This window comes from Aulonocara sp. 'chitande type north' Nkhata Bay, linkage group LG9 (genome assembly GCF_057382095.1).
Source record: "Aulonocara sp. 'chitande type north' Nkhata Bay isolate Kocher_YH1m ecotype deep benthic linkage group LG9, A_spYH_male_GT1.1, whole genome shotgun sequence".
NCBI classification, from domain to species: Eukaryota; Metazoa; Chordata; class Actinopteri; order Cichliformes; family Cichlidae; genus Aulonocara; species Aulonocara sp. 'chitande type north' Nkhata Bay.
In genome coordinates, this window is record NC_141352.1 from 28,218,668 (window position 1) to 28,362,846 (window position 144,179).

Consider the following 144,179-nt stretch of genomic DNA (forward strand, 5'->3'; position numbering starts at 1 on the left):
TCTTTCTGGGACAGTGGCGCGGCTGCCCCTCTGTTGGTCTTCCTTGGTCTCTTGTGTTCTGGGGGCCTCTGGATGTCTGGAGTTTTGATCTCCTCCATACCTGCTTCATACCCTGGAGGACGGGGCTGTGGCCCCCCCACACCCTCTAGCAGATCATTACATGAAGGAACCTTATAAAAAAAAAAAAAAAAAACAAGCGCGTCCATGCTCACAGGTGTACACACGGGTGATCACACCCACAAACTACACCCTTTTTGGCTCCTACCTCAAAGCACACTGTGTTCTGTTGATCTTATGTGCTGCACAATAATGTTTAATATTTAGTATTTACTGTCATATTCCCATATATCATTGTGATGTTGTTTATTCTATTACTCTTGTTCTCTTCTGCTTGTTTTCTTTTTTCTTTCTCAGCAGGTGACCCAGGTGATTGATATATGCATTTTTTTTTCTTCTTTTTTTTTTCTGCTCATTCTGTTGGTTTTTGTCTTTTGCCCTTCTCCCCCGTCCCTCTTCTCAGCTGTTTCTCTTTCCTTCTTTCTTTCTCCCCTTCTTTCCCCCAGTCAAGTCTGTCCCGTATTCAATAAGTGAAAATAAAATGAACAATAAAAGGTGAATCAAATGGACCATTACGGCAAGGCTGGGATGGTCAATTTGGTAAAGTAAATCCGTTGGGCATCTTTCTTTGCCTTTAGACAAAAATTCTGATGGCAAAAGAGCCAAACGGGACAGGCAAAAAAATAAAAAAATAAAAAAAATAAAATAAAATAAACTGTGAAAACACTGGATGTTTTTCTGTTTTCATTAATATGTACCTTGAAACTTTTTGTTGTGTATTTTTCAAAGCTTCAACACTCAGTGAACAAGAGCTTGATTTGACAGGTTCTGCACAGAGGCTTCTAACAGTAACAAGGAGCTGAATCAAGAATCAGACAGCCAGGACCGGCAGCCACTGCACATGTCCATCACAGAGAAAATGGCAGCTGGCCCAAAAAGCCGCCGTCAAAACGCCAGCCAGTCCCCAAACATGCAACTGTCACGAGGAAAGAACTACAGCTGACAATTAGGAAGCTATCGTCATTCCCAAATCATTCTTATATGAGATTAGCCAGTGGTCCAGAAACAGAGGATGGATTTTAACCAATCATGTTCAATCATTATCGCTCACTGATGCTTCACAGAAACTTTAACCACCTGTCAATCCCGGAGATTTGGTCATCAACCACGACACCCTAGGGGCATCTGGCACATCCTCAGTGCTTCCTCCATGTGACTTTCAGGGAAACTGCAATGTCCCTGCACAGCGGGCAAACCAGCAGGGAGATGTATGATGTCATTTAATACCAGCCTGATCTCTGCACATCTGCATTAACTCACAGAAGATGTGAGAATTTGAACGAACAGCTTTATGTTGCTCAGCATGTTTTCTGTCTGGATTGATGATGCCCGATGCAGTGTTGTGTCAAAATACTGGATTTTATGGCGACAGTCAACATAAATCTCTACAGTGGAGTGCATCTGCAGCTACTGGTGACGGGTGCCACAGCACACAAGTTGTGGTAGGAGCAGCAAACTTCACAATATTCAAGCCAATCAAAGAAATGTTGATTTAGAGTTTTTAGTTTTCAGTTGTTGCTCATCTGCAAGCTGCTTTGGAATATACCTCCACCCCAGATCCTTCTGCTCACACTGTGCCAGACTTAATTAGTATCATATCTGTTGACAGCAATACCTTCCCTTTTCAGTATGTGAGTTTTGCCTATGCTCTCTGAGCCATAATATAAAATGCAATAAATCAAAATAGCTTTATGTATACAGAACTTCAACAGTAGCTCTGACGACAAAAGCCAGATCACTTTTGTTTGCGAGCTGAGACCTTGGAATAATCAGCAGAGCCCCCTTCACCAATCTAATTAAACACCCAGGCACAAAGGATTTATAAGTTATTTATTTATGGGATAAGCTCATTGAAAGCTTTAAAATTAATTTGTGACAGTTTAAAATCTTAGTGTACGTTTGTCACGGCAGGAGTTATGTGGTGATGTTTCTTGGTGCCAGTTGAAATTAGCTGATGTCAGGCAAGTGAGCTTTGACTGATGATGTGGTGAAAATCATTCCAGGTTGAATGAAGACTGATTGGATGACATTTAAAAATTTTTTATAAACATACAATTTTAAATTACTGGAGAGGAAAACAACAATTTTCTTTTGACTGTAGTAGTCCGGCATGAATACAAGACACACACTACAGTGAATCTTCAGATTCTAATTGATACTCTTTGACCACTACAAAATCTCTGCTCTAATAAAGGCTTTCGGTTGCTTCTGACCTTGTTGCATTGTAAGATCTTAAAATAAATAGAGCATGCAATGTTATGAAAATGTATGAGCTGAGCTGAGAACTTCTTGCATTGTTTTATTCAGAGAAAGTTTGTGAAGCCTGAAGAGGGAACCCTCTCACACAGGACACGAAAGAAAACGAACCTTCAAAGTAAAACTGCAAACAATCAAAAAGACACATACTAAGAATGGAGACAAGGAAACACTCAAGGAACAAGGCACAAATCCTATGGAAGATACATTTAGGGAAACACTAAGGGCATTAAATCCACAGGAAATAACAATCTCAAACTGTGGTTTCATGCACAAGCTGAAGGGAAATAACTCTAGAAAACGTAAGATAAACGGTAAAAATTCTAATTCAGTGAGTAGCTTCTGTACAACTGTAACAACCAAATAAATAACCTTGGGCTCTGTGAATAAGACACTTGAGAGTTTTTTTTTTTCAAATACATCTTTTTAAATTAGTGAGTAAAAATGAACCTTTTAACAAAGAATCAGTGCCATCGATATTGAACTCGTCCCCTGCAGCTCTACTAAAGTGAAGAACAATTTATAGTAGTTAGTAATAGAAAGCCTCACCAGTGAGTTCACCATGATCGGCAACTTTTTCCAAATAGTTTAATATTGAGTTTCAAACAGTGATACAACCTTTTGCAAGGTTAGAGGGTTAAATGAGGTTATATGAGAAAAATAGTGAGGACAGGCACAGGGCCTTTTACTGTAGAACGCCAAAACAAAAGCTTGCAAGCAGGAAAAATGAAATGATAAAGTAAAACTGAAACTGCTGGAACAAACAATGCAAAGGCAAAAACCAGGCTGGTGAGAACTGTTTGCTGTATAAGGCAGCAGGTGAAGTGGGTGTGGCAGATGACTACAATGAACGTGCACACACGTGGTGGAGTGCTGCATGAGCTGAAAGTCAAGCTTACAGAGAAACTGTAGCACATGGTTGGTGTTATCTTACATATTTTTCTTATTGTCAGTAACTGTCATTATATAACAAGAGTGTCATGTAGATTTGGGACTTTCCAAGTCACAAATACAATGTCCTGAAAAGTTTCCATAATATTCAGAACACTGCTGGGAGCAATTCCAAGAGGAGAAGATGATGCATTTGATATTTGGCAGCTCAATGAGGTGGTTTTTATTTCTTTTTGGACACTACAGCTCTATTACATACACATTGGACTAACATAAAGTGGCAGGAGGTTTGTTACCAGGTATTGGTGTGTGATACAGAAGCTTTGTGAATGTGACATGTAAAGCGACATGAGTGCCTGTGTTACACCACTGAAATGATGGGCCAACTCATCTCCCGTGCAACATATTTATTTTTACAGAAAACTGTAAAGACAGAAAAATGTCTGATTAATCAGTTCTTTCGGCGCGCGGGCCGTACGCTGCCTCTTCACCACTGACACTACTTCTAGTGTAGCTGACATTACTTTATACAAGTAACTTATACAGTTTCATATTCATATGTACCACTTCTGTAAACTGCTTAAATCACAAAAATACATTTTACTATACACATGAATAACATAGTGAACTCTCATTAGTTTTATCTTGTTTTTACTACTGTTTTAATCTATTTATGAACCTGTCTTATTAACTGTATTTATCCAACTCTATCCCTTTCAAATAAACATTTTTCTTAACATATTTTTACAGCATTCACTTTTCATGAACTAAACATAAAGCAATTCACATTTTCTCTTATTGTGCAAAATATATATCTTGTGGCTTTAACCCAAAAATACACCTGCAATGGACTCACAAGCTTTAGGTACAGTCTAACACTTGGATCGGCACAGGCTAACAACTGGACCAACTTGGAAATTAGCTCTTTAGCTTAACATTCACCACAAACAAGACATTTATCATTAATCACCACTGCTGTCTGTCACGTTTAGAACCTCTGTTTTACATTATCAATCACCCAGCTTACCTGTAAAGACAGAAAAATGTCTGATTAATCAGTTCAGCTACCGATGCGTACAGGACTGAGCGCCCTCTGCTGGTGAAACTTAAACCACAGTAAAACTGACATTACAGTGGCCTTACTAAAAGAAAATGTCTCTGAGCATCAAATAAAATGGGGGGCTACTATTTTCATGTCTCTGTCTTTAACATAGTGCCACACCTGATTATCACTAAGAGTAAAAGAAGCACTGGATAAATGCAGTCCATTTATTTGCTAGAAGAATACATGAGTTATTGATTTGTGTCTTTTCATAGGATTTTGTTGACAGCCATATGCTTCAGCTGAGAGGGCCTTTGACGTCAGAAAACCAGAGGCTATTAGGCATCTTCAGATCTTATTTACTAAGGTACTGAAATGATAAAACTAAAAAAATAACATTTTGTTACAAGAAACATTCAACACTCGTGTGAAAAATAAAGTATGCTCTGTTTCAAGTCTCAGGTTTTATGTGTCAGGACATAATAAAAACTGTCATCTGGTCCTTCAGGTTCTAAAATTACTTAAATGCAACCTCAGATGAACAACAACACATGACATATTACACCATGCCATTATTTCTTAAGAAAAATGCAGTAGCTAAAATGCAGAAGTGTGAAAAACTAGCTTGTAGAAACACCTTTAGCAGCAATAAATTACAGTGATCACTTTCTGTATGACTTTTTCAGTCTCTCACATTATGGAGGGATTCTAGTCGACTACTTGTCACAATGTTTCTTCAGTTAAGTGAGGTTTGTTTATTGAGTTCATTAAGGCGCTTGTTTATGCACAGCTCTCCTAAGGTTCTTTCAGTCAGGTTGATGTTTGAACTTTGATGGGGCCACTGCAGCACCTTGAGTCTTTTTTTTTCAGCTCCAAAACAAGCCCAAATCATCACCCGTTGACCACTGTGCTTGACAGCTGGTATTAGGTGTTTGTGCTTATATGTTGATACGAACTGTGGCCAGAACCTCCAACTTGGTCTCATCGTTACAAAGATCATCATTGAAGTCATGTGGTTTATTCAAGTACAGCTTTGCAAACCTAAGTTGTGTTGCTATGTTCTTTTCAAGAGAAGAGCATTTCTCCTAGGAAGCCTTCCAACCAAGCCATCTTTATTTTTTCGTATTATTGTACTGTCATGGACTTTAAGAAGCCAAGTGAGGTTTGTAGAGTTGTGGGGTTTTTGCAGGTTCCCTGAGTATTGCAGAGTCTGACCTTGGGATAAATTTGCCAAGAAGGTTGCCGACTGTCTTGATTATTTTTCACTTAAGAATAATCTTGATGAGCAGCAACAATCATTGTTGTCTGTCCTGTTTTGTTGTTTTGCATTTTGTTGACACATACCTGAATACTCCAGACCTACAAACTGCAAAAACGTCTGATTTTAAAGAGGTGCGCACTCTCGCTGATGATCAGGTGCATTTGATTAGCAGCACCTGGCTGCTACTTTTCAGTCCTATGGAAGCTGTAGGGGTGTATTAAGTTTTACACCCTTTGCTTCCACTTTTGGATTATTTTGCATGAAACAACACTGTTAAATGTCACGTGTTACTATTCATCTGAGATTAAATTATTATAAATCCTATTTAATTATATGCACACAAAAGGTGTACTGTCTTTTTACATCACTCTATATAAATATCAAGTAAAACACACACTTATGTATGTATGTATGTATATATATATACATATATATATATATATATATATGTATGTATATATAAAATATGCTTATTTCACACTTTCTTATTTTGCAGAAAGTCTCTGCCTACCATTTCATATCTAGACTACAGTATTTTGAGACAAGTTAGACAGACTCCACAGGTCAGGGTTAGGAAAAAATGTCAGCAACAGTGTGAGAAAGATATAGAAAATAACCCGCTCTGCCCTATATTTAATGGCTCCTCTCTTTGACACGTTCTGTTTCTGAAACTCTTGACAGCTTGCACCAGCATCATCTTCATTTTGCCTTTTTTCTATTGCCTTTATTCTTTATCCATCTATATATCTATTATCTATCTATCTAGGTCTTATTTCTGTTCCATCGCTGTCTTTGTGTCTTCCACGCTGCTCTAATTGTTTTCCCACCTCACTCTCCGGGGATGTGTAGGCATGGCCTTGTCATCCCGGCTGATCGATGTGATTTATAGGTTTAGGGAGCGAGACATGCAAACTTTCTCATCTCCCGGGGATAAACCGGGGAAATCAATCACATGCTTTCACTTTGTGTGGGCCAATTCAGACCCGAAAACTACTTTCTCCAAAGACTATCAGGGAAGCTTTTCAAATCAAGCTCTTTTCTTATCCCAAATACTCAATTTAATAATCGTACTCTGAGCTGTTTTTTTTTTTTCCTTTTTTATCCACATCTGCTAAAAATATACCTTTATTCGCTTATGACTGAAGCACATTTCTTTCCAAACGTACCATTTTGTGATTGTCTCTACAGTTCCGCTGATTAATATCCTCATGCAACTGTACTTTGTGCTAATTTGCTATGATGCAGTTGGCCTTCCTAACATTATCGCTTTGGCCCTCATGAGGACAGCAGAATGTAAAATACTGTAGCTGTGGAGAAATAAATCCACCAAGGTTGGATGATAACTGCTGTCATTTTTTAACAAACATTTTTTTTTCTTTAAGGAGCTCGGCTTCATTAGAGAAAAAAAAAGGAGCATCGCAACTGAGTCAGGCACACATCGACTGTAGATTTGCAGCTTGTTTTTTTTATCGATCTTACACATGACTCAGGCTGATAAAGGCTTCAGGATACAACAGCACTATCACATACTGTATTGGATTAAAGATGGTGGGATTTTTTTTCTTAAGTCTCTCTTGTCCTCGATAATGCATCACACTGAGTACCTGTCAGAAAGGTATGTCAGATAAGCCACTGGATCAATACCAAACAGTTAAGCATTCAGAATCAGCCTTTAGGCTCAGCAGAAGAGTTGTAATGTTTGATGCACGTACTAAAAAAAAGAAAACATCCCCATCAAACTCAGCAAACACTTTAAAGAATATTAGAAAATAGGAGGCAGAAGGATGAATATATGTCAGTCTGATTTCAATCTGCCGTATATTTTATTTTTGTCAATGCTTCTGCAGTAAAACACAGTAAATGTCTCAGTATGGCTTTGCTGAGAAGGAGGAGAGGTGCAGACACCAGCACATAACAGAGCGGGCATCAGAGACCAACAGCCATGATTAAGTCGGGCATAGCATAAAATTTGCCTCCAAATTTGCTTGCAGGCTGTGTGTGCTTAAATACTTGACATTTGCCAATTGGAAGTGTAGAATAACTTTGGCTTTGTGGCCTGCTTAAATTTTTTATCCAGGCTGATTATGCCTCAAATGAGGAGAAAATCTATAATATTCTTTTCACATTTTACTTTTGTGACCATTTGTAAATTTGAAAAATACCAAATATTGACATTCAAGCTTGTCAGAATATAGCCTATGGCTCATGTGTCTATATATAAGCCAGGTTTTAATAATAATAATAATAATGATAATAATTTTGGGAACTAAGCAGAGCCGAGACTTTAGTCCTTCCATAAGCAACAAGTACTTGTTTCAGTAATGCTGCTTTATTTGAGCTTTTCCAGGTTTAAAAGAGTGAAATCTAACAACCACACAGCATGAAACAGGAGACACAGTTAAGTGGAATTTATGGTCCAGTGAAGCCAGTGGGCTCGCCGTCCACTCCACTCCAGGGCCTGTCCACCTGCCTGGAGTGAGGTCTGTAGTCAGATGGAGCCAGTGTAGAAGTACGACCGGTCTTTGGGTCACTTTGCTCGAGGTGTAGTTGGTCGCGGAGAATATCGAAATTATAACACACAAAGAGAGCGAAACCGAGAGATAAAAACAATGAAAAGTGTCACTGCAGCTGCTTTCTGTACTCGTCGTGCTTTGCTTTGCTTTATGATCTTTTAAGATATTCAAAGGTGGTGGAGACCAAAATAGAGCAAAACCTAAAGTTTCTATGGGTTTCTGTGTGAACAGAAAATTAGATATTATAAGTTTATAAGATTCTGCTGCCCTGAAGTGAACAAAAATAAATTCTTCTTCAATAAATCAAACACTTTTTGTCATGGGGTATATCTGCTTTTTCAAAATGCTTTCACAATTAACTTTGGTTTTCAAGCCGTCTCCAGCTTGTCGTTTCTCTCTTTTGAGGCATCATTGATTCTCCAACATGCACTTTCACTTTGTTTGTTACATCTGCACGTTGGTGGTAATGGCTTGTTATAATAGCTTTTGATGCCATGCAATTGATCAGTCGAACTAGGATTTATGTCCTATTCAGATCAAGTGGGATGGATGGTAGAGACGGAAAGGATTTCCATGTTGTTTGTCTAAACATTATATACTATGTGTTGTGCACAGACAATACATCAGTTTGGATATACCAACAACAACAAATCTGATGTGAGGCACTCGCAGTGTTTGGTTTCAGGTATTTGCATTGCATTACATGCCACATTGGACACTTTGAAGGAAAAATTTGCTTTTTAACCTAAGGAAACAACATTTACAAGTCAAAACCTGCTGAAACTACCATGACTTCAATGTGCGGTATAATCTTCAGATAATGGTTCCAGGAAGTTATCCATAAAACATGTGGAAAGCAATGCATATAACACGTGAGCTGCAGCAGAACCCTGCAGTGTGTATGTAATTCATCTGCTCCTGCTAGAATTATGTGTCAGAACACCAGTAAGCTTAAATATTGTGAAAATTCCCAGACAATGTGAATAATGTTGATTATCTCTAGAGAATACCAAAGTCAACTTCCTTGTATTAATCTTGTTGTGGGAGAAAAAGTCAGGTTTAAAGGCCTGAAAGTGAAATTTTGATGACCAGACTACTGAGGGAAGCATCTGTGAAACAGGCGAGACTCATGGTGACAGTAGCCCAATGAGAGAAAAACTGATGACAGGGTGTTACAGGACCTAGAGGATTTTCTGCTACCATCTGGTTGACCAACATGACATGGAACACTGCAAATGTTTTGTCAGATGGTGCTGACATCTCATAGATACAACTCATAAGGTGTTCTCTGGCATCTGTCCCTCGACACAACAACCAAAGAAATGTCAAGAAACTGGTCCATTTAAAGGCTGGAGGGGTGGCATTGAAGTAATTTGCATGTTTTGGGTTTTACACTTTTCTTGCTGTTTTCACTTCCCTTTTACTGTCACAGTAAGGGTTAGGCATTAGGCACCAAAAAATTGCTGTAAGTTTTGAAAAGCATTTTGTTTTGTTTTGTTTTGTTTTTTTGTTCTCAAACATCCACCCATAGTGATTAAATGTGATGCTAAGAGCTCATTTTTTGTAAACATTGATTTGTGATGAGTTGGGCGTGAGAAATTTATCCCGGTATTACCAAAAACAACATTTAACACTTTAGGGAGGAGGGTGGGCTGGACTGCCAGTTACCACAGGCAATCAATAGGTATTGTTCATTGTCATGTTGGATACTCGTACTACAAGTTTCAAAGAATAAGGTCTCAGATGTATTTTGCCAATACATCTGCAGGAATATATAGTAGATTTGGCAGTGTGGTTCTATTCTGTGGTCTAGCATGGAGCACATGATGCAGGGAGTATGTTGACACCAATAATCCAATTAAACAATGTTAATTCTGTTAATCTGGATGCAATGGTTTCAGTAGGAGAAACATTTTATCACTTGTCCAAGTGACCTCTTCAGTCATCTAGCTTATGGTTACAATCAAAACCAGCACCATTGCATCACCCGTGCTTCTTAAATTGAAACCCATTGCAATACAACCAGCATAACATTGCATGAGGCAGGAAGAGTATCAAAGACCAGATGATGTATCAGAAACCAACAACACTGATGCTGATTAAGTCAGGTGGAGTATGAAAAGAAGAAGGTGAAGGTCAGGTGGGTTGCAAAGTGGCTTGAAGGCAAAGGAAGCTTAACTTGGCCAACCTTCTACATATACGAGCTGAATAAATTTCTGAGACTAGTTTTAGAGTTTGTTTTTTTACACTTGTGTCTATATAATCTCAAAGAGAAAATCCTTAATATGGTCATTCCCAAGCTCCCAAGGAGAAGTGGAGAGGAAGGTCAGCTTAAATAGAAAGGAGCTAAAAGGTCTGGCTTCAGGCAGTTAATCAGCCGATGAACTTCACCAAGGCTTAGTAGACAATAAATACGATAATAAATTATTGTTTTAAGCTGGGACTCGTGCAAAGCCACCCTAGTAGAGACAAAAATATAGACCTAAAAATAAGCAGGTCTCCTTTTTTGTTATACGTAGCTAGTATGGTAATACTGTTTTTGCTGTTGCAGAGAGAAAGAATAATCAAACAGCAAAAATCTAAAGTATAGGATCACGTGTACACATGATGCTTTAAGAACACCTTTAACAATACCTTCGTTTGTTAGTGGGAATGAAAGCTAGGAAGTGTATTTGCTGGAAAGCTAAGTGCAACACAAAGATTTAAAAAGTCCCTATAGATGACAAAAAGGGCAACAATTGCTGCAGCTGCTGCTGTTATTGCTGTGGCATTGGTATCTGAATCTAAAAGGAGGTGTGTTTTCAAGCGATGTATAATATGATGCAGAACGGGCCAATGCCATTCAAAGTACAGCAGCAGAATTGTCAGTGGGGTTAAGGAATTGAAGCTGCACTTATCTCCGGTGACTTGACATAAATTGATGTAAGACTTTAAATCCGGGACTTCTTCAGACTTTGATTCGGAGGCATATGACGAGCTCGGCTTTCATTTGACTCATCGGAAACGCTTCTGAGCCCGCGGGGACATGAGCGGTTTGATTTTTATCTGTTTTCCAATGACTCAATACCTTCAATTAAGCCCAATTAGACTTGTTTAAGGACAGTTAATTATTAATCAGCCAAGGGAGAAGCAAATATTTACTTATTCATCATACATATTTCTTGTTTTGTTCATGATTATTTTATGAACCAATTTTCTTATAATGTGGAGTCATGTGTGCTGCATTCTAATGTAACAGGCTGAAGTCTGCTGGGGATGTTCGAGTCGCAATCCTTTAACCAAGCTTCAGACGGTCTGTTGATAAAACCCAGTAAAGAGAAAAGACCACAAAGTTAATAGACTATCACTCCCCCTAAAAAGAACTGATTGTGCTGCTCAGGGGGGTCACATACACAGTGAGAGGGGTTGCAGCCAATGCGAGAACAAAAGAATAAAGTGGGGAAAAGTGAGTGGAGCGAAAGAGTGTATTTTGAGTCCTGCGGGTTAATTTAGTGCCTTTCAGCTACAATTGCCGTGTCTAAACATTCATGAGCCGTACAGGGATGGATGAAGGGAGAGAGGGAGGGAGAAATGAGGGGAATAGATGGAGCAACAGCACAGCGCTCAGACACAAGAGGGAGAGCTGTGTGTGAGCTCATCCACAGCGCTCTGAGCAGGTAGAGCGAGCACAGGACACAGAGAGAGAGCGTGCAGGAGGAGGAAAGTGAAAGAAGGAGAGAGAAAGGGAGTCTGTCTCCTCACCTGAAGATATCTTTGTCTCACACTTCATTCACCCCGAGTGCTGGAAGGAGCAGCGAGGTAGAAGCTGAGTTCATCAGGAGTTGCCAGCGCTTGCTCTCTGGTCTTTTTCTTTTCTTTTTTTTAAATCCCCTCTTGCCTGGTTTTCCCTGCGCAGGGGGTCAGCTGGACTTTTCTCTGCAAGAAAAAACCCACAGTGGAAAGACTGAGATAGAGAAACCAACACGTCGGGAGGGAAAGTGAGAAAATTGCAGTAAATCCCAGTGTCTGCGAAGGAAAAGAAGTTCAGAGAAGCTCCAAAAGGTAAGGATTTTAATTTATTCCTCTCTTTTCCAAATCGTCTAATAAAAACATAATTATCAGAACAACCTGTAACAAGGTAAGTCAAATCCTTGCATTTTAAGAGCTTGTGCAGAGTGTGTCTTTGTGCAGTGGGTGTGTATTACAGCCATCATTTACGGACTTCGAGGAGAAGCAGCAATGTGCACTTGCGGCGGCAGGAAGTTGACTCAGGAGGATGGGTTAATAATACAAGAAAAAGCAGAGGGACAGCTCGAAGTACAGTGACAGAAACAGGGGAAAAATACATGAGTGTGAAGGAGAGTTGAACTGAACGACTGAGAAAGAGAGAGGGGAATAGGAGGAGGAGGGATAGAGTGGAGTGGCGGGGGCTCGCTGGCAGCCAATTCAGTAACCAAGGCAGCTGACATGAGGGAGAGCCAACAGGGGGACAGTGGGATTTCTATTTTTCACCCTTGCTGAGATACGCCGGGGCTCTGCCAAGTCCCCTGCCTCATCCCCCATGGATAAAGATTCCATTGTGTGCTGCTGTGACTGAATTCATTAAGCATCTACATGTACTCTCCTCTGGCCGCACTACTCTCGTACGCTCCTTCCTCTCTCCAGCTTATACTCACTCTACACGACCGCTCCTCCTCTCTCGCTTTCATTGTAGTCTCAATTGGCCCAGCTCAACTTGTGTTGCATCAACAGTTGTATTTTTTCCCCCAATGCTCTGCAGTGGATGATACTGTGAACACAATTTTGCCAAGAATGACCCCAAAGTTTATTTAAGCCTGGCTTCAGGATGCCACATGGGGTCGCTCAATGTAGGTGGGGGGGTGTGGAGTGGGGGGCATGGGAGATTTATTAGATGGCAGCTTGGGAACTTTGCTGGCATTAATAACAAGAGGGGCTGTGAAATCCTGCTAAAACATGAAAGAATGCAACATTGCAGTGGCTACCAATTATATCAGTAACACCTTTATACTACAGTGGATCACATAAGTGTGTTTTTGTGTTCCTTGGTCTTATTTAGCTCATGTCCACAAAACTGCTTTTGTTTGCTGTCATCAGTTTTTAGCTTATGTCTCAGGGCAAAAGCACCAAAACGCCACGTGATGAAAATAGCAGATTTACAAGAGCTTATAAATAGATGTAAATGAAAGCTAATGCTGTTCTGTTTTTTTTCTGGGTGTTTGCATTTGCTAACAAACAAATCAGTGTGTTGCTTGCAGCTCGTTTGTGCTGCCCCCAAGTGGACAAAAAGCTTGTTGCTGTAGGTTTCGGTTGGTGTTTTACGTTTTTTGTTTCGTTTTGCTCATTTGTGTGGTCAACTCACACACACACAGAAAAAAACAAAACATTATTTGATAACTGACCTAAAGATTGCTATTGGTTGTCAAGTAATTGGTCCGAAAGAAAAAGATGAGTTTGCCTGCCAGCAAGCTCACGCTAAGGCTAACAAGAAGAAATTCATTAAATTTAGAGAAAAGGCAAAACAATGCACTGAATTAAAATTTATCTAATAAAAAATAGTCAATAACTGAGCTCAGAGCTGTTTTATCATCCCAGAATTGTTTATGGCAGCACATACATTGTGGGCTCTTTTTCTGCCAAGCATGCCATTTATTTTCTTCTACGCACTTAGGCTAGTCCCCCGGAGTTTATGTTAATTTCTCAAACTTTTATTCGACCCCATCTCTGACTTTAGGGAATCTTTAATTAGTTTCTAGAAGCAGTGACACTAGTGATTCTTGACAACATTAATTAAAAATTGTTTTTCTTAAAAAAAAGTCACAATTTATTCAAAAGGTCACGCTGAAAATGAAGGTACTGCTTCATTAAAAAGGAGAACGATTGAAGTAAGAGAAAACACAATTCAGATGTTGTTCACTTTTTGTGCATTAGCCTTTCCCTACCTTTCTCTCCACACTGAAGACCATGTCATCACCCTTTAGGTAAAAGGCTAGTATAGCCTTTATGGGCTCCTTATTGTTTCCAAGATGTGAGGCGCTTCGCTTGTGGTGAAATCAATAGCCCAGTAAATTCTTAATTGAATGACTGCAGGGCTTGGAGCCTGATGGTGCTTTATGGGCTACCAGAAGGCGCCTTTGAGAACAGACAAAATAACAAGGACCCTGCTGGCATTGTTGTGGTCTGGGAAGCAATGTCATGTCAATCAGCCAGGCCTGGCAGGCAACAGCGGCTGTGGGACGGCGTTAGTGCTTGTACACCTGCCATGTTATGCTTGAGTTGAAGCGGGTGTCACTTTACCTCTAATTAGCTTTTCTTCCTTTGAAATACTTTTTATGGCTCATTTGATCATCACGCAGTACATTTCAGTGCTATTTGACACCGGGGAGCCGTGTCACAGGTACCGCTGCTGTGATCGAAGACAGAAAACCGCCTTTGGGTTTAAAATTTGGAACACGACCAGATATGTTTCGTGCACAGGAAACACCCGTGTGGTATTGTGTGGTGGTGCAGATCCTTTTGTCATCTGTCTGAGCTACGGATGGATTGTCTTGACCTCGGGGCGCTCGCTGCCACTTCAGCAGAAACAAAAGACTACGATGCACACTTTTGGCCAATTTGTTAAATGTCACACTCTTTTAACACTGCAGTTTTTCACCCATCAGTTTGTTAACTAGTTGGGATGAGACAGTTATATGCAATTTTTAATCAAGTCCAAATCTTCAAATATTTTCTTTATTCGGAATAAAAAAGCTGTTTGCTAATTGTTTTTTTATTATCCTCAACAACATCATCATCATCATCATATTGTAACAAAATAATTCCTCAAATTTGGGATAAATATAGTATTGTATAGTTGATGCATTAAGTAATAGCATGAAAACTGGTATTCTCTGAGCCATTCTTGCTCAATGGCGAAGAGCTCTTTTGGCAGAAGAGCTGCTCTGGTAGTCATAGAGTGCTGAAAAGCTTATTTCATGCGGGTCCTGCGTGAGCCAGTTTCTGCAGCTAGTATCCAGCATTAGTTCTCAGCTCTCTCACTCTCAGCTGCAATCGGCCAGCTAGAACAGGTATGAAAACGGGCAGAGCTCCATTTGCTTCTGGTGTTTATTGCTCATTGCTAGTCGTGCTGAATATCAGGTCATGAACAAAGGCTGCAAACTTCAGAGAAACTCTAGGCAGCAGAGTCTGTCACGACACCTCTCCTTCACATATTTAACACACTCCAGCGATGTGCACTAAGTTGCTGGGTGTTATCTTTGAAAGTGAATATTGCCCGTTTTTGTGGGCTGTTTACTGATCTGAACCCAAAAAAGGGAAAATACTAAAAGTATTCATTTAAATGTGTTTTATGTTTTGAACCAAATATCCAGAAACCATAAAATGATGAAAACCGATTTGGTAAATGGTGTTAAAACAAGGCTCTTTACTTCATTCTTTAACGGCAGAAACAATAGAGCTCACACTGGTACATTCAGATTTGATGCTTTAGGATATATTTGCTAACTTTGTGTTCATTGCACTTACCAGTACATAGCCTTATCCATACCAGCCAAGTGCAATAATATGCAAAAACTGGAAATATCCATAGAAAACAGGCTGATGAAAACCAGTTTCATTCAACAACCTCACACCGGCTGCGATTAAAAGAGAACATTTTATAACAAACTGTAGCAAAGAGCAGGACTACTTATGCTTTGGAATTTGCATTTTCTTTACAAAAACAGTCACAATTTACAGTTTAGACCCTGAACTCTTAAGTAGGCAAAGTTTCTCGATATTTTGTGTCCTCATTAGCTCGATTGGCACCATGTAAGCAAAGAAATTATGTATTTCTTAAGCCACACTGGTGTGCCTTGACGCACCATTGGGAAGCCACTGCATGAGGGGGCACAGCTCAATTGGAGGTCAATCCATAGCAGGTGTAGCATCTTTTATGTAAGGGATATCATGACAGGAATGCAATAGGAGCTTGGTAGCACCCGCAGCATCCATACGACAAACAGCTACATGAATATATGTGTAAAATGTTAATGCTGTATATATAAAGTATACACATATAGCGTGACTACTCAATGGCACACAGGAAAGCCTGACTTATGTGGCAAACATTTATAATAAAACAACCACGATCAATACTGTAATTTACACCACACACACTTTTTTTAAAGCATACCACTCAACAGCACCGTTATCTGGAAAATCAACAATGATCCAATAACAAGCATACCGCAAAGTAAACAAACACGAGACAACAGCAGCTATGCACTGGCTGTTATGAAAGCCCGATTTAATAAATAGCCATCCATGAAATAGTCTCGAGCTCTACTGATTTGTCTCCCGAATATGATTTCTCATTTGTCCGGTCTCATATGTGCTCATTATCCTTTTCCCTTTATTTATAGGGTGAAAATGGCCACCTTCAAAGGTTGAGGCCTTGGTGGTGGATCTATTTACACCAGAGACTCAAGTTTAAGTCTTCAGATTTCACAGATGTTCACACTCCATTTGCATTGGGTTTTTTTTGTTTGTTTGTTTTTCAAAATATATTACAAAATAAAAATATGTCACTTGGTTAACTTTAGGCATTAAAAACTACAGGGTTAGGTTTAATATAGAAAAACTACCGTATTTTCCGCACTATAAGGAGCACTTAAAAGCCTTTAGTTTTCACAAAAATCGACAGTGCACCTTATGAATGAATTCTGGTTGTGCTTATTGACCTCGAACCAATTTCAGGTGGTACACGGCACTCAAAAATCTGTCAAAAACATTTCAGTACGACTTTGGTAAGCTATGAAGCCGCACTGCTTGATGGATTGTCAGAACATTACGGCTACCGTAGTCAGGAGCCTCGCGGAGTAATCTGGGTCCAAAACTCCGTCTGCTTCAGGTCCCAAAGTCAAACAAACACTGCGGCATCACTGAGAGGTAAAAACTGCCTAAATTCTTTCATCTTTAACAAAATGATCAGTGTTGCTGCTTTACCAGGTGTAACAATTAAGTTTAACATTCAGGCATCCGTGAAAACAGGATTTATTAAATTTGACGGAGTTAGAAGTTAGCAGGAAGTTAGCTCGCTAGTTTCCACCTAAACATGATATAGCATGTTCTGACTGAGAGATTTCTGAAATAATTAAAACGTACAGCTTTGCTATCACTTCCAACATAAATGAAGACAGAAAACTAAACAGCAGTGACGTTTGTAGGGTTACTGAAGTTGGACTAGCTGGTATATAATGATGTGCTACCTGATCGCTAGCTAACACAGCTTTGTTAGCATAATATAACCAGTGAAGCTGGAGGATGAATGCTAATGCTTGTTTCGCTTAATGCGCCTTATAGTCAAGTGCGCCTTATTGTCTGAACAATACAGTAGTTGGTTGAAAGTCACTAGGGTTGGTTTTGGCACAAAAAATTAGTCGGTTTGGCAATAAAAATGACATGGTTATGTTTAGGCACTGAAACTACCTGGTCAGATTTTGCAATGAAAACTACTTTTGTACAAGAAATTCCTCTGTTTATGCATTACAAGGACGTAGTAGATTTTGCAATTGGAAAAACTTTGCTATTTCTTTACGAAGGTCTTCTTTAAAACCTAACAAAGGTACTTTGGCTGTAATAATGTGGACTAAAAATGGCCCTTTTTTCGCTTCATTGAAAAATCCCAAATCGGCGTTCGGATAGATATTTACAGTTGCACCTAACTAAACCAAAATACAATTTGCACTGTTAAACATCCATCCATCCATTCTTTTCCACTTATCTTTATCAGGGTTGAACCCAGGCTGGAGCCTATCCCAGCGATCACAGGGTGAGAGGCGGGGTACACCTGGTCTGTCGCAAGGCTAACACAGAGAGAGAAACAACTATTTACACTCACATTCACACCATTGGCAATCTAGAATTACCAATATCACTTGACAAACTACATGAAAGTGGTTTTATTCATTGGCTTCTCTGAAATAAGATGTGGATATGTGGTTCTCTTTGATCACTCCACACTCTATGATCACTTCACATCCCCAGAGACTTTGGACAAGTTAAACTTGGTGCTCTTATTCAAGTTAACATTTCCAAGTTCAGTAACTGTCAGCTGACAGGTTGACAGTTGACAAGGTTGTGCTGACGTTGGAAATGTAACTTTGTTGTTGGCTACATGTACTGCTACAGTTTCACAAAGACGTTTTTGTTAGAGTTTCTGCTACAACCAGTTCTGCCCGGGGAGATGCTGTTACTGTTTTAGCCATGATTGCTGGAAGCAGTTGTGCATCTACACCTGCTTATGATTTCAAACAAATAAGCAAAAAAACTTTAGGACCTCTGTTCCTGCACCACATTAGCAGTCAGAACCTGCACATTGCCAGAAGCATCTGTTTAGCGGTTAAAGAAGAGGCACATAGTGAACAAATGGACTCAGGCAGCTAGAAAGTACAACTACAATTTAAACTGTCAGTGCCAACACAGCTAATATAGCTCTGCATCCTTAAAGAACACCTACAGCAAGTAATAAGTCCATTCCCATGGTATTCAGAGTTTTTAAATACAGAAAATATTCTCACTTTCCACCTCAGTGTATATACACTGCTATATTATCCATCGCTTTGTGCCACATGTGTGCACACAGCTGATAGTTTGGTTGTTCATTGGAACAAATTCTTCAATACCTGATCATGCACCAAAAGATGCAGGTTTTCATTTCACTGAGCTGGTCCTGCAGCTCCCTCCAAACTCAGATGGTGAATTATTCCATGCCCTCCTGAGTTAAAGAAAGCAATCATGTTTTTTTTTTCTTTCTTTTTTTTCTGGGACTGACTCTCAGGCAGTGGATCTATTTAAAATGAGAGTTGCTTACAGTAATAGACAGAAACACCTCATCTTGAAAAATTAATTTGAATTGATTCCCCGTGGTCTTTCCCCCCACTGGTCTGACAGGGTTTTGAGAAGGAAATTTTCAATATTCAAGGCCACATGTAAAAATCAATGTCTAAATGAAGCTGATCGGAGATATGAGCTTTCTCTCTCAGTGGTCCTCACTGGAGCCAGGAGGGAAAACTGAGCACATAAACTTTCCTTAACTGTTACATTGTAGAGCCCGTAGAGCTGTTTTCACAGAGTGCTTGATAGATATTAATCAAACATTTGAGCATTTGTGAACCATATCCAAAGCCCACATATTTAATTCAATTCAGTTCAGTTTTAATTATATAGCACCAAATCATAACAGCAGTGCCTCAAGGTGCTTTATATTAAGTTAGAGACCCTACAGTAATATGTGATGTTCAGTATGTGTGTTTCTGGCTTTAGCTAATATTAGTTGATATTAGTTAACAGTGTTGGTCAAGTTACTTGAAAAAGGTAATCAGTAAATAATTACTGATTACTTGCCCCAAAAAGTAATCCCTTTACTTTACTGGTTACTTATTTTCAAAAGTAATTAATTACTTAGTTACTTAGTTTTTTTTAAACGTGATTTACAACCTGAATAGGTAATAAAGCGATAGATCTTTCAGCCCAGTTCTACTTTTTCTGCCTAATCCATCATATAAAATGGAATCAAATGGAAAAGTATCATTTTAAAACTTGTTTTATTAGTTTTAATCTTTTAACTTTATGCATCAAGCAAAAATTAAATTGGATTACTGCCCATCTCTGTTAATATTAAATATGCATGTTTCTAACATTAGCTAAGTTTTGCTAATGATAGTCAAAATGTTTCTGGCAAAATGAACATAACGAAGAAGGGCAATCACTCAAAGTACACCTGACAGAATTGTAATTTAAATGGTGATTTTTGAAATAAAACAAAATGTGAGTAAAAAGAATCTCAACTTCTCAGCTTCTATGTCTATATTTTTATCAGTTCATTCTAATGATGTCTTCTGGAAAACAACATTTTGAGTGGTATTCAGGGTACTACAAATCCCTATGAAAATCCCTATGCAGCTTCCTTTTACCTTTAATTTCAAGGTGAGTGGCAGAATTGGGAAGATAATCATAATATTTCTAAGTCTAGTTAGAAAAACACTGGTGGGGGTTTCAGGCTTAGATCATGGAGTTTACAACACAGGCTGGTTTATGAAGAGCTCTCACAAGGGATAAGAGTCAACAGGATGATGTCAGACTGGCTTACTAATGCCAATAGAGGATTTGAGGAGACCATCACCACAATGAAATTTCACAAGTGTAATTCATGCAACAGGAAATGTGTTCACTGTAAACCTGTTCAAACATCCTATCTGCTCAGTTATCACACTCTGGATTAGATCATCAGGAAACAAATAAAACACCTAAACTATAATCTACAATTTCATCAAAAGCAAACATCCCCTATTTAATTTTTTAACAATCCATCTTACAGGCATAGGGAAAAAATAAACAGCCAGTCGACCTTCAGAGAGGGCCAGAATGATCATCGCATTGCTTTAGGAACATAGTTCGACCTTGGTCCTGGCAGACAGTGATTACATTTTATTGGCCCCGAAAAAAGGAGCCCAATACTCACCAATGTACTCTGGCTGAATAAAATGGAGTGAGATGGCAAATGAATTATAGTCTCTGGAGTTGGTGTGCTCCAGTCAAATTTTTCTCATAGCAGTGGAGGGGATGAGCTACCATAAATCTGACCCAGACATCCATTAGGTTTCTGTACTCTGCAGTTCTCAGCATGGTGCTACTCTCTGTGAATTTCTGGTGCATTTTTCCCATACATGCAGTACGTAGTGTGCTCATATGGCTGTGCTCATTTTGCTAATGAATTACTTGAATTGTTCGTTGACCACTTTTTGGATTCAATCCATAGACTCATTTTTACAGAGAGAGAGACTAAAGTAAAAGGAATCCAAGGACACTTGGATAATTTTCAAACACAGACCCGTAGAAGACTAAATGCTAACCAGAGTTAGAGCGAGATCTCTAACACTACAAACAGCATGATGCACCACCAATTAGCCAGCATTTGAAAATAGTAACTATTTACTGTGATTTGACACACAGCATGATCAAAACTGATCTAGTCTATTAAAAAAAAAAAAAAAAAAAAAAAGCAGGGGCATGTTTCACCAAAAAGCAGCAAGAGCAAATTCCTGCTCCTATCATAATGCTTCATTTCTCCAAAATGATTTAAAATGTACTAAAATGTACTGCAATACATGCAATACATTCGAACTTTCAAACATTCACTCAATATGATTTGGATTTTATCAAAAATACATTTAGATGCTGTGTGTATAATTTCCAATGGACTTTTAAAAGCAGGAGCTAAAAATTTCTAGATGACTTGGAGTAATAACCATAAAATAATGGCTTGGGTTTATACCAACTACTGAATGCCTGGCAACCTTGGGGTTAAACTGATCACCCACAAGATATGTTATTTATTTAAGAGTTATTTTTCTATATAGAGAACAAAACACAATAAAGATGTCAACCACAAACATAAAAAATTATGTAGCTTCCAGAGTGAATTCCTTAACCTAAAGGGTTAGAGAGCTGTGATTCTACAGAAACGTGATACTAAATCACATATCTAATTTAGTGAATACATAAATGTTTGTTGTATAACTGGAGATACCAAATTGCATTCACATTGTATTTTTAGCAAAAATTCTGTAAAAGTTCACAAGTTATTAGTGTGCTTTGAGTTGATATAGACGCCCAAAACTACTGAAGTCTTTCTTGGCTCATGGGTGAACTTTTCATTAAACACGAGAGGCAATAAAAAGAAGATTTATTTTCTGAGATACATTGTGCTGCAACTGAAGCTGTTTTCACCTTCTTTTCATGTCCAAGCTTGATGTGAAACTTGTTACTACAGTCCTAAGCATGAGAACATTTCTTTTTGCCCGTCATCTGTTCTCAACTTCACACGTGTGTGTGTGTGTGTGTGTGTGTGTGTATTTGAATCAGCGCCGATTGCTCATGAAATACGACCTCTGGAAAAGTTTCCTGTCCGCATTCTCCTCTTTGAACTCCAATCCATTATCTCCAGGTATCAAATCCATCCCAACAGGTGTAGTGTGGTAAATGATACGGGCTTGTGGCAGCTTGCCACAGATGCAAGGATGAAAGAGAGGATCGGGTGTCCGGTGTTGGATGCTCACAAGCACACATATACACAAGCATACCGTACACATTTCACAGGGCCCCTATATTGCATTTATCACCCGCATCATCTGTAGTTGTGAGACAAGCGTGTTTTCTTTTTTCTGCAGAATATGTACTCAAGGCTTAAAGATATATATTGTGTTGTATGATAGTTTGCTCTCTGATTGGCTAGAAAGCTTTTATCTGAACTTTCCTCAAACATTGTTTTTCCTTCATATCCCGAAGCTTCCGATCGATACAGCAAGGACCATGCAGACAAAGTCAGAAAACTAGACGCTCACATGTGTTTCTTTCCTGCTGTTTGCAAAGACGAGCTACTTGTTTGAGGTAGAACAATAAATCACTGGAAGTGAAATAGTTGTAGTTCATGCACTCTTCCCAAACTCTGCTATAGCAAATAATATCTGATCACAGTGTTAATCTGTAAGCAGCCCTCAGATATGTAGTCTGAAATTCTCCTGGCTGTGTCTCGTTAAAGCAATAGCTTTTGGGCTTTTAAGCTTTAATACATTTTTTAAAACACGGTGTATTAAATGCAGGCATCTAGCTGGTGAATGTAGTCAAGCATTTAGCAGACAAAGAGACAGATTATTTTTTTTATTTTAAGCCTCTAAATGCACAGCAGAAGACTTCTTTACATCCAGGTCCAGCTAAAATGGTAAGAAAAGATTTACAGAACAGTCCGTAAGAGGTCTGGGAGTCACTGTTAGGCATCATTTGAAGGTGAGACCTCCAACCTTCAATGTTTGTTGGAGGTCTTATTTTAAAAAGCCATGAATCTGAGGAAAAAGTTCCAACTAGAAGTAATAAAATAGTATTTTAACCCTTTCCTTGTAATTTAAGAGAAACAATTTCTCTTGTCTTCTAATCTCTGCCTTACTAGAGCTGCCTTTAAAAAACCTGGAACCTGTTCTTATGGTTGTCAGACAATTATTGATCATCATTAAGGGTATAGGGGAGGTTGTCTAGTCTTTTTGAAAGAAAGAGTCAAATATTGCTGAACTCATTTGCACACGGCTAAATAAATGTTGATTCATTTTATGTAACAGGTGTTCTGACTGTACAACCAAGGGTCATTCTAATAATGATTTATAGCGTAGACAAAACAGGGGTCAGTTACATCTTCATGTGTTTTTGCTGGCATTGAAAAATTACATTAGATTTTATTTTACAGAGTGTATAGGTTGCAGTCTCTTTCATCTATAAAAGGTTGCTTCAGCTCATCGAGGTTTTTCGGTATTAATTTATGCACAGCTCCTTTAGGTCCCACCACAGTATTTCAGTTAAGTTTTCAGTTTATTAAGAACCTTGACTGAACCACTGCGCCACCCTTATTCTTTACTATTTCTGCCATTATGTTGAAGCTTGCCAATGGGCTTGGGATCACTGTCTGGTTGCATGGCAAAGTTTAAGCTGTTAGCCAGATGTCCTTACATTTGATCCTGTATGACTTCATGGTCAACTTAGTGAGTGCAATGTCCTATGGCTGCAAAACAAGCCCAAGAAATCACCCATCCACCAATTTACCCAACAGTTCGTATGTGGTGTTTGTGCTGATTTACTCTGTTTGGTTTTCTCCAACCATGTTGCTGTGCACTATAGCCAAACATCTCCACTCTGGTCTTGTCTGTCCAAAGTGCATTGCTAGAGAAGTCTTGTGGTTTGTTCAGAATCAACTTTGCAAACCTAAGATGTGCTGCCATGTCCGTTCTCCCAGAAAGAATATGGCAGAGAGGACGTGTTCTCCTGGCAACCCAAACAACTTCTAATTGTGCTGTCATGAACTTTAGCTTTTCACAAGCTAACTGAGGCCTGTAAAATCTGAGATGTTGCTTTTGGTTTTTTACAGTTTCTCAGTGCATTGCAACCTCTGACATTGGGTTGAATTTGCTGGAACATCCACTGCTAGTAACCCTGTGGTGTTAGCACACACCTGAATGCTTCAGACCTGTAAACTGTGAAAGCTTCTGATCTCACATAGGCCTTCACGTTTGTTGATGATCAGTTAATCAGGTATATTTGATTAGCAGCACCTGGCTGCTACTTACCCTCTTAAATCCTGTGGAAGCATTAAGTGTGTACTTTACAGGTTTTTCACACTGCATCCACATTTTGCCTTAGTTTATGTTAAACAAACAGTGACATGGTGTAATATGTCAAGTTGTTGCTCATCTCATTTTAAGATCTGCTGTGGAGATTATTTTTTTTATTATATTCTGATACGTAAAACCTTAGAACCAAAAGAGAGTGTACTTTCTTTTTCAAATGTACTTTATAAGCTGGTGCAATGTAAATGTTATGTTTGAGGCTGGCTGCCGAGCTTCAAATGAATTAGTTATAGCTCATTTATGCACCTCAGTTCGGCAGCTACATGGAGATTTTTTGGCATCAATAGGTCCCACCAGGTTCAAGAGGTGATTGTCATTCTGCCTCTGTCCTGTCCTCCATATCCCATCTTCCATTTAATTTAGCTCCTCATCTTTTTAATGCAGCCTGGGGAACATGCCAGAATGATCTATGGGATAATCTGCCATTGCATTTAGCTGTCGAGTTTCCAGAAACTGTGCTTCACATATGTAAACAAACCAGGGTGATTAGGTCCGCTGGCAAGTTGTCCCTTATGGACATCCCTAATTCAGCCAGCAAAATGGCTGTTCCAGGCTGTTAATTTCTTTATTTACTTTCAGTCTCACTCTACGCACCAACACGGATGAGCCGTTTGATCTCACTCCACTCAAGTTAAAAAAAAAAATCCCTACCCCTGAACCGCAGGCACACCGCTCCCCTGAAATCACTTCAACACCCATCCCCTCCCTCTCCCTCCTTCCCTCCTCCTGGTATCATTATTCTTCCCTTTGAAATCACATTACCTGTGTTCTCTTTGTGAGCTGAGGAGTGTATGCTAGTAGATGAGACAGAATGGAAAATGTAGAGGAGGAGTGAAGTGAGGAAATAACCACAGCTTGAGTTTTATATCACCCGTCTACAGGAATTCCCAGTCAAGTGGGTGGATCAGTTTCTCGTCTTCTTTTATTCAGGGTCTCATATGTCTCCTGAGGAGACTTATGTCTCGTGTGGTTGCCATGAAATCAAAAGTAAAGGAGAACTCTTTAACATTTCCCAGGAAGCATGGTTTTGATGTCTCACGGGTCAAAAATGTCTAGACATCTAGATTACATCTGGCCCGAATTCAGTTCAAAAGTGGATGTTTGGGGGTTGTTTTTAATACAGTATATATTGAATATATCAATATTTAACGGAAACATCACTTTGTTTTCATTACATGAAATCACCTTATGTAGTCGACATTGCTATCATGGCAGTGAACAGCTGCCTATTCAATCAGACACAACATTAGCAACATTATCATTAAGCTCACTGATTTTCTGCCATTTTAGTGGTAATTTTGGACATTTACTGGTTTAATTTTTAGTCAGTGAAAAAGCTGGTATACACAACACTGTACACCTGACATAGAAGATTAAGAAACTTTTATGCCAGATACAAACCTTACAACATACCCGGGCTTTGTTACATACACCTATCTAATCAGCCAACCACATGGCAGGAATTTAGTACATGAAGGCATGTACACGTGGTCGAGATCACCTCCTGAATTCCCATCTGAACACTGAAATGGAGATGAATGGCGATTTAGGTGAGTTTAATGTGGCATGGTCGTTGGTGCCATGGCTGGTCTTTTTCATAAACTGCTGATCTACTGGGTTTTACCCAAAGAACCATCTCCAGGGTTTATGAGAAAACGTGCACTGAGCTACAGTTCTGCAGGTGAAAATGCCTTGTTGATGCAAGCAGTCGTGACAGAGCACCCAGATTGCATTAAGCTGATAGGAAGCAAACTCAAATAACGCTCGTTACAACCAACGTATGCAGAAGAGCATATCTGAATGCAAAATACGAACTTTGAAGCAGATGGACCAAAGCTACAGAAGACGACAATAAGTGCGACTGCTGTCAGCTAAGAACAGGACACAGAGGCTACAATTCACACGAAAATTAGACAACAGAAGATTGTAAAACTGTTGCCTAGTCGGATGAGTCTTGATTTCTGCTGCAACGTTTACATGGAAGGGTCAGAATTTGGTATAAACAACATAAAAAGCATGGATCCCTCCTGCCTGATATCAGTCAGTGTTTCAAACTAGTGGTGGTGGTGATGTGCTGATGCAGTCGTGTGGGAGATATTTTTTTGGCATCACTTTGGGCCCCTTAGTACCAACTGAGCCAATGCTGATTTTTATAATAATATTAATAAAAAATAATAATAATATTGGATGTAATTACTTTGTACACTTTCAAGGACAGAAGCACAGTGGTTTGGCATCCATTGTTCAGTGAAAAACTCTCATGGCCGTATGTTTGAGTAAGCGTCTGTCTTGTACAACAACCTACAACCACTTCATCAAGTGGAACCAGGATCCATGTTTGCAGTCTCTTCAGTTCTTAAGTCCTACCTTTAAATATTTGAAGAGCCAGACGCAAATTAAGAACAAGGAGATGAGAGGCTTTGCGGTGCACATGCAAGAATAGGACAGCATTCATAATGAATGTGCTTCGGCTCCCGCTCTTGATTTATTTCAAGGCGAACGAGCACGGCAAGTGAATAAACTTGTTTCACACGTTTAACATGCAATGTGAATAGCAATTATTTTTCCTGATCTGGAAATGCAAGGAGTGATGGTTATTTAAAAAAGAAGAATTAAACATTTCATTTGTCAGTGAAGAGTTCAGTAGATTCCAGGTGTGCAGTCTACTATAGTATTTTTGAACTCTTAGCCACTTTCCCCCTCTTCCTGCAGAGTATGTCAACTTGAGTTTGTCATTTCTGACATTTCCCAGAATATGTTTTTGAAAAGTGCCAGACAGCATGCTGCATGCAGTCGGGGGTTACAGTCAGGAAAAAAATGGGAGTCGTGTAGCTGTATGGCACCATGGTCTGCTGAACCCACTGTTGTTTGAGAAATTGGTCTGTGTCTTACAATAGATTTTTCTCTGTATGATGCTTCAAATGGCTGTCAATAACTCTGAGGGTTGGGGTATTTTACAGATCACAACCCATTTATTTGGAGAATATATGTTAAAAAAAAAAAAGAATACAGCATCACAGATTTTAGGATGGACTTTTCCTGTGGATAACAACATGTCTTTTCAGAGATTAGACATGGAATTATCTGCCTGGCATGCTGGTTACATTTTTCAATCTCCGGTGGTCAAACCAACCAAAAACTAAAACAATAATAATAATAATTTCCCCCTTTTTGTGTTTGTTTTGTGATGGGAATTGAACGTGTCTATAATCATGAGAGAGCTGCTATTTTGAAAAGCAGCTCGCAGCCTTCAGAGACGTGTTTTATTGGCTCGGTGGATGCCCTAATCTGTCATTTCACCGACGACAGCTTTACACATTTGGCGTCGCTGGATGGATTTAATGTTTATTTGAGCCCCTGAAGTAAATTACTTCTCAAGGTTTATTTCCTTCTCCAACAATTACCCAGCTTCGTATGCAACACTTTCTTTGGTTGCACTGCAGCTCTGAAACTATAATCTGCAACTGTACATGATGATCTGTATTCAAAAACACAAGGAATAGAGTGTGTGTGAAAGAGAGAGACTGCAAAATGTGCCAAGAAAAAGTGAGGAACGTTAAGATGGTGTGAGTCAGGAAGAGACAGCAAGACAGAGACAGACATATGTAAACAAAGCAAGCAGAGAAAAAGCGAGGTGGACGCCTGCTGAGTGTTGGACTGTGGAATTGTCTCCTCAGCTGCTGGCTAAGTCTGTCATCTGTTCAATAGTTGACTCAACATCTGGTGAATCCTGCATAAATACAGCTCTCTGAGCCACCGACAGAGAGGCAGCGAAGGATATTTAAAAGCTTATACACTCGACTGGGTGTTGTAAAGCACCTACACAGAACAGCAGAAGCCAATGATGGAGTATTTTCAGTGCATCATAGTCAATTCTGGTGGAAGTAATGCATTATAAAGCTGTAATCTCATTACTCCTTTCTGTAACACAGTAATGCAGGATATTAAAGCTCTAATTTTAGTTATCACATTACATTTACTGATCCTATCGACAGGTCGTGACTCAAATTACACCCACAGCATTGTAAATAATTGTGAAATATCATACCTGTTTAAGTCTTATTCGTTTATGGGAGTCTTTGTTCTCACCCCTGCATTACAACAAGGAGCACAGAAGTAGAGGATACATGCAGGAAAAATGAGAGGCTAATAGCCAGAGAAACAGATTTAACTTTGTTTTATTGGCTCAATGTGCATTTTGCAGGACTTAAGGACGCTAAATGAGTGAGTGGAGCTTAATGACTTTTTCCGGCTCCTGGTTCATCTGAGATCCAAGTCTGTTTTAGTCCTGGGTTTATTTGTTGAGTTTAAACCATGGATGCTTAGAAACGATGGACAAAGATATCGTAGCATGATCTGGCATAGCAGTTTCACCAGTGAAGGCAGTTCTGACTGAACGTCTTCTTGTTTGTCATCTTTTTTGACACTAATGGGGACAAAATTTTGAAGCAAAGAAAATCATGTTATATCCAATTAGATGTGAGACTAGCAAGTATTACTGTAAACTGTTTTCCAAGGTCACATATCAACAGAATATGAATGGAAATTGAAACAGGACAGTTTTCCCACAGACTTCCACAGCACTGTGCAGAAGTCTTGAGTCACACCTCATTTCTTTAAATTTTGTTTCGTGGTCTTAAGCTACAGTTTTTGAGGTTTTCTGAAGGTCTTTCAAAGTTTTTCTTGGGACATTAAAGGACCCGTCCCGTCTCAGCAACAAACTGTCCCAACTTCTGCAACAGCCAGAAGGTTCCGCACCATCCAGGCTAAAACAAAGAGGCTCAAGAGGAGCTTCTACCCTCAGGCCATCCGAGCCCTAAACTAAAACATGTTTTAGGGCTCAAAACATTTGTACATAATTCACTTACTGTATATAATGTTCTCTTTTTTGCAGAGTCGAGGAGCATTTCAGGACAGATTTCACTGCGTGTTGTACTCGTATAACTATGCATGTGACAAATAAAGAATCTTGAATCTTTTAACCCAGAACAGACAAGCAAGGAAACCAATTCCAAATTCTCTAGTGAGCTTGACAAAGAAGGCAGCTGGACTTTTTTAGGTTTGTGAAGTTCTTTCACAAAATATAAGAAATCAAATTCACTTAACCTGCATTCTCTTTAATTAATGCATTCAGGTTTAAGGCCCAACCCATCATCCTATATGGGATATAGCCACCCATTGGCTTGTCCCTACAAAGCAGAACACCAAACAAATGTTTTATGCCATCTTGGCATTGTGAAATCCAATGCAATAAGCAAGGAGTGAATCAGATTGAGAAACACTGCAGGGGAACACTGCAGACCCTTTGGCTAACAACCTAACAGTCAAGAGTCATAAGCCTTTTAGCAATTACAATCCACACCACAGTTATTTTGACCTGAAAGTAGTGTTCACAGAGATCACAGAAGAAGAGATGGCAGGGCCATTTCCTTACAGACGTCTGTATAACTGTAAGTTTTTGGCAACCAAGCCCTTTCAGCTTGCAAGCAGGAAGCTTCAGCAGGCTTTAACAGCTTTCAACCATCACAGCACTCTTCAGTTAATAATTACTTTTTTGTTTGATAAAAGGGTGGCCAATAAATCTGGAGCCAAAGTGAAATCAAAACAATCCACAAATTCGCACTTTAAGTGAGCGAGCAGGCTGTGTTTCATTCAGCCATCAGGGCCATCCTCAATGCATTAGGCTGTCATTCTATTTCTGGGCAGTGGGTAGAGAGAGATGTCCTATATCAGCGCCTGTTCAGGCTGGCTTTATGGGAGACCTCCTCCTCTTGCAGTTCAAGTCAATTGTCAACATGATTTATGGAGATGTGAGCTATCTCTAGACTGGCTCCTCAATCTTCCCCCTGACGAATTGGTACCATTGGCCCATGCAACTGCCGTTTGTTTTCCTCACTGGCCAATTTTCATCCAAGCTGACAAATTAAATCTGCCATGTTTTTGAGGAAGCTATTTTCCCCTCCCTCCTCCCGTTTTCCATATATGACCTGCTCCACAATTACCAGAGATATGAGATTGACACCAGCGTATAAACTTTCCAGAGCAGTTTAGGAGTCTAACATGAGTAATATCCGCACTTTTAATGGAGGTATAGTGTCATAACGTTTAATGGGAAGGAACGTGGCTAGGATGACATGCATCTCTCAAAGACACGCACCACTTATTGTCCCAATCATCTCATATGGCTCACCAACACCAGTACTGCCTGATTAATGCGACTGGCTTTTATGAGCAGGATAAAAGGCTCTGCATATTACCCAGGCAATTATAATACCTGGGAAAGTCTACTAAAAACAATGGAAAGCTCATGCAATCAACTAAGTGACAGTAACTTTTTAAAAAGTTTGGCTATTTAAGTTTATAATTGACTCCTCTCCACGACCACTAAAAAGGAAATGAGAGTCCAGTGAGCAATCAGCCGTATCTTTATCCTGAACCTTTGTTGCCCTGCTCTGCTCTGACCTGCCTGCAGATTAAGGGAAATTAACAGCCAGTGGCAAGGTGGCTGAAAGGTTGGAGAGAGCTGAAAAGCCAGCAGGTTTGACCCCTGCATCTACAGCCAATGAGAGTCCCCAAAAGTAAATGTCAATATTGCTAAGAGGTTTTAATCCAGACCCAAGTAAACAACATGCTACTCAGTAGTTTAGTAGTGTAAGGGTATGTTCTCAATAGTGTAGCTACATAACCATGTGGCATTTGTGTGGCTTAAGGGGATCATAACGGTATTCATCCAACATTTTTCTCTAAGTTTGTAGTTTCATGGTGGCACTGTACTGTATGTAAATATTCATGTGATCACGGTGACATCACCTGTTAGTAAAGCCCCTTTGGTTACCTTTGAGGTATCTTGAAACAGATGAATACCGCTCTAAGCCTAGGCCGACCCTAAAACACATCTTGTTTATTGTCCTTTTTGAATCTAAATTTGACCATAGCTTATAAAATAGACATCTTGTTATGTTTAACAAGTAGCTAAAGTTTCCATAGACTTCCATTTTACCAGTTGTGAAACTAGAGCAGTCGACGTATTCTTCTATATCGTTTTCAATGGTGAATCCACAGATTATCCACTGGTTTGTGAAGTCTTTGCTGTTTTGAAACCAGATATGATGATCTGTCACTTCTGACTGGCTAAAGCCTTGTCAGTCACGAATCTTGAGCCAATGAGGATACCAGGAATAGTCCTATTTTCTGAAACTTGAAATTACCAAAATTAGTAAATTGCACTTATTTCTTCCAAAATGAGACACTGGGGCAATAAACTCAACAGGAAATGTTTACAGAGGTCAAGTCTGAAGACATGCTTAAGTATTTTTGCAATCACAATTTAAAAGAATGCAGGGTTCAGGCTATTCTGCATTGGCTTCACTTTTCAAAAAGTTTACACATGAGGTGTTTGGAAAAGTAACCAACTGATCCAATCAAAATCAGGCAGTATGGATCTATGACTCGTATATAACATTTAACAAATATTAGGAAATTGTTTTGTGTGTCTGAAAGAAAAATATATCAGCCAGTATATCAGTTTTTTTTTAAAATAACCGTATATATGTTTCAAAAGTACTATATCAGTCGGGGTCTAAAATAAGTACACAAGCAAAAAGACAACATTCACGAGACATTCTTGAGAAATGTGTTAAAAAGACCCCCATGCTTACTTTTATACTACAGCTGATTAAAAAGCTATTTTGTGTTTTGTTTTGGGGTTTTTTTTTCTGAACACCCGTTATTCAGGAGAAGAATGGAGTGCCCCCACCAATGGATCTTGGTGGGTGTAACAACCAATGTAGTGACTGACTCTTTTTAGGGATTTTATTAATGTCAGCACAGGAACTTAAAAACAAAGAAACTCCACAATAATAACTTTTGATTTTTTCAATGAAAATGTGTTTAAAGTGTGCAATATATAGAAACTGTTACCTATTCCATGCATAAATGAAATAATATAATTTATTATCATAGCAAAAAACTAATGCAAATATTAAGAACATTTAAATGATACTGCAAGCTCTATGTTTATGTTTTGCTGTTGAAGACATTTACTCAGGGGAAAAGCTGTTTTTCATTCTTCAGTGTGAAAAGCATCTCTTATGAAAACAATGTATGATTCCTGCACAGGCAGAATTATTAAAAATGACTGTTCACTTTGCTCAAAGCCTGCAGATCCACCAGCAAATACTGTCAGACTTAACCAAACAAGATGCTAACTGTCAAAATTTAGGATATTTTGTATGTTACTGCTCACTCCTTCCACTTCTGCATGAGGCACAAACAACACGCACGCATTACGCACAATCCCACTCAGGAGCACCACCATCCACAGCGCCAACTGAGAGGGAAAGGTGGGGCGGCAGTGCTTTCTGATTTAGTCCGCACAATGTGGAGGAGTGATTTTCTCTGAGGCACATTTGTTGCTTCTTTTAACCCTGCGAGGGGGATACACACCCTCCCAAATAAACCCAAGCCCTCCTCCTTCCTTGCTCCAACCTCCTTGCTGCTAAGAAGATTGCCTGAGTTTTTCCCGGTGTGATTGGGGCGATAACCACTAATGGATTTGGAGCCCCGGGCACATTAAAGAGGAGAAGTGTTGGTGAATCTTGTTTTAACTTCAATAAGAAGGAAGCACTGGTAAAAATGTTAATTCAGTGCTGTAAGGTCAATATGATCAAAGCAAGATTTTAAAAAGGTCTTATGGTTTTGCATCTGAGGATCTCTTTTATTTGTGATTTATATCTTCTGTACAAATCCCTTGAATCTTCAGGATAAACAATAGTTAAGCGAGGGAAAACATGAAGATATACAGCCATAAATCTGCATATGCACACGCCGAAGACAACAAATGTGTACAAACACTGGCATGCTTGCACAGTACTATCTGTGTGCAGGCGTATTTCAGCTTGCCCTGGGGTTGGGGAACCCTCATTGTCATGTTTAACAAATGTGCCGTCAAAGATGCACTTTAAAGATGGGACATGTCACAAGGGGCATGAGAGAAGCCCGCTCGCCTGGAGGTAACAGAGACGAGCGGTCTGGAACAGAAGGAAAGGGAGGAGGAAGTAAACACAACAGGCGGCAGCAACAATCCTTGACATTTCGCTATGAGCACATGTCTTAGTTTCTGCAGAATAAATCATCTAAACAGCTGAGGAACGATAAAGATCCTGCAAGGTGGCGAGGGAGAACTTTGGGTTTGGGGTCATGGAGGAAGTAGGTCATTTTACATAGGTCTAAACAGGACAAAACCAGCAAATGCCATGTTAAGGTGATTAATTGGTATTAAACTTGTAATATCTTTGGTTTATGTAAGGCAAAAAAACATAAATTAATTAAGAAATATCTGAAAATTAAAGAAAACTATTCAGAACAAAATGTAAAACTCCTCAAAACTAGAGAAAGCAGCTTGACTCCAAATTCTAGTTATTTTAAACTACAGTAAATAAACCAAAAATAAAGCAGATTTTTGTCTGTGCCTTCTATAATTGTTTGGAAAAGATTGAAGTTTATGGTTGGGATTATACAGCAATCTGAGACTGTGGAAAAGCAGGAAATATATTATCATGTTATTAGTGTTATTTGCATGAGTCTGTGCTGTCATTGTTTCTTTGAATTCAGTGGTAATTTTTCCCTCCCTATCTATTTGTGACCACATCTATCAATCTATCAAGTCAATTTTACTGACAACCACTGTCATCTCAAGTACTTCATACTGTAAGGTCAAGGCCCACAAGACTAGAAAGAAAACCCCAACAATCAGACAATCCCCTATGAGCAATTGGTTGGTGAAAGTGGGAGGGAAGAACTCCCTTTCTATAGGAAAAGACCTGCAACCGAACAAGGCTCAGGTTCCAATATCTCATTGTTGTGATGGGTTGTGAATGAGGGGAAAAACGAGAGAAAAAAGGAGGGCAGTGAGACAAGGACAAAAGACAAACAACATGAGAGAGAAGGCAGAAATTAATGACACACAGTAGTGGCAAATAAGTCCTCAGTGCATGACGGGAAGTCCTCCAGCAGCCAGATGCTATAGCAGTATAACTGAGGGATGGGTCAGGGTCACCTGATCCAGCCCAATCCAATATTGAAAAACTGCTTTACACTGCCGTTCTCTCAGATAACGCTGGCATCACTGACATAAGGAGCTGTTAGGTGTTGTTGCCTTGAAATTCACCGCAATCCTGGATGCTGAATCCTGATAATCCTTTTCCATTACATGAGAAAATTTGGAGGTGGGCATTACCTTTTGTCTGTTACAATATGTCATCATACTTCATTACCTGAACCGCGCTAGTATTGGGTTACACCCCTTTTGCTTTCAGAACTGCCTCACTTCTTTGTGACATAAATTCAACAAGGTGCTGGAAACATTCCTCAGAGATTTGGTCCATATTGACATGATAGCATCACACAGTTGCTGCAGATTTGTTGGCTGCACATCTGTGATGCAAATCTCCCAGGGGCCTAAAGTGTGCCAAGAAAATATCCTTCACACAATTACACCACCGCCGTCAGCCTAAACTGTTGGTACAAGGCAGGATGGATTCATGTTTTCATGTTGTTCTGACCCCATAATCCAAATGATAGATAGATAGATAGATAGATAGATAGATAGATAGATAGATAGTAGTTGATGGAAGTAGGCGTGGTCTTCTTTTGTTGTTGCCCATTTGCTTCAAGGTACAGTGTGTTCTGCATTCTGATATGCTCTTCTTCATACTTGTTGCTACAAGTGGTTATTTGGATGTTCTTCTCTGACCTCTGGCATCAACAAGGCACTTTTACTAGGAGAACTGATGCTCATGGGATATTTTCTCTGTAAACCAATGATATGGTTCTGTGGGAAAATCCCAGTAGATCAGCTGTTTCTGAAATACTCAGACCAACCCACATTCAAAGTCACTTAAATGACCTTTCTTTCTCATTCTGATGCTCAGTTTGAACTTCAGCAGGTCGTCTTGACCATGTCTACATGCTTCAATGCACCGAGTTTCTGTAATGCTATTGGCTCAAACCTATATAAAGCTGGCATAGAAACACACTTAAAAATAGTAATTCAGATTAAAAAAAATTCAATCGATGACAAATACACAATAAAAACACTGGATTTTATTCATTCCATTGTCTTTAATCTGAATCCACAATTCCCTCAAATATCTCCTCATATTGCCTCAAGACAAGTTTCTGAGTAAATATTTTCCTCCTCGGTCCATCCCTCACACAGTGAGATCTCCAAACTTTCCAGCCTCGACTCCTCTGCTGATGTGAGGCTCAGGCTTTGAGTAAAATTAGCATAATTTAGAGCGATTGTGCCTTCCCCACAAACTTCTTCCCAACGTGCTCCAGCGAGCCCCCTCTCGCCCTGGCTTGCTCTGATCCGACGTGTATACAAAGCACAATGTTTCGGAGGCTTGTTTTTCTTGTTCTTGAGCTCCACAGAGGAAAAAAAGATGAAGAGGAGGCAGGGCAGATGTCAGAAACTTATCCAAACATCATTGATTTCCATGGGTTCTTGCTGGAGCTGGACAGAACAACCAGGAAACCTGTCAGGATGATTAAAAATGATATGAAGGCGCAAAAAGCTGTCCGCCCACACCTTTCCAGCTTGCTAACACATATTTCCGTTCAGTCCAAAAGCCTTTAACAAGAGAGAGGTACTTTGATGCAGGACTCTCTGGAGTGTTTGTACACGTGAAGAAGAAGAAAAGGAAAGAAGCAGGCATAGGCCAGAGGAAAGAAATAATTGGCCACACTGGTCGTGTGTCCAGCTCTAGACCCTGTGTTGACTACACTCCTGCTTCTGTAAGTGTTTGACCTATCTGCCCGTTTGAAAAGCTCTATCTAGGTATATGTGCACCTACTGAAGCATGAAAGCCCTCAGAGGCAGCGTGTTAGACAGCCTGAATGGAGAGAGGTGCAAAGGGGGCATACGAATAGGATAACAGGAGGAGACCTGTCGAAGAAAATACCCATCTGGACAAACAGTTCAATCTAGCAGCAAACTTTTCCAAAAACAAGTGAAATAATCAGACGCTCGAATGAGATAATATCACTGCTTCATGGTTCGAGGAGAATCAAATGATGCAATCTTGACGCCACAGTGATATTGTCATGGTCCTGGGTCGTTGACCCAGCGTTTTGTGTTTTGTGATTATTTTCCTCTGTTCTAGTTATTCTGTGTCCTCCCCCCTTGTGTCCGGTTCGGGTTCTAGATTTCCTGTTTTGTTCTGAAAGTCTGTGTCTGTTGTCATTGTGTTCAGCTTGTCCTCTGCTCCTCATGTGTATTAGGTTCAGCTGTTCTTCCCTCCTGTGTGTGATTACCTGATTACCTTGCGTGTGTATATTTAGTGGGTGTCGGTCTATGTTCATTGTCGGCTCGTCTGCGTTCATCCATGTATCACTGCATTCATCCGTCTACCTCTGCGTTCTATGGTGTTCCTGTCTCTGCGTCTCTCTGCCCCGCACCCCTTTTGTATGGTCTCAGGTTTGTCACTTAGTTTCTCCCAGTTTAGGTTTCCGTTTGTAAAGTACTCATACCTCGTTGCCTGTTTTTGTCACCACCACCTTTGTAAATAAAACATCACTCGTATCATCAGTTTGCTGCATCTTGGGTCCTCCTTTTCCTCCACACCACACGGCTCCCTCCGCCAGCCGTGACAGATATAATGTCACTTGTTTCCAGAAAACAACTGGTGCTGCATTTAAAAGCAGTCTCAACCCCCTGACTGATTGTTTTACTCCTTTTTTAAAAAAGGATGCAGGCTCTGCTGTCTGATTTCACTAAATGACCCTAAATGAACCAACAAGTGCTTTGCCAGGTGTTGAGATCAGCGACTCCCCACCAGCCTCCTTGTATTTTGAAGTGTTCAACAAAAGAGGCAGGTGCTTTTGTGCTGCAACAGATGTCAACGACATTTTATTTGCAAGCCAAAAAAACAAATGAGACAAATGCTGTTTTACAGCTGCCTCCATGATCACAGATTTTTGCTGTAATTCTGCTGCATCTCTGCTTTAATTATAGACTATATTAATCTGTCAAGGAGTCGACATGCATTTGGTCACTGGAAGATGGAAATTGAAGTTAAAAGCATGTTTTTAAAGGAATTTAAATGTTAAAAAAGGGGGGTCTGTTATGCTTTATTTTCTCTCATAGATACCCCGTTAAGATGGTGGACATTCGTATTAAACACAAAGTAAATTTCCAACAATGAGCTCGCTGAATGTGTGAGAGATCCCTGACTTCAGACTGCTCCAAACAGCTTTTTTTAAACTCATGAATCCGTATGATCAAAGAGAAAGGACTTCCTTATTTGATCTGAAGCACATTCTATCCTCCCACCTACTAGAGCCAATGATACCATATTACACAGATTCTTAACTCAGAGAAGACACTTAACCTGTGGAAGATATATTGTGAAATATTGCGAAAAATTGAGAATTCTGCAAATCATGTTCCGAAAGGTAAACGCTGTCAATATTTGTAATGTTAATTAGACAAAGTGTGTTCGTCTCACCTCTGCCATTTTTATTGCTCCAAAATAGGATCATAAAGCACACAGGCTGGCCAATAATGTCAGTAAAACCTGTCATAAATGTTGCATGCACCTGGCAAACTGAACTGTTTGTATTGCAGTCTAGCCCAAGTTAACTGAATGCGAGCATGTGGGAATATTGGACTGTAACAGGCATTCTGAACGTGAGAAAGCAAGTCACCAGTGCTCTGAGATAATGAGCTGTTGCACATGAACCCCGCAGCCCGTGACGTCGTCCAGGTGTTGCAAGTTAATGCAACCCTTTCTTCTGTTCGCAAACATTCCTCGACTTTAAGCTTCACTTCTCTGTGAGCCTCGGTACTGTGAAAAAACACTGTAACTGTCTGACATACCTGGGCTTCTGTGTTTTTTTTAAAAAACAAGAAAACCCACCATGTCTTTGCACACGAAGGACGTGAGGTGTACGTGATATTGTGCTATCTTCTTTGCTGGTACTGAATTAGGAGATGTGTCCAGTGTTAGTTAGATTTTTGGTTGAGCTGATTTAACATTAGCTTAGCTGAGCCTTATCTCAGGGCAGTGGTGTTCATAGTATTCACAGAGTAGTCTACTTTCAGATGGCACTCCTTCGTCCCATCCCATCCGCTGTTGACTTCACTAGGAAAAGAAGAAAAAAACCTCACAGTGCCAAAGTGAGATGGGTCTCACTTCTTACTTATCTTCACGCCCTCATCCAGGAACACTGACTTCATTTTATATTGCTGAGCATATTTCAGTTTTTAAATTAAATACTTTATTTTTCTGTAATTTTTGCTCATTTGAATACAGCATAGCTGCACTGATTTATTTCTATTGCTATTTCCATGTGTTCCTGTTACTATTATTTAGTAGCAGCGCATTAAGAATCAATCATGTTCACCTTACATCCCAGACAAGTCACGTCTGCTGCTTTTAGAAGTCATTGCCGACAAGGATCAGAGAACATATTGCAGCATTTAAGCACAGAGCGTTCTTTTATTCATCGGCTATCCCTTCAGCCTTGCTTCATTTCGGATGTGCTGAGAAGGGGATTGAGACCCAATATTGGCTCACCCCACCCTCCCTCTACAGTACTTACAGAAGGACAAGAGACATGGCAAGAGGTTGAGGATTGGAAGATTCAGCTGCTGTGTAGCATTTAGAGATGGCACGATACCACTTTTTTATGTCCGATACCGATACCGATATCATAAATTTGGATATCTGCCGATACCGATATGAATCCGATATAGTGTTTTTTAATCAACAAAACTGTTTTTTAAATATCTTGCTGCATTTTGTATAAGTTCATACTCAAGTTTAAAACAACAACTACACTAAAGCTATTCTGTTATACCTGTATGCAAAAAAAAAAATATTTCATAGTTCAGCAATACTGATCAATCTAATAAACTTAAACCTACACCATCCTCCCTATTCTGGTATTTTAAAGAGTACTTAGCATAAATATTAAGCAACCTAACTAATAGGGTTCCAACTCCCAGCAACAACAAAAATAAATAAATAAAAAATAGGGAACCACCCCTCACGCTCCACCTCATGATGCTTAATCGACGTAATCAACCTTAATTTGATGCAGTGTGAAAAAAAATGCACAGAAATCAATTATTTTTCAAGAAATATTAAATAGATTCAACATCTTTCTTCAACAAAATTGCAGACTGCACAGATGGTACCTTCCCAAAGGAAAAAGTACTATAGCTTACTAGGGTATATATATATTAGACTTAATAGTTACTATATACAGTAATTGACTTCTATTCATTTTACATCAAATTAAAACTTTGGGTGTCAGATAATTATTTATTAAAAGCTAGACATTTTAAATGAGAATAAGAAAGAAAAGTATGTCTTTGTGCCCCCTTTTCCCTGTTATTGCCCTATCGGCCCCCCTGGCTAAACTTTGCTAGATCCGCCCCTGCACAGTTACCAGCGTCAGCTACGTAGAAAAAGATCCTGGTGTAGAAAGTAATATTAAATACATTCTAACAACAGCTGATCAAGCTTAAACGTGCTGCTGTTGTTCAGCCGCTGGTTTCCTCTTTCTGGTGCAAAGTGGACCAAAAACAAAGAAGAGACACGGACTCGCGACAGAAAAGCTGATCAGCTGATCGTTAAGCAGTTTCATGATTGACGTAGCAGCAGGAGAGGCAGTCGCTTGTTAAGCTTAATGCAGGAATGCTTTACAAACATTCAGAGATGGACTTACACACTTGCTTTACTTCTCTTGGGATAACTTTGTCAGAGATGAAATGCCAGGTTGCTAGCGAAGCTCCACATGCTATCCAGACCACCGCATGCCACAGCCGCTCTATCACGTGATGCATACTGCTCCGACGTGCTAACGTTCTGAGGTGAGTTATGGCGTGTTGCAAGTTTTGTGAGGTGCTTTCGTGATATTTAATGGATCGGATTACATTTTTTATTTTTCTCCGATATCCGATCCAGTAATTTAGGTCAGTATCGGACCGATACCGATACGTAATATCGGATCGGTCCATCTCTAGTAGCATTAGGACTCACATTCCCAAATAGATTAGAAACAGCATCTGAGGTACACAACAGGCCTCTCAGGGATCGGAAATGCCTGGCGTGAAGAGCTGCACCTCAACATTCGAGTGTGTCCGAGAGCTACAACTGCATATGAGCCTCGTGACCTGTGGCAGATGTGGAATTGGACGTAATGAGGGATGAGAACAACTCAGTGCAGACTGGCTGATGGGCTGGGGGGGGGGTCAGAGTGAAGGATAGCAACCAGAGAAGCAAACGCGTCTCTCAGAGCTCATCAAAACACCAAGTTTCGGATGAGAGATGGAGTATCCTGCTGTTTTTTAACATGGTGACTGTAGTCGTTATACGGATGAGTGGAGCGGGAGGTGGACAGAGGACTAAATGAGGAGTTCAGATGTAATCATGGTTGGACAGCTGTGGAGGATCTGAAGAGGCAGATGACTCTACAGCTGTGCTGTTACAGTACTTCAGCTTCATTTTTTTGAGGTGTGTAGCCAGAGACTGTCAACAACCTTCTCTCAGAGGCAGAGAAAAGTGGTTCTTTGCAAAGTTTAGTTAAAACCACAAAGACAAGATGGGAGCTCCTGTATGACTGGATGAAAGGTGCATGCTGTCTCAAATTTTATGAACATGTTTTGATTTTTCCTGATCCTAATGGCTTCACTGATCACTCAATTTTACACTATATACCAATTTATCAAGTTCGCACCAAGATAGCAGTGTTATTCATGAGTAGAGATGTTCAAATTGCAGTATTGTCTTTCAGTCTTCCATGTTGTCTTCCCTGCCAGCTGCCTGCACCAGTACCAGTGAGCTCTAATTACATTACTGATAAAAACTTAATGTGATGTAGAGATGTTTGAAAAGTGCTCCAACTCATTCCTGAATGTAAACACAGACAAACTAGTCAGAGTATCTCATGACAGAGACGCATGAGCAGGATTATCTGAGAATGATGCAGCAAAATGTTGTTGAGTGAGTGGTTTCTTCACTTATTGTGGATAAGTGCAGGAAACATTTTAACTTGTAATCTGTTTAACTATTTTTTTCCCCAAATGCTCCAAAAGGTTTCTTTTGTTTTTTGTTTTTGGTGTAAATGTAAAGTTTGCAACTATAGAAAGAAATAATAGCCATGTACTCACATTCCTTATGTTAGTAAGCTCTGTGATGATTAATATAACCAGTAGTATGAATATAACCAGAATCTACTGGTGCTAGCATGCCTACAGGCTGGACGTTTAAGCTTTAATCTGTTTGAACTTTTAGACACAGTCGTAAAGTTTGCATAAGCTTACTCAGGCAGATCGGCAAATACAAATAATGAAAATGAGGCAGACAGTAAAGTTGTAGATTTTCACAGCTGTGCTTTGACCCCACCCTATGGGGAAAAAACACCATTAAGGTGGGGTTTTGCTAGTAATACCTCATTTCATTTGATTTAAAAAAAATATTATTTTTATTCATCATATAGTGAACGACAATATTAACGTTCAGGTATTTGTGTTATATTTGTTTTATTTTAGGAGTATAACATCCGGTCCACTCCTAAACATGTGCTGTGGTAAACCTAAATGTAATTTGCCCTTCCGGTCACATGGAAGTGGTGTTTTACGTCACCAAAAACTGAGCTTTTAAAAATGTCTTCCAAGGTGAAGAAACTCAGTCTCAGCCAACTCAGTTTCTGCTTTTAGATATGTACGAGGAAAAACAACATTTTATCTTAGAAAGTCAGATGTGCGAGTCTCTATCTACATTTGAGACAAACTGTGCCCTTGTATTGTTTGATGGCTTCTGATTGGCCAACAGCTATATGGTTGGAGTTACATAGCAAAAAGCACCTCCCATGGTGTGCTAAACAGGTACAGGCTATATGGCTGGGATTTAATGTAGACAGAGATATTTTTGAAAAGGAAAAGTGGTCAATTTTAAAACATATCCATGCACTTGTAGATTTATCTTTAGGTGCATGTAAATGAGTAAATTCCTCCATTATCACTTCACGGGTCTTTTTAGAAAACATTTGCTTTTACTGTCATCGTCTTAGCCATTAATTCTAATGTTTATGGCATTTTGCCCAGTGTGTTCCCTGTGTTGATTTTGCTCTCAAGGACTTTATTTTTCTGTCATTTTGACCCCCATAAAAATCAATGTAAAATGAAGAACTCAGCAGTCGACGCTGTTATATCATCAGTCAGAGCTAGTGAGATTTGATTGATAGACAAATACACAGGGAATGAATAATAACAGCAGGGCTGGATGGGCTGGTGATTGGATACTGAGTATAAGGCAGAGTAGACTTGATACATAGAGAACTGGGAAGGTTGCTGCTTGTGCAGATCAGCCAGGTAACCTCAGATGAACTGAACATAAAGTTCAGAGGGTGGACAACTCAACCAAACAGGCGAAAAGAGAAATATGCAGTGGATTTCAGGCCTGAAGAGCACAGCTGAGGAGGTGAAGGGCTCCACACTGGGGTAGAGCCCAGTGGAAAGTCAAAAAAGAGAGACTGGCTGCAGGTAGACAGCGTGAAATGTTTAGAATAATTAATTTATTAAAATGAGTTCCTTAATTTGTTGGAGCCAACTGTGTGGTGAATTTTAAAGGAAGACTCTTCAATTTGTTCAAGTGAGCACTTTGATTTTTATGCCTTGTTTATTTTTGTTTCACTGAACTTAACTTTTCCATATTTTTGCTGTGTTGCTTGTTGAAACCTTTGATATGCTTTGCTTTTACACCTCTGAAACGAATCTAAAATTTGATGAAAATTAGCAACTTTAAATGGTAAATGGCCTGGTAGGTATTTAGTGCTTTTCTACTCTGATTGAGCACTAAAAGCCCTTTGTGTAAGAGCTTTAAAGCACACAATCACACTCTGATGGATGCATTTGGGCAACTTGGGGTTCAGCATCTCAGCTGAGGACACTTTGACAGGGAGACTAGAGGAGCTGGGGATCAAATAATTGACTTTCTGATTAGCAGATAACCCACGTCCTCATGAGTCACAGCAGAGATTTCCTTTCTTGAAACCTCTTTCTGCTATTGGTGCAGAAGGGAGTCAAAATGATAAGGGGGTAGTAAAACACGCTGTTGGGCTTAGGGGACATGCACAGTTTCATATCTGAAGGGTGGGACATCATAATAAAGTTTAAAAGTAAGAATTAAGATTTGAAGGGAAGCAGAAACAGGAAGTCTTTGGCACCCTATGAGCCTGCTCTGTGCCAGCTCTCACTCGCTTCAGGCTCTATTACAGCCTTGACCAACTCCTTCTGTCAGGCCAGATCCAACCATAATCCCTCTGTGGCACACTGAAGCCAGGAGCTTGGGGCTGGGAGCATGTTTAACATCTCGAGTTCTCTTATTCCACTATGGGGAAAGCCGTCTTGGCATGACTGCGCTCCAAGATCAACACAAGGTTGACGGCCATCTGGTCTACAGCGCTGCAAATCCTCAAATGGCAAATACCACCCACAGCTTGGGCTCTGTCTCCCCAACAAACACAGCAGCAGCAGTAGCAGCTCCAACAATCAGTCAGTCAGGCCAGCGGCCTCAGACCAAACGAGGGAGATTAGATCAAACAAACGCTCCCGTGTGTGGGAAGGTGGCACGTCTCTTTAAACAGAGAGGTGATTGGCTTTGTGTTCTTTTATTTATAGCAGCGTTTATCTGAGGGAGGAATAGACTCAGTGAAGGCCGCGAGGCTCAGTCATCCAAGGGGACAGGGTTTGTGAGGCAGTCAAGGCTCTCCACACCACATGGAAAGGGGCTGTGGGCACAAGGGTACTATTATCCTCCTTCGTCGACATGCCCTCTCTGGATAATCATTTCTACGAGCGCCACTATAAATCACTTTTAGTGCAATGGAAACATCTATTGTGATTGCCTGCCCTTCTATTGGCAAATGTCATCATCATAATAATACCTGGGAGGGTTGGCTTTACTGTGATTATGAGCACCATGCTGATGCGGGTAGGTGCGACACCAAATAAGTGAAGAACATCCTCAGGGGGCGGATGACTTTTATACAGCAGTGACACGCTCATGTGTTCAGTATGAAAAGTTCTGTCGAGTACAAACAGAAGGTAATCCTCAATCATCTGCTTTTACTCAGTCACTGGGATTAAGTTTTGTCACGTTGAGAACATCATTTTACTTTTATGGCTCTGTCACAGTAAATCAGCCACTTAGTGATAAGAAAAGCTTTGGGTCTTTTTAGAGGTTATGAAATAAAACACATTAAATTTTATATAAATTGTATTCAGATAAAATTTTATTATGGCTGTGGTAAGGTGTGAGTAGGGACTGATTGAACCCAAAATTTAACCTTTAACCTCCTAAGACCCGAACTCTTCCACAGCATGCATTTTTAATTTCTCTTTGATATTTGGGCTGATTGGGACCCGATAAATGTAAAAACAAAGAATTACCAGATTTTTTTTTTTGCCTGATTTTTGTTCTAAGAAAAGTTAGAGGCACATATGAGGATATTCGTTTAAAATTTCGATAGAACAGTAGCAGTATAATGTCCTCATAAGTGGATATCAGGCCCCTGTAGAGCAAAATTGAGTATTTTGGTCTAAATAACCCAAAATGTGATGTTCACATATGTGGACGCCAGGTCCTAGGAGGTTAAGCGTGTAAAATGAAGCCACAGGAGATGAAAAAGAAAAGCTGCAGTTCCATTAATGTCCACATGAGGCTGTCTCTAAATTTGAGTCGATCTCCATAGACGCCAGAGTTAAACTGCCAAACTTTACAGGTAAAAAAAAATCATATTTACAGCCTGCAACAAAAAGCAAATGTGCCTATTGTGACCACTTTTATCTTTCTTAAAACGCAACAAATTATATTTTCTTGTATTTATTAATTTTTGGTGCCATTTTTGTCCGATGTCTCGACATACAGAGCTGTAGCTATCCCCCCAGGTCCTGACAGCATTTTTAATCAACAAAAAGCAGACTGCTGGATGGTTGAACTGTCAAAGCACTTTTTTAGGTTTAATTAGCAGGCATCTGTTAGTGTGCATTGCATTTGCACAGTTTATGAATAATAATAACAATAATAATTCTGGCTCCAAATAACAAACAATGGCCAAACATAACCCTAACACAATAATGTGTTCACACCAAACATGAAACAAAGGAATTCAATCCCATTAAAAATCGCATGGCACCACCACCTGAAACTGTCAAGCAGATTATATGGATTGTTCAGTCTTTTAAGTTTTCAGTGGCGAGAACAAGCTTACATAATACACATAATTGAAATACCGCAAGACACTGACATAATTAACGAGCTAACCATGCTAACGCGTTGACGCTGTGCAGCCCTCGCACGGGGCGATCCGCGTTAACTCGCTGACGGAGATTTTCCGCATTAATGCGGTTATGGCGTTAACGTCATTTTGACGAGATTAACGCTGACAGCACTAATCCCAACACTAACCGAAAGCCAAGAATTTAAGAAGAACAAAGAACCCCAACCAAAATCGGCCAGTTACCGTGGCACGGATTGCCGGTGGGATGAGGATTTCAGTCAAAAGCTGAAATCAACTACAGAAACATATTTTCAGAAGCAGTCATACAACTTTACTGGCTTTTAGTCAAGCCCTCCTCTGTTTCCCTGATCTGTCAAAGTGCAAACCTGAAAAAGACAGCAATAGCAAAGCTTGTCCTCTATTTTCAACTGTTGGTCTGACCAGGCGAAGGCTGACAAGTTTTTTCAACACAACAGGAAATGTTTAACTTGCATGAACAGTTTGCTTTACCTCACTGGAAAGACTGTAAATAATCACACCTTCATGTTTAGTGTGAACTCACCGTAGGGCTTCAAAACTAATCCAAAGCCATCTTTTGTATACATTCTTTGATTGCACCTACTCACCAGAGTCCCTTCTGCTAATGTACAGCAGCATAACTCGGACAAACCACACACAGAACATAGTGAACCAATACTTTTAATTGCAAGTATTTTTCAAGTATGATTATAATTAACACATGTTGTGTTGATTCTTATAAAATAGCATAGGAAAAAAATATTTATACTTTTATGTAAGTAGAGGATAGAATGTGAAGACTGCAATTACAGATTTGAATGTTTTAAATAAACATAGCATCTGTTTCCCAGTATGGAAGTATTGGATAGTTATGTTGCATTTTTTACATTTTGGCAATTAGTTTACCAGAAATCTAAGAGAAGATCAGTTAAACTGCATGGCAAAGAAAAATTGTCCTTAAGGCCTTGTTGCTGCTTTTTCTAGTGCTTTAACTGCATTGAATGACCTTCTGCAGGAGATAGTGTGCTCCTTTCATGGAGATAACCAGCTGTCATTAATGCCTGGATGGGAGACTCAACCCGTGCATTGGTTCATATGTGATTTATTTATTTTTGTTTCCTCTCTGGTCAGTGCCTCTGACCTGCACTTGCCTGTTAAATTGCTTAGAATTAGCATGTACGACAGAACTGGGACACATAAAAGCTGCTATTTGCTTAAGTCCAATGTGCCGCGTCAAACAGGCAAATCTTATGAGCTGCATGCAAAGAAAAAGAGAGAGAAATATCTAAGTTTGAAACCAGCTCCCAACAGTCTTTTGTAAACAGTATCTTCCAGGACCCTGATGTCAAACATTACCAAGCACAGAACTAACAAAAGGAGTTCTGTTGTTTGGGATCTGGGATGCATCAACTGCGTTATGTGTCAGCTACCAGTGTAGTTTCCTGCTCCCCTATCATCCTCCCCCCCAAACCCATTACACCTATCTTATCGCATTTTCCACTCCCAAAGCTTTGCAGTCACATTTTCTTTACTTGCCTTCCTAAAATTAAGGATCTTGCCTGCCTGCCAGGTTAGCTGCTCGTAGATCAATCCCCTGCCTGTTTAGTTAATTGTCGGCAATTGTGAACTGTGTGTAATTCATCCCTCGACGTAATCCATCAGCTGATCGATCGTATTGACGCACAGGAGTCTTCCTGTTTCGACGTGTGTTTATCACAGCGGTGTGGAGAACACGTGTGGAGAGAGGCTGATGGATGTTTGTCATGTTGATGAATATGAAACAAAGCACTGAAGCAAGGCATACGTTAACATGACTGTGACTTATGCTCACTGTAATATTATCAATTAAGTTTAGTTTAATTGTTTTTTCTAGGACACTTAATCACACTGAGGCTTATATAAAATATAGATTTTTTTTTTTATCTGCTGACTCAAAATCTTCAATCAAAATCTATGTTAGAAAAGCAATGGACAAACAAATAATTGAAAACGTATATGCTTTCATTATTTCATATATGAAAAATATTCATATTCACTCATTCTGAATGCCTGATTGTGATTCTTTGCTGTTTTCCTTTTTTTTAGACACCCTGAAGTCACCTGAAGTCGGTTAAGGTTCACATTTCGGACGGCGCCATCTTGAGCTTGACATCTTGAAACCAGGGACACGGCAGACTCATAAGGTAAGGTCGCCACTCCTTAAAACAGCCTTCTTTATTGTCTGTGTTACTCTAAATTGAAAAATAATTTCCAAAATGCACACCGTGATGTGTTAAATAAGGACTGGAATTCATGATTGAGACCATAAATATATTTGTTTAAGTGTGAACGAATGAACATGATAACTGCCATGGTACAGTAATAAAACAGAATACTTTTAATGACGAGTATTTCCAATGCCAGCTACTAAGAGCAGCAATGTTTAAACATATAGTCAAATATTTGCGCACATCCTTAGTTAAAATTGCTAAAACTGATGAAAAAGAGTGGTTCGTGTGCAATAGTAACCAGACCAGCATTATTTGTTGACCTAAGCTAAGAACTTGGGAAGGGATACTTTTATTTTGTGGAACAAGGAATATTATTTATCTGAAAAAAGTCACCATAACAACTGATCACTAAATGAAAATCTGTAGATACCAATTAAGGGGCTTTTTAAATAAAAATATTGTTTGTAATCAGTGATGGGAATAACAGCGTTACAAGTAACGGCGTTACTTTTTTCAGTAACGAGTAATCTAACTAATTACTATTCCTATCGTTACAACGCCGTTACAGTTACTAACAAGAAAATCCGTTACTATTTTACAACAAACAGACGGTTGAAGCTGTGTTCAGTTTACCGCATCTTATCTCAGTTGCAAGGAAGTAGCTGTAAGTAATCTGGACGCTACAGCTTTAAGCAGCTGTGCACTCCCGTGGACGGTAATCACGATCACTGTCTAGCACAACACCTGGAGCTAAGGAGGCAAAACAATGGCATGAGTGCTGCTGTTTGACTGAGGAAGAGTAAAGTAGTTGTGGTAAGCCAATCACACGACCACTTAAAGACAAAGCAACAAGGTGATATATACCAGTTTTTAAATTGTGTTGATAAGCCACGTAAAACCAGAGTCATGATAAACAATATATATGCGGCGTTTTTTCCTGAATAGTTTTGTCACGTTTACTGTCTAAGGACAGCGCAGCGAGACCTCTCTGCTTATGAGCTAAAAGACAAAAAAAAACAGGGGAAGTTTTAGGAGTGACGGCAAGAGAGAGAGAAAGACATTAGAAAAAGAGAGAGAGCAAGTTTTGAGATGTGTGATTTAGCATGTTTGGAGTGTGTAGTTAATGTGTTGTCTTGTGTAGTGTTGTGGATAGTTTTGTGTTGTGTGTCAGAACAATGAGGCGACTGCTGTCTCCAGGTAGAAACAGGAGTGGTACACCTGCTGCTGTCAGACCTGCAGGTATCAGGCTGTGATGTTCTCCTTTATAGTGGACAGAAATTATTTTTTTGGAGTGGCACAAATAATTTGTGTGACATCTTATTGAATGCAGAACAGCTGATTGTTCTGTAAATAGTTTGAAATGGTTATTTAAAAAATCAACGTAAACATGTTTGTGGTTCTTACAGTAAAAAATATAACTTTTCTACTCTGATTTTATGTTTTTTGTCTGATTTTAGATCAACTGTGTTAGTACAGTATGTCAAAATGAAAACATGACTGTAAATTCAGACACGTTAGATTGTGCTGAAAAGAATGATACTAAACAAGGCAAAGGAAATAGTTTTTAAAGGTAAAATGTTGAGGTAAAATCAAAAGTAGTTAAAAATGGCCAATTATACCCTGGACCCCAGAGGGTTAAACGTTTTTTTAAAGTAACGCAATAGTTACTTATCAAGTAATTACTTTTAGAATCTTGTAACTCAGTTACTAACTCAGTTACTAGTTAGTTCTTCAAAAAAGTAACTATAATTAATTACTTTTTCAAAGTAACTTGCCCAATACTGTTTGTAATAACGTTGAACAAGAAATTTGAATACATCACTTTAGGTTTTGGGAAAGTGAGGACAAGCTATACAAGTTTACAACTGATACTTTAGCAGCAAGTTGATTTTAAAATTCACAACTGTAACAGCACCTGGTTTTCTTTCATGCGGAACGGGTATCGAGACAAATTTGAATTGGATGATCAAGGACAACCAAAGGCCAGTTTTTACAAGTGGTGTCACAAAGCATTTATAATGAATTCTAAGCACCTCAAATGCAGGGTCTGTTCAGTGAATGGGTTTCACAATTCTTAAGTTTAAAATGCTCACACTCTCACATGTGACAGCATCTGTTGTGCCAGTGATACACACAAGCCCACAGCAACAGCTCACGGTGTGAGCAAGGTGATGCCATGCATGCATAAAAACGGAATTGAATAGATTTCCCTGCATTTGCAGCACTGTAATAAAGTATTTATTTAGTATTTTTCTTGATTTCTTTTATTTCTTTTTTTACCTTTTTTGTCACACTTGTCGCACGTTACAGCGAATAAAACAAGCTTTATATCAGACAAATAAATAAATATATATTTATAGTTTTTTTGTTCATTTCTCAATGATGATTTCATTTATTATTGAGAAAGGGGTTATCCAAACCTGGTTATAAAATGGCCAGCTTCCCCCTCCGGTTAAATCATGAATTCTTTCTAATAACCACATGTTTTTAAAAAAAAAGCTATCATATCAAAGTTTCACCCTCGAAATTCTTCCAGTTGTGACAACCCAATTATTTTCTGACATCTCATAGAAAGAGCACAAAACAGCAATTAACAGAACTAATAAATTTTGATTACTCGATAAGAAAGATGAATATTAGTTGCAAAACTAATCCAGCAGTCCTATTGTATCTTGCTAATGAAAGAAACCTGAGCTCACCTCTCTTGACAGACACACTGTGCTACAGAAAACCTGAAACTGTTCCAAAAATCATTGTGTGAGTAATGAACAGGATAAGGCCTGAGACTCGTTTTTTGATGGAGATGAATTACCGAGAATGAAAGAAAGAAGACAACGAAGGGGAAAAAACCACTACAAAAGCAGCAGAAACACCGACTGACAACCCAGACTCGGCGCTCAGATCTCAGAGTCCAAGTCTCTGACAACACTGATGGCAGTGTCTGCACTGGGTGACAGGCCCGATCCATTTGGCGCAGCGCGTGAAGACACAAACACAAGCTGTCTAAAGAGAGTAAGGTAGACTTCAATCAGCTAAAAGGTGATAAAACATAATTAATTCAATCACCCACTCAGAGGACAGGGAGGGTAGAGGAGAGAGAGAGGCTGAGAGGAAAGCAAAAACCTGGAGGGATGCATTCGCACGGGCACGTTAATGGGAAACTGCACTTACTTTCTTTCAAAGCCCTTTCTACCTATTTATCCACTACTCAATAAGGAGCTTGCATCTGATTCTGTGTGGTTTCACAATACAGCCATTAAACACACAGTCGTTCAGCAGCGCTTGTGCATGCAGATAAAAAAGAGAAGGGATCCATGTTAATATAACTCATACTTAGACACCTTTATTCATTAACAGTAACCCGGATCATGATAAATGACTAACAGAGGGGACGAGTGCATATGTATGCCTGCCTGCGTCGTCCTAAAGCTGCCCGAGAGACCATTAACACCTCGACCAGTCCAGCTTTCTGTATCAGGGTCAAGTAGGCTGCGATTAGTCCACCACAACATGCACCGCACCTCCTCGAAAAGAGCCTGAAAAACAGGTTTCAATAAAAGCAAGAGCATCAGATTCCTTCTTGTCAGCCTGGTGTGAAATATACACCAGGAAAATTAGTAGTTTGTGTGTGAAGGTAGATGACAGTGAGAGACGGAGATCAGAGAAGTGAGAGTGAATCCGTGAGGGGAAGTAGATGTTCATTTCATGAAGTATATTCCTGAGAAATGGCGTACTGGTGAAAGTCGACTCCACTTCCCCAAGGCACACCGGTCTCCCACAAGAGGAAGGTGTGAGGAAGGAGAACAATAGCTCCTCAAAGGCAGAGTCAGGTTTCAGCACAATTGCTGCCCGCAGTTATACAAGGCCGTTACATCCTGTCTCCCATGACAACCAAGCCCCAAGCTCCGGGGATTGGCCTCGCCGGTCTTACCTGACCACAGCAGGTAGTCGCTACTAGAGATGAGCTGATGACACAAACAAGCTCCTATTAACAAAACATTTAGCTTTCATTAGTTTGACATTTAAAGTCCTCATACTTCCATAATTTAGCTGCCAGTGGCAGCAGTTTCTTATCAGCATGTTTTGATCCTTTGTAGGTCTCCACAAATCAATATTAATTAAATAAATATTTCATACTCACAGTGAATCAAATAACAAATGTTAAGAAAGGGCTAGTGTGCAGTTGATGAACCCAGAGAAAATTAGGCTATCAGACAGTCTCTGAATTTAACATTGAGAACAAAGTAATTTGATTCCTAAATAAAAACATTAAAGATGCAAAGGAAAACTGCTGTTACCCGTTAGCCCAGTCTAACAGCAAATCATGAAACAATCTGTTCTCGTTCAGTAAGTAATATAATATCATGTACTTTATTGTGTCCTAAGATGAATTTGTTGTGCTATTACAGAAGTTGCTTTAACACAGAGTCAGTAAACATGGAAAGAAAAGAGAAATTTCAAAGTGCTTTAATTTTGCAAGTTCACCTGCAACAATCGAAACATGAACTGTTTGGAAAAGCGGATTTCAAAATCAGAGAACATCAGGGATAATTATCAAGGAGCACAGAGAAGGAAGACACAGCTTACCAAGGTGACCTGACAATGACTGAGACAGTGTTTAAAAAAGGTATACAAAGCACAGCTGAAGACAACGTAATGAGACGGGTGGAAGGTAAACTTAACACAAGACACAGAGAACAATAGCTACCAAAATAAAACAGAAAGTAAGACACAACTGAAACAAGATTAACTTGAGACAGGAGACACCAAAAGACAAAAATCACAGAGACTGGAACAGAATGGAACAAAAAAGGGAGCAAACTAAGTACTACCTGAAAGTCACAGTAACAGAAGTCTTAACAAGACTAGAAAATAAACCATAAAGAACCCATGAAATACAGAAGATATACAACCACGAGTGAGTAAAAACAACTCTGTTAATAGAAAACTAAATACTGACTAATTAGGACACTCATGTAGTTCTTTATGTTTGAAAAACCCACAAAAAAAGAAAACCTTAATACAAGGCCCAGGGACTAACAAAAAAGCCTCTGTAAGAGCACAAAACGAATTCAAGGAGGCAAAATACCGCACATGTATTGTCACATGGACACAAAAAGCATGCGCTACAATACAATACAAAGTTTTATATGGGTAATGTTTTGTCTAGAAAACTAGTATTATGTGTTACATCCTACAGAGAAACAAGATCTACAAGAAGATTGGGAAAAATACAAGCCGCATAATCCAGACACAAAAATACTTGATTTTCAGAAACGGTGTATTTTTTATAATCTGCTGCTCTTTAGAGCTGATGACTCAGTCTGTTGGCTCAGTTCTAAGGACTTTGAAAATATTTGTCTCTGTCCAATGCCCCTAACTGTCTGCTGCAGCTTTATAAAAGCATAATTAACCTTGTTAGCCATGTCCAAAACCTACAAGCTTACACGAAATCTGCTATTCTGTCTTGTTAAAGTACTAGCAAATGGCACAGATAACCACCTGAATCCACCTTGCCACCTTCAATTTGCAGATGTGGGACTAAAAAGAACATAGAAGTGCTCACGTTGGCATTGTAAATCGTAACAGCTGTGAACTTACTAAATCAATAGTTCATTTGTATTCGCGCACACGTGTTAGCATAAGAGAACTGAGTTCACTTGTTACAGTGTGGTTATCTGTATTTTGGGTTTTTTTTTGTGAAAGCAAATTTTCCTCTGGGATTGTAGATGTTGTCTTTGATATGAGAGCAATTAGATGAAAAAGAAAAATTGAATAAAAATTGAATTGGGTCTTGTGTGGATTGATTTTATGTCACTAATGATTAAATCTTAATATCTAGCGGACTCGTAGATCATTTTAAACTCACTTGACGCAGATTAATGGTGAGGCTTGTTTGATTTTTCTTTTTTTTTGGTGCGACTGAAATAACATTTAACTGACATCCACTAGATTTACTTTCGACCTGATGGCAGATTACAGCATCGCAGTCCAATGTAACGTAGCTGGCATACAGGACGGCACGCTATAATCCCGTTACAAGCTGGTTTGTTGTTGTTTGTATAAACCCCTTATAATCTTAATATCTGCCGGTCCTGCCATCATAATAAATAGCTCCTATCAAACTGTATCACTTTCTAAAGCTGCTTTGTCTGTTATGAGAATTTTGAAGCCGTAATAAATGGAGATAAGGCGGGCCACATGACAAAAATCCCCATAAATTTGTTTTAGGGACAATTTATATAATGATATGGATGGTTTCCAAAGACGACACACAGCTTTTGTTTCCTTTTGTGCGCCAGTGGATAATGACGCTCATCAAGAAAAAGACCTGTAAGAAAAGCGAGGAAGCATTATAGTTAAAAAGAGACACAAACAATGAGGGAAACACAGAGCAGCTTCTGTCTCAATGTGGATAATTACATTTCTACCTTTCTCTGGCAGTTGCATAGCCTTAATGCTCGTAATTAATTTCATTATTTTTGGCCCTGGCTGTTGAGTGCAGATTAGTTCTCTCTGAGTTGTGGGGATAAACACACAGTAATTGCTTATTACTCTCAGAGCCCACATTAGATTATACTAAAGCCAATGAATTAGAAAATATCCAATCACCTTTAGCTAAAATTCAAAACCCGCTTCTGTTATTGCCGGCGCTTGTTTTCATTTGTCCAATACATCCTTCACTGTGTGTGGATCAACCTGTAACGATGCTCCAGGCCCAGATACTCTGAATTACTTCTGTATTTGTTCTTTTAATGTCATCTTTTCCTGGCTTTCCCAAATTTACTGCAAGATTACTCACTTAGAGACTTTCTGCATAGGTCTATATGAGCAAGAATATAGTAGAAATACAGGTTTTGATGGTTTTTTGAAACACTGTTCTCTCGTATAGAGCAGCAGTGTTGGCAAAGATGAAAAGCCTTACTCAAAGTGGACCTCCGTGGTTGTTGCTTATCAGCAGCTCCCAACTGAGATTTTACCAGCTGGACTCGAATTGAGTGCCTACTGCTTTTAATAGTGGCTCCCTGGCATTTGTTTAATATTCACCGGGCTTGTAAAATAAGTTACTCTGTGTTTGTCACTAATTCTTCAGAGAAAACTTTAGGAGGTATTAATAGTGTGAGAGCCAGAGAAGCTTTTTTTTTAATCATCCGACTAATTAATTCTCACCAAAGTTCTCGTTAAGTTAAAAATGAATTTATGATTAACCACTTTACACCCACACATCTGTTTTCACTTATGTTGTTTTCCCTTATGTTGCTCTTCCCTGATTAGATCTCACAACTTCAGCATTCCTGTGAGTTTTCTTACACTTCAGAGCAAAACTGGTGGGACTGACAGGGCCATCGGAGCTGTTATTTGTTAATGAAAAGCAAGAGGTGATGGAGATCCTCCAGATCCTCCACTGGTATCCACCGGAGCCAGGTTGAAACCCATGTTGGTGCCATTCCTTTGGACATTCAGAGCCTGGACATGCCACCTGAAAATCCCACCTGGGCTAGCACGTGCAACTTTACACAATGCTATAACAATATGTATTAACAATTAAAAACATGTGGCCCAGCAAGCCATATATTATTATCATTACCTCCTTTATTTAAACAAGTACTCTCATTGTGATCGAGAACTTAAAAGACACCTATACAAATACACATATACAAAAATTGAGACAAACAGCTACATAACAAAAGGACACATATACACAAATGTTTGAATAGCTGCAGATGAACTAATGCAACCTTTAAAATGTTCCAGTGAAGTCAAAGAATACAGCATCACAGCTGTTTCATTTATAGGCAGCACGTTATTTAAATCCAGTTTTTCCCATTTCAGTATGAACAAGAGGTACAGCTAATGTTAAAATGTCCTACAAACTGACATAGTAAGTACTGTATTTAAATTCAAGCAAGGAGTGGAGGTAAGGCTTGAAAATAAGCATCATACAATGCTGCTCTTTTCAAGTTACCAGGCGGAACCATCTTTCTTATTCATATAAGATGCAAAGGTGACTAAGAAAAGAATCGCCAGTGATGAATCGTAACGCACTGTGATGCACAGAATCAAACGGCTTCAAGGTGGATATAGAAGCACGAATATAAACAATATCACCATAATCAAGTGCAGACTAAATCGTGGCTTGTACAATGATCTTACGACTAGTGAATGACAAACAGGATTGGGTTCTACATAAAAATCCAGTCTTCATCTTTAGTTTTCTTGAGATTACGCCCACACATGAACAAAGATCAGGCAGTTACGTCATTAACATTATGACACTTTTATTCTAAACTACTGCGTAATCCAAAAGCACATAGTTCTTCTTATAAAAAACAAAAAGACTTAGTTTCGAACATTTTTACCGTCACTACTGCTCACTCTCCTTTTCACTCTCCTAAGAGCCCTAGCTGATATTCCTGGCACTTCCCTCCCTCTTGGTGCGTAGTGGGGAATATTTCATAATTTTATTTTTGTTTTTCTATTTATACACAACTTTTGAAGAAAGTACTTTTTGCATAATTGTTTAAATTAGGTTTTAGACACTCTAAAGCTTTAAGTACTATATATTTTTTTAAGTATATTTTTGGGGGCTTTTTGCCTTTTTTTTGATAGCGCAGCAGTGACTAGATCAGAAAGCGGGGAGAAAGAGGGAAGACAGCACAGGGCCTTGGGTTTGAGATTAACCCAGGCTGGTGGATATTTTCCAGGGAAGGTTTGCTGTGGTTCAACCTCAGCCAATGACAAGCTGTTGGTAGTTTCGAAAGAATCAGATCACAATAGAAGCAACTGGAGGGTGCCTGAGCTCCCCCTTAGAGACAAGGTGACGAGTTTGGTTGTTCAGTAAGATAAAGTCACAACTTTTAAACATTAAAAACACCAAGTTGACGTAACTTACTTATTGCCTCCTAAGTGAGGTGTTTTGAGGAGGTCTCAAAGAGACCTCAAGATTATGCCTCTACAGCTGGAACACCTAAGTGTCCTCCCACAAGAGCTGCTGGAGCTGGCTAGGGAGAAGGAAGTCTGGGTATCTTTGCTTGAATTGCCGGCCTCATGACATGACAAAAATGGAGGGATGTTGCCAGTCAATAACAAACTTTGCTTAAAGCTACGTGTTCTGCAGAAAGCTTTATAGCTCTATAGTGCAAAAAGTGGACGTGGAATAAAATACACAAATGAAGCATGAGTAATTATATCGGTGATGCAAACACGGTTAAACACAGAAATGGAAGGATAAAAGTGATGTGAAGCAACTAAAACCACTGGAGTTAAATACAGGTGTAGGGATCCAAAGTTAAAATTTATCCATAGGAACAAAAGCTAGTAGCAATCCAAAGCAACTCTTTTCTAAATTTCAAAAAGTATCCTAAAATATAACTTTGCAGTCACTAGTGTGGCAACACTTGGACATATCTCTGACTCAGAGCTCAATATGTGGTTACAGAAATGTGCTTATCTGTCACGAACAGGAGAAAATCTACCTGAGAAGCACATCAGAGCACAGGCTGTTATGAATGGGTCATAACTCCTGTAACAAGATCTCTGCAGAGAAACCTTGTGTTCCATCAGGCAGGGTGAGAGTTTGATGGGGACTGAGGACAGGACTTCTGACAGTGCTTCTTTTGATGAAGCCAGTTTTCAGTGTGACTCAGTGAAAAGCCAACATAACGAGATCTAGTAGTTAGGAGGGTAGGTGAGACAGACACCCAATGGAAAAGAGAGGAAAGATGAATCACTGTGGCAACAGAAAAAAATGGTGCTTCAAAGAATATTCACGCGCCTGCTCTCGAGGTCCTCATTTCTGCATCGTCGTGCTTTGTTTGTTCACTTAGGAGCTACTCGCCAGAGATTTTTTTTCCCTGCTCAAGGGTTCTTCAGGGGACTAGAGCAAGATTTTAATGATAGAGGGTGTCCTGTGGTGTGTGCTTGTTAATCTGATGTTGTCTTATGATGATGTGCTGATGACCACAGTTCTAGTCACAACCCTAAAAGGATATTCTGATAGCATAGGTCTAGGTTTAGGATAATCATAGATGGTGACTTAGGTTAAAGTCCAGTTTACTTCACCCTGTTTATTTCCCATTATTGAGTTGACTGTGAACACCTGCAGACATATAAGACCAATTCAAGATGGTTTACCAGCAGCTTATAAACTTTCATGAACAGCCTTTTCTTTCTTAATTCTCTTTTTATAGAGACATTTTCTCCCACGTTCTGTCTTTTAGAGAAAAAGGATTTATAATAACTGGGAATTGCAGTGAGACCAGGTGTACCCTGTCTATCATCTATAAGTTTATAGTGGCATAAAATACAGATGCTATTTATTATTTAAATACTCAAAATCAAGGAGTGGACAGCTGAGGACAAACACGGCGGTTCTGTGAGTTGTCTGTCTACCCAACACCTGACAAGGAGCCACAGTTAGCTTTTATCAGTAAGCAGCTGGACTGTCCTTGAGGTCTTTTGTGGAGACAAAACAGAAGGCACCAAAACAGTCAGGTCATCATGCTTCACGCAGGTTCCACAAGGACTGAGATGTCAACTCCACCTCCCGAAAAATCTAATCTAACTTTGTACTCTCCATCACCTTTGTGAAAAAAGTAAGTCGTAAGTTAGTAACTAGAAGGCAAACTGTTTATGGTCGATCCATATGCATACAATTACACAGTGACCAAAAAAATCAATAAGCACAAGCAGTAATATATGGAAACATAGAAGGCAAACAGATTATCTGACAACTGATGAGGGAAGACGTAAGACTATTTAGAGACAGAGCTGATGAGACATAGGGCAAACCACAGAGTACTTCAGTTGAAGACAACTGGACTTGGAAGTCTTTCTTTCTTCTCCAGAACTGAAGGAACCTTTTATGGGATTGCTCCCATGGAAACAAACCAGCTACTTTAGTATTGGAACTGCCAACATGATTCAGAGACTACTCTCCAACTGGTCAAGGAATATACATTTCTCTGAAGAAATGTGTGTGACGGGTTTCTATAATTTACTACAAAAAACATGACTGAAATTGCACTTGAAAAAAGGGGATTAAATATGTAGCTAAAGTTCTTGGTTTCCTCTAGATTATTAGGGAGAAGTCTAATCTCAGTTCATTTTGAGTTGTATGGAGTTTTAAAGGTTTAAAGTTTGCAAGGTTTTGCATCAGCCACAATACAAAGCAGATAAATGTATTTTTAAAAGGTGCTCATTAGTTAGTTATAGCATCTAGCATGGCTGCATTAATCTGCTACAAGGCCCCAGGGGCAAAGACGAGGTGCTGGTTCTCTCATTAACTGCCCATTACTCCCACTCCGTGCGCAATGTTTTTCAGTAATGGAATACCCCCTGACCCAAGGTTGATGGTCTCTAAACTTGATTTTTGACACGGAGATCTGCTTAAATATGTCAGCTGATACTGCACTTTAAACCTGAAAGTTGATCTTACAGCACAGGTGAACACGTCGGCTAATAGTGGGTTGATTACATATCAAGCGCAGAATGGGCCCCATTATCGTTCATTTGTAAGGAGTCGTGTTTGAGTCCAACATTCACTCTTCTTTTATCACTATCAGATTATAGAACTCCTAAGGGGGATATCTCTCTCTTTAGCTGATAAATGCTCAAATATCTTCAATCTGTTTGGATGCAAGTTTGCTAGCAGTCACTTTAGCAATAGGCATAGTTGTTGAATCTCACTGATGTGACCTTATTAGTAGTTTTTCATTTACAAAAATGAACTGGGAAAGTCTCATGCTCCTGGTTTCTTCTTTAATGTTTGTGTTATTCCATATCTTTGTTACTTTCTTCTTCTTCTTTCTTTGCACTTCTGGGTTTTTTTTGTTTTGTTTTGTTTTTTTACTTTTTCAACTTTTTGTCCATCTCCTGTGACTTGACTTGTTTTCTTTGGGTGCAGTTGAATGCTCGGTTTTGCTTAGGAAGAGTTAGTGAAGTTATCATGGATTTTTGAGTTTCAGTATCCAGCCATAATCACAACTGTATGATATCTAAGAGAAGACTTATTTGGCTTTTGGAATATGTTCTGCAAAGTCTTGGCACACAGGATACCAATGATTGACATATGACCTGGTAGTAATTATATTAGAGGGTTACCAACCCAAGTTAGTCTGGAATGAACGATCAGCTTCAAAGCTCTGAGTGTAGATGCAGAGCGAGACCACATTTTCTTATGTATGTAACCCAAACAAATTAAACAAAAGAGATTTTTTGGAGCAAGTAGAAGTTAAAGTTGAGAGAGAATTGGGTACTTACAAATGGAGGGAGTTTTTTCTTCTTTCCCCATTGTTGCCTTTCCCACTGTTTGTACCCCCGTGCTCATAGGGGCTCATATGATTGTTGAGGTTTCCTCTGTATTTTGTCGGGTCTTTACCTGACAATATAAAGTCCCTTAAGGCACATGTTGTTGTGATTTGGTGCTATATAAATAAAATTTAATTGAAAATTGAATTACAAATAAGCAAGATAATTTCCACTGTTAGCTCCAGCCGATTTTCTTTGTTGGCAGGCTGACCTGTGCTGTTTCTGCTGCTGCTGCTCTGGGGTTTACTAATCCTTGTGGATTCTACAATATATATACTGCATGATGTATGCAGGTGTTACATGAGCAATCACATCTAGTTTCCAGCCCCTGCAGTTCCCAGTAAAAACTAGTATAAAGGTGGACCTTGGCAAGCGAACATTGCCAACTTAAATTCAAATTAATGTCCCCTAACAGAGCCCTTCCAGAAGCTACTCTTGTTACTCAGCACCCATACTAAAATGCATTTAAAGCACTAAATTAACTTGCTTTCAGCGGGACATAAAATCTGCATGTGCAGGCCTATCTAGTCAAATCTGATATAAAACGCTTAAAAGTTTGCTGCGAATTAAAGTAACCCCGACCCCTATTAACCTTTAGTTCTCCTTGGAAAATACAGCAACTGTGTCTTTGTTGTGTGCTGAGCTAGCTAGATTCTGAGGTTCTGTGACCACAACTTTCGTTATATTTGCGTCTGCTGACACATGACAGGGATGAGAAGTTAAAAAATGATGTGCAGAGTGTGCAGGTAGGGCCTGGGGTGACATTATTGTCCATGGCTCGCTTGACAATGTTTTGTATTAAGATAAGATAAGATAAGATAAGATAAGATAACCTTTATTAGTCCCACACGTGGGAAATTTGTTTTGTCACAGCAGGAAGTGGACAGTGCAAAAGTTATGACGCAAAAATTAGAATACAATAAGAATAAATACAGTACACAGCTGTACAGAATAGAATAAAATAATATACTATATACAGTAGAATAAAATAGAATAAAAATATACAATAAGATAAAAATAGAATACGAATGCTATATACAACTGAGTAAAAATACAACGATGCCAGAAAAGATTATTGCACTTAGTATTATTGCATATGTATGGATGTGTGTGTTTGTTCAGTTAAAGTCTTTGTTGTGGAGTCTGACAGCAGTGGGGAGGAAAGACCTGCGAAATCTCTCCGTCCCACACCGTGGGTGCCGCAGTCTCCCACTGAAGGAGCTGCTCAGTGCTGTCACAGTCTGCTGCATGGGGTGGGAGACGTTGTCCAACAGGGATGACAGCTTAGCCGCCATTCTCCTGTCACTCACCACCTCCACTGGGTCCAGAGGGCATCCTAGAACAGAGCTGGCCCTTCGGATCACCCTGTTCAGTCTCTTCCTGTCCCCAGCAGAGATGCTGCCGCCCCAGCAGACCACACCATAAAAGATAGCAGAAGCCACCACAGAGTCATAGAAGGTCTTCAGGAGTGGGCCCTCCACTCCAAACGACCTGAGTCTCCGCAGCAGGTACAGCCTGCTCTGCCCTTTCCTGTAGAGGGCGTCTGAGTTATGAGTCCAGTCCAGTCTGTTGTTCAGATGAACACCAAGGTACCTGTAGCTGTCCACAGCCTCAATGTCCATACCCTGGATGTTCAGTGGTTGCAGTGGAGAATGCTTGTGCCTGCGGAAGTCTACCACCAGCTCCTTGGTTTTACTGGCGTTGATCTGGAGGTAGTTCAGCTGGCACCAGTCCACAAAGTCTTGAGTCAGTCCTCTGTACTCCTTGTCGTCCCCATCAGTGATGAGGCCGACTATTGCAGAGTCATCAGAGAACTTCTGCAGGAAGCACTGGGTGGAATTGTGGGAGAAGTCTGCAGTGTAGATGGTGAAGAGGAACGGAGCCAGAACCGTTCCCTGTGGGGCCCCCGTACTGCAGACGACCCTGTCCGACACACAGCCCTGAGTCCTCACATACTGTGGTCGGTCGGTGAGGTAGTCCAGGATCCAGGTAGTGAGGTGATGGTCCACTCCAGAGTTCTCCAGCTTGTCCTTCAGAACCGAGGGAAGAATAGTGTTGAAGGCACTGGAGAAATCAAAGAACATGATTCTCACAGTGCTTCCAGCGGTCTCCAGGTGAGCGAGGGAACGATGTAGGAGGTGAATGACGGCATCATCCGCTCCAATGCCAGGCTGGTAGGCAAACTGAAGTGGGTCCAGTGATGAGCTTGTTAGGCGCCGAAGCTGAGCCAGGACCAACTGCTCCAGGGTCTTCATCAGGTGGGATGTCAGAGCCACCGGCCTGTAGCTGTTGAGGTCCTTGGGGCGTGAAGTCTTTGGCACTGGTACAACACAGGAGGTTTTCCAGAGCTGTGGGACTCTTCCCAACCTCAGGCTCAGGTTGAAGAGGTGCTCCATCACCCCACACAGTTGGTCCGCGCAGGACCTGACGACCCTCGAGCTGATGCCATCTGGGCCCGCTGCCTTCTTGCCATTAATCCTCCTCAGTTCCCTCCTAACCTGGGTGGTTGAGAGAGACAGGCTGGAGCCTTGTGTTGAGTGTGTATTGGATGCTGTTGTTGGGGGTGGGGGGGAGTGAGCAGGGTGAATAGAGGAGGTGTGAAGTGTCTGAGGTGTCAGAGGTGGAACAGCAGCAGTGGGGGTGGGTGAGTCTGCAGCCGATGTTGTAGACTGTCTCATGGTTGAATCAAATCTGTTGAAGAAATGATTCAGTTCATTTGCCCACCTCACATCCCTCCCAGGCAGAGAGTTCTGCTGTTTGTGGCCTGAGATGGTTCTGAGGCCTCTCCAGACTTCACCAACGTTGTTTTGCTGAAGCTGGTTCTCCATCTTCTGCCTGTAGCTGTCCTTCTGTCCTTCTTAAACTGTCTATCAGATTTAATTACTCATTAACTGAAGGTGATGTTCTGGATCGCTGCAGTCCACTTTAAACCCTCAATCCAGATACAAATACTTGTACAGAATGCATGGAGGCATGTTTAAAAGCCAGACTAAATTTCTTCTGAAGGACTGGAGGAGTTCTGGGCGGCAGCAGCCTGGCCCTGCCACTAAAGGTAATAGGGTCAGACAGCTGCATATTAGCCGCGGATCATCTGCTTTGACACAGCCTTGGATCTAACTGGCGGCAGCAACCCAGATCCCATACCTGTCCCAGCAGGCATATCCCAGAACTCGCTGCATATACAGGGGACTCAGTTGCATGCCTTTTCCTCCCCAGCTTCCCAGGTACACTTCACGCCTCATGGATTCTCCGTGCGGGCCTCATCTTCGAAGACATCCACACTCTCTTCTTGCGAAGGTTGGCAGATACATGCAAAATGCACCGAAGCAGATGAGTTGCAGAATGTGCTTGCTCTGATATACAGCACCTTCTCTCCAACCACGTGTTTTGTTAGAGGTCCATAAGTCCCGAGGAGATGGGAGGTCTGGCCATTTATTTCACAGACACTAGAGCAGATCAGACTGAGAGAGCTCCCTCTCCCCACGGCCCCTCATTTGAACAAGACAAACACAAAGCCTGTAATTAAAGATGTAACAAAAGCTCTGTCAATTGTTTTTCCTCTCATCTCCGCTGGCGTGTCGCCTTGCATTACGGCACAAAGCTTAGTCTGGCGTGCTCCGGGACTGAAGGCTGCTACGCAAGGTTCAGCTGTCCTCATATCCACTTGACTTAAAAAAAATAGCCCAGTGCCCCTTTGAAACAAGAAACACACATTCATTTGTGTTCTTCTTTTGTTTTAAGCTTCATAATATCAGGGATGGAGATAATGAAATCCTTTGGAGCTCACAGTGATTTATATTGCATGACTGAGCAGTTTGGGATTTGTTGTCTCGCTCAAGGACACTTTGAAAGCACGCATGGTTGTTGATGGACGTATGCTGGCTGTAGAGGGAATTGAACCTATGAGCAAACTTGAGTTTGTTTTTCTGCTTAAAATATTTCTTGACGACAGAGCTGCTCTGAAAGCAGAGATAATCTAATTGATTACTGGACAGAGTCGAAGATCTGCAGTGGTTGTTGAAGTAACAAAAGATACAAAGGGGACAACAAAGACACAATAACTTGCATGTTTCGTAGGAGACCACTTGGCTTTGATGGAAGGTGCATCATCTCTTACTGTCACTGTCTGTCAAAGGTGTTCATTTGCAATTGGATTTGGAAGGATAGTGTTACTGAACTCCTATAAATCATCTTCACAAAGCACTTATTAAATTAGGATAAAATTCAATGCACTATCCATTGCCAGCTCACATCTCTTACAACATATTAGACAATTCTGAACACCAAATAAATTAAAAACCTAACTACTTCTGTCCTTTTACTCCTGGAACTACACCTGCATGTAATTTCATTGTCACTGCAGCAAGGTGAAAACACTGGAATTCAGCAAAGATTCAACTTTTATTTGCAGAATGTGCAACAGAAAATTACGTTTAATAAGTCCAGTGCATCAGAGTCCAATAAGGGAATTCAAACGCCACAAAGGAATTTGACCAGGAGCAGACGTTGTGACAAAGACAGCACTACATAAACACTGACGATGAACTGGGGATTACACACAGAACAAGACAAAACCTTGTGGTGAAGTCAGCTAGGAAGCAATCCTTTAAAGTAGGATATAACAAGTGTTGTAACTACCCTAGAAAACAAAGGAGTGAAAGAAACCCAAGATAAACTCTTAGGACAGGGTCTTTGATTGATTGATTGATAATACTTTATTCATCCTGAGGGAAATTGGGTTAAGGCTGCCAGCCTTGCCAGCGCCATCTTACCCTTCCGACCATACATACATTACACAAACATCACATGGGGAAGACAGGTCAGAGAGGTATAACAATGGAAAATGCACAACACGAGGAAAGACGGGGAGAAAAAAGAACTCCCCCCAGACTCAGCTCCAACAGGGGGATCAGTTTGAGAACAGAAAAAAACACCTCAGCACATGAATCATCACATCTCACAACATAGAAGACATAAGCTTCGAAGGCATTTGGAGGGGATGGGGGAGTGAGTTTAGGTCTGTGTCAGTGTACATACATATGTGTGTGTGTGTTTTGTGTTCAACCGAGAGAAAGTGTCCCTTCACCCGGTTAAGCACAAGTCAACAATCTTCGATCAACGCGGATGGCCTTGAAGGAGGAACAAAGAGTTCTGACAACAATCCTGTTATCATGGAGAATTTTGTTGTTCCAGCCAGCTTCGACCTTGGCAGGCCTTCAGCTGGTGCCAGTGGGATAGCCGCATGAGTGAAGATGGTGAATGTTTGGGTTTAGTGCGAACAACTGCATCCAATTTTTCCAGTTGGACTAATGTCCATCACTGGTCACCAAGTCTCTCAATTCCCGTTGTTCTTCTCCAAGATCTTATCCATATTGCTTTCAAAACACAGTCTGAGTACTCACAGCCCTGCCAATCGTCTATCATGTCAGCCAGCCTTATGAGATTTTGAACAGCTGTAGCCGCTTCTTGTTCTAAGCCAGGTCCGAGCCAGCTCCAGTCAACCAGAACTCTGTTATCGTGGTTCCGAAATGGTAGATGTCGTTCAATGTCTTCCATCGAGAGTGTCGCCAGACACACGACGCAACCGAGCATCGAGTACCCGGCAGCAAACGTCTCCGCAGGACAATCGGGCTCTCCCAAGCCCAGGAGGGTGTCAATTCCGTTATGAGACCAGTTGATCAAATCCATAATTCTTCTTTAGGTTTTAGAGAACAAGACTGAGAAACTCTTTGAGGGTTAGAGAATAAGCGAGACTATACAAAAGACATGAGAAGCCAAGCAAGATAAAGATAAGGGAGAGGGAGATGGAGAAAAGTGCGACCGCCTCCATCAAGAGCCAAGAGAGAAAAAAGTAATCTTTGTAATCTTTATACTGCAGAAAAAACAGTCTAGACTAGAGCATGTCATTATAGCAAACCTACAGCTCACTAAAGGGTCAAAGTTCTCACTGCCAGAGTTTAGGTTTGTCATCACCCTTACCTTCTGCCCACTGTCTATCCTCTTTACTATCCTAAAATCCCCAAATAATTCTCAAAAAAAAGCATCTCTATGAATGAATATCTGCATATATGGTGGAATCAAAGGGAAATGGCCAAGAATTTTAGTTCCCTAAGTTTTCTGATTCCACTTGTAGTCTTTCAATTTGCATTCTTGCAAAAAGAAAAGTGTATTATGAGTGTGAATGTTTTCACCAGAAGCAAATCTCAAAACCACTTGTGTCATCTGATAGTAATTTAGGTTTTTATTAGCTCTTTCATATTTATCTCCATTACTAAGCAAACAGGACGTCTAGAACCTAGATGCCCTGAAAAACGCCGCTGCTGCCATGAGTAGGCAGACTAGCTGATGGGCTTCCTGACTGCTCGATTATAAACACAGATGAGTTTTGGAGCTCTTTGAGATTAGATTCGATTGATGCTCCACTGCAGAATAAAGTGCAAAACTTTGATGTGCTTTCTGTGATGCATTTTCTTGATCTGTTTATAGGTAATGAAATTTACCATTACTGAAATAGGTTTAGGAGATGGTTCATGCACTGGGTCACTTTTCCAATGAACTTTAAAGTCCCCTGACACGATTCTGCTCCTAATAGGCCATGTCACACTGACTCCCTGACTTCAGCATCTCTACTAAATTCGAAGATGTCAATTTGGTGAATGTGGAGGTATCATATTATCCCATTTTGTGCACGGGGGATGAATTCTGGATTAATTTTCCTACAGATAATGCCAAGATCAGTCCCAGAAGTGTCACGTTTAAAAAAACTCATTCATGGCAGCAGCCAAAGTGATGGCAATTAATTCTGACTTTAGGAGCGTAGGCCTGGTTTCTTCCACGTTCGTCAATACCAAATGTTTCCACATCTCAGGATAGTTTTTGTCAGCTCCGTAAATGAGGTATTAAAATTCTTCTTTGCTTTCCGTGGCTGTCTATCCAGCACAAAAAAGACTGTTCTTTAGAAATAACTGATGGTGACGTCTCAGCTACGCCTCCAGATTCAGCAGCCCAGATTCCTACTTCGGTGTAGAGCTGAGCACAGCAGTAGAGTCATTAGAAGAGTCAGAGAGAGATGATTTCAGATCAGTCTGTCACCAACCTCTGGGCTGTCAACCGGGCATGGAGTTAATGGGAACATTATTAAATCAGCTAGAAAAACAGGTGCCAGATTTTTCCACAAATCAAGCAGCACTTCAAACCTTTGTTTTCCTGTGCTCCTTCACTTTTGCCTGTTCACTCCATTTCCATTTTCTCTTTGTAAGAATCAGTGTAACTATACAGTAAATTCATTATTCAGTATGCACTAGACGAAAACCTTTTACTACAACTTGAAACAGACTGCCAAAAACATATTAATTTGTCTTGAAAACACTGAAATAGAAAGAAACTGGCAGCTTTCTTGCCAGTTCAGTTCATTAGTTATTTATATGGCACCAATTCACAACAATAGTCAAGTCAGGGCTTTTTAAAGGGTAAGCTTAAGCCCTACGTTATAGATAGAAACCCAGCAATCCAATAATCCGCTATAAGAAGCACCTAGATCAAAATACATAAAACTACACTGAAAAATGAAATAGTCCTGATTAAATTTGTCCTTGTATAACTTTTTTTCTTTTTTAGCCAAAGTAGCTTCTCAAGCAATGAAAATGTTATCCTTTCAGACATTTAGCCCACAACCTTCAGACATTCATGTTTCCCAGAGGGTGAACCCTAACGAGTGCTGTAATCCTAAAACATTTTCCCTAAAGCCACCGTGAGGTTGACATTTGCCATGAATAGAAAGGTCAACTTTCTAATAGATAACCATGACATCTGGTGCAGGCATTCATGTTCCCCTGAGGGTGAACCCTAATGATTTTGGTTATTAGTGATTTCCCAATCACACAATTATAGGTTTCAGGTTTGAAGAGAAATGCCTCAGCAACTGTTAAGTGACTTGCTATGATATCTGCTTCAGACATTCATGTTCCCCAGAGGATAAATTTGAGTGACTATTGTTTTGTCTGATTTTGTTTTACTTGATAACCATAAAATGTTATATCTATTCATGTCCCTTTCCGGATTAGGGTTGTTTTGTTAATTTGAGAATAAACATCCAAATTTTAGGATGATTTAGTTATGATTACGAGTATAAAAACAATTTTACTACAGACAGTAAAAATAGTGGATGTAGCGTAAAAAACAGGAAGTCATTAGCAAAGGTGAGGGTAGAATCCTTGATTTTTCAGTCAGATTCACCCCTTTTATCGTCACATTGTGCATCCATTCAAATATAGTTTCACTATAGCATGTATCCCAATCTACAATTGCGTCGCTACCCCTTTATGGCAAGCAGTGATATTCTCTGATTCCATTGTTAGTCGCTTCAGTCACTCACTTCATAGTTGAGTTCAGCTTAGGGCTTGCCCACTTTGTGCTATTCAGCTAAATTTTAGGGTCTCTTAGTAGGCTACCTAATTAACGAAATTTTTAGCTCATCCAGCCAAATGGCTGATGAGCACTTATGATGTTGAGGCATCATTTCTCCGTCCACAATTCACAAAACATTACTTCTCCCACAGGATTGGTAAGAATTTCACACTTATACACAATGATCATCTAATGGGTCTTCAAAGTCGCATTTGTTACTTTCATGGGCACTTTCTCATGTTCCAGGTAATTGCTACTTCTTATACATTATTGGTCAGACTTTAGTGAAACAAGATGAATTTGTACCGGATTTGACTGTGTGGGTGCTTCCTTGACTTCTCAGTGGATTTTAATTCCTATTCGTTTGTGCAATACTGCCAACCCATGACAACAAAATCCATCACTTTCTTTCTGTACATCACAGATTACATTAACCTGTGACTTGAGTTGGACTGTGAGTCAGACATTTCTGGTATTTTTAGCCTGAGCATGTCAGCATGCTCACATTAGTGTTACCTTTAAGCTCCAAATGTGACTGTTGTAAACTGGTAGCTCATTTACAATTTTGAAAACGTATCTGTATGAGGGTTTTTGACTTCACTATATGCAAGCTGAAATGATTATCCCTTAATTTATAGCTGATTATTATATTCAGCTCCCTGATGCATCACTATTTACTGTTATCTGTGCTTTACCTCTTTCTGTGTCTTGTTATTCCCCCCTTTTCGTGCAGGAAGTTTGACACTAATGCCGTTTGGCGTACACTGCAAGGCTGCACAGAGGCTGGTTGTTGCTTATGAAGCTACACGAAACCAGACACACATATAAAATATGCGAGTACCTTTTTATTCCGTAGCAACTTGAAAAGTCACCAAAATGGGATTGTTCAACTTAATTGTTAAGTGCACTGATGAAAAAGTCATGTTCTTTGGTAAAAGGGTTCACTGCTGCAGCCTAAGAATCTCTGACCTCCAGACAGTCTGTTTGCTAGAATAAAGCAGCAGGCACAGCTCGGGTTTTTTGGGTCGTAGACCTTCTGAGATGAACGGGTCCTTTGAAGCTTTTAGTTGCCAGGTGACAGGGGTAAAAAATGTTATGCTGTGACAGACCTCACGAGTTAGACTTCAGCGAGGACTTCATAACCAACCTAATTGTTTTCATTTTTTCCGACTAACGAGGAGTCAGCCAAGACTGGGCAGCACGAGTTTTAGAAGATGATTCTCTGTTCTTCTTTTTGGATTCATCACATTTATTTTGCCGAAAAACTTTTCATGCACAAAGCTTTGAAAGGAATCACTATGATAAGCAGAGTTTGTTTCAAGGTGGAAGAAAGTGGCGGATGGTGTTGTTTAAACCCCCGCTGAACTATTTCTTTTTCTCTGATTAGTGGATCAGTGTGGAACTACAAACACACAGAAACCTACAAAAGAAGGCATTTGTCATGTGTGTCGCTGCCTCTGGCATACCTAAAATGTAATGGAGCGCGCACACCTAATTGTTATTTTGTTTACTCTAGGAAGGGGAGATCAGGACTCAGACTCAGTCAAACATGCTTATATCAGCGTCGTGAGAATTTCTTAACCAGAGATGTGTGTCTATTACTTCCACTAAGTCCTGAAGAAAATATTTTTTATGCTTATGCAAAAGTTACCAGATGCTGCCAGCGTGTGATTTAAAATACTGTTGAACAGGATGCTATTTTTCATTTGGAGAAGCATGTATTCCTTTCTTCTTTCTATATTCATTTTGTTGGCTTCGTGTAAATAATTAAGCAGGAGTAGCATTGCAGACTGGATACATTCATAATTCAGGCATTTCATGTTCTGCACGCATTCGCGTTTGTTGCTTGCATCAGTCACAACGCATGTGCGCATCCTTAATTCCTACTTCAAAAAGTTGCTCCAGTCTTTCAAATTCAGCCTCGCAGACAGGGTCACAGGGACAGAGCGCAGAGTAGGGGTTATGGGGAATGACAGAACTAGGAGGGGTAAACATCAGAGCAAGACACACTGTTCCTGAGGTTTGTGGTCCTGCTGCTTCGAGGCCCCCATGTCTCCTCAGCTCCTGTCAGCTCATCAAGGCCAAGTCGCTGCCTATTCCCGCTGGAATACCGCATCAAACAGCCCGGGGAGCCTTTTATCCCAAACAGAATGCCGCCTCTTGTCACAGCGGAGTCTCTGCAACAAGGCGTACACGGATGGCGAAGTTTAACACGGTGGAGTGAAAGTCAATACCCTGCTGAGGTGGCGTAGCTCAGACACGAGAGGGGGAAATGGTGAAAAGGTCATCGGGAAAATGGGATCTGGAAAGAGGCAGCTTATCTGAGACAATAGCACGAGAAGCAGGAAGCCAGATGAAGCCAGGCAGGCAGGCACTTAATGTCACGGTTCACTCTTTCAACTCCGTGCCAGTTCTGATGCCTCACAATTAAGGCCAAACATCTTATTTTTGTCTTTTCTACCAATTACTGTAAAGGTTACCGCATCTTGGCTTGCGTACACAAATCCTCCTTCACATGTGTGTGTGTGTGTCTCTCTCTACAAAGACACAATGACTTCCCCGTCTAATTTCCCTTTGTTTCGACCCGTAGCCAAAATCAGACATGAAAAGGCTTGACTGTGCACCCCAAAGACACAGAAGAGCTCTTTGTACTCAGGCTTGTTCTGCTCCATGCCATTTCTAATCTCGGGCAGAAGGGAAGAGAGCTGCTCCTCTTATCTTAGATGACATGGAGGCTTTGCTCCCTCTCTCTGGAGCTCTCTCATCTTGTTCTTCTGAAACCTAACCCTCTTTCATGCTTTCTCCTTGTGGTGGTTGTGGTGGCAAAGCGATACGCTGAGTGAGACTGGCTGAATTTTGTTTAGGTTATTCCGTCTGAAAGCTGTTACATGATAAGTGAGAGTAAAGAAGCCGGGTTTTACCTTCCCGGGATGGTTTTTTTTCCATCACTTCTTTGGACCTTAGCTTTGTCATTATTTTTTAATCGGCTCTCTGAAGCATGGCAGTATTGAGAGCCGTTTGAATGTGGAAGACTAGGGTTTATCAAGTGTAGGTTTCTCTACTTTCCCTTCTAGAAGGGTGGCCTTGTGAATGTCTGTCTCCCAGCCAACCCAAGGCTTTTTCTGAGAAACAATATTTGGGCTATCTGAAAAGTTGTTTTCAGAACTCTTCAGCTTACACAAAAGATAGTGCTGTGTGGATGCAGTCGGAGAGATGGATGCAGCCAATTTCTCCTGGAGAGCACTTTTACTAAAGCAACAAAAAGAACCCCCTATGGCTCCAACCCTTTCACTAATAGATCACTATTAAAACCAAACAGTAATTTTTAACTTAGAGAAATTTGGTTTTATTTATTTATTTATTTTGGTTGTTTTGTGTCATCACAATGTGGTGTTCAATTGCAGTCAACCTAATCACTATCCCGTGAGTGCTCATAATATCTCCTTGTATTATCTAATATATTTAGTTGTTTTCTTGTTTGCACAATAATTACAGAAACATGAAGTGCGACATGTGACTGCGTGGTAAATACATGAGAGATGGAGCCTGCAGACCAGCCATTAGATACAAAGTGATGCGCAGCAAGCAAACAGCTTCCTGTGTGGACGGGGCTTTACGTTGCATACCTTTAATACTTGATCGAATTTAAACTGGATGAATAAGAAAATCAGCCCAGAAAGTTTTTTTTACAGTGGAATATTAGCTAGCATAGGTGTCAGGGGTTGACTCACTTTTGAAAGCAGCTCCTGGTGGCCAATTGATGAACTGCATTTTATAATTTTGGGGGTTGTCACTCATTGCAACATCAGTCAGTTGATTGTAAAATGTTGTAATCAAGAACAAAGCTAGTGTGACTGTTTCATGTCATTGTGTGTAAGACAAACAAAAGGCAAGCAACAAAAGGAGGAATCAATAATGCAGCTTTGTTTTGAGTTGCTTCTCTAAAGATTGGCGAAAGACTGAAAAACAATAAATAAAGCGATTAGTGGTGTGGTACCAAAACCTTTAACTTCTCTGCAAGTCTAACAACCATGACATCCGCTTTCCTCACGGACGCCTCCATTTGTTGTAAGTTGTGGCAAAAGGTGCACTGAGGTGACACAACACGTCACGGCTTTTAAAAACGTTTAGAGAAGGCGTACTTTATCCGATGCATGAAAAGCAGCGTATCCTTATAACATCCCGCATATCACAACAGAACCAAAGTCTGGCAACATGCAGAACATAGCTGTATCCAATCTATTTAAACAGCAGGTCTGGGCCATTGTGACGGGTGCCCAAAGGGACCTGTTCTCCAGACGTCCACCAACACAGACAGAGGCCCTTCCATAAGTCCTATAGGTTCAATTTGTTCTGCCAATTATTATCCTCTGCTCTGCCACAGTGATGGAAGGTGTTGTTCAGTGTGCCTGAATGCCACCCTCTCCAACAAAGAGGGAGCCCCTGCCTTTTTTCCGGGGGTCCAGTCAAGCATTCGCTAACAGATTGGCCGGGGCGCTAACCAGTCAGGTCTTCAAAGAGACAAAGACGACGGGGAGGGCAGCAAAGGAGGGGAGAGGGGTCGGTGGTGAAGAAGAATGACCTGCCAAATGAGAAAGAAGACATATTGAAAGGGACAGAGTGGGAGAGAGAAAAAACATATTGAACCGATGGAGAAGTGCAACCTTTTGACCATCTGGCTCGGTGGGTGACAACAGCCTTCATCTGTATTTTTAGAGCTGTACAACACACCAAATTACTCTGTCAGGAAGATTAAGGAGAGTCAAAGGGCTGTCGAGTGGAAAAAAAAAGAGCAAAGTTGTCCCAGAGGGAACAGTGGATAAACTTTGCTCCATCACTTTACTTTGTCTGTAAATACAATATGTAAACAGTTCAAACTGTGTAATGAAAGAGGAAAATAGGAAGCCAAGCAGCTGCCTAGAACACTTTCTGTGCAATATATTCTCATTTCTGTTTAAACATGGTTGAGTACATCTCCAATATGATTTCACTTTCGCTGTCCTCCTCCTGAGGAGAAATATGCAAGAGACCCGACTCCGAGAACCTCTGCATTAATTCCATGATTGCTTAAATGAAACGCTGCTATTTTCTCTCTGTCGGCGCTAAACAGGGATCAGATCTCCGTGACCATGACTAATCTTCCGCTGCGCTTATTGTGTGTATTGGTGTGCACCCGATTTTTTTCTGGCTCTTTTTGCCAATTTGGAAAACTAATTGCTTTGATTCTGACCGCGCGAGCAGCGGAATATAATGCAGTGTAAAGCTTCATCTTTCATGCCCATAAATCCCTCTACAGATCCAGCGGTGTACAACACCGGCTCATTAAAATGCATTAGGGCAGGTTTGCCGGCATTTTCCTCTTTGTCCTCCATCCTTTTTCTGCTTCTAGTCGGTGATCTTGCACCCCTGGCAGTTGCCACACTCAGCCCATGTTGTTCCACTCCACACTGGCCACTTTATTCACTTGCAAATACCCCGAAATGAAATGGGTTGCACGCCCCTCCACAGCATACTATCTACCACCTACCTCATGCCTCTCTCGTCTCATTCCTTCATCCTTTGCTTGCTTGATTTTGCACCCCCCCCCCCCCGCTGTAATTTCACCCCTGTCCTGCTCTCAGAGCCCCCACCGCTCCCGTCCTCTTTCTCCACCTCTTCTCTACCCACTGACCAAGGTTGTAGATTGCTGGATTACGCTGGAGCTGGGGGGAGGTCGTCCCACTGATTGTAAAGAGAGGGACAATTGGTCCTTTAGTCTGATTGGGTTCCCAGATAAGCAACACCCGGGATGAGAGTGTGCAGACAGGCATGAGAGGCAGAAAGCAGTGGAGACGGAGTACACAGGCAGCACCAGAAGATCTATATTTATTTATATATACGGATGGAGAGAAGGGAAACTTTACAAAGAGGCCAGTGAGAGACGGAGTGTGGACTCGGGGTGACTTTAGGGAAGCTGATTCACTGCAGGCAAAAGCTCTCACAACTTTTACAAGGCAAATTTAGCAAGCGCGCAGGGAAAAGAAGAACAAAGAGATAAAAGGAGGAGAAAAACGAGCAGAAGGAGGAATAAAGTTAAAAAGGTAAGGCATAGATTTTAGTGTGTGCGTGTATGTGTGTGTGACTTTCACCGGTCACGTTTTGAACTGTGCCAGTAACACTTTCAAGCTGTAAACAGGGTACAGTTAGGGATGGTGTAGGTGCCACTGGGGATTCCTCAGCGATAACTGCACCCTCCGATCAATAGTTGGAATTTCTTTTGGTATGCATTAATTAATAGGGAGTGCTTAGAGAAACACGCATGTGGCTGTCAAAAGTAGGTCGTGGTGAGTATTTTTTTAGCAGAGGAGGGGGCACAACAAACTTTCCGTAGCTCCAATTCTCAGCACGTCTGTGCTGTCGCTGCTTCAAACAAGTCATGCCGAAGGAGAGGAATGCCTATCTGCTTTTAAAGGACCACTGTTTGGCATTCAGACCTCATTCGACAGCCTGAGTCGAGGTTCTAGTTTCTCAAGATGCGGGCTTTTTTTCCCTCCCCACTATCAAACCCATTAAGCTATCGCCTCTCTTGTAAGGCCCACAAATAAGATACTAGATTGGCAGGTGCGTCCTCGCAGGAGCTGACCGGCTTTTCTTGCCATTATCAGAAGCAGGATTCTCTGAAAGATGAGCATCGAGCGCTGGAATCCAAATTCACAACACCGTTCAGGTTTCTCAAATTACATTTCCAGCACAGGAAATGGGCCTAACGAGGAGCGGGGGCTTCTCCAGCTGCTAATTTGAAAGGATCCGTCTCCAAGACGCCGCGGTTTAATTTGTGACACTGATTGCAAACTTTTCCAGATGACGCTTATGAACTGTGACATCATTTCCATGCACCAGTGCCCGGGATGAATGCCAGTTTGTGTGATTTAATTTCTCAATAAATGACAAGGCTCCTTTTATGGCCTCTACTGAGCGATGAATGAACTGAATGTGCATCGAAGGAGGAGATAGAGGCTAAAACTACAGTAGAGATGGAATGAAAGAGCCTTACGGAAAGTTAAAAATAAGCTGGAGCGGTACAGTAGCACAGATGTTCAAAAAGAGGGAAGAATGATGAAAGGGTGAATGGATTAGTTTTGTTACCAAGCTTCTGAAGCTCAGCCAGAACACAAAGAGAAGCAGAGTGTGGAGGGAGGGAGGAGTAATTAAAAACACCTTACAGTAAATGAGCTGCAGGGAGGGAGACGCTCGTTGCGGCGCAGCGGTGGCGGCGTGCACAGCTGCACGGGCCGAGCATCCCACAATTAAAGAAGCGGGTTCAAAGCCGGGCCCACGCCAGCATCTGTGTCCTGAGGGGGTCCAAGGTTGGAGGAAGGAAGGCGAATACAGGGTAGCAGCCTGATGGGCACACACACACACAGGCATGCTGTGAACTTATATTCATACCAGCACACAAACAACTGTGTGATCTTGAGAGAGTTCGGCCAGATTGCACACACCCCCCCTCTCTTAGCTCGATGCTGCCTTTGAAGGCTCACCCTGTGAGCCAGCTCAGGAAACTGGGTCTTTGCTCCAGGCAGTGACGGTATAGAAACCACAAGAAGTGTTCAGCTTTATCCACACACATACAAACCACACCAGAGGCCACGCTGAAGTAAAGGCCTGTTTATTAAAAGTTAGCGCACGCAGCAGCCGAGTCTCCGTTTAATTACACGTAAATCAGTAAATAAACATTCAGAAATATACAAAAAACGACACTTCTATAGGGAATACAGCCCGTCACGCTCGGCCCTGGAAGTGAAATTAGATTCAGAAAGCCCTTCTGCATTTTGTAACAGCAGCCGCTCGGCTTATTGTGTTCGGCTTAGTGAAAGACACTTTCTCATGCCGGTTCTGCATCTCAAAAAAGTGCATCAAGGCAGCAACCTCGCCTGGGTCGGCGATATTCAGACCTTCCACATGACCATCGCTCTTCACCATGCAAAATCAATTGTGGTTAACAAATTGGCCGTGACGTTTTGCCCTGCCGGGGTGGGTGGATCCCTTTTTCATGGGTCCACCCAGTTTTTAAGAACCTTTTTCCACAGTCTGGGAGGCCTCTTTTTAAAGCTGAGGTGAGTGGAGCAAAGACATGGCCACTGTGAAATTAACACTTAATAATGCTCCACATAACACTTGAACAGGGTGAACCCATACTAATGTGCCACACACTGAGCTGGCCCCTGGTAACCTCACAAAGTAAAGGGTTTGAAGAATTGAAACGTTTCTGGAAAGTATTTAATAGCATTTAAAATCAAATTAGCCACATCTTTTTTATTATCGACGAATAACTGGCCTATAAAATAAATAAATATATGAAAAATGAAAAAGATGACTTTCGAAATGTTTTTAATATTGCTTGTTTTTTACATAATGTAAAGTTTAGATCCCAAAAACAAGTTAACTTTTTGGAACTTTCCCTCAAAAATAATGAGGTTCCAAACTTGGAATGTCATGCTGTCCGAGCTTTGCTACAGGCATAACCAACTATGTGCTAACTTAGTGACTAAATAGTAGCTTTGTTGTACTTAGTTGTGTAGTATGTTCTATTTTGACAGGGTTGAGTCAAAGTGAACACAGTGTGTTGTGTACTTGCCAGAAGAAACTTTTGCAAACATTTGACTGTGACCGTCACGCTCGGTACTACCTTTTATAAGCTTTTGCAGCTTGTTGTGTCTCTCTGAACACTATATTATTCTATATATCAATATAGATGAACATTTAATACAAAACAACACGAAACAACACATGTAATGTGCAGTCTGTAATTCCTGAAACTACTTGTAGGTAATGAAGCATGCAATTTGGTATGGTTGCTATGGGCTCAGCATCTGCAAGCCTCTAGCGCAAATTTTGTCATGCACAGTATCCGTGTCAGAAAAGCTATGCAGATGCTTGATTTTTGTTCTGTAAACTTTTCACTGCTGTGATTTCCAGAGGGTGGGCCACGGCCCCCTGGAGTACTGTGAAGGTACTGCAGATGGGCAAAGAGTGGCCATTTACAATAAATATGTATTGTTTAAAGTCTGTTCACTGAAAAAAAGAAGCTTTTAGTCTATATGCAGAAGTGCAGAGGTAGTTTTTAGACAACATTTTTTCCACCTAGATCGTTTAACTGATTGTTAACTGGTAAAAAAAGAAAGAAAGAAAAAGGACACTGAGTTACCTCCAACAGCAGTGTACCATTCAGTTTATATGCTCTTAAAAGAGTAGCATGAAGTAAAAATGTAACTTATTTAATCCTATTCATTCATTTTGAGAAACCTCTGTGCACAGGAAAATAAAAACGAATGTCAAGAGGATGCCAAAGCAACAGGTGTATAGAAATGTTGAACAATCAGAAACCTGCAAATAATAACCCTATGAAGTCTGACATCATGAAAGGAGTTAAAGACGCACGCGTTTGAGGCAGCGAGACAACCTTCAGTTTCAGCTTCGAAACTTTACAGAGTTCTCAGTGACCTAAAAGGCGGCTTACATGCGGACGAAAAGACAAAACATGGAAAAGACTATATGGTTTAGCAAAATACCAAATACATATGGACACGGCCTGTAAGGTAAAACTCTGAGGAATCAAATAAATTCTTCTATTAAAGATTTCTTGTGGAATCCTAAAAGACTTTTGACTAGAAAGAACTTAACTTGGGAAATAAAGCTATGTCCTCTTCACCTGCTTCTGTTAATTTTCTCTGGGGTCTTCCTCTTTTCCTGCTCCATGGCAGCTCCATCTTTAACTTCCTTTGTGTAATAAATCCACTATCCCTTCTCTGGACATAACCAAACCATCTCAGCCTTGCCTCTCTAACTCTGCCTTCAAACAGCTCAACCTAAGCTGTCCCTCTGAAAAGTGTGTTGATTCAAACCGGATTGAAACAGCATTGATGGAAGCTAGCAGTTCAATGGTCAGGCCTCAGAAGCATTCCTTCACAGTAAGTCTGTGATTAGACTAGTTTTCAATTACAGCTAGTGCAGTTCCTCCATATCTCTTCTTACCTCTCAGATTTATCTGGTACAAATTTACATGCACTGTATTTCAGGTGTTTTCTGCCTGCTGACACTGAAACCTTTGCACAAGTACCCAAAATGACCCTAAAAGTGTCTCCAAAAGCCTCTCGTAACTAACTTTCGGGACTTCTTAACTTTATGATGGCTCAGTCGGGTTTAACACCCACTCCTATGAGCACAAGTTCCACCAGTTAGTTCACCTGGATGGAGGTGCTTTCTGAGTGTATTCAAGCAGCAGTGACTCAGTATGAACAGGTGGAGGTACAGATTCTGTCTGTCAGTCATACCGCAGCAGTTTGTTTTCCTCCATTGGAAGAAATCACTCACCTCACTCCCTCACGCAGGAACAGTTTGATATAGTCTGTTGTTGTCAGATCGCAGCTAATGGAGCAGCAGGTGGACTCTGAGTACGATGATACGACAATATGGTCTATCATTTTCTCACACCAGCTGCTCCCTCTGACAATCACTGTCACTCATTTTCTTCCTCCAACCCTTCCTTCCAATGCTTTCTTTCATTTTAAGACAAACACTGGACAAATTGGATGTTTCTGTAGCTTCTTTTCTATTTTGATTTGTTATTTTTCTTTTGAATACAAAGGCAGATTTTTCCACTTGGAGGAATGCTTCAGCCCGGTGGGAAAATACCTCTTTGCCTTAAGTCTTGCAAAGCTTTTTCATATGATTGCTCTGCCGCCCTCCGCCTAGCTCCTCATCCCCTCAACCCTTCATCTTCCCATCCCCTTCTATCCGCTGTTCACACCAGCTGCCGTTTTGCTTAAACAGGTGAAATGCCATAAGATTAACAGAACAGAGATGTGAAGAATGTTTTGCCAGCACAATTGCGTAGCATGTCACCTCATTAGGCACGACAAAATGGAGCAAAATGCCCGGGTGCAAGCTGCGACCTTTGAGGGGAGGAGCCGAAAGGGGAGGAAGGTCTGGGAGCTAATTTGACTTCATAATGGCAACCAGTCGGCTTGAATAGGCAGAAAAGAGAGGAGCAGCGAGGTCAAGTGTCAGTTGTCCTGCCAAGCGGCCCTCGCGGGGATTGTCTTAACACACACACACACACACACACAGCTCAGCCTCCCGCTGACAATGCAGCCACGCCTCCCACCCTTCCCTGCCTTTTGTGCCTCTTCAACAATGATTAACTGAGTTTGGCGATTCAGGGACTCCACGGCAGCACAATGCACTCTCTCTTACAAAACATAATGGAGTCAACCAATGAGTCAAACAGTCTCTGTTTCTTCCGTTGCTGCAAACTTTCTGCTAACAGCCTCCTCTCTTCTTGCTTTTCTTTTCCTTTTATCCCCTCCCCTCCTCGCTCCCTTTTTCTACTTTCAGACCTTAAATCTGCCTATTTTCCCCTGAGCTCATTAATGCAGGAAGATGCGGGCAGATGCAGCCGTCCTCCTAATACATAAAACCAGGATGCAGATGGGAAGAGGCAACGTAGGTGCCAGATAAGATAAGATAGAACTTTATTAATCCCTCGGGTGGGTTCCTCTGGGAAATTCGATTTCCAAAAAAGCACAGCACCGACAGAAGTTACAGAGTTATACACACACACATATATATAAATACAGAGACAATATAAATAAAATATACGAAGGGGATAAATAGAATAAATAGGAATAAAAATAAAAATACAAGTGAATTCCACATTTCAAGTATTGAGTCTATTGCACTGTTGACTATTTACAAAAGTATTGCACAAAAGGTATTGCACAGTGAGGTGAAGAGGCACTACAGCTTAGTTGTTCCCTCCTTTGTCCTCCTGTTTCCCCTCCCTCTCCCCTCCAGAGAGGAGTTAAACAGTCTGATGGCGTGTGGGACAAAGGAGTTTTTAAGTCTGTTAGTTCTTGTCTTTGGGAGAAGCAACCTGTCACTGAACAGACTCTTCTGGTTGTTAATGGCCGTGTGCAGAGGATGCCTGGCATTGTCCATAATGTCCATCAGTTTCTTTAATGTCCTTTTCTCTGCCACTGTCACCAGAGTGTCCAGCTTCATGCCGACCACAGAGCTAGCCCTCCTGATCAGTTTCTCCATGCGCTGCATGTGAAAAGGTATTGATTAACTCAGATCAATACCTTAAAAAGCATCTCCTGCAAAAATTCACAGACGTGACCTCGCTGATCTTAAGGATTCCTGTGATGCTCGTATCAAAAAGAGCAACATGGAGGAAGATGGTATTTAGAGGCATGAAATCCTGCAACCAGGCAGCACCATAGGGGCATTCAAAACCTGCGATATGGAAGGAAGAAGAAAAAAAACGTACACAGCACACTTGTAATGAACGGTGTGCAGCGCTGAAGGGAGCTTGTTGAACACGGTGTGAGTAGAGCTGAGCAGGGGTGTTAACAGAAACACTACAATCTCAGAACATCACACCCCCGGGTCTTTTACAGGAGGTGTGAAGGAACTCACCTCTCCTCATGACAGGAAGAGGAGGAAGGAAGAGATAGAGTGTGCTTACACTTGCTGATGTTTTGTGTCCCGAGCTGGAGGGAAAGAAGCTGGAGCTGGTGCTTCATTATTTCTGTTATCTCCTCCAGGCTCCAAAACCTTACATTGCTTTAACATTTTTAGGGGAAGTTTGGGCAATGTAATATGAAATGTGCAGGCTTTTGTATGACTATATAATATGAGATAAAAGATGAAATGCCTGCATATAAAAGATGGAATTAGCCACCATTAGCAACAAATTAGCTTTTTAGGTGACTCCATCTTGGGTTTTTGTAGCCAAAAATAACCTTGTTTGTAAGAGAGGGTGGAGTGCTACAGCTACTGTATCACACAAACACAGATACCTGCTAATTGCTGCCAAGAAACAAAAATAAAGAAGTACGATTGATGGACAGATAAATGGATTAACCGTGCAGTTCCTGAGTCCTTTTCCTTAGTTGGATGCTGTGTAGCTAAGAGTGCTAATCAGTATTAATTGAAGCACAGATTAAGTTAACGATAGAAAGCAGTAGTCTTTGTTCAATAATTACAATAACAATGAAGTGGAAAATGAAGCCAGCGACAGAAACTGCAGTTCTAGTGTTTGCCCAACTGCAAAGTAAACTAAACTTCTGAATAGCATGAGTAGGGTGAAACTTTTTCTCACTCATCCACCTGCATGAGTGTAGCTGCTGTTACTGACAGGAATCCTGGCATCTGCTTGGGCCCATCCACTAATATTGTACTGGACCTCTCCACGGTGTGTTTGTGCTGTTGGTGCCTTTTCGACCATTTTATGTGACTAATATTGCGGCTTGCTGTGTCGTGCAGACCATCCAAGAGGTCTGTGCATTAACTGAAATGAAACGTTTATGGAGGTTGCTTTGTGGAGGAAGCTGATAAATTAGGCTGACTAATTTTTGCTGCCAGCCTCAAGTGGCCATAAGAGGAACTACAGTTTTAGTGACTTCATCTTGTTGTCATGACTATTAAAGCTGGTTGGCTGTTGGCCTAGCTTGGTACTGGTTGCCTTACTATTAAAATTTAAAAATGCACCTGCCAGTGCTTCTGATGCTCCCTACTTTATATAATACATTCAAGTAGAAATGACAAACAGTGGTTTGGAAGTTACATTAGTCTGTTCAGTTCCTGAATTTTGTACACCTACGGACTGATTTGATGTACTTAAATGACCCATAAAAACCACAAAAGGTCATCTTCATTCTAAGGCAATCCTCACTAGAGATGTTATAGTTACACATACCTGTGACATCAACAGTCTTTTTGTTTTCATTTTATAACTTTTAAAAAGAAAAAATACAGCACAACGTTTATTTGGTTTACCTAAAAGCAACAAAAAAAAATCTGAAGAACATGTACCCATTCTCCTCATTTCTTTTCAACTCCACATTGCCAGTACAAGAGGAACCCTCTCATTCAGCCGTTATAAGGCTCACACAGATACACAGCTCATCATAAATCTACAAAAGCTCAGTAGTAGAGAAATAATCTGGAGTCAGTGGAAATGTCCTTGTTGTATCCCGTGGCACTGTTGGAGACCTGTGGATGACACATATTAACAGAAATGAATGTGTCCAGAATCTGAGACTCATCTGTGCTCTTCCTTTTTTCTCTTCCAGCAGCCACAAAGACGAGACCCAGGAAATAGCTCCACTTGTCAAGAAAAAGGGAAAAGTCTTTTCAAATACTACTCCGTGTTTCACGATGGGAGACCGAGTGCATCTTCCAGCAGTTGCGTGGACCTTGCTCCCCGTGGCTCTTGGCATTTTGACCCTTCTGCCTCATAGCCTTCTGGGTACGCCGGCAGAGGAGGAACATGTAGGGAGCTCAGCACTGCTGCAACGGGCAAAGCGAAGCTGGGTGTGGAATCAGTTCTTTGTCCTGGAGGAGTATACTGGACTGGAACCACTTTATATTGGAAAGGTCAGTCTTCACTATAAGTTGCACTTTACATGTGGAGGTATAAGATGCAAAGAGTGTGGGTTTCTAGCCTTGCAAAGAGCATGGTTTCTAAGTAACCTTTGAACTGATAGGTGCTGCAAAGTGAATTTAACTCCAACTCCTTCAAACAGAGCAAACTAAGAGATCTATAGGGGAGCTCTACTGCTGGAGGTCATCGGCAGCTTGGCTAGAGCTGAGCACATGAATACAAAAAGAGAAGATCATGGGTGGGCAAAGGCAAGCTTCAATAAACACAAGAAGAAGAAAAAAGAAAAAGAAATTCCAAATTTAATCCCTGGATGCACTGAGTTCTTCTGAGAGACAGCCTCTCTTCTGTCCACTTTGAACCAGAGCCAGACAGCAGTGATTGAGTTAATTGACTCGAACCGAAGCTTCAGTCGGTCTCCGTTTCTCAGAAGTGGACGGCACATCTGCAGCACCGCTGACATGCTCTCACAAGAGCAGAGGAGAGGTGCTCACAATGGAGCACTTTGATTGCTCGCTTGCTAAAGTGAATTGAACATTTGATCAATAGTTGTAATTCTAGTCATCATCGGCAGAGAGAAGCATCATTTCTGCAAGCTCAAACTTAAAAAAAAAATGCCATTATATCACTAAAAAAGATTTCTCTGGAAAGAGAGAAAGCAAAAAAATAATTTAGTGTCAAGTGCCTGCACAAATCTGAGTCGATTTAGGAGCCATTTCACTGAGTATTACTCTCACAGTATAGAAATTGTCTGCAGGAGCACATGTTTTCTTTTAGTTTCAACAAATACAGAAGTAATAATGTATCTAAATTTAAACAAAATGCTCAAGCCTGCTATTTTTTCTTACTGTGAAGCCAATTTTAACCAATTTACGAGCAACAAACAAGTATTATCAGTGCAGCTAACACCACAGACACTATGAAAGATGGATGTGAAGCCAGTGCTTATTGAAGTCTTTCTTTTTTCTGAACTCAACCACCAGGTTTGGGTCATTCTGAGTAAAATATTAACTCAATTGTGGAAGTTTTGGTCTTTCTGAGAATGCTGATTGGCTAATGACTTGTGATTGATGAATCACTCACTTATCACAGCTGGTTTCAAAACACCAAGAAAATGCTTTTTGCTATTCCTGAATAGCTAAAAGTATAAAGCCCCGATTTCAGAACTACCACTCCCTCAATATCCCTCATCAGCTTTTAAAGCACTGCAGTATTAACTGCTCATCCTCAGAAATCACCCTTTGGGAGTGATGCAAACCTGCTTTAATTAGTCTTCTGGAATAATTTCACTACCACCGCTTGGGAATACTGAGGAAAATGTCAGATTCCTAAAAGCCATGTGCTTATGCAGACAGAGAGATCTGCAGGAAAAATATTACTTCCACTTAAATATGGCGTGAAAAATTTCCATACCGTGTTTCTCCTCATCTCTAATTTTTTCACACTGAATGGATAAAGTGATTCTAACAGGCTGAGCTACAACCCAAAGGGCCACTCAAGTCCGGGGCAAAGCAGAAGATGTATTGCAGCCTCCGTCCTTAGTTTGCTTCTCCTCAGTTCTCCCTACCTCTGCTGAGGAACTTTGTATTCAGAGCCGCTGGGTTGATGGAGGTTTGGGGGTTTGGGCCAAAGCTGAGAAGGAGCAGGTAATTGATAGCCCGAGTGTCAAACTTGCTACTTTCAAAGGCTTTGAAGGAAAGGAGGCACTGGAGCCGGAGAAGGTGGATAAGCAGAGGAAAGCTGAGCCTGTGATATATCACTACCAGACACAGGGCTAAAGTCCACAATGAGGTGCTGATTAGGAAATCTATTCTGGGCTGAGCTGGGCTTTGCAGGAGAGCGTGCAGGTGGGCATGTTGTCGGCAGTGATAGGAAAAGCTGTATTGTCTGCTTCTCGGCAATGAAAGATATTGTAAAAACTACTAGTGCATTATCACTGGCATAACAAGTAGCAAAACTTTTAGCCGTTCAACCACCTCGGCTCGGCCCCAGATGAGAAAAACAGCCAAAGGAAGTGTGTCTTGAAAGGAGTGTTTGCAGATTTAGTGCTGTGTTGTGGCCTGGCTGCACACCTGTTGATTATATATGAGACAGACTGGGGGGCATTTAATTTCACTCCGCTAGTGTGATGGCAGCAAGCACTCATCATACGCAGAGGCCCTTTAAGTACAAAGTAAAGTCTGATTGCAGATCAACAGGATGACATTTGCTCTTAGAGGCTACAAAAGGCTTCTGATTGCACTGCAGGGTCTCGGGCAACAGGCTATAAGCTGTGATTATATGTCTACTTCCAGCAACAATATTAAGAACAACACATAAGCACACACCATCCCTGGAGGTCAAGAATTTTACAATTTTGGGGGACTCAAATCAGTTTGACAGTAATGCATTAATTTATCATAAGGACATTTCATGTTTTTCCAGATTATTTAGACTACAACGTAAAAACCATTAACAATGAGCCCTGGTGAGGTCAAAATTAGTTAATTGCTAATCACATTACATCAAATTACATCAGGAAAAGCTTAGATCCATGTGCCAAAATCATCACATACCCACTGATCTGAAGTGGGCCAGACTGGGAACTCTATTGGTACATATCCTACATATCGCAGAAAACATTCAGTGAAAAGAAGTTTAACTACAAATTGTAGTGCAGCGCAAACCCACCAGCATAGCTCGACATGCTTGTCAACACAACAAATTACAGGACAATGTTAATTTGCAAAAAAGTGCTGAATTTATATATCTATTTGTTTATTTGTTTTCTTTTTTGTTTTTCTTTTACTGTGACAAAAACTGGAAATTTTCTGTTATTTAATGTAATACGAACAATAATAAGCAATTTAACTACAACCAAAGTACTTTGATGCAGTACAACGAGCAACGTGAGGTCTTTGCCAGTGAGACATTCTGGCCCCACCCGGGTCTTAGGTTTGACACCCCTGGCTGAAGCCGTGGAGTAACCTCTGGGGCTGAAAAAAGATGAAAAAAAAACTGATAAAGCGACATCACTTGAATTATGTTCTTCTGATTTTATTTTACCTACTTTTGATTCAGAGCGTATCTTATATTCCATTACTGACGAGAGAAGAGGGAGTAAAACGGAGCAGGTGGTCAAATGAAAGCTGTTAATGAAGAATCATCTTCAGCAAGCAAATCATCAGAAGATCAAAATGAATCCCTGACAAAGGCAAAGATACTTTAATTCATCTTGTTCTCTTGAATCAAAGGTTTGAGTGCGCTGCAGCAGATTTTAGATAACAAATTACTTACCCAAATTTGACAATATCCATGAAGCATCACCTTAACCATTGTCAACAATGCCAGCATATGCATTGATTTTTTTTTTTAACCTACTCAACCTACTTGCTATTCAAACCGTCTCTTTGTTAGGGCCAGTCAATAAGACTAAAGCTGTTTACAGGGGGAGGGGCTTAAATGGCTTGTTTCAGACAGAGAATCCAAAGCCCCTGACAGAGCCCTTCTAATAAAAGTGTCATGGTCCTGGGTCTTTTGACCCAGCGTTTTAAGTTTGAGTTTATTTTGTTCATTAGGTTATCTAAGTTCATTTGGTTATTAGACTCCTTGTGTTCTCTTCCCCTGTATTTAAGCTTCCCCTCACCCTTCGTGTTTCATGCTGCGTGTCTTATGTTATCAAGTTTGTATTATTATGCCTAAGTGTTTCTAGTTATTATTTTCCCCTCGTGTTTCCAACCATGTTAAATCTCCCCTGCTCTTCATGCGTTTCATGTCTGTGTCTTACGTTGTCAAGTTCGGGTTGTCATGTCTATGTCTCATTATGTTTCCTGTTTTATTGTGAAGAGGTCTGGTGTTCTGTGTTCATCATGTTCAGTTTTACTCTCCCACTGTGACGTCATTATGTTCATGTGTGCCAGCTGTTTCCTCATGTGTCTCCACTTCCCCTAATCACCTCCTGTGTATTTAAGTCCTCTGTTTTCAGTGTGTGATTGTCAGGTCGTCTGTTGTCCACACCATGTTTCCTATGCCATGCTTCCAAGTTTCTTGTCTAGGTTTTTCTTATTGTTTGTTTAGATTTCCCAGTTTAGGTTTGTGTTAATTTTGCTTCAGTTTGCCTTGCCCTTTGTTTGTACCTTTTTTTTACCAGCCATATTAAACGGCTCGCTTTTTGTTAACATTCAAGTTTTGTTCCCTGTTCCTTGGAGTCTGCATTTTGGGTCCTTTTTCAATTCATACAGTCTGCCCTCGCCAGACTGTGACAAAAAGCCCCAAATAAAAATATGGAGCTGGAAAGGAGCACAACAAGTCCACTTTAAGAAAGTTACCCTGTAGCTGTGTTGTGCACACTGAATCATGGCTACTCTTACACTCCTAACAGTCAGGTTGCAAAAATGTGAAATAGCAAATTTTCATCACATACTTTACTGTTCTTTGATAACTTGACTAATTCCCTAAATAGGGAGCCACGTTGTTCCAGGCATGTACTACAGCCTCTTTTCTTGTGTATCCTCATTTCTGGGTGTGTGGGGGTTTTTTTTTTTGTTTTTTTTTTTCTGCAGCAACTATAACACATGTTTAGTTGGACTGAGATCATGAGGTTGACTTGGACGTTGCTTCATTTGTCCCAGTAAAGCTGTTTGTTTGTCATTTCTGTATGCTTAGGATCGCTGTGCTGTTGCATTTTTCTAAAATTGGAAGATACGACCTAATTATCATTCCCAAAACATGTCAATGCCCTAATACTTTTGGACTGCACCATTTGTCTGTTGTACTGTCAATTTATGACTGGTCTTTCATGCTGGTCATGAGAATTTCACTTTTAACTAACAACTCTGAACCGCACAGCTCCACTCAGACATGGACAAAGGTGATGGCTCCATTAAGTACATCCTCACGGGGGAAGGGGCGGGCACCACGTTCACCATCGATGACAGCACGGGGGACATCCACGCAATCCAGAGGCTGGACCGAGAGGTGAAGGCTCAGTACATACTCCGTGCACAGGCCCGCAACCGCCTCACGGACAGGCCCCTAGAGCCTGAGTCCGAGTTCATCGTCAAGATCCAGGACATCAATGACAACGAGCCGAGATTTCTAGATGGCCCATACCAGGCGACTGTGCCTGAGATGTCCAAAATAGGTAAGCAGAAGGAAAAGGAAAGGCGGGCGCATGGTAGGAGACAGAAACAAAAATGTTCTCTGTGCATGTTTGTCCATGTTTGCAGCCATGGCGAACAATAACAAAGTGCATAAAAGCCCTTCAGAGTTGACGCTGTTGCTTGTTCTTACAGCCTCGTTTCCATCTGCTTCATTCACAATTCATAAAGATACTTTTAAAGTAAATAAGCACAGTTAGTTTGTGTCTACAGATGGAGAAATCTCCACCTAAGAGGATGCTTCCTATTTATAACTGCATCATCTCCCGCTAACCTCTGCTTCCAGGAACATCTGTGATCCAGCTGACCGCTACAGATGCTGACGACCCCACATATGGCAACAGCGCACGTGTGGTCTACAGCATACTGGAGGGCCAGCCTTATTTCTCTGTAGATGCCAAGACTGGTACGAAGCTGCAAAACCACTCATTGCATGCAGAAGCTGGAAATTTCAAGCTTCACCAGCTACTAACTATTTTATGAGCTCCATATGAATTTGTAATTACTCGGAATGATGTCAAATGACCCGATAAAGTCCACAAACTTCCTTAAGATTTATTAACAGGCACCTACCACCTCTTTTTTAACACTATATCACACTGATTTTGTCTGATTTTAGCAGTCCACACCCCTGTGTATACCAAACCGACTTTGAATGTAGGAAGCTCAGCATGGTTCCTGTTGTTGCTATGAGACTACCGAACACTTGTCTGAAACGCGACGCAACTTGCCACGTCTCTAAATCCTGGCACCCGACAAAAAAAGAGCTCAAAGTGTGACTTTTCTGTTGAAAATGAGGACAGAATAAGACAGACGGCGCCTCATAGCATGGAGAGCAAACGCTTGGAGAAATATAAAATTAAATACTATGTATTTTGCAGTATACTTTTAACCATCTTGCTGGTTTCTGCTCACCTGCTTTCTCTTTTTTATCTCTTTCCAAGCAGCAGTTGAGTCCCAGTTACCGGCTTATATTTTGAGTATTTTCTTCTGAGATGATGAATCCATCAATGGTGACAGAAACATACAAAGTCATTTTATTAGTAAAGGACTATTTGAAGTTTTTGAGAAACCTGCTTTAACCCACATCCTGTTAGCCTAGCTTAGCATAAAGACTGGATCAAGAAACAAACAGCATACTTGGCTTTGTATTATGTATTTCTTGCAAATGCTTTTGATCACACAGCTTGACCTTCTTCATTTCAATCAGTACCAGAAGTAATTAAAAATAATTATTAGTATACAGTAGATAATAAAAGGAAGTGTTGCACCCTGTACTTAAAGCTAAATGATATAGGCTACTACATTTGACAAAAGTCAGGGCCCCAAACTTATGTGTGGCGTACTCCCTTTGGTTGTAGCGAAGATTAAAAAAAAAAGAAGAAGCAGTTTTTGGTTTACGGGCAAAAACTGAGTCACTCCCCCGAGACTCTCACATTAAAATGTCTGGCTTTATAGCAGAAATAAATACGTTTACAGCTTGCTACAACCTGTCTGTATATTTAGGATAATTGTGCTGTTGTCTTGATTTAAAACTGCAACCTAAGCACCTGGGTTTTTTCAGGCTTTAAGTTTTCTATTATTGCTGTGGCAACCTTGACTTGCAGCTGGAAGCCACAGCTTCACTTTCTCTAATTTGAGTCACTGAACTAGATTTTGTGTCTTTTTTTAGTGATGTTAGTGCCTTTTACCAACTAATATTCCATTATGTTGCATCCAGTTAACTAATTAAATGTTGTCAAGTATGCAACTACACCATTTTAACACTCCTAGTGTCACACATACATTCATACAGTGTTTTTATCTAGACATAACATTACACACATGAAGCACTGGGGTAACTAGCTGGTTCAGCATCTTACTCAATGGTGCTTCAGACCATTGATGGGAGGAGCCAAGTATCCAACCATCCAACCAGCCACAGCTGCCCCCAAAAGACAGGAAGAATAATGCACGAATACTAACTGCAGATAAGAAACAGAGTACAGCAACATGGAGACTAACCAGGGACCTCAGGATGACAACAGACGATCCCAAAAAGGGAGACAGGAATATTTACACACTGAGGGTGTTTAAAAAAGTGGAGACATTTTTGGTAGTGCACTTCCACCTTTGTGTATTTATCATTTTCCTGTTTCAACATGACAGTGCTTCAGTGCGTGAAGCCAGCGTACAGCATGGTGTGGAAAAAAACTGGACTTGTTCAGACAAAGCTCTGACTTTGACCATCTAACAGCTTTGGGATGAACTAAATTATCAACCCACAAGCGTGAGAGACCTCTCCAATACTCTTGGGTCTGAATTAGATCAAACTACTGCAGCCAGGTATCTTTTCAAAGAAGAAGAATAAAGATTATTGGTTGGCCAGCGTGTTTTACAAAATAACAGCATATAAAAATAAGGTAAACATAACTTGTAAAAGAGGAAGATTTCTTTAAACCTGTAGCTTTCTAGGATGTGGTTAAAGGATTTACTACCATGTCCAAAAATCCATTAGTACCTCTGGCCAGTGTTTAACACAGCTGTCCCGTTTCTTTGTCAGCACAGAATCTGTTGCCAAACCGCTGAGGGTGCACTGCCCATCAACAGCCAGTCAGACTACTGCTACCGCTGCTGCTGTAGGTCGGCTCTGCAGCCATCAATCAGCCTCACTGCCTCGACTATAGGCACAGCTTTTATTGGTGCTGCCACAATGTACAACTTAAACACAGACAGCCTTGGAGCTGCCCGCAACTTGAACTCCTTTTCTGATTCTGTAGCACAAAACTTTTACCTTGCATGAATTGTGCTGCAGATTTAAAATAAAAGCAATTGAAAAAAGCACGCAAATGTGATTCAGAGAAATTAGGCTGTAAGCCAATAGTGAGGTTGCAGGGTTGAGGTTGGTTACGTGCACTTTAACTGTGCAGCTATGCAAAAAAATACCTTATTTAATCCTCTAGAAGCAACAATTTCTTACTTTTCTTTGCTCTCATTTTCAGTTCGAACTAAAGTAAATGTGATTATTTCCACTTCTTGATTAGGACACTGACATGAGTGATAACTTCATTAGGAACACCTGTGCATCTGTGTAATTATGTGCTCATCTGATCACGCAATCATGTGTTTGCAGAGCAAAACATTAAAGTCTGCAGATAAGTCCGAATGCTTACTTAATCTAAACATAAAACATCAGAATCAGGAGTAATGTGGTTTTTCTCCAACTGCTGATATTGTGAGATTTCCACCACAGCTGCTTCTGGAGTTCAGTTAGGTGAGAGGTCAGCTGGCAGACCGGTTGGAGCTGGCAGACAGTAGCATAGATAACCAATCTTCACGTCCGTGCTGAGAAAGAAAGCATTTGAGTCAGAGGTGGACAGGCTACAACAGCAAAGGACCACATTGAGTCTGACTGAGGCAGCAGAGGTCACAGACTCACTAAAACTGGACAAAAATGTATCTTGGTCTGATTAGTCTCCTTTTTGTCCTAAAGCTGCAGATAGCAGGCTCAAATCTATGGTCAGAGATGATGTTTCAGTACCACAGTTGACCTTTTCTAGAAGCAAGTCACGTTAAGTCAGGTACTGCAAAATTATTTTGAAGTCCACTAAATATGAAGCCACAAAGTTTGATTCTTTTGACTCAAAATAGAATCTAAAAAGGACATTATTACATCTTCATGACCACCACCACATTGTTGTTATTTTTTTTTTCAAAGTCATGGTAGTCTTAGGTGCTTGAAGGCAACTCTTTTTTTAGGTCCTTGAAAATGATATCATCGATCAGTCGCCTACAGATATATTTTGAGATCCCATCTGTTTCAACTCCCATTCACATCTAGATGCATCTGACCCTAATAACTCTCATGATAACAGCATAAGTCAAACCTCAGGTCTACTTCCAAGGTGACAACTCCACCAGGGTTTAACTGGCTGAGAATCCCATCAGCTGTTAAAACCTAAAACCTCTTGGATGAGAAATTGGCAAATTGTATGAGTGCAACACCTATACCTGCTAATTAGTGCTAATTAACTAGATTTTCTCACCCAAACTGAAACAAAAGCTTCTTGGGCAGGCTGTTTTTAGCAGCGGCCAATATTATTTGTCAGGTAATTCAATTAGGCGGTTCAGAGGTCCAGTTCGTTGACTCCCATTAGCAGAGGTGAAGTCTACCAACTACCAAAGACAGAATAAACAGGAACATAGGAACATGATGCGTCTCACTGGTTGGTGAAGTCACGCTATAAATAAATCAAAATCAATTAGCAAGTGAACGAGTGAGCATCACCAGGATAACAGTCCTTTCTGACCAATTTTTAATTTGGCTACATCGTATGTACTGTCTATGGCAAATACCTGTGCATTCATCTGCTTGTGCCAGACCCCTAACTCATCCAGGTTGATGATTCAAAACGTAGTGCCCTTTGTAGAGAAACTATCCGTAAAGGCCAGAAAAATTTTTTTATATCAGGCTATAAAGATGTTTTTGAAAGCTGCAGCTTTTTGCACATCTGTGCTAACTTGGTCAGTGTCTGCTTGTCCCACAAAAGCTCTGGACAAATGCAATCTAAAGTCATGCTATGGCTACAACAGCAAAGCAAAAAGAATGCTTATCAACATTTCTACCACATTAACAAGTAGATATGTCTGCTGCTGCACAATTAAAATTGTCCCAAACCTCTGCTCTGTGCATGTCTCAGTGCAACAAGATGATTGGCTTTCATATTTCTCAGCTTGGGCGTTGATTGACTCTTTGTGGTCTGGGACATTTGCCTGTAGATTTTGATTCATTATTATCTGAATACCATGTCTCCCCTTAAACGTTCCTGGTCATTCGCATGGTTTACAATCTCCTAATGACTGCTCTCAGCATGATAATGCACCATGTCACAAAGCCAAAAAAGTAATTTGAACCTGGTTTCATTAACATGACAATGAGATTATTGGGCTTAAGTGGCATCCACTGTAACGATGCACAGATTGCACATATGTCCGCAGGCACAGTGGTTAATCTGCATAAAAATTAACATTCTGAAAAACAGAGGATGGTTTGTGAGATGCATCATTAATGAGGAAAATATTAATTATGATTTCTAAAAAAAACATTTTTCATTTTTCATCAGGCATAAACTAGACTGCCATTCTGCTAGCTTGCACAATTTATAATTTAAAAACAGTGTACAGTTGCCATAACATCATATCATACTAACATATTGGATATCCAAATGAGAAATAACAGTAATGTGTGTTTGGGTGGGGGACTCTAAATTAGAGAAACTAATTAGTTGTGGTGTGTGGTGCGAGGATGATTTATGCATGCATGTGTATTAGGATGACACTGGACTCCTCTCAAGCCCCCCAGGCACCAGCAGATCACCTTTTGTATGTAGCAGAATGCACATTTACTGTCGACTTTATTTGGTACACCTTGCTAGCGATGGGTTTGAACTCTTTTTGCCTTCATGACTTGCGTAAATCTTCATGCACAGATTCAACGAGATGCTGGAAAAATCCCTCATGAACAGACAGAGATCAATATAAAATCAGTTGATCATCAAGGTTTTACGTTCATTTCAGGACACCATCCTTTGGCTGTTTCACCTCAGTCTGTGTCAACTGACCTTTAATTTGCCTCTCTGTTTTTAGGCGTGGTCCGTGTGTCCCTGGCAGACATGGACCGCGAGACCAGAGAAAACTACACTGTGGTCATCCAGGCGAAGGACATGGGCGGGCAGCTGGGGGGGCTAGCCGGCACCACTACTGTCAACATCACGCTCAGCGACATCAACGACAACCCGCCCATGTTTGACCAAAGTAAGCAACCCTCTGCAGATGTTTTTCTTAGTTTTATTGATTTTCTACCTGAACCCATATCAGCCTCGAGGAGGAGCAACATGTACTTTGTCTCAGCAGCTATGAAACAGCAGCGTGTGATATACTGCAGGAAAACTTCGAAAAGAAAAAGAAAAAGCCTCTGAGTATATACAAACTGTGCAGCTTTGAGCTATGACTCCCTGAGGTAATGAGGGCTGAAACAAAGCATTACTTTAAATGTCAGAAGATATTCTTCCAGTGAGCTGATTTGTCCAACCAGCAGTCCACAAATTAGCTCTTAATTTTTATCAGACAAATGACTGAACTAAAAGGAAAAACAAACAACCATTTAACTTCTACTGCAGTAAACACTTTTTTTAATCTTCATAAGAAGTCCTCTTTTCAAAGTTAAGTTTTGGAGTCTCTGGAGAAAGCTCAGATGTCGTTCTTTAGGAAGACCTTATCATGCAGTTTTGTATATTTTTATGGTTCAGCATAATACTGATACTGTTTTATTATTTTTGGTAAGAAGTAGGATTAAGTCTCGATTTTGAGCCAGTTGGTGTTTTTGCTTTCTGGAAGCTTGGCCTTAAAATGATGCTGACTTTACACTGAACTCTGCCTTGTGCATTATAGTACAGCCTGAGCGTGCTGCAGCTGAGACAGGCCAGGAACCCAAATTCAGAGCCCTGAAATGGCCCTGAGATCACTGTTTAGTTTCAGGGTTGACACCTCACTCGTGGTGTGCTTTGTGTATTTTTAAAACTGCCCCCAATAAGAACTGTGCAAAACTATTCATCTCTACATCTATCCACTTCATTTCTCTGGAGAACCCAAGCCATTAGCCCCTCTGTCCACTTCTAGCCACCAATCCCCAGTCATTTACCCTCTGGCCTCCTCCCTCCCTCCCTCTTCTCCTTCTTCCCAGCCACCAGACGCCCCATGCTGTCTCTTTCAATATACCAATTTCTACTTCTCTCATTAGGTCAGGGGTTTGTCTAACTGTCTGCGGTCATCTCGGCTTGGCCGACCGGTGGCTTCGCTCTTAGACAAAGAAAACACCCAGCGCCCACTTCCTCCTCCATCACCAGTCCCCAAACCAATTAACGCCATCACTCTGATGGAACTTTGATCGGTTGTGAAGAGCTTCAGGGATTCCCCTCCGACAAACACAATGTGCAAGCGTTTCGCTTTAAGGCTGCGGGGAGCTCCACAAATTGGGCAGCTGTCACCTCTTCTTTGAGGTTAAACGGTAGATGAAATTCAAGCCGACCCATGAGACAGTAGATAACCCAATTGTGAGGCGTTTATGGAGCCATTTATTTCATCCGGCTTGAGATGTGGTTTGGAGACAAGAGGAGCCGAAGAGGTTTGGCTCCCTCTAGAGGACTGAAAAGTGAACCCGTTTGATTACACTCATGTTAATCTGTGTCTTCAGGGCTGTACCAGATGAGCATTCCTGAGTCGGCTCCTGTGGGGTCGGTGGTGGGACGCATCTGGGCGAAGGACAGGGACATTGGGGTCAATGCTGAGATGAAGTACAGCATCATCGATGGGGATGGAAGGGACACCTTTGACATCAGCACCGACCCTACAAACCTCTTTGGCATCATCACAGTGAAAAAGGTACAGACTAAAGATCTGTGATAGAGATAAAGATGATATTATGATATAGATATTAACTATCCAATTTCTTTTTTTTTTTTTTAAAAAGAAACAGTCCATTTTTTATCATTTACAAAAGGCTGAAAGCCTTCTTTGTCCTACACTCAAAAGTCCCTTCAGGAATCTATCAATTTAATTTCACCTTGAGTGAGGGAAAGATCACATTCTTTTTGCAGCATCTCTTCAGTAAATTCAGCACTGAAATAAATACTTAATATTTATTTTTTTATTTTGAGCTGGACAGTTCCTAGCAGATAGGCCCAGCGTTTGCTGATTTTACCATGAAATACCAGCAGTTTAACCTTTTAATCTCAATCAACGTCTTAACCCCAGAGTTCTTTTTTAAAGGTTTAAAATCTTTTTGTGTGTTACCCCATCAGCCGCTAAACTTTGAGATCAAGCCAAGCTACACTCTAAAGGTGGAGGGAGCCAACACCCACTTGGATCCGGCCTTTCGCCACCGCGGGCCCTTCAAGGACGTCACCATCGTGCACGTGAGCATAGAGGACGTGGACGAGCCCCCGCTGTTCGACTCGCCGGCGTACTACGTCGAGCTGCCAGAGGACGCAGAGATCGGGACTATGGTGAAGACCGTGTCAGCGAGGGATCCGGATGCTGCCAACAACACTGTGAGGTGAGGATGACAAATAAACCACTCCAGATTTTGTGTGCTTCAGTAGTTTTGCAGTTTTACTGCAAACATGCTTACTGTGCAAGAGTTTAGTCTACATTTTAAGCATTTAAATAGGTCAATAAATACCCTTGATACGACAAAAACCACCTCAAAGGCAAAGTTTCTATTTTTTGTGATAATGCTCCAGTTATGTGCTTCGCATGGTTTGATTTAGCAGAATTTCTGTGCAGATGTGTGACAGAAACAATCTGCTGAAAGTCCTCTTTGTTGTTTCTACTGGCTTCAGATTTTATGCACCAACACTGTAATATATGTAGACACAAGATGCTTGATATAAGGTGTGGCCTTATCTGGATGTGATGCTAGCAGTCACTGTCTAAACATGGACTGCACAATCTGTATCTGAGGATTTTTTCTCCATTCTTGGATAAGTGTAGCCTTCAGTGGGTGCAAAGGTCACTGATTGAGCCTGATGAAGGCATCAACCCAACATGTTCAGAGACACAGGGACTAAATGTTGGCTAGAGAAGTCTGTATATGGCACAAGCTTAGGTTGGAATGCCTCATCTCGGTAGCTCAGATTCCACCAGAAACAATCAGATCAGGTATGGTGCTCTCATGGATATGCATGCCAACATCCTGCATGCCAACAGCCCAGCCTCGATCAGCTTCTGAGACCACTGGCTTCAGAAGCAGTAAACTGAACCAATTCTGAGATGCATCAATGAGTTAATTTGTGTTCGGCAAACAAATTATCCATCCCACCATTGACTAAAACCAGTCAACTGGAACCAAGACAGACTCACAGAATGTGTTTGGGTTCTCTCAGAGATTAAACTTATGCACTGAGAGGTGAATTTAAAACAGAAGTTAAAAAAAAATTCCCACTCTTCACCTTTAAATATGGATATTTTTTAAGCAACTCTTCTATAAGCTTGGAAACTTATAAACCAAAATGTATTTAAAATATGTCGGTAATTTTCATTAATTTCATCACAATTTTACAAGCGTTGTCAATTCATTAATTTAATAATGTAATAACTGCAGTCTATCTGGAGCATCATATTTAGTCAAATCTGCATTTTCATTAGTTTAAAGTAAAATAAGAGTAAAGTAACCTGTTTACCAGCAGGGGGCAGCATCACAACACAACTCACAGCTGGCTGCAGCTGCAGGCTGATATGACTGAGCTCCCATTTATCCACATGTATGTTCAGAGCAGGACAGCTGACACGAGATAGAGGACTAATCTGTGTAACAACCAAAGACCACGCAGAAGTAGAGATGCTGACGACGTATGTCATTTATTTCAGTCTGGTTTGTGCTCAGGTAGAACAGATGTTGCGTGGTGCGTTGATCGTCCAGACTGCACCTTTCATAAACTAATTAGACATAAAGCCTTTTAATTAGGCTATTAATCATCTGAAGGAATGAGCGGCTGCGGGGGTGACTGAGTGCTTCACACAAGCTGCACCTCGTCCCAGCTTTCCCTTTTTTCCACCTCGATCAGGGTGAAAAGTAAAGATGTAGATGACTCCTGTGTGTGTTTGCTGCTCACTTCATCCGTCTGCACGGACACTCAGCAGTTTAACCCGAGTGCTGTGTCAGGGTTTTCGTCCTCTTTCACTCATAGATATTGACTTCTATTGTTTCCCCCTTCACTGACAGGTAACACGTCATGCAACTCACCTGTATAACAGTACTGCAAGTCTTAAGTCATCCCCCATTTCTTCATATTTTGCTAGTGAGATGAGGAAATAGGTGATTTATTTAAACATGTCCAAATGTACATGGACATACATGTGCATACCTGCAACACATGCAAAACAAAACACAGAAAATATTTACAGAAACAGTTTTGAGGATCCTAATGAGCTTGAGAGTCGATTTCTGGTAGGAGCACCTTTATTTTTCAACACAGCCTGAACTGTCTTAGGAAAGCTTCCTTATCATTTATTTAAGTAGTCTTTAGGAACAATTCTCCAACCTTCTTGAAGGAAAAGCTCATCTTTGGATGTTAGCTACCTTCAGATGACCCCAAACTTCTTCTGTAATGTGGAGGTCCGAGCTCTGAGGAGGACAATCTACGACTGATTGTGTTTTTCTACCCAGGTATGATTTTACTGCACTGGCAATGTGTTTGAAATCATTGTCATGCTGAAAGATTTAGCCATTACTAATGAGATAGATTCCAGATGGTGTTACATGTTGGATACAAATCTGACTGTACTTCTTTGTGTTCATAATTTGATCAATTTTGACAATTTCTCCTGTCTGTAAAGTGGGCTCAAACCACCGTGTTTTACAGATGGCTGTGAATGTGTATGAATGTTAGATAGAAAGCACTTAAGGACAGAAAAAAGTGTCTGTATGAATAGGTGAATGTGGCAATGAGCCATTTCTTCCTTTGTCCTTCATTTTCACAATCTTTTAAGGACACTGCCATGCTTAGATATATCAGGTTTTCAGCTAAAAGCTCTTCAAGAATCATCTTGTTGGTAGAAAAATTCTATTTGACAGTTTGACATCTTTCATACATTCAACTAAAGAAATGGGGAAATATGTTTATGCGTTTTTGCAACAGGCTGGTAGTGAAAAAGTGGCTAAGGAGGTGGTGGTTCTTTGCTAAGTGCTCTGTTATGTGTAGATGCAACACTGGTTCATCCCTTCAGTTAGATGCCTTTTTATCCTTGAATGACTCATAGGTCAGGATTATATGGTTTTAAAATATTCTTACAAGGACTGGACAGAAAATAAGTGAAAAAGCAGCCAATGTCCAAAGAAAAGCCTGGAGAACTATTGTTCAGGACACATTAAAAAATACTCTCTTGGCCTAGAGAATGTGTTTTATTTTTGGTTTTTTTAAATGAACCTCATAGCAGAAAACTGATTTTTTTTCTCCCCCCCCATTTCCCTAAAAACAGCCCTTTTGTTTGCTGTTTGAAGACTGAGGCTTCTTAAAATCACAAGATGCAGCCAACGCTCGAGGTTACCATGTACTGCTGCGACTGAAGTGGCTGCGGTATTCTGGAAGTTCTTAGTACAAGTTCAAATGCATCATTCTTTACTGACTCACTGTTATAAAAGCCTGCTATTTATTGACAGTAAAAGTTGTTTTTCTTATTATGGCCTAGTAATGAGGACCAGGAGACTTCTCGCACATGTCTGTCTATGATCAGTAAAAGCTGAGCTTGTTCACTTGAAGTTCTGAAGCTGTTGAAGAAGCTTGTCTCCAAAGAAAAGAACAGAACAAACAGTCCATCTTCTTTTTAATCAGCTTCTTTTTAACACTTCAAAACAGGAAAGAAAAATTTGTGAAACTTCACAATCATTGGTTAATGATTTGTGTTCAACTCTAACACTGGATAATCCTCCTTAATGACTTTTAGAGTAAGAATTTGAAAATGAGCTCAATGTTTTATTTTATATGGGCTGACACAAGTGGCCGAGTTTATAAAGTAATCCTCGTTTACTGATGTGACAGAGAGACTAGCAAAAGTAACTCTAAGACTATTTTTTTGCTATGGGAGATCTACAGGTAGTCATCCAAGGTTTTGATGATTAATAAAAGACCCAATCACGACCATCAGCAGAAAACTGATTTCTAATATCTGGAAGCAACAGGATTCAGAGCAGCTGAAGTTGCAGTCTGAAAATGTCGTGTCACTAAAATCTTCAGGGCTGGACGAGCATCAGTGAGAGATTTTCAAAAAGCGAGTTTTGGCAATGGGAGCTGCAGATAACTGAGGAATCGGCTGTTGCAGCAACAGCAACATCAGATGGCAGATAACAACAAGCAGCAGGTGACCTTCAGTGTCTCTGTCTGCCTCATCTGTCATCTCTCCGTCCTTTCTGCGCTGCAGCGTGACTGGCAGATACATATGTATGCACTCACCTCACACTTTTTCACCTGCTTTTTCACACACACTGCCCCCTCCCCCCCTCCTCAGGACTGTGGACCAGTGATATTAATAGAGATCCTTCAGGGAGATCCTCGCCAGCGGCAGACATGCCAATCACGACCGTTTCCTGTCGGCAGTCAGTCAAAAATGCGCACAGCGAGCAAGTCTGCAAGCACAGTCTGCTGCTAATGCCTCAGTGTGCCAGCAACAGACTTTTATTAAACATTTGATATCTGCATCTGGTGATGATCACAACAGCATGTGTGTTAATTAGTCATTTAAAGGCAAAAATATTTCTTCCTTCAGTATGTTGCCTGTGTCAGTATGATGTGATGCATTTAATGCGCTTCTACGAGACAAATAAAACTGGTCATATTTATTAAAAGAGAAGACTTAACCAGGGCAAGTTCAGACTAAAATATCAGGATTTGCAGCAGTGAAAAACAAAGCATATGACAGGTTACATGAGGAGGAACTGTGGTACTACATGAAGAAGTTATGAGTGGGAGAGAAAGTGGTGCTAGACATGAACATGGACAACGAGAGAGTGATAAGATGTGCAGTACGAGTGACAGATGGGTTCAAGGTGGGGGTAGGATTACATATATAGATATCTGGTCTGAGCCCCTTATTGTTTGACAGGTTGACAGATAAGGTCAGATACAAGTCTACGGTGAAGACTGGTGTTTGCAGATGACACTGTGATCTGTAGTGAAAGTAAGAGAGCTGCAGAGGTGGAGGTATGGTCTGGAGAAAAGAGGAATGAATGTCAATGGAAGCAAGACACAATGCATGTGTGTGATGTACAGTTAGTGAAGGTACCCGAGTTTAAAAACCTCTGGTAAATGTAGCCGCTAAGACTGGTGGACCTAAATCTTCACCACCACGTCTGGTATACATACAAGCGAAAAAGGGGAGTGGGTGGGTCAGCGCTCAGGGCACAGAAACTAAGCTGGCTTCAAACACCATTTATTTCCATAATAAAAAAAACACAGCCAGAGTCACAAATACAAGACAAAATTCCCCATATACAATAAAAGTAGTGTTGCAACCCGCTAAAAACCCTGCCGGCAGAAATAACTATACAATATTAAAACAAGGCTAAAACATGTTTTCCATATACTAAAATTATTCTCCCATAGTCCCATAATCCCACAGTCCAGCCACACATGGGCGAATGGTCCTTATATGAAGGAGACAGGAGAGGAACTTCTCTTCCAGTATGGTAAAACTCGTCAGCAACAGACCAGGGAGGGGGCTCCTATCGCAGACCTGTCTCCTCCTGACAGCGCGTCGCCGCACAGTCCCGCCCCACTCCACACCTGAACACGGCCTCCCTCGTCTCACCGTCAGATGCAGGCAGAGGGGCATCCCTGCCCTGTCGTGCATTGCAGCCATCGCCACCCACTGTTGCCGTTCCTGCCGTTAGGACTGGATCGCCGAACAACTCGCGGCGCCCCACAGTCAGGCAGCAGTTCGTTCCACACACGTGCGGGGTTGCACGCGTTCCTTTTTCGCCTCCTCACCCTTCGTGCGTCACTCCTCTCTCCTTTGTCTCTGCGCTCACCATCCCCTTTAACAGGTCAACCTGGCGGCTGATAGGCCACCTTGGGGAACGCCCCCACCTCACAGGTGCCTACAATTATCTGTTTAGTCCACAGTGGGTTAAAGGAACATGGTACAACATTAACACCAATATAAATATGAGGATAAAACCATGCAGTATAAATATCAATAAACAAACATGCAATATAAATATCACTATAAAATCATGCAAATAAAATCAACACTATGTACCAATACACAGATTGATAAAACATAAAAACACAAATTTCCGCTGTGTGACATAAACAATCCAAAACAATGGACGATGCACAAAAGTGATGAAGGAGAGGGTGCTGGCAGGGTGGTGTGGGTGGAAATGAGTGTCAGGAGTGATTTCTGACTAAAGGTTAGCAGCAAGAGTGAAACAAGCAGATAGAAGGTCGAGCTGGAGGTGGCAGAGCTGAAGATGCTAAAACTTTTATTTGGAGGATGTTGAAGATGGAGCTGCCAGACAGGAGGAAAAGAAGAAGGCCTCGGAGGAGGTTCGTGGATGCAGTGAAGGAGAAGATGTGTTATATCTGCGTGAATGCATTGCTCTCAAATCAAATTATAAAAGTTCAAAATAGCACAAAAGTGGGTTTTTCATAAGCTATTATTGATCATCTGTGCATGCTAGTCTTGCCTCAGCATATGAGAGATTTTCTGCTCAATAAGTGCTGTCTAGTATTCACTGCTCCAATATAACTGCAGAAGAAAATCTTACGTCACTGACGCTCTGTTATACCATCATTTTAACGTTCCTTTAAGGAATTTAACAGAATACAGTTTACTTTCCTTTTTTTCCTTATGTTTGGAAAAAATGAAAGTGCAACAACATGCAAGTTATCATCAGATCACAGATTTACACACATATGCTTGTTTCCTGGTTGAAACACACATTTGCGGCTCTTCCAGGTGAGAGGAGAGCATGGCAGTGACAGGTGAGCTCCATCTCTGTGTGAATAAACTGGTTTATGCTCCACAGCCTGGAAGAGGATGCGCTCTTCATCCCTCTCCTCCTGTGTGTGTGAGTGTGGCCGGTTGTTGTTGTTGTTGCTGCGTGTCTCTCTCAAAAGAGCGTTTCTGGAAAATGGCCCACGGTGGCAGGAAACGAGCCAGGGCGGCACTCTGCAGGTCTGCATGTCCCAACATGTTGGAAGTTTGGCAGAGGATGCAGATACTCTGATTAAGTCTTATCTGGAGCCTCTTCTCATAGTTCCCTCAGGAGTTTCCAGCCTGCATCTTATCACACACATCCACGCATGGGTCACGCACTGGATTATGTGTGCTTGCATGCATTACCCTATGAACCACTTAAAATTACATAATGGTGCATTTTATTTATCACTGTTGTCATTATGTCATCATCTTGTGTCACCAGGTACTCCATCGACAGATCCAGTGACCCCGACAAGTACTTCTACATCGAAATCACCTCCGGGTCACTGATGACGGTGCGCTCGCTAGACCGAGAGGAAGTCGGCTGGCACAACATCACCATCCTCGCCATGGAGATGAGTACGTCTTATACACATGCAAATAAAGACACATCTGGCTGTAACTGAGTTCTGCTTTTGCTGCTTTTATGCCATTACAGTGTAGTCTCTATTTAAAGACTAAAGTAGTTTTTGAACAGCATGTGCATCCATAGGTGGTATGGGAGCACTACGTGACACAGATTAGTGCTAACATTTCAAAAATATAGAAATCAATCATGCATACAGTTATCATAACCTGTAAAACTGCAGCTCAAATTTAAATAACTGTTTGAATTTAAGGACTTAACAGCAGAAAACTGTGAGATTCATTCAGCGGCTTTATGCAGAAAACAGAAACAAACAGGTGGATGGAGTAAACTTGAATGAACGCAGACTGACTGATTTTTTGAGAACAGCTCTTGCAGAGTTATGTAACGCTGAGCAGGAGATGCCCCGCAGAGCCGCACACAGCTGGTAGCCCCGAAAGTCACCTTCACCCCTCCTCCCTTTGCTTTGTTTGTCTGTTTGTGCCTTTGTTTGGTAGACACACCTTAAAGGAGATGGTAATTGAATTAATGACTAATTAAAGAACTTCCCGCATGGTGGCTAATTAAAGATGTGACGGAGACGGAAAGGGCACAGAGAGGAAGAGGGAAAAAATTTCAATGTACCGGAACAAAGCAAAGCTGACGATAAAAAACTTTCTCTCTACTTCACAGTCCTTATTTTCACTTCATACTTTAAAAATGAGTAGCTTTTTATATGTTGCTGTAAATTCAAGAGCAAAAATAACGAGGAACTCACATGAAATTGTAACTTTATAGTTGTGATATAAGTATTTTTAGACCTGTGGACATAAGATTACTGAGATTGAGCCATGTTTGTGAAAGGTATGTGTGTTATGATGTGTCAACAATTTTACATTAGCTTCTTAATGACAAACTTGTGTTACTTGTAATAATGTAATTGAGTCCAAAAACTGCTAAATGTCCTAAATTAAACACAAAAAGCAGTCGGACACTAACAATACTAGTAATTAAAAAGGTGATTATGTGAGAACTGAAAGCATTAAGTGAAATTTTTTTTAAGAATTTTGACAATGTGTTTAGGATTGAGTCAACACTTTGTTACCAAAAGTGATAATTAATTTGGAGATTGTGTCAGAACTTTAATTTGTTACACAGTGTAGTTCAATTTGAACTAAACTAATTCGTAGATTATTAATTTACCAAATCTTCAACTTCAGCAAAGTTGGAGCACGCTCACTGCAGTGAATATTAAAGCACAGTAAGACCACGTGGAGCTTTGACCTCGAGAGCTAATCTCACACCTCTGATGGATGGATCATGTGATGAAAACTGAGAAAGTAGTTACTTTGCACTAATTGTGTTTTCACAGCTTATTACACAGCTGGTTAGGGTATGCAAATGGCAGGCTGTAATGGGGAATAACAGGACTGTAATCTGTGAGGATCCTGCTGAGCTCCTCCGTAAATCTTTTACAGCAAACATGCTGCACCTTAGGATTTCTCAGAGTCATTTATCTCCGTCCATCAGCCTCTGACCAGTTTGCGTTTCCCTGCAGATAACCCCACACAGATCGCAAGTGTGTCGGTGGCTGTGAGGGTCCTGGATGTGAATGATAATCCTCCGTCGCTGATGCACTACCTGGAGGCGTATGTGTGTGAAAATGCCAAAGCAGGGCAGGTACGGAGACACCAGTTTGCATCAGTGTTTGGAATAAGTCCCTGTAAGTCATTAATGATGATAAAATACTTGTATAATTTATATTCTGGTGCTCTTAGAGTAAAATCTGAGACACATTTTATACCACCCTTACCTGTACTCCAGAAAAACACATTTTTCTCCACTACATAACATCTGTTCGACTATCATTTCTTGCTGAAAGTGAAATAAGCCATTAGCAGATTTTAAATATGACTTTCATGTCTGTAATCCAGCTGATCCAGACCGTGACAGCAGTAGATCCAGACGAGCCGCTTGGTGGGCAGCACTTCTACTACAGCTTGGCTCCAGAGGCCGTCAACAACCCTAACTTCACCCTGAAAGATAACCAAGGTACACGTTCGGTCACGGTTCTGTGTCATGCACGAGTTTTCCATGCAGGCTAATTTGATTTCTAGTGAGTTGGACCAGTAAAATAAGATCGCTGTTTCTCCTTATCTATGGAAGAGCAGCATCCACAGTAAAATATGTAGTATGGAAGTATGCAGCCCAGCAGTAAATATTCATGGTTTTTACATTTTAATGCAGTCGTGGTAAAAAGCAAGTACAGCTTCCTTCTGTTCTAAGGTCTTATGAATCAGGACATAATTAAAAATAATCTGCAAGTCAAAATTTTAAAATTATTATTAAAATACAACCTCAAATGAACTGCAGCATGTGTGTTTTTTTTTAACAAAAACTACACTGTATCACCGCTTCTTTTTTCGGCCAGTCTGTTGTAGAGTTGCTGCTGTATTTGGGATCATTGTCCTGTTGCATGATTCAGTTTCGATGAAGCTGCCAGACATATGGTCTCAAAACTGGCTCTAGAATACTTGTAAGTGGAGGCAGATACTCTGGAGTTCATGGTCAAGTCAAGTACTGTAAGGTGGCCAGGTCCTGTGCCTGTGCCAAATCATCACCCCTTCACCACTTGGTATGGGGCGTTAGTGCTGGCATGCTGTGATTGGTACTTGCTGTACATTATAGCCAAACATCTCCACTTTGGTCTTTTCTGTCCAGAGGACATTAATGCAGAAGTCTCGTGGTTTGTTCAGATGCAATTTTGCAAACCTAAGCCATGCTGCCATGTTGTTTTTTAGAGAGAACAGGCCTATACCTGGCAACCCTGGCAAACTAACCATCTTCCGTCTTCTCCTAGTTGTAACAGAATTTTAACATATAGCATGTTAACTGACACCTGTACAAATTGTTTAAAACCCATCTCAATTTCTTTGAGCATTGCACAGTCTGACCTTGGGTTGAGTTTGCTGGGATGTCCACTCCTGGCAACTTCCACTTATGAAGAATCTCTCATTGCAGAATGACTTCAGATTGTTTGAAAAAGATTGTGTAACTTTTCCAGACTAATGTCCAGCGATAGTTGCTTCTATAAGATCATTGCAGATGTCTTTCCTCTTTGGGTATACTTGGTATTCACCACACATGCTGTGTTTTGGCTTCATTTTTTCTAAATCAGTTATGCAAATATGAAGTGTCATTTGTATTTATCAAATTTTAGAACTTGCTAAGGACTTTTAATTCCTTTCATTAAAACACACAATTCACATTCTTATGAATCTTCATGTTCTTGATATTGTTAAAGATGATTCTTCTCAAATATCTTCATTTACTTAATAAAAAATATAATGAAGGATTCAGTGTTTCTCCATTATAATTACATTCTAGGGGCGTGGGGAAGGGAATGCAAAGCAGAATTATATTTATAGCAATTTAGAACAATCAGATAATTTTGCTAACTTTTTCTCCCTCAGGCTAGACAGAAATATTGCACTAAAGGATATTTTAATACATAATTTTAACTACAGTAACAGCTGTAGAAACCGTGGGAGATGATCAAATGTATGTGAGGCTATTAACTCATTCACTGCCAGCGATTGGCAGTGAATGAGTTAAACCCATTGACTCATTCACTGCAATTGACGGCTATAGACGTCAATGGCAGTGAATGAGTTAAAACTCTTTTTTCCTGCTATATATTGACAGTAAAGATCAGTGTCTTGAAATAAGCCTCTGTGAGTAATAGGTGTGATATTTAGTAGCTTCAGTCGACATTTCCTCTTCACAGCTGTGCTCGTCTTCAATTCTCACCACCATCCCATGACTCCTCCGCGTGTTCAGTTACCCTGAACGCAGCACATACATGAAACCCTGCTGCTATCAGCTACCTCACACTAAGCATCTTATTGTTGTATTTCTGAACACTAACTTGATCTTTTTGTGACCTCTGTGTTCGCTTCCAGACAACACAGCGTGGATCCTGACACGCCGTGGCGGTTGGTCACAGCAAGACCAGACCGTCTTCTATTTGCCCATTTTCATCTCGGACAGTGAGCAGCCGGTTCAGAGTAGCACCAGCACGCTGACTATACGTGTGTGTAGCTGCGACCAGGAGGGCAACGTCATGTCATGCAACGCTGAGGCCTACAGCCTGCCCGCCAGCCTCAGCAGGGGGGCTCTGATCGCCATCCTGGCCTGCATTTTCGTCTTGCTGGGTGAGCTGCTGTTACGATGATGTGCAAATAACCGTGTCAGCTAAAAGCTCACAAAGCCTAAGTTTAGGTGACACACATAAGTGCTGCTGCCCTACATGGTTTATTATTCTTACATATTAAAGGGAACGAACGTTTGAGTTTTAATATAAAGAGAGTGCCAAAAACTGCAGTTCCTGCAATGGCCACTTGAGGCTGGCTCCATGAGACAAGAACCAATGCCCTTAGACTTCCATGCTAACATGCCAAATTTTAAGCATATTTACAGTCTGCTACAAAACAAGATTTTATTATCTATAGTGAATTCAGATTAATGACCTAAACCTACCTGAAATTAAAGGACAAAGCACTGAGAATCTGTAGTAAAACCTTCCACTATACTTACCCTGAAGTGTCCTGTGTAACAAGTGAGATTTAAAGGGATAAGGGTTAGGCATGTTTAATATTTGTGAATATTTATAAAATGTTGCGTTTGGTCTCCATTTTGTGGTTTTATCCTTGAGTCCTGCAATCGCTGTTTTAAAAAAGAAAAACATTGGTGAAACAGTTGTCCCTGATTTGTCCAATCATGCTCTGCACAAACTGTGAATGTCATGTTGGAAACCCAGCACGACGAGAACCTTTTTCTGCACCGAAATCTTCACGGTTCGTCTCATTTTGGACGCCTGTCTGATTGACAGGTCAAACGTGAAGTGCACAAATGCAGAAAGACATCATGCAGCTGCCGTAAACTGCTGGAATATGTGGCTGGAAAACATTTTCCAAGTCAGACCACATTTTAATCTCCTGTTGTAGGATGTGAAAGAACCAGCTGAGGGCGAGCCTCAGGGGTAGGAGCGGGCCGTGATTAAAATCACTGCCGCACTTTGTTTTACACCCTGACCTTTCAGCGAGTCGGTGTGCTACTTTAAATATTTGTGATACCCCCTCTGAAGAAGGTAATCAACCCTGAAGCTGAACTTAAAAAGCAAAGTGCGCAAAATATGCAGCCTGCCGAGAGATCTTAGATCACCCAAGACGTGACACAACACAACAGCCGAAGGCTAAAAAGTCTGTTTGCAAAAAAGGAGGCATCTCCCAGTGTGACATCATTGTAGGATTAAATATGGATTTATTTTCTCACCCTCGCAGAAAGTCTAGCATTCATTAGCACCAGCTGCCCTGTAGCATCACACTTTCAGTTCCCCAGGGGACGATACGGACCCGCTTTATCTCTCCCTGCAGACCTGTAGCTGCGGGTAGGAGGGCTCAGCAGGTTGACTCGCTCTGCTGCTCTGACAGGCAGCAGTAAATTTTCTTAAAACATCCTTGCTCGCCTTCTTGTGAATTTTATTTTTTTCCTCGTAGATGCAGTAATTTTGGTTTTGATGGCACAAGCGTTTCTTCTTGAACACTGTTGATGTATTTGAGCTGAAGGGTTATGAAATAGTGTTTTCTAAAAATATCTTTATTTGAGCTTTGTATCAGTTGGTAATGTTTTTATACTTGCTCCTATTCCCAGAGTTAGTTAATTATTCATAGATGTGAATAAGTAAGTTGAGTCCTTATTATAAAAGTTAAAAATCTATGCACTCCTTCAAATATTCCAAAGCCATCCAGCGGCCCCATTGGAGCCTTTCTGGACCCCCGGCCTTATGTTTGAAAACCCCGGTCTTGACCTTTTGCCATGAGCTATAATAGACTGTATATAAAAGATGGGAGTCTATAGAGCCACTAGAACTTCAATTGTTGGTTTGTAGCTGCAGAGGTCGAGGCTTGGTTTTACATTTTAACATTAAAACACCAAGAATTTTAAAAATGAATAACCGTGTCTGTCACAGCATTTACTTAAACCACTGATTCCTTATGGCCTCTATACTCATTCATTTTTTCCCTTTATAACAGTGATGATCCTGCTCATGCTTTCCCTGCGGACCCATCGTAAGAAGCCCTACCTGTGTGACGAGGAGGAGAACGTGCATGAAAACATCGTGCGCTATGATGATGAAGGCGGTGGCGAAGAAGACACCGAGGCCTTCGACATCGCCGCCATGTGGAACCCTCGTGAGGCGCACCACCATCCGGGCAAGATGAGACAGGACATGCTGCCGGAGATCGAAAGCCTGTCCCGATACGTCCCTCAGGCATGTGTCATGGGCGGCGGCAGCGGGGACAGCAATGTTCACGGATACGTGCTGGCGAAGCTCCTGGAAGCCGACATGGACCCGTGCGCCCCGCCTTACGACTCCCTGCAGACGTACGCTTACGAGGGGGAAGGCTCTGTCGCGGAGTCCCTCAGCTCGATGCAATCTGGAACCTCAAACACCGACCATGAGTACGACTACCTGAATGACTGGGGGCCTCGCTTTAAAAAACTTGCTGAGATGTACGGCGTGCTGGAGACAAACAGTCCTCCACTGTGGTAGGACGACGGGGCCTTTTCCTTTACAAACGGACGTATGAAAAGATTTTTTTTTTAAAAAGACACAGAAACAACCAAGAAGTGACAACAACAAAGCTGAGATGTACTCATGGCCACATCCATGACTGTTAGAAATCAAAATCCTGCCGAAGCCTCTATTCTCCACAGCCTTGAAGGCCTGCAGCAGGTTTTAAATCTACCCCAGAGACGGGCTTCACAGGCAGGCCGAATCTGGCAGCCTCTTGGGGGCCAAGCTGAGGAACGGCTTCAAAGCACACGCCAACTTCAACTGCCTGACCCAGCCACAGGCAGAGCCCCTTCGATTCAAGACGCCGAGCAATTTATGCCAGAGATGGGCTTGAAGAATCAAAGCGAGGAGTCGTTGCTGCAGTCGTGTTTTTGTTCCATCCGTGGCAGGTCTTAATTTATTTCTTTGTTCCACTTGCTGTATTTATATGTTCTGCTAAGTTATTTGGGTCCTTCAAGCCGAGACTGTACTTTAAGCCTCTGCCATGCGAGGAAATCTTCAAAAGATCACGCATACGTTGTAACATACATGATGTAACTGCCTTTGTTTTCAATCCGTGTGAGAAGCTGCATCTCTAAATGTCATATGACGTGCTGCGGAGACGGCGATGTCGTAGTCCCATGTGGGGTTTCAGAGTTAATATGTTTACTGTATTATTGTTTTTGTACCATTTTTAAGCTCTTTGTATTGTAACTCCAAAACATAAAGCAGGTATCCATTCATTAGGATGAGAGGGAAGCATTTTATTAAAAAAATGAAATAAAATCTTGGATTTGTCTTAGTGGATGTTTAAATCTCATCTGAGACATGTGGCACAGCGGAAAGGACTACATGTGGACAAACGCCCGACCGAGTCGCCTTTCATTTTGGATCCACCACCGTGCCAGCCGGAGTCTGGTGGCAACGAGGCTTGATCTGTCCTGTTAGAGATACTGTGTTGCTTTTCTGTCCCCACACAAATGTGGCTTAATCCTCCGATCCTGTGGACTACAGAGACATTGAGAACCTGCATCAAGTGCCAACTGTAAAAAGGACAAATGAAAGACATTTTAGAAGAAGGAAAGAATAAAAAAAAAAACGTAAATCACACACAAACACCAAAAGGATTTTCCAAACTGGGAGAGATGTGGAGGTAGATTTTGATAATTCAATTGGATGGAGTTTACTTGAAATCTATGTTGTGAGTCATGCTACAGTAAGTGGTATGTGAATGTAGATATATTTTGTATTCTTGGTAATAAAAAGTCAAAAATGGGTGTTGCCTGCCTTCTGGTCTTCATGTTTCTTTGTTTCTGTGCACTGAGGCTCAGTGGGTAATTCTGACTTGCACAATCTCCCATTATGCAGTGCAGAGTCCAATAAATGAAGAGTTGCATGACTAAAGGCAGAACGTTCTGTCTAGTCTCTGCAAGTCCTGGTCTGGACTCTTCCATGTGCACATTTGAAAAGAAAACCTGTGGAACAAACAAGCGTCAGCTAATCTTTCATGGGTCTCTTAAAAAAACGGTGGAAGTATCCACCATGATGTCATTCACTGGTGTGTCAAGTCCCATTCTGAACATCTGACATCACCATCTTAGCTCTTTTAAAAGGGGCGTATCAAATGAGGGCTGTCTTTTTCTCCTAAATCTCCCACTTTTTTCCCAAAGTTGCCTGTGTCTCCCTTGGGAAATTGCCACTCTTCTCATTTTCTAGTCAGGTTCAAATATTGAGGGAGGGGGTTCTGCATCCTCATACATTTTCAATGTTTTCCTTGTATATTTGTCAGTTTTTGCATCAAATGCCTTTGCTGCTTTCTTCTTGTTGTCATTTGCTTCCATCACTATAAAGTTGCCACATTTCTCTATCATAATTTGAAGGGTTTTTTTCTCATAAAGTTGCAGTTTTTTTCCTCACATATTTTTCTCTTCCTTTAAAGTCACTTTTTTTTCCCTCTCATAATTTGACATAAAGTTTTTTTCTTGTAAATCCATCACTCCATTGTCCAGCAATTTTCTGGTTTCTGGATTGAAACCATTAACCAAGTGGCTGGGTGGGGTCATTTAGGATTTAAGCTATATTTCTGTGTACTATTGTGAAATTAATTGCAATAATCTTTTACTAAATCAGTCTTTTTTCCCTACAACTATTTTTGTGTTGTTCTAATTTGTAATCACTATATTTTCACGGCCAAGAACACTAGAATCAATTTCAGAGATACCCTTAAATAAAACTAAAGCAGGCATGCAGGACAGGCTACTTTAAGGGATTTTAAGGGCACAATGTTTGAGGCCCAATTACCCTCTGATGCTGATCTCTGTGACTGTTTGATTGGACAAACAGTTGGTAACTTTTGGAGGAAGGTCCACTTTCAGTCAAGTTTGGTATAAAGATCTAGCGGAATGCTAAAAATGATTAAAAGCTATAATTAATTAAATTACAATAATTTAGATAGTAGAGGTAGTATAGTCTAAATACTAATAGAGACATTTGAAAGCATATTAGAGCATAGTAAATGACCCTGATGTGTAATTTCTGTCAATAAAATAGTTTGGTTGGTTGACAGTTAATGTACTAAAGAATCTGAGAAGCGACTTCCAATGAAAACTTTCTAAACTGTGACATCATGCTGGAGTGCAGTGGCATACAGGTTTCTGACCAGCCTCTTTCCTTGTGTTTTTCTGTAGTCATCTTTGCAGGTGTAGGTTCAATATCTGAGATAGTTAGGTCACCTGCAGATGGCTGCCTCCTTCCTCTATCACATATGTTGGGTCTGTGGGTTTCTCCTCTACAACATTTTTGCATACTTTCAATTCCAATTTACCTTGAGATGACACAGTTTAAATAAAACTGAATTGAGCCCAGCCCGGGCAGCACGGTGGCACAGTGGTTAGCATGTTAGTTTGCTCGTTCTCCTCATGGTTCCAGGGTTCTGTCTGGTTCTTTCTGCCCAGGGTGTACCCCGTCTCTTAGCCTATGGTAGCTGAGAAACGACCACACGACCACGATAAGGATAAGCAGAAGAGAAAAAACAGATGAATCCAGTCCACATCATAAATACGCTTGTGCCAGTGGTCAGAACAAGACTTGCAGGGAGCAATCTTTTTGTAAACATGCCCCGTGAAGCGACGATAACAGTGGAATGAGGAAGACAACAAAAAGTTCCTCTCTGAGCATCTTTGTCAGCGTAATTTGGAATAATAAACTGCTTCTTTGGGCGGCGAGGAGCATTATGCAGTCCCCCGAAGTGTGACAGAAGTGTAAGTCCCTGAGAAGATAAAGCAGCTATTTAAAGTTGCAATCATATGCTAAATTGTCCTCTAAAGTGTTGCTGCAGATGATTCGCTTTTCATTACAGTTTCTCTCAAAGCGCTTAATTTGCTTGACTTATTTTGTTTTGCAGCGATAATGCTCGGCACTGATTAAAAGCTCATCCCACACACCGCCTGCTGTACCTGAGCCTCCAGCCTCAAAAATCGTTCCATCTGATTGCTCTCACTGTAACGTTTACATGAACCAATGGAATATTTGCCAATGGGAAATCAATCAATTATAAACAAGAGGCTCCACTGAATTGCTAATGTCAATCAAAATGAAGAGAAAGGAGAAGCAAAACTAAAGAGGAGGGAGGAAGATGAAGGGAAATCAAGAAGTGGACGTTGAGAGAAAGGAGAAAGTGATAATCTACACCTCAAGGTATTTTCCACTACTTTAAAATTTCCATTTGTGTTGTCAAAACAAATAACAGAAATAACTGAAATCAGTGGCTCTGGCTTACCTGCTGGGTGGCACTCAACAGTGAAATTGCACAGCAGATGAGCCTGCAATATTTCTTGGATTTAAATTTAAACTTGAATGAATTCATATCCTCTTCACACTGAGCAGAATGCTTCAATTACACAGCGGGGGTTTTCTCTAATTTGTCACTCTTTGTTTCAGCATTCAGCACTCAACAAAGGGTTTCCAAATTTTTTGTTCTTTCCCTATCTTGCATCATATCTCTGCTTCAAAATAAGTGTTTTAAACTATCGCAACAATCCAGTGCAGACTTTGAGGTAGTGGCTAAATAGCTGCCGCATACAGAAATAATTAGCAAGCATTGAAAGTGGATGAAAAAATGTAAACAACACCAAATCGAGGTTATAACTCTAATACGCCAAAGCTACTCAAGATTCAGATTTAATGACAGAAACAGACATTTGTGGCAAAAATAATAACAGATTATTAAGGGACTCCCCGAGGAGGGGTAAATTGACAGGAACAAAATTCAAAATTTTCTCTTTTGTTTTTTTTTTATTTGAGAAAAAGTGGCAAACATATAGAAATAAAGTAACAAATTTACTGTCTAGTAAAGCTAGCTACTCTATTACCACACAGCTTATCAAAATCCAATCACTTCTGGCGTCAAGAATTTAAGAAAACAATAACATCTTTCAGAGGTAAGGGGCTTTGTAAATTCTGGCATGTATTTTCAAAGACAAGAAGGACGCTCCATCACTTCTCACTATAAATATGCAGTCAAAAACATCTGTCAGCACATAAAACTCATGTCTTTTTCCTCCTCAGTGCCCTCCTCTACACTTTGCCTTGTTCTGCAGCATAAATTAAACTAACAATCCCTCCAGCCTCTCCCATTCACAGGCCGCCTCCTCCTTCCCATTTGCCCCACTGCCAGCCTCTCCCAAGGCCATTTCCAGGCCGAAGTCATGCCATCCGAAAGACACTGAGGGGGTAATTTGTCTTAAGCTCCACTGCTCTTTCTAACAGACGACAGAGCTCAAACGGTGGAAGATAATAAGATGGCTTCCAGCTCTAATCCTGCCGAGGGTAAACTGCAGCAGACCCACTGAATCATCCCCTATTGCAAAGTTTAAAAAAAACCCACCACACACACACACACACACACACACACACACACACACACACTACGCTCTGCTGGAAATTAAGGGGCGGAAAGAAAGGCAAACTCCAGGCCCCTGGAGAGAAAAGCATGTAGAGTCAGAGAGCGAAACATATACAGACCCAATCGCTGCCGGGCTGCCTCCCTCTGATCCCCTTATCTCTGCATCTCCACCTCCTTTATTCACCCACAAGTTCAACTCTTAATCTTTCTTTCACTCAAAAGTCCTACATGTTTTCCATTACCTTTTTTTCTCCCCCTCTTTCTACATCTTTGTCTCCCTTCCTCGGCCCAGCGATGGGTTATTTCCACTTTATCTCTTTAAGCTGCAGCAGAACATGAGCTTTTGCCGTCAGGGTGTTTTGCTCCTGAGCGGCACATCATCGCCGTCTCAGAGGTTTAGAGGAACTTCACACTCAGCTGAGGATGCTTGCACATAGTTTTACTTCCAAGCAACAACCTGCTGATTCCTCGTAGCTTTTATTTTTCTAGCTGTTTTTCTCACATTAAGTTTGTGGAGTTTATTGGCCATTACCACAGGGCCTGCTCCCACCCTTCACATAGACAGCTACATTAACTTTAACATTCAGCATGTTGCTGGTGAACCATGCAGGACTAAATCATGTGCTAAATAAGTATGGTTTGGGGAACCAAATGTTTCTCACCCTATGATGGCAAACTGTTAGGGGTTCCGAAAGAGACTCAGGCGCAGGCCAGGGTTTTCCTTTAGGCGAAGGACAGTGCGTTTATTTACAGTGAACACATACACCAAGTGGCTATATACAACGTGCAGGGGAAACGGGTCCGGGTCGCCAGGGTCCGTGGGAAACAGGGTTGGGAGAAGGGTGTTCCACACTTTCTGTACAAAACGTTCCCCCTTCAATCACTCCTCTCCGCATCGGGTTCCAAAAACGATACTGATAGCTCAACGATCCAGCGAAGACTAGTGCAGACTTGCCATCTAAGTAGTGCAGTAATCAGCTGGGATCAGCAGCCGGTGTGGTGATGAGCAGGTGTGTGGGCCAGCAGCGGGAGCCCGCAGTGAGCATCGCCGTGGCGAGAGAGAGAGAGAGAGTGAGAGAGAGAGGGCGAGAGAGCAAACAAACCACAAACATATTGCCCAATAGAGGATTGACCAGCGGGGCACAGGGACCATGACAGTACCCCCCCCCTCAACGGGAGCCCCCCGGCGACCCACCAGGCTTACCAGGATGAGACAGATGGAAGGCCCGCAGCATACGCTTGTCCAGGACAGCGGCCCGCGGAACCCAGGACCGCTCCTCAATGCCATAGCCCTCCCAGTCCACAAGGTACTGGAAGCCACGCCCGCGGCGGCGAGAGTCCATAATCCGCGTGATGGAATAGGCGGGCAAGCCGTCCACAAGCCGGGCGGGCGGAGGGGGCCCGGAAGGAGGGCACAGAGGGCTATTCCGGACAGGTTTGATTTGGGAGACGTGGAACACATTGTGAATCCTCATGTTGCGCGGCAGCCGGAGTTTCACAGAGACGGGGTTGATCAGCGCCGAAACTTCAAAAGGACCAATGAAGTTTGGGTTAAGCTTCTTGGACTCAGTCCTGAGAGGAACAAAGCGTGTGGACAGCCATACCTTTTGTCCCACGCTGTATGCTGGAGCTGGTGTGCGGCGGCGATCTGCGGTCTGTTTGGTTCGGTCCTTTGTGCGCAGCAACGCCGTCCGTGCGGCCCGCCAAGCTCGTCGGCACCTACGTAGATGGGCCTGGACAGATGGTACAGAATACTCACCCTCGACAGAGGGGAAGAGAGGTGGCTGGAAACCCAGTGAGACCTCGAAGGGAGACAGACCAGTGGCGGAGGAAGTCAGACTGTTATGGGCGTACTCAATCCAGGGTAGTTCATCACTCCAGATGGACTGGTTGGAGGACGCTGTGCACCGCAACATTGCCTCGAGCTCTTGGTTAGCTCGCTCACACCGACCGTTGCTTTGGGGATGGTAACCGGAGGTCAGACTGACCTTTGCTCCTAATGAGGAGCAGAATTCCTTCCAGACGCCAGACGTGAACTGGGGGCCTCTGTCAGACACATTGTCTTCCGGGATCCCATGCAAACGAAACACATGACGGGTAAGCAGTCGTGCGGTCTCCATGGCCGTGGGAAGCTTGGGTAGAGCTATGAAGTGGGCAGCTTTAGAAAAACGGTCTACGATGGTAAGTATGACAGTGTTGCCTGCTGATTGCGGCAGTCCGGTTACAAAGTCCAAAGCTATATGGGACCACGGCCTGGACGGAGTCGGCAGGGGATTGAGCTGTCCAGCGGGCGGCTGATGAGACGGTTTATTCCGGGCACAGGTCGCGCAGGCGGAGACGTACTCCCGAGCGTCTTTAGTCAGAGAGGGCCACCAGAAGTAGCGCTGGAGGAAGTTGATAGTGCGGTGGACCCCTGGGTGGCACGTAAAGCGGGCAGTGTGGGCCCATTGAAGTACTTGAGAACGTACTGATTGAGGGACGTAGAGCCGTTGGGCTGGCCCACCTCCCGGATCCGGTTCCGACACCTGAGCCTCCCGAATGGCTGCTTCGATCCCCCAGGAGATGGCGCCCACGACACAGGTGGCGGGGAGAACGGGAGCGGGCTCAGTGGTGTCCTCCGAGACTGAGAACTGACGGGACAGGGCGTCGGGTTTGACATTCCGGGAACCGGGTCTGTAAGAGATGGAGAAGTGGAAACAGGTGAAAAACAGGGCCCACCTGGCCTGTCGAGCGTTGAGCCTCTTAGCTGATTGTAGGTATGCCAGGTTCTTGTGGTCTGTCCAGACGAGGAAAGGCTGAGCCGTGCCCTCCAACCAGTGCCGCCACTCCTCCAGGGCTAGTTTTATCGCCAGCAGTTCCCGATCCCCGACATCATAGTTTCTCTCTGCAGGGGACAGACGGCGGGAGAAGAAGGCACAAGGATGGAGCTTACCGTCCTTCCGTTGCGACAGAACCGCTCCAACCCCTGAGTCGGACGCGTCGACCTCGACCACAAATGGCTGCGTGAGGTCGGGTTGGATCAGGATGGGGGCTGAGGCGAATCGTTTCTTCAGTTCTTGGAAAGCTGCCTGAGCTTCTTTGTTCAACTGAAAAGGAAGCTTGGGAGAGGTTAGCTGGGTCAGCGGCAGGGCAACTCGGCTGAAGTCCCGAATGAACCGCCGGTAAAAGTTGGCAAACCCAAGGAAACGTTGCAGTTGGTGCCTATTAGGAGGTTCCAGCCACTCAACAACGGCTTTTACCTTCACAGGGTCCGGGCGGAGGTTTCCTTGGTCGATTATGTACCCCAGGAATGCAACGGTGGAGACGTGGAACTCACACTTTTCTCCTTTGACGAACAATCGGTTTTCGAGGAGTCGTTGCAGGACCTGTCTGACATGGGTCTCGTGCTCGGATTGGTTTCTGGAAAAGATCAGGATGTCATCTAGATAGACAAAAACAAAACGGTTAATGAAGTCTCTGAGCACGTCGTTCACCAGCGCTTGGAACACCGCAGGGGCGTTAGTGAGACCAAAGGGCATGACAAGGTACTCGAAGTGGCCGAGGTGGGTGTTGAAGGCGGTCTTCCACTCATCGCCCTCACGGATGCGAACCAGATGGTATGCGTTTTGCAAATCCAGTTTGGTGAAAACAGTAGCCCCCTGGAGGAGCTCGAAGGCCGAACTGAGGAGCGGCAGAGGGTATTTATTTTTTACTGTGATGTTGTTTAATCCGCGATAGTCAATGCATGGCCGGAGGGTTTTATCCTTCTTTTCGACAAAGAAGAAGCCTGCCGCGACTGGAGAGGTGGAGGCCCGAATGAGGCCGGCAGCCAGGGATTCCGTGATGTACTTGTCCATAGCGTCTCGTTCTGGAAGTGAGATGCTATATAGCCGACTGGTGGGTAAAGGAGCTCCCGGGAGCAGTTCGATAGCACAGTCATAGGGTCTATGCGGAGGAAGTGACTGGGTGCGGGCCTTTTGAAACACCTCAGCTAGGTCGTGATAAACAGAGGGCACATTAGTTAAATCAGCTGATTTCAATACCCCAGGAGAGGGCGTTTCAGTGCTTGGAGGCGAGGCTGCTTTAAGGCAGGTCATGTGGCAGTCCTCCCCCCACCCAGTGACACGCCCCTTTAGCCAATCTATGTGAGGGTTGTGCTGTTGTAGCCAAGGATGGCCGAGAACTAGTGGAGTGCGAGTTGCTTTAAACACCAAAAAACAGATTTCTTCAGAATGATTGCCAGAGAGGGTGAGCTCGACAGGCTCCGTCACCAGAGTGATGTCTGGAAGGCGTTGACCTGACAATGCCGTAACATGTAATGCATGAGGCAGGGGCTCCAATAGTAACCCAAGTTGCCGGGCTAACTGACAGTCAATAAAGTTTTGTTCCGCCCCAGAGTCGATTAACACCGATAGGGAGCGGCTCTTAGAGTGAATAGAAAGCGTGGCCGATAGTGTTAAACGGGGAGGAGCTTCTTCCTGGCTCAGCTCGCCCACCAGTACTCCTACCATCACTGGCGGGCGCGCCCTTTTGCCCGCGAAGGGCAGGTAGCCACAACATGTCCCCTGTGACCACAATAGAGGCACTCACCGGCGGTAATCCGGCGCTGACGCTCCGCCGCGGTGAGATGGGAGCCGCCCAGCTGCATGGGTTCCTCTCCGTCCCCGCTCTCGTGAGTCCGGGAGGGGCCGGCATCCGCCATGGCGCCGGTGCCAGAGACTCCCGCAGCCTCATGGAGGTTGTAGTTCCGCTGCGACCGGCGAGCCCGTAACCGCTCATCCACCTTAATGCACAGGGACATTAGCTCATTAAAGGAGGCAGGGAGATCACGCATGATTAGCTCGTCCCTTAATTCTTCTCTGATATTGTTCAGCAACGTGCTCCGTAGCGCCTCCTGATTCCACCCTGCCTCTTCTGCCAGAATCCAGAAGTCGATAGCGTATTCAGACATGCTTCTCCTACCTTGTTTGAAGTTGAGGAGACGGAGAGCAGCGGCCTCTGCCCCGGTGCCTGGGTTAAACACATTCTTAAATTTGGAGAGAAAGTCAGCGTAGGTGATGACAGGATCAGAGTTTAACACAACCTGGGCCCACTTTAGTGCACGGCCCCTCAGAAGTTGAACTAAATAAGTGATCTTCGCCCCATCGTTGCTATGAAAACGCTGCAGCTCGCGAAACGTCAGAGACACCTGAGCCAAAAATCCGGCACATTTGTCAGACTCACCCGAGAATGGTTCCGGTGTGGGTAAAGGTCCGTCAGACGGCGTACCGACCCGCGGTGAGCTACCTGACGCTACGGCGGGCGGTGCCGCCTGGGGAGCCGGGCTGGGCGGCTGGGGATTCCCTGGTTGCGCATTTCCCTCCAGCGGTATTAACTGCGCCACCGCCAGGGTCAATGCGGCGACATCCTGCCGTAGCTGCCCGAGCATTTGTTCATGGCGGGCCAGCGCGGCTTCCTGGGCGGCCAGAGCCCGGCCCACGGGGTCCTGTCCTGCTGAGTCCATAATGGCTGGATCGTTCTGTTAGGGGTTCCGAAAGAGACTCAGGCGCAGGCCAGGGTTTTCCTTTAGGCGAAGGACAGTGCGTTTATTTACAGTGAACACATACACCAAGTGGCTATATACAACGTGCAGGGGAAACGGGTCCGGGTCGCCAGGGTCCGTGGGAAACAGAGTTGGGAGAAGGGTGTTCCACACTTTCTGTACAAAACGTTCCCCCTTCAATCACTCCTCTCCGCATCGGGTTCCAAAAACGATACTGATAGCTCAACGATCCAGCGAAGACTAGTGCAGACTTGCCATCTAAGTAGTGCAGTAATCAGCTGGGATCAGCAGCCGGTGTGGTGATGAGCAGGTGTGTGGGCCAGCAGCGGGAGCCCGCAGTGAGCATCGCCGTGGCGAGAGAGAGAGAGAGAGTGAGAGAGAGAGGGCGAGAGAGCAAACAAACCACAAACATATTGCCCAATAGAGGATTGACCAGCGGGGCACAGGGACCATGACACAAACAGTGAGGTAAATGTGAACTAAACCATGCTGCTGGCCTGGGGCTTGCACCAAATAGGGTGAATGTACTTCAACATATTCAGGATATATTTATCCAGCTTCATTTATCCTATCAGCCGAAATCAGGCTGAGCATAAAGGTCGTTTCCCCAACGTTCATCAATTTAGCTACCCGTATGTTTACATGAAAAAGTAGCCACAGGAGCAGCTGACCAACGGGAAACATCTAGCAAACATTTAATACAACATAATATAAGTAAAAGCAACACAGCTGCTGCAGTCTGAATGTCTTTGAGAAGAATAGTATTAAGTGCTGTTTAAATATGTGTGACCTTTAAGCAAACGCTACTATATCAATAAAGTTGAGACTATTTGAAGCCAAACAAGAAATCTATCCACCCACATTGGCAGCAGGCTAAAGCACAGTATTCCAGGCGTTCTTCTCCCAGCAATCCTTTCTAGTTCCTTGTGGGAGGTCCTGAGGTGTTCACAGGTCAGATGATATATGCATACATATAATTTCTCCAGTGCATTCTGGGTCTACTCCAGGGATTCCTCGGAGCTGAGTATCCCTGCAAAACCTCTGAAGGGAGACAAGTGCCGCTTAGTCTTCCTGTCATTTTCCCAGATCTCATAACCACGGATGAGGGTTGGAATGTAGATGGATTTCACCTTTCAGATCATCTCTCATTTTAGTATGACAGTCTGGTACAATGCCTGCATCAGTGCTTCAGTTTAGTTCACTGGTCTAAGATATACTCCACCTAAGATCCCAAGACCCTCAACCCAGAGGAATGTGATCCCACAGTTCCCAGTTACAAATCCTCTCCACTGAACTTGGATTCAAGTGTTAGAGCAATCAACCAGAAAAGGGTTTTTCCTAATCAATATCCCCCAATCTTTTAAGACATCCTGGTCTGGAGAAGTAAGCTTTGGTAGGAAGTGAAACACCTTGGTAATACTGAGTTACCTCAATAACGCAAAGCCTGCCTCTGGCTGAGTGGTGCGACAGAAACAACCTGCTGCTTAACACCGAGAAGACCAAGGAGCTCATCGTGGACTACAGGAGGAATGCTGACCCACATCCACCCATCCACATTAAGGGGACGGCTGTGGAGCGTGTGAGCAGCTTCAAGTTCCTGGGAGTCCACATCTCCGAGGATCTCACCTGGACGACCAACTGCTCCAAGCTGGTCAAGAAGGCTCACCAGCGCCTCTTCTTCTTGAGGACTCTGAGGAAGAACCACCTGTCCTCAGACATCCTGGTGAACTTCTATCGCTGCACCATCGAGAGCATCCTGACCAACTGTATAACAGTCTGGTACGGGAACTGCTCTGCCTCGGACCGGAAGGCGTTGCAGAGGGTCGTGAAAACTGCCCAGCGCATCGCCGGAGCACCACTTCCTGCCATAAAAGACATCTACAGGAAGCGGTGTCTGAAAAGGGCTGGGAAAATCATCAAAGACCCCAGTCACCCATCACATGGACTCTTCACCCTCCTGCCCTCTGGGAGGCGCCACAGGAGCCTCCGGACTAAGACCACCAGGTACCGGAACAGCTTCTTCCCCACAGCTGTCAGACTCCTGAACTCTGCCTCCTGACATCTGACCCACGTTAAACTCATGGACTGAACATACACACACCCACAATGGACAACTGTACCCTCAAACACAATAATAACATGGACTGAACCACCACTCACAACCACTAGCACTTTATATAGCCTCTGTAGGAATTATATCTCACTTATCTTAACTGCACTACTGTATAGCTCTGTGTAAATAATCATTCTGTACATTCAATAATCTTTAATCCTACAACTGTTTACAACTTGCATAGTTCCCATTTCTGTATAGCTGTATATCCCAGATTCTGTAAAGTTATTTATTTCATATTCTGTATAGTTTTTCATATTTATATCCTGTTCATATCCTGTACATAGCTTGTACTCACTACAGCCTGTACATACTTATAGTTATAGAATATTCACAACATACTTCATACCGTGTACATTATAACATACCATAATAGACCCATTTCTGTAATATACTCACATATCTATATTATTGCTAATATATATTGTAATATATCTATATCACTAAAGCACTTCTGGATGGATGCAAACTGCATTTCGTTGCCCTGTACCTGTGCATGTGCAATGACAATAAAGTTGAATTCTATTCTATTCTATATTACAGGCCACTGGAGAACATTTGTAAGTATTTTTGAATTTTAGAAAGTCTAGCCATACAACACCACATTGAATACTCATTACATTAAAAGATACATTTTTAAAATAAGAATTTGTCTTTTGCTGGATGCTAGACTAAAGCCATTATTGATTGAAACATCAGTCTGATAACACGAGCAGCTTTTTTAAGACCAGCTCAAAGTGAAAGCTTAAGCTTTAGTGTCTTGCATCTTAGAACTAAGTCGAAACCCCGAATTGTGTCCTGATTTGAGGAACATTAGGTTAGAGCAGCCAGACACTGTGGGAGCTGTTACAGAGTCGCCGATAGCAATGCCAGAAAATAATGCCAAATAATCTCAGGAGCTCCTCTTGTTGACGTAACCTCGAGAGAAGCACTGGGCCACAGCCAGTGAGAGCAGCAGGCTATACGAAACACAGCTTTTACATGCATTTTCATTAATATTGTAAGACAAATAATCACCAGTGCAACTTCTTTGTAGCTAAAGGAGCCATTAAGGGAATTGGGCACTTGACTATGAAGCCATCCATGGACCATTTTCCTAACCATTTATCCAACATGGGGTCACGAGGGCCTGGAATCAATCTCAACTGTCACTGGGCAAGAGATGAGTATGCCCTTTAACAAGCTACACCATTAAACGTACAAGTGCATCATACAAATATTTGCCGAATAAATTGTTATGTGTCAGGTAAAATCCCTCAGCCTTACAAACATGGTTGAGATGTCTAGTTCAGTGGTGACTAGATCTAATAGTTAGCTAATAGCTCCAGCTCCGTGTGTCTGCAAGCTCTCACATTTTGCAAAATGTTTACCTTCATAGCAGACCAGTAACTTTAAAGCCAAAATAGGGTGTAAATGTGCTTTTTTATGCTGTTAGGATAGACATTTTCACATGGGAGTGTATAGGGATTAGCTCACTTCTGGAAGCAGCCTTAAGTGGCTATTAGAGAAACTTCACACTCGGCTGCAGACACTCGCACTAGCTTTACTTTCAAGCAACAATCTGCTTGATTCCTCTCAGCCTTGTTTTTTGTTCCTCTGGGTGTTTTTTCTCCCATTAGATTTTTGGTGTTTATTAGCCATTATTGCAGAGCCACCTCAAATCCTCCACGTAGACAGCCGGCGTCACAACATAAACATCTAACAGGTTGCTGCTGAATTATTTAGGATTAGACTGCATTTTAGCTACTTGACAAACAAGCATGGGTTTAGGAACTGAAATATGTTATCTTTCAAATCAAAATCCTCACTTTTTGATACTTATTAGATGAACTGCAGTTTTTGGCTTTTTTTCCCCTGACAAGCATGTCTTTGAACCATAGGAGGAAACCCACACAGAAGGGAACCAACCAAGCAGAAGGTCTGTATCCAGAACCTTTGAGCTGTGAGGCAAAGGGACTACCTACCGCACCACAGTGCTCTCTGAAGGCAGATACAAAGAAAACTAAACTTGAGACTTTCTGGGCTTTGTTGTTGCAGAAATAAAAGAATCTGAGGCCTCTTGGTGTGCCTGAAAATTGCAGTCGATATCAAAGTGCATATTGGATTAATCTGCAGTTCACATCAGCGAACTTCAGTTCACATTAGTTTCAGTTTGCTGCTCAAGGCCAATTTCTCCTACATTTATTACTTTTAATGATCAGAAGAAAGTGCTGCTCTCACAAAAACTCAGTGTACAGGATCCATTCTCAGCTTAGAATAAAATCTCTCTATGACAGTTTAGGACATAGGTCATGACTGGTTGTGCTGATCTAATAGACCTATCGCTAAATTATTTCTGCATAGAGCATGAAGTGAATATTAAATAGAAGATTTCAGAACTCTATCAGCTGCTATGCTGGAATCTTACTGACATTTATTGTTGTCTAAATTTAAAACAAAAGCAATATTAATATTTTAATCACTGTAAAAATATTTCACAACATTTTTTTTTCTGTTGATATCTGAATTAAGACCAGTTAATCTGTGTAAGAACATCATGAGCACACTGACATCTGCACTTTGACATCCTGCAAAAAGTTCCAGGACTAAAAGTGAAACCACTGGAGAAAATTCATGACCCTTTACGCTAAGAATAAAAGTGGTACTAAATTATAGTAATCTCAGACACTTATGGCCAATTCATATTTTCTATCTTTGTCAATGTGACATCAGCTTTCTTAAGTGCCCATGTCTGCATGCAATACAGAGTTAGTCACAATGAAGACGGCCTTCACGCTGGAATATTTCTAACATTTTGAGTTATTTTCCAGTGTTAGAAAATCAGCACTGCTCAGTGTTAGCCATTGTTAATCTTCAAAACTGACTAGGTTACTTTTAAACATATAACACTGTCAAAAGTGTTAATTTAACACTCAACAGTGTTGTATTTAACACTCAGAGGTGTGGACCCATATAGACACTCTCTAGTGTTAATTTAACACTGGAGATTTTGCTGTGTGGTTTTGTTAATAATTTAGTTGATGTTTTAATTGCCAGTGTCACGCAGGTAGAAAAGTTAATATTTTAGATTTTTGGAAAATGACATGTATTTTCTGGAGCATCCTTGTGTGGTCTTTGTCATTTCAAAGAGCCTGTGAGAAATCAACCACCAAAATCTAATTTACTGTTCTTTTTGACACTAATTTACATGACTGGGAAATGAGAACGTGCATAGCTCCATAGACTAGTGCATAACACGTTTTGCCTGGCAAGACTGATGGTTTGTTTTCCGACTGAGACATAAGCCCAAAGGCGACGTGTCAAACATCTGGTTGTGTAAAACTGCCAAATCAAGCCTGTTTAGCTATGCGCATCACAAGGGAGGAGGACAGAACAAAGAAAAAGAAAACGAGACAGCCACAAATCCAAAACCATTTGAAAATGGAAACCTGAGGAGTATTATTGAGTAAATGCTTGAACATTTGATTAAAGAAAAAGACAGTCTTGCAGGAGAAAAAAAGGAAGCTGTACTGAGTGGACAGGTGAGTCATTAGCAGATAGAGAAGAAAACACAGACGAGACTAATCAGGTAGGATGGTTAATGGTTATCACGGAGAGAAAACTTAACAAAACTGATATAAATGACCTTCCTTCATGACAGTAAAAATGCTGAGTTTGGAGTGACAGACTCAGCTCATGCCCGATGCCTCATCCACTACCAGAGGACACCTTGTGCAGAGCTGCTTTTGAGAAAAAGCACTTTCGATGACTTTGGAATGAGGACAAATGAGTAATGTCAAACACAAGCTCGAAGCTTAAACACTCTGCATTAGGTCACTTGAATGTCACTGTATTTAGATAAAAACTCTAAAACATACATACAGAGGAGCCAAAACTGCCAAGCAGCATCAAAGCATCCGTCCCGCTTCTTGAATAAAAAAGGAGAGACAGCAGCAAAGTCCTCACACACAAGAATGTATAGGAAAGATGTCACGGATGGTGGCTATCCTCCAGGTAGAGATGACAGAAACATGACAGAGGAAGTCATGCGTGTTTTGTTTTTTCCTTTATATTATAAACTCTAAAAAAAAAATTCATGACAGAAACAAGAATTTCACTCTGCACTTCAAACTGTTTTGATCCTGCATTCGCCCCCGCCTGCTTTGCACGTTTTGCTATTAATGGTGCTGACAGACACCTTTCATCTCTGAGAGTTGGTGGGAGGCGAGCCATGACCCAGGAGGTGTAGCTCGATCTATCAAAGGCAATGATTAGAAGAAGCGATACTTCCTCTTTTCATTTTGCCTCGCAGTGTCCAGTTTGTTTGCTTCCATCATCCCTGTGGATCCACAAACAGGATCTGACAAATTGGACTTGGTACACAGTGTGCTGGGTATCTGGGACCTTCACAATGAATGCTTGTTTGTACAAAGAGGAAAACAGCAAGAGGACTGGAAGGAATATGGAGTGTTTGTAAAGCTGGCCCCAAGACGATAAAGATGATGATCTTTTGGGCTGATTTGTTTACCAGCCGTCTTCCTTCTGTCTGATAGCGAAGATGAACCATTTGTGAATGTGACTTTCTTCAGAAAATATTGCTGGTTTAACAAACAAGCAGCCTCTTTTTTAGCATCTCACTAACTCACCATCATAATTTGCTTTCTCTGTAGTTTCAGATTAGGACTTAAATAAATACTGCATGTGCAAATCACCAAACCTATCTTGCACTGGGACCACTGGGACAAATCTTCTGCCACCCACCCAAACTTTAATGACAGCTCTAAGCATTACATGAGCCTGAGATGAAGTATTTCATTCTTTGTGTCTTCTGATTCACAGCTGTCTTGATGAGTTCTCCATCTCCATCACTAGGCTCAAAAATAGGCCAGGATATAAATGAAAACATTTAATCAATTGTTCTATTGTGATTTAATTTCTTAATATGTATTTTATGGTCTCTTAACATAAATAAAAAACAACAAACTTGTTTGTAAATACAGAAATCAGTGGAAACGTGTCACCTACAATCATGGGGGTTAAGCTGTATAACTTAATAATTAATCTAAAGAAAAAGGGCCAAAAAATGCAGTTCCTCTAGTGGCCACTTGAAAGTGGCTCATGGTGTAAAACACGGACTTAACTTCCAGGTCAAGGAGAAAATAAGCCAATAAGGAAATGCCTAAAACCTAATGCATTCACTCTGAAGGCCACCGGATAGGAAGAAGACTTCTGGCCTTGTGGAGTTTTGCAGATGTGGCCACTAACAACGTGACTCATATTTTAGAGAGTGGTACTCGACGAAATGGCAAACGCTAGCTGTGACGACAAAATCAGTATTCGCTGACTGGGTGTGGTTGCTGGAGGTTGATGGCACTTGCAGGAAACTGATTGCAAGTGTATACAAGCTGTTGCTAGGAAAAAAGTATATTCCCCAAACAAAATCTCTGGAAAAAAAAATTTGTTTTAATTTCTTTGGTTTCTAGAGTATTTCTGCGTTACTGCTATCACTTTTTTTTGGGGGGGGGGGGGGAGGAAGGAAAGCAGGGAAAGAAGATGAAGACACACAGCAAAGGGCCACGGATAAGATTCAAATCCAGGCTGCTGCCTTCTGGCCATGTCCCATACGGCTGCCTGCTCACCCACTAAACTAAACTGGTACTGTTTTGAGTCACATTTGATGAAGTTTAACTAACACTGTTAGTTGGCAAGTATTTGCAGACAAACAAGGAAAAACTACAGACAACTATGGAAATCTGTAAGCAAAGTCTGTTGTCCAGTACTTCCTTTGCAATCCAGTTTATCATGGCCAGCAATGTCCAGTAATCACCGGTCAGAACACACATATTTCCCAAGCATCCAGTGGTAGCATCAAATCCAATATGGTAGACAAGTCGTGAGAAATGTGTGCATGACTTCACAAAAGAGGCCCCAATAGAAGTCCATGGGAAAGAGATTTGACTAATTTGTGATTGACCTCTGTGAAAATTCTCTTTGTTTGTGATCTCAGTGAGGGATTTGGAGTCATATACAATAGTAAAAAGAGTATTTAGTAAAGCACTGTATCATGTTTCAAAACGGAGGATAAGCTGTAGTATAACCAGATGCTCATTGGCTAATGACTTGTCAATCACAAGCTTTCAGGGGTTTTCTTTGGTTTAGTTTTTTTGGTTCTGTTTTTTTGGGAGGGTTTTGCAACCAACATGGTGACAGGGTAAACACTCAACTTGAAGCTTCAAAATGGGACAGCAGAAACCAGCAGGTGATGTCAAAGTAACTACCCCTACCTTTGACAAAGTGAGTCAGTCCTCATAAACCCCATTGTTAATGTGCCTAGTTTGAGCAGTAAAATAAACATGATCAAAGTTTCTGTTCTATTGTATATGGGATGAATTTTTGTGATAACTCAATCTGTATTTTATTGAGGCTCAAAACCAGTGGCACAACAGCTTTTTCTAGACAGCTGTGTAGACATAAGAAGCTTTTGCTTCTACTAATTCAAATCACTGAACCGGACGGTTTATTGATGGACTGTTTTGGTTCCTTCTGGAGCATTTTAAACCTCTGCCACTAACTTCTAACCGTATACCTTCAGAATATTGAAATTTAAGCTTTAGAAATGTCCCCTTTATCCAAACCACCGTGTGAGCTCTCAAAATCTTTAAAGATAGTTTTACTCTTTTTAAGAAAACTGCAACAGTAGCAACTGTTGACTGTGCTTCAACATGGCATGGAGCTGTTCCAATTTAAAAATGTAAGGTTGTAATCATTTTTCCCCCGACATATTTTTTTTGTTGTAGTTGTTGTGTTTGTTTATACTGTCAGTTTTGTGAAATGCATCTTAGGTTTTAGACTATGGTGTAAACACAGGTTAACACGGCTTGAGGAAAATTACTATCTGTGTGGAAATGGAGCATAGACAGCAATTTTAACATTACAGCTGATTTCAAAGCCAGTTCACATCAGCAGATGATTCATCTGATTCCCTTCTGTGTATCCTGTTGAAAAATCTGATATGCTAAGAACCCTACATTGCCTGTCCCATAAGTTACTCCTGCCCCTGTGAGCTACTTTGCAACCCACCTCAAAATGGGCTTTCATGCCTGACTTGATATCATGTAGACAGATTTGTCTGCATAAGACTTTTAAAGATGTTTTGACAGTGATAAAAGTTCTGGGCACTTTGTGGGCTTGCATAGCTCAAAGGTCATTAATTAAGCACTTTAATGGGAACTACACATAAGCTGTTACACATGCAAAAACTGAATTATGATCATTTTACTTGAGAGCAACTAAAGCACCCAGAAGTTCTGTTTCATTTTGATCTGCAGGTTTTCATTTCAACTTCTCACCTCAGCAGGTGATTCCTCTGAAGAAGATTTGAGATTTGAAATTGAGGGTGTGCAAATCAGTGAAATCAGCAGTGGAGTCTTTGCCCTAAATTAAATCCTGCAGACTCTCAGTGGTGCACGGCTGTCCACCCCAGAGGCCAAAGCCACTGAGCACAGCAGGTTTGATATCAGTTGGCTGAAGATGGATGGAAGACGTGCAACTTGTGTACTTTTGGTCACGCATGGATCTAATTCCAGCTGTGCAAGCACGAGCTGCAGTAAAAGCACATCGTGCATTCGCTGAAGGAACTGGGCTACATCCAAACACATTATGCTTAGGAGAGCACAAGCAAAACCATTGTTAAAATAGTAAACTAGCTGAAAACACAAAGCTTTTTAAATATTCAACTCAGCATCTGAGAAGCAGCTTTTTCTTTCACTTTATCTTCATTTCTTTGTAATATTAAAGTAATCTTAGGTGGCTTTCACTTTGTAAAAGACTCCCAGAACTGTGAGTTCTTGCATATATTCATCACATTTTGTTTGCAAACAAGAGCAAAACACAGAACCATATTTGCTGAATTCCTCCAACACTGAACTGATTTTTAAGCAGCTGAGTGTGAGAGTTCAACAAAGGGTAACCTCCATGTTTCAGCTCCCTGTGAAGTGCCACAGATATCCAAATTTGAGTCTACATTTTTTATCTTGAGTGTATTGTCTTGCCTTTAATATTCTGCCAGCTCACATTTTCTACATGGAGAGCTAAAAGGTCTTACTTTTAACTCTCCCTTGAAATTCCATGGAGGTGACAGCCACGTCCATTTAACTTTCAGAAGCTGAGCAGCTCATCTCAAAGCACTTGTCTCTAGCTTTTGTAAAGAGGATGTACAAAGGGGGAAAAAAGAGGAATATGAATTGTTGTGCTCCCGGTGGGAAAAAAGAGAATTGAATCTAAAATGTGAAACATGTTGTGTGGGGCTGAGTTTTATTTGTAGATGCATACAAGGAAGACTGGACACAGGCGAGACTAATGAGGGTGGAGCAGACATTCCCGAAGAAGGGGGGAAAAGCATGCATAAACAAGAGAAGTGAATGTTAAAATAAAACAGAGAGAAACACAGAAAACAACAGGAAAACATGAACAATTAGAAACAGAAGAATACGTTTTCAGGACCATGATATATACTGGTTTATGAAAGGTTATCTCAAGTACCAGTTTGAGCTACAGTGAAATATGAAGATCCACATTTGTTAAGGATTTGCTGTGTGGCAGGCAGGATGTAGGACCCAAATGCAGCACTCATAAACGAAAGAGTAAACTAAAAGAGGCAGCTTTATTTTGGCTGTAAATAACTCACTACAAATACAAAACTCAAACTAGAAACCAAACCAGGAACAGTAACTAGGAAATAGTTGGAAACGCAGAGGGAAAACCACAGTATTGTGAAGGTTGATGGTACGACACGAAAACAAACAGGGGAAAGCTGAGGACAAAAATACACAGGCAGGATAATGAGAGGATGAGGAACAGGTGGAAACACAGCTGGGACTAACCAGACATAAAGAGACAAGGGAAGCAAAACTAGATACACTGACGTAGGACAAAGACTATCAAAATAAAACAGGAAGCATGCGACACAAACAGACGACACAGAGACGTGGAACATGACAGGCAAGCACACAGCGCATGGAGACTAAATGAGGAGAACAAGAAACAGGACTAAGCCTTCACTAGAGACAAAACACCAGGAACAGAACATAGAGCACAGAGACAAGGGTAACTAACAGTGATAGGGAGGCATGACTGACTGGGAAGACACAGGGGATGAACAAACACAGAGACTCAAACACAGGCTGAGATAAAACCAAGGGGGAGAGGACTAAGATCTCTGAGAAATAAAGAAACCCCAAAAACATGAACAACAATAATCAAAGAACATAATTACGAACCCAATACCGTGACAATACTCGAAGAACTCAACAATTCGTAAACAGATTGAAGCTTGTGTAAAACAGTTATTTTAAAATGAACTACAGATTCAAACAACCTGATGAGGTGAGGAAGCTGTTCCAAAGTTTGTGAGCGACATCCTCAAAAGCAACGCAAACGGATCAGTTTTCTAATGATGTTGGCTTCAAAGCTGGTCCCTGCTCCAGAAAACAGGCTTAGTGAAAGGCCAGAGATGAGGGAAACTCTGCACCTACTGGCAGGTTGCTGGCAGGTTCTTCTTGGCCTCATCCTGCTTTGTGAAAAGAGAAATGTTGGAAATTTTGTGCACTTTCCTTATTAATCCAGTTGATGTAGAAGTTAATTTGCAGTGCCTTATGTGGTGAGCGGATTTTGAAAACTCCATTTGGATGGAGGGGCTCCTGGGCTAGAGTGGGTAGTCTATCACTTAGGAGGTTGATGGGTCAACTTCCGGCCCCCATAGTCTGCATGTTCACATATTCTTAGACAAAATAGTGAACCGAGACCTTCCCAGATGGATCTATCATATTGTACATATGTGTGTGAAAGTTAGTCAAAGGCTTAGATGTAGAAAAAAATCTGTGAATGAGGCACCTTTTTTACTACAAAAGGGCATTTGTGTAGTAAGAAGGCATTTTGTTTGCTCAAGTTGAGTGGAAAAACATAGCATGAGTACAGTCTACTTATATCTACAGTCCCCTGATGATGACTGAATTGAATGCTACCTTTCACTGCCACAAAACATAATTTATCTAAACATTCTCTGGTCATACATTTCCAATAAACACAGCAGACACAGACATCCGAACAAATTCTTTGTGTTGTGTTACTTGTAGATTTATCTGAAATAAAAGAATGTTAATTGACAGTGCACCTACTTCTTATTGCTGATGACTCTGATTCAAGGTCTACTCTGATGCTATAAGCATCTTTAAAAAAGAAAACACGTGGGTGAAATCAAATTCAGCATGGTTTAGTTATGTAAAAAAGCAGAATTGTGTGGCCTTTTATGAACATTTCACTGTGTTCGTATGTTTTCACTGTGATTGATCCTTTGCCTTAGACCTCATGAGTTCACAGCTGTGTTTGTCATGATTGTTTAAATCTCACCAGCTGCTGATGCTGGAGGACGACAACATCAGCTCCCTCCAAAACAAGCACCTGGAGGCCTTTTAGGCAGTAGTTGGAGACTTCAGCCACACTGATGTGACGGACATCGTGCCTAAATTTTACCAGCATGGCACCACAGCAACATGGAAAAACAACACATTGGACCGTGTGTGCACAAACATACGAGGTGCATAAAAAGTCACCTCTGACCCCACCTCGACCTCTCTGACCACATCTCAGTCATGCTGGTCTGTGCTTAATGTCGTCTGTTACAGCGCCACAAACTGACTAACACAGAGGACCATCATTATGTGGCCGAGTGACTCTATTCCTGTGTTACAGGACAGTTTTCAATTCACAGAGGTGGAGAGAGGTGGAGCTGATACGTCTCCAAATGTATTACCCATGTCACCACCGCTAAGACCGAAACCATCTACCAGAACCAGAAACTCTGGCTGCATGCAGAGGTCAAGTCTCTGCTGAAAGTCAGGGATGCCACATTCTGCAGACTGCAGCCGTTAGGATGTGTGGATAAAGGCATGCCTTGAGAGACAAAACGTCTTGGCTTCATACTGTCTGGACTTCTATTTTTTAACTAAAATAACCAAGTGAATTAACAAAAAACAACTGTGCTCCACATGTTGTGTCAGCAGGATTTAATTTAGGGCAAAGGCTCCACTGCTGATTTCACAGATTAGCACACCCTCAATTAGAAATCTTCTTCAGAGGAATCACCTGCTGAGGTGACGCGCTGAAAACCTACAGACCAAAATGAAAAACAAGTTATTTTTCTGGGTGCTCTCAAGTAAAATGATCATAATTCCATTTTTGCTGAATTAATATTATATATAGTAAATCATGAAGATAGCAAAACCAACAGAAGATTATGTGTATGGGCATTAATTGCATCACAGACTAGGTCATCAGTGATACATACCCTCACACACCTTGAGACTAAGGACTTGTATGCATGCCTGCTCTTCCTAAATTTCATTTCTGCCTTCAATACAATTATTGCACAGACTGGTGCAAAAACTAGCAATGCTTGGCCTGAACTCCTCACTCTGCTATTGGGTCCTGGTCTTCTTAACCAACAGGGTACAGCCTGTCAAAATTAAGACCAGCTCCTCCTCCCCCATCATCTTCAGCACCGGAGCTCCCCAGGGAGCTGTGCCGAGTCTCCTCCTGTTCATTCTGCTGACATGTGACTGCTCAGCAAAACATCAAAGCTGCCATATTGTGAAGTTTGCAGATGTGGTGGGATGCATCATCAGCAATGATGAGTGTGACTGCAGGCAGGAGGTAGAAAGACTGGAGAGCCGTTGCAGGGACAAGAGTCTCTGCATTAATGTCAAGAAAACAAACTATCTTTTCACCTCATATAACTATCCAGAAATATCAATAAAAAAAAAACCCTTGAATCCTTGTACTGCCTGGCTGTGCTATGATAGAAGACTAGCTATCTTTTACAACATCTCTGGAGCTTTGACAGGCTAATATAGTCTATATATGAGAAAATCAGAACTTAAATTATTTACTTTACATAAAATGTGAAGTACATGCCTACATTTTTCTTTGAGCACTTGTATCCTGGGGGGTGACTGGCTCAGAAGAGGTCTATCCTGAGATGCTTTCGGCTACTGGGCACTTATTTTGTTCTGTCACTAGTGGTGGTATTGGACCTTGGTACGCCCCTCTACAACCTCTGGTGCAAGAATCTGTAGTTGCTGCCAAGGCTTGTTCCCAATTGTGTACACCTGACAATGTGTGGATACAGGCATACCCTGGGAGAGACCAGTTCTTGGCTTCATGCTGTCTGGGTTTCTTTTTTTTTTAAACTGAGATAACCAAGTGAATTAAAAAAAACCCTCTGGTCTCAGTCTCCACTCTATGGAGTGTGAACTTCTCTCTGTGGAGAATTGTGCTTCCTGTGTAAACACATTTGTACTATTAGACCAGATTTAGAAGAACAATAAATTTACTAAATAAAATGAGGTGTAAAAAGTTGACATTATGTGTAGGTGAGTACATTTCAATGCTGCAGAGACGTGGCCTATATAGATCCGCTACACTGGAACTCATGACCACATGGATGACATTTCATACTTTCTGTCCAATTAGTGCTCAGCAGGGACCGGATGAGAAAATAACTCAATTGCCAGATGCACAGCTCTTCTAAGAATCCTATATATCCTTGGCATTTTGAAAAATTACTGAATCTTGTCAGGAAGTGCCCAGCAGCTGTTTCACGCACACGGATTACACAGGCAAGGTTAACTTTCGCCAGGTCTGGCTTTTTCAAGGAACCTTGAGGGTAAGAAGTTGAGCAGCCATTCCCCCTTGGTGCAGAGTTTCAGAGGTCAGTCATGACGAGCGCTGACACCCTCAGGTGCGGGGAGGAGCTGGCAGGGAAGGGCACGCTTCGGGCTACATCTTCAGAGGAGACAGGTGGAGCGTGAGGGCTGTCATCAGTCCAGGATTACTCGATACATCACAGGAGCTGCCAGCTGTATGTCAGTCACTGACACACTTTCATGGAGATCCAGCCACGTGAGTGAAGAGCAGCTGCCTCAGTCTGCACCCACCTGCAGGCGAGTTTATCTACTGAAAACCATCTGTTGAATTCAAGTCTGGATCTCGATCTAACACACAGACTCAACAATGATGTGTTTTAAATAAATATCAAATCTTATAAGGCGTATCTCATATCTGATATTAAACAAGAAAAATGCTCTTAGATATAGTTTTTCTTAAATAATAGAGATGCAACCGTTTGTCATCAGAGTTTTTCATTATTTAAAACATATTTCTAGCTTAGCCTCCTAGGACCCTGCGTCCACATATTTTGGGTTATTTAGACCAAAATACTCAATTTTGCTCTACAGGGGCCTGATATCCACTTACGAGGACATTATACTGCTACTGTTCTATCAAAATTTTAAACGAATACCCTCATATGTGGCTCTCATTTTTCTTAGAAACAAAAATCAGGTAAAAAAAAAAATCTTTTCAACGGGTCCCAATATGTCCAAATATCAAAGAGAAGTTAAAAATGCATGCACGTGGAAGAATCTTGGGAGGTTAATATGGAGAGGACCCAAATGCATGATACTGCTGTCATGGTTTGGGCAGGCTCTGGGTTTTTGCTCTTACGTACTCGTGGTTATCAAGCCCTCTTTGTTTGCTGCTGTGTTTTGGGTTTCCATTGACTAACTTTGTTTCACCATCAGTCTTGTAGTTTGTTCCAACTCTGTTCCAACCCTGCTGCACTGAGGAAATCTGTGTTTACCACCATCACTTTAGGAATCTCCTACCCGTAAGGAGAAGGACTTACTTGAACCTTGCCTACCCATTCTCTGTCGTTGCACCACTCACCTTTCCGGAAGCTCACCTATCCTCCACAAACCCCTCCTGAGCCTCAGTCACTCACACTTACAAATAAGGGTTATACTTGATGTCTACGCTTTACTTTTCCTGCCTTGAGACCTAGATCTCGAGTTTCACACTTGCTCAATATTGAGAACTGGTTGCCTTTCAACAAATCCTTTAAATCTGACTTTGGCACCCTGTGTCTGAATCCAGAGTCCTACTTCAGCCCAAAAACAACAACTGCAAATTGAATTCCAAACAAAAAGCCAGGAAAGATGAAAAACGAGGGACGAGGAAGAACAGACAAGGAGCGGTTGTGGCTCAGGTGGTAGAGTTGCAAGTCTGCAGACTGCAAACCCAGGAAGTGCCCAGGAGGGATGCTACTAAGGTTGGTGGACCATATGTGAAAGTATCGATGGGCAACCCCAAGTTGCCTCCAATCCATTCATGTGTAATTTTGTGAATAAGACTTGTAATAGAAAGTGCTTTGCATGCTTAAGGATCATGGCGCCTTGAGAGTTAAACCAATTGCCCAGATGCCTTAATAAATATCTTTAAAGAAACTGCAAAAATCAGAAGGTGTACCACCTGTACCTGAGGTACTGAGCTACTTGTGCCTAGCCTGGCTGCAGTGACTCAACAGGATTGTAGCCTAACCAGCTGTCCGCGTAACAGCTGATGACATTCCACCAGCTGTTCATTTCATAGATAAGGATACACTCTCAGAAAATAAGGTAACTTACTGTAACTTGGGCAATGCTGTTGTGTACTTATTTATACCCATGTGGATGATACCTCATGGAGACTAGTCTTGAATTTCTGGTAATGGTATTATGTGCAGAAATGGACCTGAAATGGTGAAAAATCAACACACCCAGAGAAACATTCAAATCTACTCAATATCTAACCTATTTTACTTTTGTTTTGGCAAATATCTTCTAATACTGTATCTTAACAGTGTCAATAAACATTTGTCAATGGTTTCCTTTACACTGGAAAAAAATATTTACCTTTTCTTTTCATATTATTATTAAAGACATTAAGGTCTGATAAGTAGCTCTAGGGGGTATACATTGTTTTGACTTTCCACACACTGAGAGAGACTCTGTGTAACACACTGGACCTAAAGTTGCTCTTTATTGCAGGCTGGAGCCTTGCATTACATCTCCAGATCCCCTGGGCCGAATGTGAGCGAGGTAAATAAAGCAAAAACGCTGCAAAGTGCATTGTGACAGCTATGGTAACCAAAAAAAAAGAAGCTATATACAGTGGAGTCAATTTACAAATTTAGCCCAAATTGTTAAGTACTCTGAACGGCTTTTTCTTAGATGTTCTCTTTCCTTTTTCTAACAGTACCCTTCATACTGGCTTGTGCCCTCTTTCTGTCTCCCTCAGTGTAACTACAGTCACACAGACAGACTCTCGCCCTCTTACTGACCTTCTGAGACTCCTTTCTCCCAGTGAGAAACATGAAGTAAAGCTTTTCTCCTCACCTCTGACTCTACACCTCTCCAAGAGCAGCCACGCTAAGTCTCCAAAGAAAAATGTGAGGACAGAGGAGCTGGTGCAGACTTCTCTACAAATACTACACTGAAGTTTTCCATTTCAAAGGAGCAATTTTTGACCTTTATTTTTTGTCATAACACAGACTGAACTCTGCTGCCATTAAGGATCTTGCTCAAGGGCAACACAGCGATTTATATGCCTGGATAACTTTGAAAAGTCCAGTCTGAAGCAGGTCTCTATCCGGTTGGTATGTGTCAAGCTGATGTCAGGATGAAGGTGGATTTAGGCGGATAGGAATCTGCAACGTGAGCAAGCATCTTGTCAGGGCACGGTGCATACAGAGCAGCATGATGCATATTCCCAGGATTGCACACATTTGTTTTGAGTTGAGTATGACCTCCTTTAATCCGTCATGCCGCCTCTGCAGCCTCCCCGGTGCATTCATTAAGGCCGAGAAGCGTAAACAGATCGATAGCTAAAGAACAGGTAGAAATGGAACCTCAAATCGGGTCAAATGCAGTCACTGCTCACATGTAATTTACACTGGAGATAATCACAAATGTCAAAAACTGAAACTGGATCATCCAGACCAAATAAGATATAGGATAAATATGAATTAGTAAATTAAATGTAAAATTGAGCAGGTTCTTAAGCAGTATACCATAGACGGTATAAAAGATGGATATAGGCATTGTGAAGTCCTCTTATGAAGTCTCAAGATGAATTTTTTCTGCTGTCGCCATCTTGGCTTTTTGAAAGCTGATATGATGGGTGGAACTAATGACTTATTAAATCAGAAATCATTAGCTAATAGAGAATTCCCTGCATAATCCTCCTTTCTGCCAACAAACTAAATTTATACAATTGACTTCCTGTTTTATCCAATGACCAAAGTGAGTGAGCCCATAAACAAATACTTACACAGGTAAGGACTAAGGGTTGTTTTTACATCGACTACTTTGATTGCTTTGCTGGCCTGTAGTTTTTCCATGTTTGCCTGCGAATACTTGTCAATTTCTAATCCAGCTCTGGTGAAACATGAATAAATGTGACACAAGAGAGAAATTCCAAAGGTTCACCTTTAAAGTTTGTTTCAACATGTGCAATTTTTACTTTGAAGGCAAACCTTCTTGACTTCCAGTTTGTCTCATACTTTTTCAAGTTTTACTAGAGCTTAGAGAGCAGCAAGCAACAAGTCCAACACTTCCATACAAAATGCAACCAGAAATATGCTAGAGGCCAGACCAAGGAGGGAATACATTTTTTACCTAGTGATAGGCGACTGTCAGATGATTACTGACCTGGTCTTACATTATCCTCATGATTGTCACATGTCCAAAATGGCAGACAAGTTTACTACAATCTTGCAATCTGGTGGCCATTTAAAAGAATGGCGGTTCACTTTTCAAACCATATTTTACACATAATGGTTCAGCTGATCTAAACCGAATACATCCATCATCAATATGTTTCATGACGCCTATACATTAGAAATTTTTAAACCTGATATTAAAAAAAGAACCAACACTGTTTGTTGCTCTACTTTGTTCCACTTAATAGCTTTAAACGTTTAAGCGAACCTTTTTTTGGATAAAAATTGTTATATATATATTTTTAAAGATATTCTTTATAAATCTCTATCAGCCTTTCATCTGATGATGTGTAAACGGTGGTTAAGAAAGAACCACCATCATGACACCAGCTTGTCAAGCCAGCTATTACAACAAAACCTGGCTATGTTAAACTTGCCTCAACATTCATGCACCTTTTATATTTAATTCAGTTCAATTGTATTTATATAGTGCCAAATCACAACAGTTGCCTCAGGACGCTTTATATTAAGTTCAGGGTCCTTCATTAACTGGTGCAAATGTTAACTTGGACTGTTTATCTCCCATCCATCTGTCTTATTAAATGCACATCCAACAGAGGGTTGTGGGGAGGGGCTGGAGAGACAGGGTACACTCTGGACAGATCAGTCTGTCACTGGTTAATTAGCATGCCATTGCTACAAGTCAAAGAATCCCTGATGTTTCATGGCCTCTGATCTCACAGCTAGTGTTTTTTTCCCCGTGTTAAGGCCCCAGTAGGCAGGCTTGAACTAAATGTTTCAGATTAAATAAGTTGAGTGTCTTTGTAGAGGAAGTAGAACACCTGACAGCTAAATCAATGGAAACTAAACCTGATTGGGTGAATATTAAGCACATTCAGCAGGACCAATATATGTGGCTAGTATTTGCTCTACTGGTCCTAAATCCTTCTAATGCTGCTTTAAAGTTTGCAGCCCTGCTTATAACTCAGCATGCTGAAGTGTGTGATAGTGCTAATATCGTCTAGCTAATTTAGCTTTTTTTTAAATCTGCTATACCGTATGCTAATTTAACTTAACATCTGTGTTTTAGCACTTTTCATTTTTGCTTCAGTTATTTTTCCAATGCCTTTTCCAGCTGCACTAAAGCTTTTGCTTTTCTGAGCCAGTTATTTTCAGAACCACTTGGTCCTTTATCTTTAAAGCAATGCATGCCCGCTATTAGTTGTATCTGCTCTCTCCTGTTGTGCCATCAGATCTAAGGATAATTACAGGCTTGTTTCACAGTCTTGAAATTCTTGCCTGTGCTCTGATGTGTCTTTTTAAATGCGGAAACTCGTAAATGCACATTTCCTGCATTCCAGTGGAAAGAGCAGCTCATTTTTGCCCCATTAGGAGAGAAACACAAACACAGATTACAGGTTTTCTATGTTTTACTTTTCCATCTTAAGTATTTATAAAAATTTATCATTTTAGCTGTTTCGTTCTGATGATTCTAGTTATTTTATTAATCCTTTATTTATCCAGGTAAAAAATCTCATTGAGATTAAAAATCTCATTTCCAAGAGAGACCTGGCATCACGGCAACAAAAGTCACATACCACATAGGTATATAACATTTAAAACAAATACAATATCCCATACAAAGATGTGTAAAATATACAATAACAGATCAAATTAAGAATACATTAAAAACAATCACACTGAGTAAAAGAGCTGTTCTCTCGTTCCTTTAAGACAGACTTAAACTCTCCCAAGGTAACCAATTCTGATCATTTCAGTTCCTTCTGCAGATTATTCCAGGAAGCAGGGGCAGCGTATTTAAAAGCCCTTTTCCCCAATTCTGTTCTGATTTTTGGGACAATCAATTGTATGATTTTGTTCGAACGAAGGTTGTATTGGTTGCTGTTTTTACACATATAAACACATAAATAAGATGGAACCAGCCCAAGGAGAGATTTATAGATAAAGATCAACCAATGGGAGAGTCTGCGAATATGCAAAGATGGACATTTAGCAGCAGCATACAAAGAACAATGATGTACACGATTTCCATAGCCAGTAATAAAACATAAAGCACAATGGTACACAGTATCCAACCTCTTTAGGTAGTGGGCAGGTGCATTCATAAAAAGCAGGTCACCATAATCCAATAAAGGTAAAAAGGTTGCACGAATCAAATGTTTTCTCACTTGGAGGGAGAAACAGGATTGGTTTCTAAAAAAGTAACCTAGTTTTAGTTTTAACTTCGACACAAGCCTTTGAATGTGAGTCTTAAATGACAAATTCTGATCTATAATGATCCCTAGATACTTGTAAGATGTGACCATTTCAATTTCAGATCCTTGAATTGTTTTAATCTTAGGAGACGTAGCTAACAACTCTTTGCCATTTGAGAATAACATGAACTTGGATTTCTCTGGATTTAACACCAACTTAAGTTGAGTTAAATGGGACTGAACGACATCAAAGGCAGACTGCCGAAATTGCAGGGTTTGTGCTACTGAAGGGGATGAACAATAAATAATTGTATCATCTGCATAAAGATGAAATGCTGCATTTGACAAATTATCACAAAGGTTGTTTATGTAAAGAGAAAATAGCAATGGTCCTAATATGGAGCCCTGCGGAACTCCTTTGGATACTGGGAGAAAAGAGGAAGAAGACCCAGCAGCACGGACACACTGTTTTCTTGCTGACAAGTAATTTGAAAACCAACTTACAGCATTTACAGATAGACCAATATTGTATCTGCAATGTATTTTTTACATCTGTGCTCCATAACATATAAATGTTAAAGTACTGAGGTTAGTGGCTTATATTAAGCACTTATATTAGACACGTGCTATTTAATGTATGAGCACAAAGTTTATTTTTGTCCATAATAATGTAGGACATTGAATATAAAATAGTTTCTAAACTCATACGTTTTGTAGCAGATTTACTTGAATTTACACAATCCTTCTTATTACACAGTCCTTTTTGGTTAATAAGCATGTTTTCCACATGTAAGCAAACTAAAGACGCTTGTATCCAAACAGCAGGGGCCCTGCAGAAAGAAGTTACCTTCAACTTGTGCTTTTGGATTCGACTCTAAATCTAAAACATGGGCAGGAAGTTATTTTCAGACCGCGGTTTAGTGACGTCAGAGTCGAGGTATTCGATTCCCCACTGGACCTACTTAAGAGAGAAATACACACACATGCACACACCCAAGACTGGGAGCCATTTTGAATAAAAGCTTTCAATAAATTGCATTTTTAAGGACACACACACAGAGGAAGACTGACAGTTGGTAGCGCTGTGGTCAGGTGGTGTAAATGTCAGAGCGGCCCATTCTCAGGCAGTCGGGTCTGATTAGATCAGAGCTGACAGCATGGGCTGACTGTGGGAGCAGGTGTGTCTTTAAAAATACAGTATCTGTGTATGATTGTGTCTCTCAGGAAATGTATGAGGAGAGTGTGTCCACACTGTAATGCTGTGGGGTCTCATACGTATGGAGTAAAATGATTTTAGAGTGTGTATAAAAAACGATGAGGCAGAGACCTGGACGGATGGGCAGATGCAGTTATTTGGTGTGAATGGATTAAATATAAAGGTAAACGTTTCACATCATAATTATCATAAATTTTAAAAAGTCATTTTATCTTTTGCAACTTAGTATCATATGAAATCAATATCTGGGTTATAAAACCTGCAGGAATAGGCTGGCTAAACCCACTTAAAGTTTGGCAACTTTTCATGCTGAATGTATTTATTTATTTACAAATGTAAGGCAAAGTTTACGGACGACACAACGGTGGTGGGTCTCATTAGCAACAGGGATGAGACCGACTACAGAAGTGAGGTGAGACGCCTGGCCACGTGGTGTGTTGACAACAATCTCTCTCTGAATGTGGAGAAGACGAAGGAGATTGTTGTGGACTTCAGGAGAATGCACACCCAACATGCTCCTCTGACCATTGGAGAGAGTGAGCAGCACCAAGTTCTTGGGTGTGCACATCACAGAGGATCTCTCCTGGACGTACAACACCACAGCACTGGCCAAGAAATCACAGCAGCGTCTCTTCTTTCTCCGCAAACTAAGAAGAGCAGGAGCACCAGCCCCCATCATGTACACTTTCTACAGAGGCACCATCGAGAGCATCCTGTCGAGCTGCATCACTGTGTGGTTTGGAGCCTGCAATGCGTCCTGTCATAGAACCCTCCAACGCATAGTGAGAGCTGCAGAGAGGATCATTGGTGTCTCTCTCCCCTCCCTCCAGGACATTTACAGCACCCGTCTCACTAAAAAAGCCCTTTGCATAGCGGCTGATCCCACGCACCCAATGCAAAGCTTCTTCAAGCTGCTGCCGTCAGGGAGGAGACTGCGGAGTCTCCAGGCCAGGACCAGCAGACTGAAGGACAGCTTCATCCATCAGGCTGTCAGGAAGCTAAACTCCCTCCCGATTCTGCCCCCTCTCCCCTCTTCTCCTCCATGGTCTCACTGAACTCTGTCACACACACACACACACACACACACACACACACACACACACACACACTCACTGGCCTGCACCAGTTACCAGTCACTTTGTGGAGCATTGGACTGCCACTACCTCATAAGACTTTGTTGTTATGCTATCTCTTATGTACATTACTTAATCTCCATTTGCACTATTTGCCTATTTGCACTACTCTGCCTGGTTTACACTCAATATCATTTACCCTTACCTGAATACTGTATATTGTATATTGTATAGCTTTCTCGTTAATTTGTATTGTATTTATTTAAATTTTTACTTTTTAATTATTTTATTTGCATTTTTTAATCACTCTCTTATATTTAAATGTTCATTGCTATTTCATCTAGGGTTTGAGAGTAACGAAATTTCTATTCTCTGTATGTCCTGTACATGTGGCAGAATTGACAAATAAAGTTGACTTTGACTTTGAAAAAAAAAAAAAAAAAAAAAAGACCCTACAATATTTGAGAAAGAACCCCAACAATCAGTGGATCCCTAATGAGCAGCAAGTGGTGATGGCGGGGAGGAAGAACTCCAGCATAACCAGGCTCAGGGAGGGACGGCTTTCTGCTGCGAGTGTTTGGGCGGTGAGGGGAAGTGCATGGAGCAGATCCTCATGTACAAATGAGAAATATGAGAAATAAGAAACCGGGAAGGAAGCTGGGGCATGAAACTGAGAATAAACTGGAAGAGGTTTGTCATATTCAGATAAATGTCAGATAAATTATCTCCAATGTAAAGTGAAAGTTAACATGTACTTTGAATTAATATCTATAAAGAT

General features: G+C 41.3%; 2 protein-coding genes across 2 annotated transcripts; one reads left to right on the top strand and one right to left on the bottom strand.

Moving 5' to 3' along the window:
• Positions 1-11,747: 11,747 nt before the first annotated feature.
• Positions 11,748-111,046, top strand: LOC147322275 (cadherin-20-like). Its single transcript, XM_086306756.1, has 13 exons — positions 11,748-12,121; positions 47,683-47,780; positions 82,640-82,943; positions 87,775-88,069; positions 88,372-88,491; positions 93,711-93,878; positions 95,317-95,504; positions 95,924-96,177; positions 103,045-103,181; positions 104,726-104,847; positions 105,102-105,219; positions 107,130-107,381; positions 109,263-111,046. The coding sequence occupies exons 3-13, from the start codon at positions 82,725-82,727 to the stop codon at positions 109,781-109,783; spliced, it is 2,394 nt and encodes a 797-aa protein (XP_086162882.1). The 5' UTR covers positions 11,748-12,121; positions 47,683-47,780; positions 82,640-82,724; the 3' UTR covers positions 109,784-111,046.
• A 5,714-nt stretch (positions 111,047-116,760) lies between these two features.
• Positions 116,761-120,171, bottom strand: LOC147322276 (uncharacterized). Its single transcript, XM_086305037.1, has 4 exons — positions 119,259-120,171; positions 117,929-118,110; positions 117,622-117,775; positions 116,761-117,362 (listed from the first exon to the last, which is right to left on the bottom strand). The coding sequence occupies exons 1-4, from the start codon at positions 120,169-120,171 to the stop codon at positions 117,049-117,051; spliced, it is 1,563 nt and encodes a 520-aa protein (XP_086161163.1). The 3' UTR covers positions 116,761-117,048.
• Between the last annotated feature and the right edge of the window lie 24,008 nt (positions 120,172-144,179).

Coding starts and splice junctions, on each gene's coding strand:
- LOC147322276 (XM_086305037.1), bottom strand. CDS start 120,171: ATGGACTCAGCAGGACAGGACCCCGTGGGCCGGGCTCTGGCCGCCCAG. Junction 118,111..119,258: donor TCAGCGCCGGATTACCGCCG/GTGAGTGCCTCT, acceptor TTGTCTATCTAG/ATGACATCCTGATCTTTTCC. Junction 117,363..117,621: donor TCTGTCGCAACGGAAGGACG/GTAAGCTCCATC, acceptor CATCTCTTACAG/ACCCGGTTCCCGGAATGTCA.
- LOC147322275 (XM_086306756.1), top strand. CDS start 82,725: ATGGGAGACCGAGTGCATCTTCCAGCAGTTGCGTGGACCTTGCTCCCC. Junction 82,944..87,774: donor AACCACTTTATATTGGAAAG/GTCAGTCTTCAC, acceptor TGAACCGCACAG/CTCCACTCAGACATGGACAA. Junction 88,492..93,710: donor CTCTGTAGATGCCAAGACTG/GTACGAAGCTGC, acceptor CTCTGTTTTTAG/GCGTGGTCCGTGTGTCCCTG.